The sequence below is a fragment of the Myotis yumanensis genome, unplaced genomic scaffold, assembly GCF_028538775.1.
Source record: "Myotis yumanensis isolate MYYU_CA2020_CCGP unplaced genomic scaffold, mMyoYum1.0.hap1 SCAF_5, whole genome shotgun sequence".
Lineage (NCBI taxonomy): Eukaryota > Metazoa > Chordata > Mammalia > Chiroptera > Vespertilionidae > Myotis > Myotis yumanensis.
In genome coordinates, this window is record NW_027223756.1 from 50,986,309 (window position 1) to 51,130,487 (window position 144,179).

At 39.9% G+C, this 144,179-nt stretch overlaps 1 protein-coding gene across 3 annotated transcripts; it reads left to right on the forward strand.

The window, feature by feature from the left end:
* The first annotated feature begins 27,814 nt into the window (after positions 1 to 27,814).
* HHIP (hedgehog interacting protein) lies at positions 27,815 to 113,809 on the forward strand. 3 transcript variants are annotated; one of them, XM_070415243.1, is made up of 14 exons: positions 27,815 to 28,631; positions 34,600 to 34,792; positions 41,579 to 41,735; positions 42,575 to 42,776; positions 83,628 to 83,779; positions 84,204 to 84,377; positions 85,050 to 85,193; positions 88,752 to 88,873; positions 91,720 to 91,843; positions 94,536 to 94,666; positions 98,412 to 98,493; positions 108,174 to 108,322; positions 111,595 to 111,723; positions 112,548 to 113,809. In XM_070415243.1, exons 1-14 carry the CDS (start codon positions 28,353 to 28,355, stop codon positions 112,556 to 112,558), a joined length of 2,049 nt encoding a protein of 682 aa, XP_070271344.1. In that variant the 5' UTR covers positions 27,815 to 28,352; the 3' UTR covers positions 112,559 to 113,809. The 3 variants fall into 3 exon arrangements, with proteins under 3 accessions (XP_070271344.1, XP_070271345.1, XP_070271343.1); XM_070415244.1 differs by having other exon boundaries at positions 111,595 to 111,719; XM_070415242.1 differs by lacking the exon at positions 112,548 to 113,809 and having other exon boundaries at positions 111,595 to 112,541.
* Positions 113,810 to 144,179: the final 30,370 nt, after the last annotated feature.

A 144,179-nucleotide genomic window follows, 5' to 3' on the forward strand; every position in this document is an offset into this window, starting at 1 on the left:
TAGGCCCAGACTTTTTAGTCCATAAAATGGTCTCAAACAAGAAAATATCAAAGCCGCATTATGAGTATAGATTTTATTGAATCCAAAACCTGTGCGACTAGGTACCCTGCCAACAAGCCCTCTTACTGACAAACAAATGTTTCAGTTGGCCAAACTCTCATAATGGTCATTTAGAATTTAAGGCACCATAGCTGCTAGCATTTTGTTATTGTTGTTGCTGGATCCTCTATCTACATTTTTTTAAAAATATGGACCACAGATCCGCAGGACACTGGATATGTGTTTGCCTCTCCTGAAGTATGTAAGGCCCATGTGCTGAATTCGGGTCATCTGTGGACTCCTGTGGCCTGTCATGTGTCGGTGTCACAACCTCTCCCCTTACTTCAGACCAACAGCCTGATCGTTGCAAAGCTCTCTCAAAGACATCATTGAAATACTTCAAACATGTCCCTGGCCTGACATGTTGAGAGTTAAATATGATGTTGCTCTCAGGTTTTTCTCCTAAGATGTTTTAGCATGTGCTCAAATTTCTCATTAATCCCAACCTCATTCATTCTTATGACACAATTTTCATACACTGTACAAGTGAGACTACCCTCTCATTCCAGACAACCCACTTTAGTCAACTTCCACACGTAAGCCATCCAAACGAATCTGAATTTACCCTGACATGCAAACGGCTTTCAGAGTTTTTCTACTCCCATCAGCATCAACGATTAATATTAATAGTAGACATTTGTACAACTATTTCAATGCATATTTCACATGTATAATTTCACTTCATCCTCACAACATGAGGCAGATCTCATTTTACAGGTGGGAAAACTGAGACTCAGAGAGATTGCATAACCTGCCAACAGTTCATAGCCAGGGAGTGGTAGAGTTGGCAATTAACCCTGAGGCATTGACTCCAAAGCCAATGCCGCTATCCTGGTGCCAAACTAGCAGATACTTCCTTTCTAGAGCTTTATAGGGACCTATAACACAAGTCAAAATATGTCCTTTCGCTTTTCCCTGAAAGAAGGACTCCCAGGGTAAACAAAAAGAGACAAAGAAAAACTTAAAGCCATACCAAATGTCTTAGAAAACATTGCAGAGATGAGCCATTATCAATTTATTAGGTGTTTTTTTTTCTTTATATGAAGGGCATATGGTTCTGCTGGCCCAATCACTTATAAAGTTCAAGTTTGAAATATTAGAACTAATAGTCCATGAAATATGCTTATTCATAGAAGCTGGTTTGAAAAATCTAGGTTGCTAGCAATAATAGACATCATAAATTATGATAAATATGTATACCCTAGTCATTTTGCATTTTGGAATAACACAGTTCCATGCTCATATGAGGCAGGTTTTAAACAATGTGCAGTGCTTCAGGGTGGATTCTTAAAACTTGAAAGACAGAAAGGAAAGGCCAGTAAATTCTGATAAAGAAGAAGGAGCCTGGCCAGCATGGCTCAGTGGTTGAGCGTCCTCTTCTGAACCTAGAGGTCACGGTGCAATTCCCGGTTAAGGCACATGCCCAGGTTGTGGGCTCGATCCCCAGTAGGGGGCGTGCAGGAGGCAGCCGATTAATTATTGCCTCTCATCATTGATGTTTCTATCTCTCTCTCCCTCTTTCTTCCTCTTTGAAATCAATAAAATATTTTTTTAAAAAGTAGAAGAAGGAAAAGGAATACAGAGGTCTGGTTAATATTATTAAACTTTTCTAACAGTATTGATTTCTTTACTACTTTCTAGTTACCTACCATTTCCAGAGATGACCAACAAGTGCCCCATCCCTTTCATTGTATCTAAGCATAGTAGCTATTAGTATGTGAATGGTGCTACTGACACATAGTAGGGTGGGCTTCTGGGGCTGCTTTTTATGTTCATCTGCTCTCTCTCCCCCAGCTGCCCCCTGTGCTACTCATGCATTTGTGAGCATCGGTAAGACTATTGACAGAGGTAGAAGCACATTTTGTCTGTGGCACTGATGAAACCTAATTAGCCCAGTTATTAGACCAAAACCCATGATACTAGAAGCATCAGCTTAAGTGTTCCAGCCAATCAACACACTTGGGGGTGTGATTTCATGTGATTTCAACACTTCCCATACAGTGTTCACTAGTCTTCTAAAAGGAAGCATGGAGGCCAAGCCAGACAACCTGGGTAAGTGACTGCCCTGCCACAAATTAAGCATGCCATGCTGGGCAAGTCACTTAAACCTCCATGACTCTCAAAGCACCTGCTTTACAGGTTGTTGGCAGGATTAAATGAGTTGATACCTTTATAGCATCATCACTCGCCTTTACCCAAAGGATGAAGTCCATTTCCCTTCACATGATTTAAAAAGCCTTCAGTTTGCTTTCCAGTCTCATCTTTGCCATTCCCCTTAAAGCTCAGGCATCAGCCACACTGAAAGTCTTTTTCTTCCTTACACATATCACTCCCGTTTGCACACACTGTTCCTCTTCCCGCCTCCCCATCCCTAACTACTTTGCCCTCTCTCTCTCTCCCTCTCCTTTAAATCTTAGATCTGACATCGCCTCTCCCCTCACCATCAAACCTGCACCAGAACACTAGGTACTTTATATACAAAATCAATCACTTGCTCACTTAACAAATATTTATTAAGCACCCAGGGACTGCTCTGGGTTCTGGATAGAGGGCACAAGAGGGACACGGTCTCTGCTACCATGCTAGATGGACAAACAAGAAAGTAAGTTAGCTAATCAGTACTCAGTAACATATGTAACTGTTCATGATAAATTGGATAAAGTTTTTAGAAATAATTAGTTTTTACTCAAATTATGAGAAAAAATCCTTTATTTTTAAGACATGTTTGGAGTTAAGAACTGTAGATGAGGATGATAGGACAGAGAAAGGCCTATGAGGAGGGGACGTGGATATTGGGTGACCCAAGAATGCGTCTCTTGGGAGGGGATGTTGGAGCTGAGATGGGAAAGGAGCATAGAAGCCTGACATGTAGAAGTCTGGGGCAGAGTATGCCAACCTGGACGAGCTTCTCAAGCAGTAACCCACAGGCAGAAATCACATGAAATCACACCCCCAAGTGTGTTGATTGGCTCGAACACTTAAGCTGATTCTTCCAGTATCATGGGTTTTGGTCTAATAACTTAATGATTCTCTCATGATCTGCCTCCTGCTCTAGACGATAAACTCTCTCACTGTGGAGATCATGTTTTGTGGCCCACGTGGCCCAGTGTGAACGCCAGTGCCTGGCACTGAGTAGATGCTCCAAAAACATTTGTTGAAGTAATAAAAGTAATCCATTAACAAAATAAAAGCAGCTAATTATTAAAGTGTTAAGTGAGGGATGACCACTCTAACATAAGAATATCAAGATCTTAAAGAACCACAGAGGAAGCTAGTAAAATCGACACCCAGTGATCTCCAACTTCTACCATTCTGCCTTGTCCACTAAATTTGGGAGCCATGAGTTGCGTACATGGATCACCAGCAGTGCCCGTCCACCAGCAGACACTGGGGAAAGAAAGGCCTCACTCTGGGATGCTTGCCAGTGGGGTAGTAAGAAGTGTTTGCTAAAGAGCAAAGCAGATGCTGAGATGCCATCATAACTAACGGTCATGCCCAGTTAGTTAGAAATGCACCCTACCCATAATGCAGGCTCACACTCTTCCCTCTCCCAGCCTGATGGGCCCTCCCTTTGGGCCCAGCACCCTGAACTACCCAGCCTGCCCAGCAGTGAGAAGACACTGCCATCCTTGCTCAGAGCATGATTCTATGCGCCAAACCTTAACATGAGAAATAGTCCCTAAGTAAAGACCCTCCCTACAGCCCCTCAGAGCTTCTCCTTACTTCCTTCAGACTAGAATCCCTTCAGGGCTCTTCTGGAACCCTGTGGTGTGAAAGATACATGATCACAAAATCAGAGGCTGAAAGAGATATTGAGAGACAATTTGAGTTAAAGCTTAGGAAACATTTAAACAATCTGTAGAAGGGGAGAAGCTACCATCTATATTATTTTAAGTCCTATAAGCAGGAATTCTATGATCTTTCATAATAACTCAAGTTATTGACAGTGATGGGTGACTTACTTCTCATCCCATGAAGATCAGTCTTTGCTTCGATCCAATAACATTAACAGTTATCCGATGCTACCCACCCGGTGTGGCTCGGTGGTTGGGTGTCAATCTATGAACCAGGAGGTTACAGTTCAATTTCCAGTCAGGGCACATGCCCGGGTTGCAGGCTTGATCTCTCTCATCATTGATGTTTCTATCTCGCTCTCATTCTCCATTCCTCTCTGAAATCAACACACAAAAATTTTTTTTTAAAGTTATCAGAGGCCCATATTAAGGATATGAGGGTTTAGGGAGAGGGTGGGATAGAAGATGACTCAGAGCTTTGATGTCTTGGAAACTGGATGAATGGTGGAGATATTCACATTAGAAGGGACATCAAGAAGAGTTGTGGGAGAAAAGGCAAGGCTTACTACAAGCTTCTTAAAACTACTGTTGACTAGAACCTTGATAATTTTAGCACAAGTTGAGACAATGAAACAGGAAATATCAGTGCTGGACACTGCCAGAGAAGAAACACACTAATTAGTTATGTTTTTCCACCTTGCCAAATCTGTCTTTGATTTGCTTTCCGCAACCCCTTTGTTGTTTGGCAATTGCTCCATTAGTGGGTGGAATAAAACATACAGATACAACATAATTCAAATAAGCTCACTTTGCTACTTGTCAAACAAAGTTTTGACTACAAGAGGAATTTTCCATAAAGAAACCTAATTAAAGAATATTGAAATTCACACAAAAAAATGGTAAAGGTCATAGGATAAGCAAATAGATTTCCTCCTTTCAAACAGCCCCCAAAAAACCCTTTTGACTATTCCCTCCAACATGGCTTAATTTATAAATACACATCCAAAAATGTTACCTATAAAAGTATAGCAATATTATTCTTAACTTGCATGTTAAAACTGCACCAAATAAGATCACAGTTGTATTTATGCTAAGATTCATGGATCCTTGTTCTCCTTGACTGTTATGATCAGTGTTAGGACACCCACAACTTTACTGTGACTCTTAAATTTTAATCATACTTGAGACCCAGAAGTCAATTGTAAGAGTTTTAACTGATTAAGCAATGTTATAATATAGTTATTCCTACTTGTATTACCATGCATGCTATATTAGTTTTCTTTTTTAAATTGAATTTATTGCGGTGACAGTGGTTAATAAAATTATATAGGTTTCAGGTGTACAATTCTATAATTCATCATCTGTATATTATATTGTGTTCACCACCCATAGTCAAGTCTCCTTCGATCACCATTTATTCCCCCTTAACCCTCTTCTATCTCCCAAAACCCCCTTATATTGGTTTTCCATTAGCAGCTTAAAATAATGCCCATTTATTGGCTCACAATTCTGTAAGTCATAAATCTAGCGTGGCATGACTTTGTTCTCCACTTAAAATAACACAAGGCTGAAATCAAGTTGTCAGCCATCTGGATTTGAAAGTTCCAGGATAAATCCACTTCTTATTTGTTGTTGGTAGAATTCAGTTCCTTGCCGTTGTATGACCGGAGCCCCACTTTCTCACCGGTTACTGGCTATCGGCCATTCTCAGGTGCTTTCCATGTGGCACCCACAGAGGTTCATATGATGTTTGCTTTCTTCCAGGCCAGCCAGTGAGAAGCTGTAGAACTTTTTCTTCTACTACCAGCCAGAGAAAATCCTTTGCTTTTAAAGAATTCCTGGGATTAGGTTAGGCTCACCCAAATAATCTCACGATTTTAACATCACTGATCAGTAACCTGGATTAGGTCTCCAAAATCCCTTTGCCACAAAGGTAACATAATCACAGGAATACACCAGGAGGCTGAGATCATGGGGCCACTTTAGAATTCTGCCTGCCATACGTGCTATTATATCTTATCTATCGTTGTTTATAATAATTCTCATAGCTATAATACATTCCTAATAAATCCTGAACAACGTGTCCCTTTAGTTAATTTCCAGAGATATTAAGTTCATCTCTTTTCTTTTCTCTACTTGACTTTTTAAAATTGTCTTCCTTTTGCCTTACTCCCTTCTAGTACACTCCTTTGTTTCTTCTTTCCTTTATGTCTCCTTAGTTGTTTTTTCTCTATCCATCTCCAAACTCCTTTCTCTGTCTCCAGGTAAGGATATTGCCATTTCAAGTGTATTTTACACAGAGACACTCTGTAATTAGTTATAATGATATGCTATACTTCTATGTGTCCCTCATCAAATCATCAAAGCTTATAAGCCTTAATTATGCCTCACAATGTATTTGTGAGGATGAGGAGGAGGATTATTTCATTTTACGGATGGGAAAATTAAGACTCAAAGGGATGGAGAATCATCCTTAAATCGTCCAGACAAAAGAGAGGATTGGAGCCGGGTAGACAGTCTTCTCCAACCTTGATAATTCTTAGGGCGTTTTTAAAAGTCCTTCCCAATGATTGTCACTGTAGAACATACAGTTCCTTCATTAATCTCCCTTCATTGATGGTATCTCTGCTGCCTTCTGGAATCCAGGCAGGCATGGCAAACTCAGGAAGGAGCCACTGATGAGTCACTTCAAGGTCTGACAAAGAGTGTGGAAGGAAATTGTTTAGGAGAAAGAGAACCAGAGCCCAACCTCAGGAGTAGCCAGAATTAACTGGGGAGAAAGGGTATCAGACATGGAATTACCAAACCCCTAAACTAAAAGGGACCACAAAAGTCATCTAGCTCTCACTTGACAAGTAATAAAAATATGGCTTAGAGACATGAAGTGGCTTAAACTTTATTCCAAATTGAGCCCAGAGCTGAGCTGGTATCAGAGTCCCAGTGCTGGGATGCCCAGAGCAATGGCCTTTTAGCTCACTGGTCAAAACAAAAATCAGGACCCAAGAATTTTGGAGCATAATGATGCCCTAACTTTGAAATAAAAATCTATTTGCTTAGCAAAGGGACAAGAAAGAAAAAATGTTAAGAACAGCTATGTCTGAATGATTTGCTTTTTATATGTTTTCAATGTTTTACAAATATTTTTTTTTGTAGGAGTTCTTTATGTATTTTGGAGACATTGATTTATCAAAAATATTTATTCAAATATTTTCTCCTAGTGCATGGCTTGCCTTTTCATTTTTGTAATAGTGTTTTTGGTTTTGCTTTTTAAATATATTTTTATTGATTTCAGAGAGGAAGGGAGAGGGAGAGAGAGATAGAAACATCAATAATGAGAGAGAATTGATTGGCTGCCTCCCACACTAGGGATCGAGCCTGCAACCCTGGGCATGTGCCCTGACTGGGAATCGAACCATGACCTCCTGGTTCATAGGTTGATGCTCAACCACTGAGCCACACTGGCTGGGCTGTAATAGTGTATTTTGAAAAGCACAAGTTTTTAATTTTGATAGTCCAATATAACTTTTTTTTTTCTCTTACGGTTCATCCTTTTGGTGTCCTAAGAAATCATTACCTAAAGTCACAAATGTTTTCCTCTAGAAGTGCTATTGTTTTAGCTCTTATATCTAAGTCGATGATCCATTTCAAGATCATTTTTTTTGTATGGTATAAAGTAATAATAAAGGAACTTTTTCCCCCAAAATGATATCCAGTGCACTAGCACCATTTTGAAAAGACTATTTTAGCATTTTTGTCAAAAATCAATTGACTACATATGATTGCATATATTTCTATACTCTGTTCTGTTTCATTGCTTTATATGTTTACCCTGTTTTCAATAATAGACTGATTTAATTATTGTAGTTTTATAGTAAGTCTTAAAATGAGGTAAATTGACTATATTAATCTTCCAACTTTCTTATTCTTTTCCAAAATTGTGTTGACAATTATAGGTGCTTAGCATTTCCATATAAATTTCAGAATAGGACTTCTTTTAAAAATCACATGCAGCACTAGCCAAACACTAATCTACTTTCTGTCTCTATAGATCTGCCTGTTCTGGACAGTTCATATAAATGAAATTATAAGGTGTATGGTCTTTTATGACGAGCTCTTTTCACCTGGCATACTGTTTTTAAGGCTCATCCACATTGTAGCATGTATCCGTGCTTCACTTCTTTTTATTTATTTATTTATTTATTTATATTTATTTTTTATTTTTTTTATTGCTTAAAGTATTACAAAGGGTATTACATATGTGTCCTTTTTTTTCCCCCGCCCTTGACAATCCCCTGGCCTCCCCTACCCCCCAGTGTCTTATGTCCATTGGTTATGCTTATATGCATGCATACAAGTCCTTCGGTTGATCTCTTACCCCCCTCCCTCCTGCCCCCCAACCCTCCCTGGCCCTCCTGCTGCAGTTTGACAATCTGTTTGAGGCAGCTCTGCCTCTGTATCTATTATTGTTCATAAGTTTATAATGGTCTTTATTATCCATGGATGAGTGAGATCATGTGGTACTTTTCCTTCATTGACTGGCTTATTTCACTTAGCATAATGCTCTCCAGTTCCATCCATGCTGTTGCAAATGGTAAGAGTTCCTTCTTTTTTACAGCAGCATAGTATTCCATCGTGTAGATGTACCACAGTTTTCTAATCCATTCATCTACTGATGGGCACTTAGGCTGTTTCCAGATCTTAGCTATGGTGAATTGTGCTGCTATGTACAAATATTTTATGTGCTATTATCATCAGAACAATACATATAATTTAAAAGTATTTGAAATTGTAGAGATTGTTGCAGATTATATACAAGTTCTATTCAAAGTAACAAGGGAATATATGCCTTCAACCTCTTCTCTTTTATATTCTTTCTCTGAAAAGCTTTCACATCCTTATAATTTTAAAGGGCTCCAAATGCAAAAATAGCATGCTTGAACTCAGCATCTCACCTATACTCCCTCCTTCCAGCTACCTGTTGTGCCTTCCTGACTAGATGTCCTTCCAGAATCTCAAACCCAACACAACAAAAATCAAAGCAGATTTTCCCGACTTCTATATTTTTTGAAATGGTACCACCAATGTTCTAGTCCATGTAAGCTACCAGGATATAATAATATAACCACTTTAATTGGCCAATGTACATAATGCAGAGAAAAAGTGTTGAAATTTTCAGGCATTTCTGGGAATGCTTGAGAGACCTGAATTCATACTTTAAGGTGAAGAGGTATTGGTCAGGTAGGCAAGGTAGAAGTGCATAGTGTATTTGGAAAACGTCATATCTCTAATCTGACTAGAAAACCTATTGCATGTAGGGATGGACAATGAGTACAAAAAATGGTCTGAAGCAAAGATCTAAGGGGTCTTCAAGTCATATAAAAAGTATTAACTTTGTTTTTAATGATGAAGAGCTATTGAAGAAATTAAGCAGAGGAACGGGATAATTCAATTTGCATTTTAGAAAGACAAGCTAGTTGGTAGTGTTCAGGATGGTCTGAAAGGAGGGAGGGAGCCAATATGGATGCTACTGCAATAGTCTTGGCCAAAGATAATGAATGGGGTGGGAGAGGAAGAAGGATTCAAAAACTCTCAGGCATGTAGACGTCATAGGATATCATGAGTGATCAATGTAACAGGTGAGAGAAATGGGAGTATCAAGGACAACTCCATGTTCTAGCCTGTGCAACTGGCATCATTAATCAGGTAGTTTCCATTACTCATTTGAAATATGTCCTACACTCACTCATTCTACTTCTCCTATAGTCAACCTAGTTCAGGACATATTGCTCTCCCATCACTGCTTTAAGAGCTTCTGACTGGTATCCAAGACTAGAGTTTCTTCTCAGGTCTTTCAACCCATTGTATATATCATCACTCAGTGCAATCTTCAACATCTTCAAACGTTTGCTATTGCTTACAGCAATATCATGCCAATTCCTTCCAAGGCCTCATCAGTTAGGTCACAAACTCTACCTTCAGTAAGACTTTTCATGCTTCCCAATTATTTAAAAAAATTGATACCTTGGACCTCATTAAAATTAAGAATTCTTCTTCATCAAAAGGCATCATTAAGAAAGTGCAAAGATCATCCACATGGTAGTGGGAAAAGAAGTTTACAACACACAAATGGCTCATATCGAGAATATATAAAGAACTCCAAATCAGTTTGAAAAAGATAGGTAATTCAGTCAAAAATTTGGAAATAATTTTAAACAGGAAGTTCACACAAAAAATATCCAAATGGTTAATAAGCATGAAAAGGTACTCAGTTTCGTTTGTCATTAGGAGCAAATTAAAGCGTCATAACAAAACCAAACGTTAGTAAGGACAAAGAGCAACTTAAACTCTATAACTGAGTGATGAACTGATAAAAGTCACTTTAGAAAACTATTTAGTAATATTTACTAAAGTTGGGCATACTGTTTGACTGGGGAATTTAATTTTTAGGTGTATACCTAACAAAGGAACCTATATTTGAATACAAAAGGACATGTACGAGAATGTTCTTAGCAGCATGATTTAGAGTAACTAAAACGACAAAGAATCTAAATGTCCACCAACAGTAGAATAAATCCTTAAATTTTGGTAAGTTCAGATATTGGGATGCTATGTAACAATGGAGATTTGCAAACTACTGTTCACAGAACTACAAAATCTCCTAACTACGCTTTTATCAGAACATGTCCCCACCATTCAGTGCACGTGACTGTACTGCCAGTGATGTGAGGAACAAACTGTCCTTTGTTTCTGATCCAGAAGTGTCACGTCTCTTTGGCAGGATAATTTGTTAGTTTGCAAGCAGGGTAAATGCTCAGACCTTTCATACGGCTTGACATTGATTTGCCATAAAAATCACAACATAAACCTTAGTTCATGTCATGAGCATCAGACATGGGCTTCATTTATTGCACCCAGAGGGAGACACTGCATCTTCCAAGGCTGTTTGCTACTAGTATATCCTTGACAAGATAGACTCTGAAATAGGCGCTCAGTGTCTGCTCTCAGCACCTGCAGGCATACAAGAGACCCACGGAGAATCATGGCTCACTAATCCATAGAGAAAAGAAGCACTCAAATATTTAATGAGTAGCTAGCTACCTTTTGACTGCTATGATGAATCTTTCTTGCACGTTAAACTTACTATAGCCTCAATATTTAAAGCTGTTATAAAACAGAGGGTTGGTGATATAACATTTTTAAGATTACTTGAGAACAGAGTTCACATGGTGGAAGGATGACAGTTTTTGAGTCCTGAGTCAAGATTTCCACAACTTCTTCCAAATTCTTAGCTATATTATAGTAGGGTCTTTTTAATATATATAGTGATTTCAGAGAGGAAGGTAGAAGGAGAGAGAGATAGAAACATCAATGATGAGAGAGAATCATTGATCGGCTGCCTCCTGCATGCCCCACACTGGGGATGGAGCCCGCAACCTGGTCATGTGCCCTGACTGGGAATCAAACTGTGACCTCCTGGTTCTTAGGTCGATGCTCAACCACTGAGCCTTGCTGCCCAGGCTGGCAGGGCCTTATTCATACCCCAAACCCCTTGCCTTAAGTTCAGGCATTGAAGGAAGCTGGTACTATTTCCTTTATCTCTATTTTAAAGGAAGTTTCAGGTAAAAAGTGACAGGGATGATACCAGCCACTGAATATGTATATATATATATGAGAGAGAGAGAGAGAGAGAGAGAGAGAGAGAGAGAGAGAGAGAGAGAGAGATGGTCACTCCCCTTTATTAGTAGAAAGGGAGAGAAAAAGAACAAAAGTTGCTAAACAACATAAGAAGTACTATCATGGTAAGAGAAGTGACATCACAAAGGTCAGGATCATCAAATCATGCCAATACTTTTATTTCTAAAAAGCCATTATCCTTAGAAAGCAGCAAAGGGAAAGCAGCAGTTGTGGATATTGTGTGAGTAAAATATTTAATCATTCAAGCAAGCAGAATTAAATATAAGTAAATAAAATGGCTTCTCTAGAATGTGACGGCAAGATTAAGTGTTCTTTTTGCAGAACCCTATGGAAAAGAAAACAAGACTCAGCCTTGGGAACGCCCATGAGTGTTAGTATCCTTTCCAAGTTTAAATTAATAGATGATTTTTTTTTTGTTCATTTAATAAATAAGTTAAATAATACATCTTTTGAATGAGTTAAGTGTAAATTAACCAGAAATACTCGTCCTTGGTAATAATGCCATTTATAAAATAATTTAGTTTGTTCAGGGTGCTGCTAATTTAAACAAGGTAACGGGCCCTGCACATGACATTCTTGCATTAATTTGGAGGTTCTTGGCTAATAGCATCAGAATTTCCAAAGGACATTTCAGAAAACACACACATAGTAGGGACATTATCATAACAGGCCTCACAGCCATCACTCACCAAGGCCATCCTGGTCCCTCTACCCTTTCATTCAGAAAATAGTCTCTGGAAGGAAAAAAAGAAAAGAAAGAGAATGATGGGGCTGAGGGAGTCGTTGGAATAAATTGCGAAAACGGAACATCTATGTTTCTCAGAATCACCACTTTTCCTGTGGAGTTGTAGCGAGTGCTGTAATTTATGATATTATCTTTGCTTTTATGTTGTCTTGGGTGAGACTCCTTTCCATCTTTCCCTTTGAGTCATGTGGAATGGCTACTAATGGGAACGATGACAACACGGCCTGAGTCATACAGTCAAAGGGGAAGAAAAGCTGCCGCAGCTGATCATCGCTTCTCCAGATGCCACGGCAGAGGTAAAGCAGCCGAGGGTATAAATTCTAAGTGCAGGGCCTTTCCTAGGCAATGGCAAAGTTAAACGGAAAATCGATAGACAGTGATAGATCACGTGTTTATTGTGTGGGATGTCTTTGGCTACAAAATACCTTCCGGTCTTCAAGAAATTGGCAAACCAGTTCCAAAGACAAGCCATGGATACATAGGCTAGCAAATAACACAGTGGAAATCTCAATCTTCAGTCCTCTGCCCTTTACCAGACGGTTCTTTCTACCACCACACCCCCTCAACACAGACCAAGAACAGCATGTAACCGCACTTTCATGAGGTAGGGACATGACTAATTAGTTAACATTCCACAGGAATTAGTTAACGCTCCTGGAGAGGATTTTCTTAACTGTACATTTTTATTGATTTCAGAAAGGAAGGGAGAAGAAGAGAGAGATAGAAACATCAATGATGAGACAGAATCATTGATTGGCTGCCTCCTGCACGCCCCCTACTGGGGATGGAGCCCGAAACCCGGGCATGTGCCTTTGACCAGAATTGAACCCGGGACCCTTCAGTATGCAGGCCAACACTCCATCCACTGAGCCAAACCGGCTAGGGCCTGGAGAGAGTTCTTGATCCATGGACTATAGTCTGCTTGAATGTAATCAGAGAGGTAAGAAAATAATTAGAATGTCCTGACCCTACAGACACCTAAGCAGGTGAGTTTCAGGATGGCAGTCATCATAGTGTTCAATGCTGAATTTACTCATGGGTCCTTTTCTCAAGTGCTCCTCTCTTTTGTGTCTCATGATCCCACCTTCTCCATTAACAGTAGACCTTGGAGCTTAAAACTCTTCACCACCCAACCACCACATCCATTGGCCACTTGCTACACAGTGTGATTTTAGAGACATTCTAGCATTCACCCTTATCCATCAAGTCTTTTTACCTCACAGCCACAGCGATTCGCCATTCATGGTTGTTAGCTAAGACATGTTAATGCAGTCCCCTGTGTCCTTAGTCCTTTCACGAACTTTTGTAACGTCTGTGCTTGAAATGACCAACCTCTAAAGGAGGTTGGGTTTGCCTCCATCAGCATTTCACTGAGAACTGAATTTCAAATGTGTCAGTGTTGTAACTGCTGAGCTGTTCTTTAGCAAATGTCACAGGAACAGATATATTGCACAGTTTGAAACCAATGACTAATATAAAATTATGGACTATTTATGCAAGATGTCACTTCACATTAGCAGAAATATCTGAGGTTCAACTTACCTTAAACACACTTATAAAAACCGTAGTAATTTACTCAAAGACATTTGTTTCCCACAAATGATCTACAAGTAACTCTGTTTCTCTGGATTTAGATAACCTGAGAAACTTTTAAAAAAAGAAAGAAATGTTTTAAAGAGCATTTAGATTATAAAATTACAAGAGGAGTTTGTCTTGTGGCTTATAAAATGGTTTTGAAAGCAATTCCAAGAGAGTGATGTGAATTTCTGTGAGTGAAGCAAGCATCGGCAGAGTAAGCATCTGGTTTTCTTTCCAAGGTGACTATTTTCCAGGGTACAATGTCAGCTTGCCTGTATAGGTTTTGAAGTGTCTGTTTTAAAAAAAAAAAGGACTTTTCTACTTAAAAATTATACATACCTATCATTCAGATAAAATATACTCAATTTTTCAATAATAATAGGTATCAATTTTGCCTTCAAAACAAGACAATTTTTAAAAATATACCAAAATGTTATCAGTTTTTATCTTGGGGTGGGGTATAGAAAGGGATTATGATGATTTTTGTTTCTTTTGTGGTTTTCTGTATTTTCCACATTTTCTACATTGAGAATGTATTTATTTCATAATCAGAAAAAAATTATGTGTAAAGTTAGCTTATTCACATTATACTCTGGGGATCTTAAACAGCACCATCATTCTTTCTGAGAAAACCCCAAATTTCCTTTCAAGGGGGAAAAAATAAGGTTTATACAAAAATTATATAACCAGACTCTGGTTGGCACCCTATTGAAAGAATTTTCTTTGAGTGACTTTCATGATCCAAAATATTAATTCAGCACATTTCAATTTTCTCTTCTCTGGGTGGTGCATTAATTTCCTTTCGCTGACTTCCAGGGAGCTCTGAGCGTGAAGGAGCCATCCAGGGAGAGGCGCTGAAGCCTGGCCTCGCAGGCGCTCAGCATCTCCTGCCCTGGTTCTCTCCATGGTTTGTATAGCGCAGGGTTCCTTTTGGCCAGGAAAGCATTTGTTTATGAAGTTTTCCTTAAAATGCCTGTGGATTTTTAAAAGAAAACTTTTTTAGAGAAAAAGCATGCAGGAGGTTTTCATAACACAAAACCTTTGAGAAAATGGAAAGGTTTTAGATAATCATTTGCTTCTTTCAATCAGAGTAATGTTGCTTATCCAACTTGGGACAGGCCTTTATTTTTTTTAAGGTTCTTTTAAAATGGGTAGCCACTAAAAAATTATTCTGTTTGTAAAATAATTAAAACCCCAGCTTTTTCACTGCCTTAAGGACTTTCTTCTTTATACGTGTTAGCTCTGCTAGTTCAGGTAATAGTATAAAACCCAATTTAACAGTTACATATTGATGAGTAAAAGTTAAAAGTTAGGTTCTTCTAGTTTTCATAGTTTACCCCCAGCTCCCAAAGGAATTATTATTAGGGAATAACAAGCACTATTTCTCTAAATATATGATTCAATATTTTCTCTTTAACATTATCAGCATGACACTAGACATGAAAATCTGATTTTGCCAGTGGATTTTAAAAAAATATTTTTTATTGATTTCAGAGAGAAGGGAGAAGGAGAGAGAGATAGAAACATCGATGATGAGAGAGAATTATTGATCATCTGCCTCCTGCACACACACACACACACACACACACACACACACACACACACTGGGGATCAAGCACATGCCATTGACCAGAATTGAACCCAGGACCCTTTAGTCCGAAGGCCAATGCTTTAACACTGAGCCAAACCAGCTAGGGCTAGTGGATTTTAATTTAGTAATGAAGTAATGGTAAAACAAAAAAATTCCCAGGTAGTTTTAGATTAGACAATTACTTGTCTGTATTTTTAAAGACCACTTATCTCTGTGTTATTTTATTTGTTGTGTGCATGGGCCTCACCTCCATCTAAACAGCATGAGTGAAATGGTATTGGTTAAGAAAGTATGAGCAGGCCAGGGCATCTTTCACACCTCTGTGAGATACTCTTCCCTTGAGAGTGGGTGGGACCTCTGACTTGCTTCTAACCAATCGAATACAGCCAAGATGACGAGATGTACATGATGACATCTATGTGATTACATCACATAGCAAGATTGTAATGGCCACCTTGGGAAGGCATCCTCTCTCCCTTGCTGGTTTTAAATAAGTAGCTGCTGTGTGGTAAGATGACCCATATCCAGGGCCATGTTATTAGCAACTGAAGAGGGCTTTTGGCCAACAGTCAAGAAGAAATGGAGGCTTTCAGTCCAACAGCCTATAAGAAACTGAAAGCTGCCAATGACCACAGGAGCCTGAAAGCAGACCCTTCCCCGCTCTTGCCTTAGTTGAGACCCGAACCCCAGCCACCACCTTCATAGCAGCATCGAGGGACACTGAAGCTGAGCCTGTACTTCTAACTCACAGAAACTATGAGACATAAAGGTGGGGGTTTTTAAGCTGCTAAGATTGTGATGATATTGTTATGAAGCATATATAATTAATAGAGAGGAGGTAGTCAATGAGAGGAATGTCAAACCAGAGGTAACCATAAAGCACAGGGTGTTATCTCAGAAGGCGGTGGGGGAGGTGTGGGGAAGGAAGGGGTCAATGGAAATGAAGACAATATGGAAAAACAGGCTGAGTTGTCTGTTCCATAAAGATCAAGATGTTATATACGCAATGAACTTCAGGCTTAAAGATGTATGATAAAGCAGGCACTGAGGACTCTCAGCAGTGCCTACACTGAAAGGTGTGGTCTCAGATTGGCAATGAGAAGATGAGTGCAATGCAGGGATGTCTGTGTTTAGGGTAAAACTATAACATAGCTTTTGGAATCACCACAGTGAACTGACTGAGCATGGTCTTTCGACATGTCTGTGTTTGCACCAAGCTATGTGGCCAGGGTAAGTTTCGTCAGCTCGCTGAGGTTTTGTTTCTTATGTAAAATGTATCTATTTCATTGTAGGGTTGCTACAATGATTAAATGAGATGATATATGCACCTGGCATAAAGTAAGGGCTTAAAATATCTTCTTCGTACTTTAAGATTTTTCTTATTGATTTTTAGAGATAGAGGAAGGGGGGAGAGAGAGAGAGAGAGAGAGAGAGAGAGAGAGAGAGAGAGAAATTGGTTGCCACTGTTTCCTGCACGCCTGCTACTGGAGGTCAAGCCCACAACCCGGGCATGTGCCCTGAGCAGGAATTGAACGAGCAACCTTTCGGTGCACAGGGCAATGCTCAACGAACTGAGCCACAATTACCAGGGCATCAAATACACTCTTTCTACTGACTTTTCACACAAGAAACTTCATGTCACAAAAATAATTGAGCAAATGAATTCAAAGACTAGAGGGAAATGCCACATAGGTGTTGAAGAAAGAAAGCTCTTAGAAGAATCTATATGAAAAAAAATAGCCATTCACTTATACAAATAGAATAGCACAAAAGGACATGAGAGATGCATTACATCTCAGAGGGCATAAAGAAAGAGGAAAGTGCTAGTTTTAAAAGAAATAAGATAAGGCTAGAATCTAGCCTTATAATACCGGCTCTTCCACAAAATACCGACTTCTGCACATGGGCCACGAAGTTTCAATCGCACTGTACGTGCGTGCCCGCACGTGGTATTTTGGGTTGGTCCCACATGCAGAGCCTCTTTTTCAGGTTGAAAATAAAACCATTCTTACTCAGGTGTATAATAATCATGTTAAGCTATTCTTTAAAAGCAATAAACAATGCACATGTGGTGATTAGAAAAGAATTATTTTTCATAGGAAAATAAAGTCTGACTCCATATGTTTTGGATTCATTCTCCAAAAATAAACCCACAATTCCTCATTCCTTTACCAAAAAGGAAAAAATAATCATCTGTTTTAAAGAATATGGAATCCTGACATTTTGGTTAATTTACATTTATAACTCTCCAAATATATTTCAAGAACTGGTTAATATTTAAGAATATGTATTTCAGATATTTTAAGTAGGAAAAAAACACACATTTTATGTAAGGTAAACAAACCAAAACACCAAAAGTTGAATCTTGAGGAACCTATGGTTTTATGACACACACGTAGATTTTAAAGTCAGAAAGCTTTCTCTTATATCCAAGATTTATTCTAAATTTATGCATGTGAAAATATATGTAATGTCTACAAAATGCCCAGGTGTTTACAACATTTAATAAATGAAAATGTTTGCGGAACTTCAGGCCCTTGGGTAAGACATAAAATTTAGACATATTTCCAACAAAGAACTGAAGAACTTCTTTATAAGTAAGCCACTCATTTTGAAAATAAGTGGATACCTGCTATTCATGAATTTTAAAATAAGGCAGACTCTGTGGTCTCAAACCACACCACACAAATAATTTTTTAATTATATCAAATTCTATCAAATCAGATATATGGTTGCCTTACATGTAATGGTTTCTTTGGTCCTAAAATTTAATGGCTAAATTTTTGTTTCAGACTGTGAGAACATTCTTTCACAAGTATATCTGTCCCCTTCCAGACCATGTAACCACAAGACTATTGCAAATCCACATTTTTAACTACCAGATAAAGGTTTTCATAACATACCATTTTCCAGGGCAATTATTGATAAGATAAATAATATTTTAAGTGTTTATTTGAAAATGTTTAAATGAGCATATATTTAGGTTTGATGTAACTGTTTTCATATTGAATTTCTCTTTTGTATTTTAAAGAAATGGTTTTGCCAGATTGTTAAATTGTCGCAATTTTACACAGCTTAGCATCTTTAAGGATTAGTTCTGTATCTTGATTAGGTGGCCTGTATTGAATAAATAAGTCTTAGCATTTTTACATTACCATTGAATTAAACACATCTAGAAATAGAGCATGTTTTCATTCAATCATTAGTAAACATTCATTTGCATAGGTTGTTTTCGTGGATTAGTTGCCAAACATGTAGTTAAATGATACATAGATACTCATTGAGGAATTAAACATTCCTACAGGGTGGTCTTGATATGAGTCAAAGCCAGAAAAGTAATGCTTAGTTTCCAAAATACCTAATGCACACAAAAGTAATTAATTCTATAGCTGTGTGGGCTTTCAATTCTGTGAATTTATAATGTCTTCCACATTTTATTAATTGTTTACATAGCTAAGGTATTATACTTTCTTAGATCATTTACGTAGGGTTGAGATATAAATGAGTTAATTTAATTGATGTAATCATTAATTACTGAATCATCTCAGTTGTGATGGCTCTGTTTATGAGGTAATTTCATGATGCCACTGTTTTCCATTATTTTATAATTAAGTCCCATTTCTGCACACCCTCTGGTCCCATTAACTCACCCTTCCAATTCCATCGAAGGAAAACGTATTAGCAAATTACACACTGCAGCTGATTCAGGTACAGTATTATAAGAAATTGACATTTACTAAGGAAAAACTCTAGCACATACTATAAAAATAACAGTTTAAGTCACTACCAGTAAATGAGGCTATTTTAAAAAAAAGTTTTAATTGACAAGATTCAATTCCAAGAGACACAACTCCCAGCCATCACAAGAAATCTTCACAAGATACTCCTGATGCAATGCCCAGGGGTCTCCATCCCAATTTAGTCTCTCTCACTGACACCAGCTCTAGTCAATGTGCAGAGTGAGGATGTTCAAAGGCACACCCACAGTCTTGGAGACTCAAACACACATTTGAGATGCAAGGCCGGCTGCACAAAAGGGGCTGGTGATAGTGGCCATCACAGCCCCTGCAGCTGTGGCCAGAGACAGTGAATGCTGCAGATAGATTCCGCCTAATTCAGACATGATCCCATCATTCCATCATGATTCAGACATGATTAAGGACCAATTGTAGGCAGTTAGTAAAGGCCAGCTATTTGTCAGGAAACCAGGTAAATGCCACCTGCTAATTGGTGCTGCTGCTCTTAGGGAATTTATATCTAGCAATAAAATGGTATGCAGTTCAATAAGTAAATATAATATGTAAAGTATAAGAAATGAGGCATAATTAATATGTAGTCTCTAAAAGTTATTTTATAATGAATTATATATAGCAAAATAGTTATAATGAATTATGAAGGAATTAAATGTAAACAGAATAAAATTAATTATAGAATTACAATTCTATTTCATATGATTTAATGAGTTAAAACACAGTTATTTACGTCAACATAGTAACTTTAAGAGAAAATATCATGGAAGGAAGCTTGAAAAGGCAACACAACCTAACCAAACTATATATATTTTTTGGAAAATTTATAATCAATACATTTTAAAATATGACTTTGCTCATGACACCAAAACAAAAAGGTAACTATGTGAGATGATGGATGTGTGATTGTGGTAATCATTTCACAATATACAGTAAATCCTCACTTAACATCATTAATAGGTTCTTGGAAACTATGACTTTAAGTGAAACAATGTATAAACAAATCAATTTTCCCATAGACTAATTAGATATAAACAAGAGTTAGGTTCCTACAGCATATTTATGATCACAAAACATCACCAAACTTGCAAATAAAGACTCAAAACACTTCTAATATTTAAACAGTGAGATAAATGTGAGCTATATGTACATTTAAAAAAGATGAATAAAAACAAGATCATTATTTTCCAACCAGGTTGGTGCTAGTTCAAGGTTATAAACTGAGCATATAAAATTATCTCCTCTCACTCCTCAGACCCCATTAAAATAGGAATCAGCCAGTTCAAAGGGGAGGGGTAAGTAGAGAATAGTGAGAAAAACATGAGGGAGTTTATCAATAGATGAACTATTTCAACGCAGTTCTAGAAGATGGAAGGCGAGTGGAGGAGTGAAGCAGACTAGGAAAAGACAAAACCCAGAATAAATATGAAGAGGCTGCAGCTCAGGAGGGCGCCATTCTAACCCTTCAGAAGTTGGAAGGGGTTATAGGCTCGGCGATGCCAGGTGTGATGGGCAGCAGCGTTCAGCACAGGGCTGAAAACAGAAGCGTTTATTGAAAAGTCTGCTGCTGATTTCCCCATCCTTACATTCAGAATACACAGCAGCCAGGTGTTACCCTCTAGGCAAAAAAGTAGAAGAAGGGATTTTTTGTGTGTTTTCTAAATAAGTTTAACACACTGTCTAGCATAAACAAAAGAAGTAACTGTTGCTGTTGGAGCACAAGTTAAAAAACATTCTGAGAGCCGGAGTTCCCCAGGGGAATGGCAGAGCTGGGAAGAAGACCTGGGCATGGCTCTGGGGAAAAAAAGGTGGTGGACAGAGCTCTATGGGCTTGGTGCCAGAAGGAGAAATGTAATTAGGACCAATACTCATAACGAAGGGCAAACATGAAAAATGACAGTAAGTAACTCCTGCCCGACTACTGTGTGAGGGTGAAGATTATATGAAGTTGTGTATCCCCACTGACTTGGTGACTGAACCTGTTAGGACCTATTCCATGGTGCAATTCATGTTCTGGAGGTCCCATGGGATCAGGCTGAAGCCAGGCTCTGCTTACATCTTTAGCTTCATCCTTACGTAGCTTTCTTCCCCTGCTCCCAAGAGGAATCCTTCAGTAAATTGCTTGCTAAGGTTCCCTGTCCTGGGCTCTACTTATCGACAGCCTGACCTAAGTCAGGGAACAAGAGGGAGGCTGGAAGCCAAGGATGAGCTAGCGGACTGCTTCTTCCTTTCTACCTGCTCTTCTGTCTGCACCACCTGGCAATGAGGCCTTATCTTTGTTATGAATTAAATTCTGTCCCCCCCCCCAAAAAAAGGTGTCAAAGGTCTGACCCCCAGTACCTATGAATGTGACCTTATGTGAAAATAAGGTCTTTGCAGATGATGGAGTTTTACTGAAGTGGATTTTAATCCACTGTGACTGATGTCCTCATCACAAGAGGAAGTGAAGGCACAGGGACAGGCCTGCATAGAGGGAATAGGAAGTGAAGATAGTGAGAACACCATCTACAAAACAAGGAGCGGAGCCCCTGATGCTACCAGTGTGAGCAGGGAGGCCCAGAACAGAGTCTCCCTCATATTCCTCAGAAGAACACAACCCTGCCCACGTTTTGATTTCAGACTGTGGCCTCCAGAGCTGAGAGAGAATACATTCCTGTTGCTTTAAGCCACCTAGTTTGTGGTGCTTTGTTATGGCCACTGAGGACACACACACCCCGACAGTGGTAGTTGTTTCCAGTCTCGAGTTTTCTTCCAGCACTCCCATAATCAACTTGCTTCACCAGCTTGGGGGTATGCGCACCAGTGGGGCAGCCGCCCCATCTCTTCCGACCCACGAGGGCTCTCCTATCAGCTTCCATTAGCCCTTGTTCCTCAGGGCCCAGGGGTGGGAGCTGCTCCCTGCGGTTACCATTGTACTTCAGTGTTCTCTTTTTGCTTTTTCAGTTTCCCGATATCCATTTAGCCAATTCCTCTGCTTAATTAATTTGCTCCGTGGAAATAGGAAATAGCAGAGTCTCTTTATCTCTGACAAGACCCCTGAGTGATCATCATTTCATTCATAGTAAAAGCCAAAGTCCACAACATAGCTTACAAGATTCTATGCCAGCCATGCCCCTGGCTCCTTCTTTGCCCTCATTTCTTGCCATTTCCTCTGTCACCCACCCTGCTCCAGCCACATGGGTCCCTTTACTAACCCGTAAACATGCCAAGCATGCTTGCTTCGTGGTCTTTGACGTGCTCCTCCCTGTGCTTGCCAACATCCGAAAGCAAGTGTCCTGTTGCTTCCAGTTTCTGCCCTAATTCCCATGCCCTAGTCTGTGCCCATACCTCTGTCAACATCTTTCCTGACAATGTGCGGTCATGTACTGCTTGACGACCATCAGTTAATGACTGGCCGCACACACAACAGTGGTCCAGTAAGATTATAATAGAGCTGAAAAATTCCTATCACCTAGTGACATCCTAGCCATGGTAATGTCATCATATCTGTCACAGCACAAAGTATTAGTCATGTGTCTGTGGTGACACTGGTGTACACAACCTACGGTGCTGCCAGTTCATTAAAAGTACAGCATGTACAGTCTGTGCGCCCATGATACTTGATAATGATCAGCAACTATGTTACTTCTTTATGTGTTTCCTATGACATACTATTTATTGTTGTTTTAGAGTGTACTCTTTCTACTTCTACCAGTAAAAAAAAAAAATGTTTTCTGTGTGATGGTGGCAACAACTTTATTCATCCGGCGTTTATCGCGTCTCTTGATTGCATCATTTTCTCTTGTGCTTGATTTAAGCTCGTGTTGTTTTGTACAGTGACATGCTGCAGAGGCCTGTAGCCTAGGAGCAACAGGCTAGACCGTTTAGCCTAGGTGAGTAGTAGGCTATCCCAACTCGGTTTGCACACATGCACTCTATGTACATGCACACAACACGTTTCTCAGAACATATCCCCAGTGTTAACCAGTGTATACCTGTAATAACTACATATAACATTTTTCCTCCCAATCCCCGCACTCTCCTTCCCCATGACCTCCTTTCTTTGTAGCACTCATCCCTGGCAGACTGTCTGTTACTTTTCTTCCCCAATAGCATGTGAGCTCCACGAGACAAGTCTTGTTCACTGCTTTGTCCCCAGTGCCCAGAGCAGGGTCTGGCACACAGCAGGTACCAACTTTTGAAAGACAATGAGTAACTAGAAGAAAAAAAAACCCTACCAGCAGCCCTAATGTTGTGTCACTGTGTTTGAATTACAACCAGTCTCTAATTTTAAAAGATGTATATTTATTCTTTGGTTTTGTTTGCTGCCCTTCCTCTGCAGAATCACGCTTGATAGCAATGGCTCCTGAAATTCCTTAGTGATAATGTGTGATGTGTCTTCCTTTCTGTTTAATAATTTAAAATGTCATGATGCAAATATTTCCTCCATTTCTAAACCTTTAAAAAGTATTAAGTCAAACAAGATTGGCCAGTCAGCAGCGTTTATTGGGAGGCTGGCACTGTAGGATGAGACTGAACTAGACTCTTTTCTAGGAAATGTCATTCCTGTTTTGGTGGAGCTTACCATCTCATGGGTATTCAACTCCCATGTATGAAAAAAATCTGAGTCATCAACGCTGCACAAATGAAAATATAGAACATAAGTGCTGGTTAGATGAGATGCAATGGCTGAAATGCTATTTGAACTTGAATAATTCCTAGAAATTGAGTAAAAAGCCAGAACTTAAAAATCTATGAGTATAGGGTAGGAAAGAAGAAAGGGTATTGTAAAAGGAAATGACAAATACATGAGTATAACTTTATTAGTTACCTAGTCTATAATCCACACTATGAACTTGGCCTGTAGCCTCTCCTTTCTTAGTTATCGAGTATATTCTGTACTTTCCCTTTAATGTATCACATTCTATTTTGAATTCTAATGCTTCTGTACTTTAAATGGCAGGGTAGAGTCACTTCATAAACTCCTTCTGACTCTTCTCAGGTCTCTGCTGAAATTTCATTTTCACAGAGAGGCTTTTTCCAGTCACTTAATCTGAAATAAGTCTGCCTTGATATTCTCCATTTTGGCATTTTTTCATAACTCTTACCACAACTCATAATCATAAATTTATGAACCTATCATCCGACTTCCTTACTAGATTATTAACTACCTAGAGGCAGGGTGTTTGTATTTTTTTCATTACTGTATATAGATTGCTTAGCACAGTCCCTGACACAATATATATTTGTAGAAATGGAATGAAATACTGTATATTTCTGTGAAGTCCAGAAATCCATATACAAAACTGATTGCAATAACCCGAATAATTTTATTTTAAACATTTACCAAATTTAAGTTGTGCTAACTTCTGATACATAGAAATATGTATCAACATACTATGTGTGTGCATATATAAATATATACATACATAATTCATATACATGGTAATATTTGGACCTTTACCAATTCAATTTCAACTGTGTCAAATATTTCATCTTTTACAATAATCCTAAAATGTTCAAGAGAACCTTTAATCTATCTGAAGTAAGGAATATAATCCTGGCTAGGACTGGTGTATGGGGGTGGGAGGGTCCTAGTTGCTCCTAACCCGTACAGGGCGCCTTGGTGCAAATCAGAAGGAGCCGCATTGCCTGGGCAGACACCATGCACCAGTCCAGTCTGCTTGGTGAGTGGAGCTCAGCAGGATGTCAGCTCCCATTGGCTGCCTCAGCCAGGTGCCCTTGTTCATGGCACCGCCTGCATATAGGTGGCAGGCAGTCCTGGATGGGGCTGCTCAGTGCTGGTGCGAGCAGAACATGGAGATCTGGCCATCCTCGTGCAGCTCGCTTTTAAAAAAGACTGATTTAATTTGTCTGGATGAGTCTGGCCAGGTAGGGGTCCCTTCTTCTTCTCACCACTTCTGATGATTTAGCTGAAGAAGGCCATTCTTCATGTTCAAGTGTGCAGAAGGCTGTGCAGCCTCCAAGTGGGCTTTCAAGGTTTAATCTTAGGAAATAACCAATGTTGATTCTTGATTCCTAGAAAATTAAGCTGTCAAGCTGACTATTGGTGAACTTTGCAATTTCCCCCTGCAAAATCAAGAATTAGAAGTTAGTTCATGTGTATACTGCTGCTTAGTGACTATATGGAAATTTTATCAGTGGCGCTGAGAATAAGCTCTGCTACTCATCACTGACCCGATGTATTGACCGTCGTGACGGTCTCATTTCTGTAATCCTTTCCAAACTCTCTCTTAAAACTTAGGATCATGGGTTATAACAGCTTCATAATTTTTTAAAAACCAAAATTAATTTACCTTTAAGTGTCCTTAGTCTCTAAGTACAACCATAGGAAGGCCTGTTTTGAAACTACTAAGATGGATTCATCTCTTAGAGCAGTGGTTCTCAACCTTCTGGCCCTTTAAATACAGTTCCTCATGTTGTGACCCAACCATAAATTATTTCCGTTGCTACTTCATAACTGTAATGTTGCTACTGTTATGAATCGTAATGTAAATATCTGATAGGCAGGACGGTCTTAGGCGACCCCTGTGAAAGGGTCATTCGACTGCCAAAGGGGTCACGACCCACAGGTTGAGAACCGCTGCCTTAGAGCAAGAGCTCAAACCACTGAAATATAATTTTAGAAAGATTTTTATTTTGAAAAAAAGAAAACCCACTAAGCTGATATTTGGGTATAGAGCCTTGGATAGTGGAATGCAACCTAGATTAGGCCCCTGGGTCCTGGTTTTTAAACAACCTAATTACATGCGATTGTGTGACTCAATCTTGATGGGATTCATCTCCAAATCTATTTGTTAAATAATAGTTTAAAGTCTTTATTACTTTATGCTTTATTTTATATTAGAAATCCCCAAATCAGGGAAAATGTCACATAAAGCCTCTGTGGATCAGAGACACATTTGGGATCACATATATACTGGAGTCATGCTGTCCAACAGCCCCTGGGAGAAAGGGTCAGTTTGTTATAGGGGTCCTAACTGAGCTCAGGACTGGACCAAATATTCCAACAGATTCTTTTCAGAGATTCCAATCGGTTACCGTGTGTGTGTGGGGGGGGGGGGGGCGGGGGGGGGCGGGGGGGGGGTGGGGTCAGCTCCACTCCTAAATCTGGACCCAGGAAGTGAAAAGGGCAGAGAAGCCTTATCTAGCCCCAGCATCCACTTTAACTAACAGGAATTAGTTCCATCCGTTATCCATCTCCACCATCACCAACTTTCATGTTAGTTTGGTGAAATCTATGTCCCAGAAGTGAAGCAAATCCAAATATGGCAAACATTTCCTCCATTGCCAAAATGGGAAAACTGCCTTATCTCCTCTTCAAGATCCCTCTACCAGAAAATCGTCTCCCCTCTTAAACACCCAAGCGGCAGGAAGCACACCTTTTGTGTGCAATGCCTAAAATGCCAGCTTGCAGGGATCCTGAAAATGTCAAGCCACCCCTCTTGATAGCATACAGATCTTTTCAGAAACACTTTCTTCAGGCAGACTCTTAACTAGGGAAAGTTTCGCTTATTTAGGTACACGGGACATACGGGGCGCCCCGCTTCTGGACATCCGCGAACCTGCTAGCAATTCGTCCTTCAGAACTAATGCCTCTTTTTTTTCATTGAAAATGAAGCGGATTCTCGGCCAGTTTCTTCGCCTCTCCTTCACCTGGGGCTGGGGAACCTGCGTGCCTGCGTTCCCGGGGATCGCCAGCGGGGCCTGGCAGAGTTCCAGGGCACAGGTGGGGCCCTCCCGGGGGCGCCCCGGGCCAGCCCGCCCAGGTGGGGCAACCCTCCCGCGGGCGGACTCCGCCGTGCACCCCACTCCACCCCACCTCGCGCGCGCGCTCGTGCCGTTTCGGGAGCGCGCGGGACCTTAGCGAGGATGGGCACCCGTCCCGGGACAGTCTTCAAACCCGTTCAGCCCGGCGGCTCGCAGCACCTGGGTGGCACCGCCTCTCAATCAGACCCCCGGGAAGATCTTTACGGACTCGAGCTTCACGTTGAAAATGACCCGGGGACAGGGGTGTCCGTGCGAGCCAGGAGAGGAAAGGGGCCGGGGCTCCCTCCCACCACCTCCAGCTACTCAGCTCGTCCTCCTCCCGGGGCGAGGGGCGGGCCGGGCCGGGGCCCGGGTGGGGAGGCTCCGAAAGGGGCCCTCCCTTCTCACCTCCCGCGGCCCGCTCCTACTCACTTTCTCTCGGAGCCTCGGCTCGGCCGCCTTAGCCCGGGGTCGCGCAGCGGGGCCGCGGTCAGGAGAAAGGAGCCGGCGGGGACTCTGGGGCCGCGACCGAGCCCCAGAGCGGAGGATCGGGCCGGGCGGGGGACGCCCCCACCGGGAGCTCCGGCGGAGGCGGGGGCGCCGGGTTCCGCGCCCCGGAGGAGGCTGGCTCCCGGAGCTCCGCCGGGCCCCCACCTCCGCCCGCCGCCGCGGCCCGCCACCCCTCCCCGCGCATCCCGGAGGCCGCGGGGCCCGGGGGACGCGCTCGCGCCGGGGCCGCCCCCTCCCCTCCCCCAGCCCGGGCGGAGGCGCGCGAGCAGCGGTGACGTCAAGGGGCGCGCGGTGGCAGCACCTCCCCGCGCGCTAGTTAAAAAGAAGAAGAAAAGAGGGAACGAAACATGAGAGGCTGCGTGAGAAGCTGCAGCCGCCGGCAGAGGAGACCTCAGCATCATCTAGAGCCCAGCGCCGGCCCTGCCTTCGCCTGCCCCGCCGCCGCCGGTTCTGTCGCTGCTACTGTCTCACCTACACAACTCCCGTTACACGGACAAGCGAAGCTCTGTGGCCGGCTTCTCCTCCTCTTCTTCCAACTCCTTCTCCTCCTCCCACTGCCCCGCCGCGGCAGAGAGCCCCTAACCCCACTGACACTGGCACCGCTGTCCACGGTGTCATCCGCACCACGTTCTCTCGCTCCTCGGGCTCCCCCAAGGCACTGGACCCATCGCCTCGCCTTTCATTTTTTTGCAAAGTTGCATCGCCCCCGCCACCTCCCTCGGCCTCGAGAGTGTCCCGCCGCCCCGCAGCCTCCTCCCCGAGCTGCGCCCTAGAGCCCCTGCTGGGCAGTGGCGTTCCCCCCGCATTCGCCCGCGCCCAGCCCCGGCCGCTCCGGGCAGAAGATGCTGAAGATGCTCTCATTTAAGCTGCTGCTGCTGGCCGTGGCTCTGGGCTTCTTCGAAGGAGATGCTAAGTTTGGGGAAAGAAGCGAAGCGAGCGGAGTGCGGAGGAGAAGGTGCCTGAACGGGAACCCCCCGAAACGCCTGAAAAGGAGAGACAGGCGCATGATGTCCCAGCAGGAGCTGCTGAGCGGGGGAGAGATGCTGTGCGGTGGCTTCTACCCTCGGCTCTCCTGCTGCCTGCGGAGTGACAGCCCGGGGCTGGGGCGCCTGGATCACAAGGTAGGCACACACCCGCCTCGCCGCTGGGAGGTTGGCATGCTGGCTGGGTGGGCTTCCCCGCGGCTCCGGCAGTGCCGGGGCCGTGAGGAGGGCGGCGTTCGTCTGGGGAGTTCTTTCTGGTAACTTTTCGAAAGCGCCGGCGTGATCGCGTGGTGTGTGTTCCTCCGGGCTGCGCAGATACCTCGCCCGCCCCCCGGAGTCCGCGGTCGGGATGCTGTGCAAAACCGCCTGTCTCTCGGAAGAGAGGCGCTTCCGTGGTACCCTCCTTCGGGGCTGGGTACATATTTTAAAAGAATCGCGATTAACAGTGTGTTTTGGATCGAATAGGCATTGGCTGCGGCGAAACTGTAAATTAAGGTGGCTGTGGTTTCCGGTTTATTTTTCTGGAGTGAAGAGATGTGTGCAGCTCTCTCCACGTGCTCGGGGAGGGAGAGGGCTGCATCGTCAAGGATGGGGAAGCATGGTTGGTTTATGGTCCCCAGGCCCGTCAGAGGGGGTTGTCTAACGTTACAGTCGTTAAATAGCGAAAAGGGAAGTCCCGCGGAGAACCCGAAAAACTGGCGAAAGATTTTTGCTGGGGAGGAGTTGTCACATGAAACGGAGACGAGTCCCCATCCCTGGTTGTAATGTTTTGTCATATTATCAGTTCAGGCTTGTCCCTGGTATTTAGTTGCCCAGGACGATCTCCTCCAGAAACTTGTGTCAGGGGTAAGGGCATTTCTATTTTCCTCGTGTTAATAAGTTTAAAGAAATAGGAAAATAGTGTTGGCTGGCTGGAAACGCAGGCTTATGTTTGAGTTTGCAACATCTCTCGTGCCATGGGATGCAGTAATGTGTGCGGTCTACTGTACTCCGGAGAAAGCCTGGGGGACCACGTCATTAACAATCACTGCACGTGAAATAAACAATCAGGTGTCTTTGCTCCCCCTCCCTTTCCCCATTTTAGGTTTAATTAAGAATTCCTCTGTTACAACACTGCAGTTGTCAAGGTCTGAGAGTCTCTTGGAAAACTTCTGCTTCAGTCTTGCTGGCCCAGGCATAATAATAAAAAAAAAATACCCAGGCTGAATCTAATTTTTATGCTCAGTTCACGGTAGATTTCACTCTATTCTCATGTAAACAGCTCCTACGAATCAACATATGTGTCTGGGTGGTATCTCTCACTTTGTTTTGTAACAAAAAGCCATATTGCATCATTTAATTTGCTCAAGTCATGCAAATAGGAAAAAATCAATAGGACAAAAAGGGGTCGACTTATCCTCCTCCCCACTAAACTGCTGCCCACACACAGAGTCCTGTTGCTTATGGCAAAAGAATAACAACAACACCATTGTGTTTGTTAGTTGGTTCACTAATGGGTGAAACTAGAGAACATCATTCTCTTTCAGTCCCCAGCTCTGTCCAAATGTTCATGCCTTTTGAGGGAGCATTTGTCCAACTCCCTCTATTCCCAGATGAGTGAGAACTGTCTTGCTGCAGGTTTTCAGCTGCATCTCGCTCTTTATTCTTACCATATGCAGCAGTGGTCTGAGATTCAGGGAACAGATATTCCAGCATTTTATTCAAAAACAATGTCCTTAAGCTCCTGTGTTGTAATTGAATTAAATGACAGAAGAGCTACATTCACATCATCTGCAGGGTTTTACCAGGATCTCAAAAGAAGCAGGAAATTTAAAGGAAGGTTTAGAAATATTTGCCATTAAGTCTCCCTGTGTACAGTGTATACTGTGAGTACACCCATGATCTGCAGACCCCTGCCATACTAAACATGAACATGAGGAATGAAAAGTTTGTTCTTAACTACATGTAGTGGAGATTAGAGTTGGGGGAGGGGGGCGCTGATGGGAATTATAATCCCTAAGAGAAGTTATATAAAGCTTTTTTTTTTTTAAGAAATCATTCTTTAGGAAGCAAATCTGCCACGTTAGCTATCCACATTCCTTTCCATTTTACGTGCTCCCAATCTCCAACAAACCCCTACGCGCTTGGGAAATGTGTGTGAATTAAATGTGGTACACTAGACTTTGCTGGTTTCATTACAAATGGTTTGTAAACCAACAATACTCAAATTGTGCAACTCAGAGATTTGATATCGTTATGCCTATGCACTCTTGACCTATGTTAGCGCTCAAGTTTTAATAATTTTTAAAACATGTTATTTTATAATAAACATCACTGTTTCCCTTCTTTCCCTAACCTTTCCTGGTTTATAATATATGTTAGGGTCTTATTTCATAATATATGGACAGGAGAGATGATGGCTTTTTGAAAGGACCCTTTTTTATTTGTGAAAAAAAATGTTTTCCCCAGAAAGATTTCTGCAACTTTTCAAGAAACTATAGGAGTAGCCTTTTCCTATGGGAAGAAACTTCATAGACAGATAGTAGCCAGTAAGTCCAGTTTCCAGTCTCACACATATTCTTTCATGTAATGAACTAGCATTAAGTTCAATTCTGTAGCCATGGCATTATGTTTTTTATTTAAATATAGTTTAATGTTTTGTACATTTTAATCATTTTGAGCATTGTAATGAGATGGCTAACTACTGTTATAAATAACTACTGCCCAAATTAAGGAAGTTATATTGTCTTAATATTTTTGCAGCTCTTAAATACAACATGCTAAAAGGATCTAATTCCCATTTGCCAAATTCAAACAGCTACCAACTGAAATACTCCCATTTCTAAAACTTAACTTGTAGCCACAGAAGCATAGAAGATCTCTCTACCTTGGGTGGTTTCACAGCCAAAGCTGTCAAGGAATGGGTGAAAAGTAATTGTTTTCAAGTGTGCCCTTTTACAATCATTTGTTTGCTCTGGCTCTTTCAGGGACAAAGCCTATTGTTGAACACATCCAACTAAACAAATAACTCATCCTGGGATCCCTTTAACAGCTGCCTTAGTACAATGATCTATTTACATATTAGCCTAAAATTGAAACTGAACTCTTTAATGACATAATCCAGCACTATAGTCCAGAGACCCATGTGTTCTACCCAACAGCTGAAGAACATTGTAGGCATATGATTTTTAGAAATAACTTTTTATGTACCAAGTGATCTTAAGGTGACATCTTAATATACTGTCATGTATTTTCTCCTTTTGTCCGCTCATCAAACCCATGTGGGGGCCTTTCTATGCTCTTTGTTTAGTTACTTGATAAATAAGGAGAAATACAGAAGGTCTCTGTCACCCATTTTACTACTTGTTGATAAGCTATAGTTGTAGGCCACGCTTCAGTGTGTATTCCAGGATTTATCTTACCTTTCTTCTATGGGTTTTACTTTCATGTGGCTCAAGATTAAAGGATGACCTGCCAGATGTTATAAATTAGTCAGCAACAGCCACAATCATTACTAGGCATGCTGTAATAATGTTTCCAAGTTTTACATGATTTCCAAAGTATATTTAGTTTAAACCACTATAATTTGATGGTTTCGTATATGGCTTTTAGAAATCGAAACAGGAAATTAGCTTAAATTTCTTCTTAAGATTGATGACATTGTCAGACATAAAGTTAAGGACCTGTATAGACACAGACACATAGGCTGACAAGAAAAAATTCCCTACACACACACTAACACACACAGCAGTACACATCTGTCTAAAACAGTGTTGCAGCTTGGGCTGAGTCAGTTTAATTGACTTCAGTAAGACTATTGGTTCATTGAAACCAAAGCCAGAATGATGGCTCTATCTATCTTCAAATGGGTATTTACACTGCAGACCTCACACAGAGCAAAATGTTACCATCCTGCTGGGCCGGAACAGCATGAAACTTTACAAAGAATAATATTATACTTGATTTCAGATAATTTATTGAATCCTATTTCTGAAACTTTTGATGAGAGATCTTGTGGCCAGGACACATTCCAAAAATTGTAAAAGACAAAATTCTTTAGGCACTAACTTCAAGCTCTTCCTGGACAGCAGCTGGGAGAGTATATGGGGATCATTTTGTTTCAGCTATAAAAAAAATGGAAGCGTGCATATTCTCCATAAAACCAAAGGTAATTACATTGCAGTTTTTCCTCCAGCAAAGGAGGTGGTTTCAACATCCTGCAGTTGTTTTGTTCTTAGAGGACTGCTGTATGATAAACAAACAGAACAAAGTTGAACAGTATTAATATTGAATGGATCTGGTGAGGTCTGCCAGAGTATGGACAATAAAAGACATTTAAAACATTCTTGGAATGCAAATTCTAAGTGTCTGGTGTATGTTTCCTTTTAGAAAACTTTAACCATTTAAGCAATTGTCATTTAAATAAGTTGATAAAAATTAAAATGTACATATAATTCTGATTAGAAGTGACTTCTGAATATTGTAGATAGTTACAACATATTGTAAATTTTTTTTCTGAAACTGGGTAACTTCTATGGAATTTAAGTTGCTTTGCTCTTGAAGATCCAGATTTTGTGATCACCTAGAATATATTTATCCTAAAAAATTAGAAGCCATACGATGTACTCAAATTAGAACCTCAGTTTGTGAGTGAACTATTTGCTTTAAACAATGATCTATATATTGAAATATTAACTCCAGTTCATAGTTCTAAAGAAGTGATTAGGTACAGATATAGTTACATAAACTGGGAAAATGTTGAAGATTCAATCCCATTAGGGTTTTTTTCAATATGAAAAATCAGTTATTGGTTTAGACAGCACATCTCAAATATTGTGCTGATACTGTTCCTCTATATTAATTAGAGGAACTCCTGAAATCAGTTTTTCAAAGTTAGTACTAAGGCACTGAAACCTAACCTCAGTGAATCAATGACACCCAAATTGATCTTATTGACATAAAAGACATACTACTGTATAAATAAAGATAAAAGCATGCCTTTTCCCATCAAGACTTACTAAATACTATACAAAAGCACTTTTATTAGACTCTTGAGTTTATTAATGCATATAACATACCTGAGGAGCTGGTTAGAAAGTTTTTCCTGGCTAAGATATAATGAATAATAAAAATGGGTCTTAAACCCGTTTGATTCAGCTCCAGATATTATTTTTATAGAACATGAAAGGGAGAAATTTTTCCCCACTTTAGAAAACTTTCCCTATGCAATTTTAGATTGAAAATTAATTAAAATTAGAAAAATGTAATTCAAGTTAACATCTTTGAGAATATCAAATTAGGAATTTCAGGAGTGAATTTCAAGACACAAATAAACCATATATATATATATTTTTAATTCTGCTTTACATATACAGGGTGTCCCAAAAAATATATATACACTCATTTCTGTAGATTCTCTTAAATTTTGAAAATGAACTGTATGTTAATAAACACTGACTTTATAATCATTCAAGGTGTATACGTTTTTTGGGAGACACCCTGTTAGTGGATAAAGGTATTTGGAATTTTATTTTTTTAATATATATTTTTATTGATTTTTTACAGAGAGGAAGGGAGAGGGATAGAGAGTTAGAAACATCGATGAGAGAGAAACATTGATCAGCTCCCATCAACCAGCTGCCTCCTGCACACCTCCTACTGGGGATGTGCCCGCAACCAAGGTATATGCCCTTGTCCGAAATCGAACCTGGGACCTTTCAGTCCGCAGGCTGATGCTCTATCCACCGAGCCAAACCGGTTTTGGTGGAATTTTAAAGTTAAGTATCAGTCACTATACACTTTGAAGCAGAGTAAAGTGATAAAGAGATAAAGGGTCTCACTATAATTGTCATTTAATTTTTTTTACACCTGAAAGGCAGATAAACCACTTTGATTTGTAAGAGTAAGAAGACTTTTGTCCATCCCCTACCCTTGGCTCTCTCATTCCACACAAGAGAGGACCTGTATATCCTTATACAGGCATTCTCTACCGTCACATGGCAGTTCTTTTCAGACAACTGTATTGGCTAAATCATACTTTTCTAGTTACCTGATTACAAAATAAAAAGCAACTAACCCTAACTTCGAACCACTAAAAAGGAGTTTGTTTCTGATTTACGGCTTTCAGATATTTTCTGTGAACAACAACACCGAATGTGGGAAGTTACTGGAGGAAATCAAATGTGCGCTTTGCTCTCCATATTCTCAGAACCTGTTCCACTCACCTGAGAGGGAAGCCTTGGACAGAGACCTAGTCCTCCCCCTGCTCTGCAAAGACTATTGCAAAGAATTCTTTTACACTTGCCGAGGCCACATTCCAGGTAAAAACGCATACATTACATCAACTGCAACTGCAGAATGTCCTTCCAAGACACCTGTCCTTCAATGCTTGCATCCAGGCGTGTAAAATGTATCCCATCGTTCAACAAACCTATTCTTTCCTCATAACTAACCTTTTCAAATTTGAAAACTTTTATTGCTGCTAAATGGGATTACTGTCATTTCGGTCCACAGGTAGTACGTTGGTTTTGTTGAAATGTTCTGCTTTTGTTGTTGTTGTGAAATCGGTAATACAGTTGGTGATCTTTACACGTGTTAGATTATCAGTACAGATTTCTTATTGGTTTCTCCTTTACCCATCTACATCAATATCAAGGCAGCCTCCCTCTCTACACAGTGGACACATAAATGAAGATTGTCCACTGATTTTAAGGTATTCCCTTAAATAAGATACAATTCAAAATCCAAAAAAAAAAAAAAGTAAAGAATAACAAAGCACTTTGACATATGATGACTAATTTGCACTTCAAAAACCCTGGGAGATAGGTAGGAATTGTCCACTTGATTGATAGGACACCTGAGGCTCCGGAGGCGTGAAATGCCTCCCCGTAAGTTGTGCAGTGAGAAAGTGAGAGGGTGCACAGAGCAGTTCTCATGCTGACAGTCATCCAAGTCTACCTGGTCACTATCATGTTTTGGACCCTATTAAACATATACATTCTTGGGCATTGGTTAATTTTACCATCAAATGTTTGTAAACTTTGGTTGTTGGTTTAGTTGGAAGAATCAACATAGAGGTAGAAAAGAATTTAAGGAGGCAGCTTTAGTTTAGTTAGGCAAAGTCACACACAAACAAATCTGGAGCTAAGAGTGTAGAAAACCCCATGGCACTGGAGGAAAAGGCAAGCTTTAAGAACTCTGGGATGCACTTAGATAACTTTTTTTTTTCATTGCTATGCACATTTCACTTTTTTCTCTGACCCAAAAGTGTAGATTTCCCTTTTTTTGGCATTTTTTTTATAGAGCCCTCTTAATAACCTAAGAAAACATTTTGACTAGGGTTGCTTGCTTCCTTTGGTGTAGCATAACATGGATCTAAACCCATTCAATGTGAAAATATTATTATTGTCTTTATAAACTACAGTCATGTTTCGAAGGCTTTTTTTAAGCCAGCTGTTTCTCCCTCTTTATCACATTCCCCAAAGCAAAGTAGAATAGGTCACGGTTGCCTCGATGGCCTGTCGAGAAGCGATAACAGATTAGGTCCCATAAAGGCCTGCTGCAAATTTCAAGTCTTGAAGGTTCGCCTTGACCACCGTAAGCTGAGTATGATATGAACACTTAGCATTTCCATCTACCTCCATCTACTTGAGTTCAAGACAACCAGGCTGTATTTGGAAACTCATCTATGGGGGTCTTCCTGCATCTGAAGTTATTTTAGCTTCCAAAACAAACAACAGAAAGTGATCCCCACTGTCAGAGGGAGCACAGCAAACAGCTCAGGAGCCAGAGCGGCAAGCACCTCACTCCCCAGATCAACATATGTGGTGACGAATGACAAATTTATTTTTCTACCGAGTTTGTATATATGTAAAACTGCTGAAGTGCATCAAGATGTCAAGTGCTTTTGGTGGCCACCCAGGCTGCCTTGAAAGATAACCAGATGAAAGCTCCACTCCAGTGGTGGACGGAGCAGCCAGGGCGCTTCCCAGGGACAGGCTAGCAGGCTGCAGCCACTCGCAGAGGGGGCCTTCCTCTGGACCCATCAAATGCAAATAATCGCTCTAAATACGGGTCCCCAAAGTAAGCTGTAATCACACTATTTGTGTTCCTTATGTTGACCAGTTTGTTAGCCAGACTGATCCTTGGCACACAGGTTACCATTTCCTAAAGTACGATGAATAGGATGGTGATCCTGCCTTCCGCCCTTCCCCCAAACCCAGAAGACTATAGAATTCTAGAACCCTGATTTTTCAGAAGTTGCTCAAAAAGCAAGTTTGTAATATTTTCGCCTTAAGTCTATTTAGTGACATAGTTTACTTTTCTCTGAAGTTCAAAATGGTAAAAACAAACAAACAAAAAAACAGCTACTTTGTGATTTTTTTTAAAATAAGAAACTACTTAACATATTTGGACTATGCTTATTAATACCTCATCTTTCTGCAAATCAAAAACATGAAGAGGAAGGTACCCTAAGGTATGTATTTTGCTAAAGCAAATGCTGAAAGGGGGTGAAAATAATTCCAGAGACATCTTCATTTCTTCCTCCCTTGCCCAATATATAAAATAATAAATATGTAAATGACCTGTCCCTTTGCTTCACCTTCATGGTTTTAAGAACACACCGGTCACTTTGCAATACACTGACACCCGAAAGATAGCTACTTTCTAGAAACTGTAACGCAGAAATATTCATGACCTGCTTATTCCCCGCCCTCCCCATCCTATGAGAAAAGAATTTAAGTTAAAAGTCACAAAAGTGAGGATACACTAGAGCAGTGATGGTGAACCTTTTGAGCTCGGCGTGTCAGCATTTTGAAAAACCCTAACTTAACTCTGGTGCCGTGTCACATCTAGAAATTTTTTGATATTTGCAACCATAGTAAAACAAAGACTTATATTTTTGATATTTATTTTATATATTTAAATGCCATTTAACAAAGAAAAATCAACCAAAAAAATGAGTTCGCGTATCACCTCTGACACGGTGTCATAGGTTCGCCATCACTGCACTAGAGTTTTCTTAATCATAATATTAGCTAGTTGTGAATTTACTTTGGGAGGTAATTTCTTAAAACTTCTAAAAAGTACCAAAATTACAAAAAACAAAACAAAACAAAAACCCATCACACGAGCTCCTTTCTGACACCACAGGTCTTCTCTTCTGCCTGAATTATGATGAACAGAGTGGGTGCTTTGCTGTTCACTAAGTGATGGCACCCCACACTCGACAGCCTTGTTTTTTCCATTCATCCATTCATCGCTATCAAAATGATGTTTATCACTCTAAGGTTACTGCAGTGTGAAATGTCTGTACACAATTAGTTCAATTGGTTTAATCCTGTTGCTAATGAGGCCAAGGTCAAGGATTTAATTCCACTGAGCTGCTTTAGTCCACAGCCACTCCTGACCACCCAGTCAGATACCTCACCCATGTGTCTTCTTAGTCCCCGAGACACAAACCAGAGCGAACAGATGGACACATCAAATCTACTACCTCTACTAGAAAAATGCTCTGGAGTGCAAGCCTTATTGACAGTTGGGCATTTTTTCTTTTTTCCATTTTTTCTTTATCATGATGAACACCACATGTAATGAGGAGAAATAACTTTTCTCCAGCATACATGCTGAGTGAGAGAAAAGCTAGAGCTGAGACTTCTCTACTGAGAATATTTATTCACATGTCAATGTTTTAAAGGACGCTTCATGGTGTAGTAGGACTGGGTTCATGATACAGGAGAGAAAAGTGCCAGGTCCAAGATAGTTGATAAGTTATCAGGAGTTTAAACAAAAAATATGGCTCCTGGAATAATCAGTGAACGTCCATTATTAGTAGACTTGATCATATTATGATGATCCAAGGTGAGCTAAACACTCGCTTTGAGTAAGATGTGCTTCCGTTTTCCAAACAAGGGTACCATTTGGTGAATTACATCTTCCCTGGCAATAAATGTTAGCTCAATGTCCTGAATGAGATCCCTTTCAGCTCCTCCCAGAAAAAAGATATTATTCATCACTTTCCAGTTACCTTAAATAATCCAAAGCAGATCATTTAAGGTGAAGTATTACAAAGAGTATTAGATATTTCAATTAAACTATCATAACTGTAAGAAACATGTCAATTTTTTTATGTGAAAGTCTTCTGAGTAGGCTTCCTCCTTCACACTTAGATGACTCAGTGAGTCTAGAATTTGTAAAAAAAAAAAAAAACTCAGAGTAATTCATTGTGAACGTTCTGTTTTAGTTTTGTCTTTAATTTGCTAAAAGAGTGTGGTACCCCCAGGAACCATGGAGTTTATGAATCGGCACCATTAATCTTCTGATGTCCCATTTGAAAATGATTTTTCATTTCCTCATTTGTCCCCAGCTAATAATTCCTTATAAAATGGAATCAGCCACCAGCATTGTTCCTTCATTTCCCCTTAAGATGTTATTGGTTTGCAGACTGTAAGGCTGGAATGCAGACTTAATAAAACAACAACAGCAAACAACCAAAATCAAAATTTCTTTTGAATTGTGTTTGAAGTTTTTCTATGACCCCGGAGGCAAACATCACATTAACACAAAATTTCTCCTTCATACATTCAGTTATAAATATATCCATAGTCTGACAGTGTTCCTAAATGCATGGAGTTCTTCCTGCTTGATGGTCAATTTAAATATAATAAACATATATTTTATATGTAATGTAAATATATAGATATATTACACATAACATATATAATATAAACATATACTAGTATAGTATATGTAATATAAATATATAGATATATTACATATAATATATATACATATATATATTTTTGGATATTTTTGGATATATTACATATAATATATATACATATATATATTTTTGGATATATATTTTAGATATACACTAATATATATCTCTGAAAAAAAAAAAAGATCTAGCCCCAAACTGTTCAAAAAGTTTGATTTAGCAGCTCAGTGTTCCTTCTTTTTCCTCAGGCAGACTTGTTGAACAACCCTAGGCAGCTTTCCTTTGTCTGCTTAGCCATTAAAGACTGGAGGAGAAAAGTGACCTTTTGCAAACACTGAATTGCTGCAGATGAATAAATGTTGCAGCGGCCATCCCTCTCTTCAATTTCTAATTCCTGATTTTTTATTAAACAAAGATAACTTCTTCCAGCTGCCTTGCCCTCCCCCGCAAGGAGCACCCTTCCCAACTGCCCTGCCTCCTTTTCTGTCCACACCTCCCACCCAACCCCCACCCCCACACACATACACACATACATACATACATTCTCAAGGACATCTGCTCTTTCTTGCCTGGTTCCCAAAGATAAGATGTTTCTCAGTAACCTAATCAGATATTGGCCTTGAATAATCTGCCTCAGAAGCTTAGGGGGTGATACATTTTACCCAAAAGTTAGGTCAAAAATCTATATCAAGTTTTAACCATTTGGGACCCTCAGTTCCCAAGAATAGTTTTAGGTTTGAAGGGACTTTGGTCAAGCTCACAGGAAAGAAATACATCTTACATAATCCATTGATAAGCCTCACTTGGTTGTCCCCAAATTCTTGTTCTTAGAAATCCATGCAAACTAGAATGTATTATACAGCTTCTGAATGTCAACTAAGTTACCACATGCCTTTATCACAGTATTGATGAGGCATGATAATCTGATTTGTTAGGTAAAAATCTAAACATTAAACATAATAAAGGTATGAGACCAAAAGCAGGAATTTAGAACTTCATATATTTCATATAAAAAGTCAACTCTAGTAGCAACGAATTATTTTGATAGCAGAATCATCAGAATATGGAACTGAATCATTAATTAATATGCCCTCCTCCCAAAAAACCAACACCTTATTAACTCAAATGTTAAAAGTAATGTCAAAATTATATTTGATCATAAAGTCCTCATCTTATTCAAATACTAGAGGCCCAGTGCACGATATTCATGCATGGGGGAGGTTCCTCAGCCGGCCTGCACCCCCTCGCAATCCAGGACCCCTCGGGGGATGTCTGACTGCCGGTGTAGGCCCTATCCCACCTAAACCGGCAATTGGACATCCCTTTTGTAATCCAGGACCACTGGCTCCTAACCACTCGCCGGCCTGCCTGCCTGATCGCCCCTAACCCCTCACCTGCCTGATCACCCCTAACCACTCTGCCTGACTTCCTGATGCCCCTAACTGCTCACCTGCCTGCCTGATTGCCCCTAACCACCTCTGTCTCAGTCCCCCACCACCATGGCTTCCTCCAGAAGGATGTCTGGAATGACGTCCAGAAGGTCGTTCGGCTATCCGGTCTAATTAGCATATTATGCTTTTATTATTATAGATAGTTGTTTTATTTCATAAAACTTGTTACTATGTAAGCAAAATTATTTGTCTTTCAGATGCCTATATTGCATTTTTTGTTTTGGCTTGTTATAATTGTTTTTCAGCAAAGGGTGGTATGTCAGCTATTGTGCCTGAGAAAATTGAAAGGATATTTTAAATATAATTTTTGTTTTGCAAAATAATCATTTTCTCCTGTGAGTGAAGTGTAGGAAACGGCACCTACATATTTGAAAATGGTGGCTCTGTTACAACATCAATTCGTTGCTCAATCATTGCACAATGAGTTAGTCATTCATTATAGTGTATAATGACCTTGTGATAGCTACTAGATTTATTTTTTAATCATATGTGAGTGACAATATAGTAAGAATTGTAAAATGGCCAAACTGGCATCTGATAGTCTTTCTCTTTCTTGATTCTAATTTACTCTTCCTAGGAATTACTCTAGGGCAAAAAATGCTGAATAGTGATTGGATAAGTTCACCAGTGCAACATGTGGTCACTGGGGAAGCTTGAAAATAAATCAATGCAATAACAAGAAATGTATAATGTGTATTTCATATGAGCCTTTTAAACTTTCCAATATGACATAATTTCACTTTTACTGAATGTCTCAAGTTTTGGTTAAAAAATGAAAATCCCAAGCAAAAAAAGTTTTTCTTTCTTTTTTGTCTATATACTTTCCTAGACTATTCGTATGGTTCCTAAAAAATTCTTTCCGTGTGTTTTTATCTTTCCAATAGGATGTTTTTACGTGGTACTATTTCTGATGAGCCTTTTTACATTTTTTAAAGGTTTCCTTCAAACTACTGCTGAGGAGTTTTGCTTTTACTATGCAAAGAAAGATGGTGGGTTGTGCTTTCCAGATTTTCCAAGAAAACAAATCAGAGGACCAGCGTCTAACTACTTGGACCAGATGGAAGAATACGACAAAGTGGAGGAGATCAGCAGGTTCATAAAGATAATGCTCTTTAACCTTTTTTTTAAAAAAAAAAAAAAAACTAACAAATCTTGTGGCTTTGAAAGTGACTCATCTTTCTTTGCTTATGTCTAGCAGCTATACCCTCCACATGCTTTTTTTTTTTTCTTTTTAGTAGTTTGCTTCTCTAACATCATATTAGTATAAATGCTTTTAATACTTAGATTACTAATCTTGTTATGAGCTTGGCTTCTCTATGATTCATGTGAATTTTATGAGTATAGTTTTAACTTGAAATGTATGCTTGCTGTTAGGTTATGATGCACATTATTATTAGCCAATCAGAGTTTTTTAAATAGATCTTAGAACTTTCTCTTGAGCACCCTTCTATAATGTTTAATTATTGTGAGTAAAGCTCATTTTAATTATAGTCACTGAAAGATGAGATAATGAGCTTATGAAGTTTTAAAATATATGTAGTTTTTGAAGCTAGGTGGTGTGTGAATGGTAGTTCTTTAAAAAATTTTTTTAAATTTGTTCAATTAACAGTTTACACTCAATATTATTTTGTATTAGTTTCAGGTATACAGCATAGTGGTTAGACAATCATATACTTGACAAAGCGTTACCCTCAATATTTCCAATACACGTTTTGAAATTCTCTTTTACTTTCTGATAGGGGGCTGTTCGGTTTTATTTCTCCCCAATTGAAAAGAATTTCAAAGAATCCGATTGTGCCCTTGGGTGAGCAGCCCTTCAGGATCATCCAAACCATTGCTTCCTAGAGGAAATGTATTTTGAAAGGATGCTAAGTGCATCCCTTCCACCCTTCATCTTAAGCACCGCTTACCCGTTTCTTTCATTTGTCTAGAAAGCACAAGCACAACTGCTTCTGCATTCAGGAGGTTGTGAGTGGGCTGCGTCAGCCGGTCAGCGCCCTCCACAGTGGGGACGGCTCCCACCGGCTCTTCATCCTGGAAAAGGAAGGTTACGTGAAGATACTCACCCCCGAAGGAGACATTTTCAAGGAGCCTTATTTGGACATTCACAAACTTGTTCAAAGTGGAATAAAGGTTGGCTTTTTAACTTTTATTTATCTTTGCTCTGGCTATGTTAATTCTATTTTAGTGTTATCCTTGCTACAGGTATTTCTTTATAATAAAAGAATGTTTAAGGAGAAAATAAGGAAACACCATAAAGGAACAATAACTATGACAACTGAACCGGCACAATGACAGTTTTCCTAACTTTATTTTTATTGTTGACACTATTACAGTTGCCCCCACCTGCCTGCCCCTCCTCCCCCCTTTAATGATGTTTGGTGACTATTAAGCGGTGCAAACAGATTGGTACTTGGACATGCTTTCCCTGTGTAATTTACACATTTAAAAATCATTCTTGGTTTTATAAAGTATTTGTTGAAATGTTACTTAATAGGCATAATACTTGCAATTGTAGATTTGTATATCAGCATTTGCTAATACAAACATAGAGGTCTTTCGGTTATTTTGGCAACTGCAAGTCATTCTTTACCACATCTGTGTTTGAGCCTGTGTCATAAAAGATGCTACTTATACTGTGACTTCCTTGTATAATGTTTTTACAGGTAAGTCAAATATTTTTATCTATAACAAGCCATCTTTGTAATATTAGCACAGCTCTTGACTTCTTTCCCACTTCTCCAATTTGAGTTAAGTAATCTAAAAGGTATGTAAATAAAATTACCAAATTTGTTTCAGAAGAGAGTAATGCAGTATAGTATTAGCAGTATTAAGCTATAACGCAAATTGTGGCATTCTAAAATTGAGACAATAGAACAACTCATGACTATTTTAGAATGAAACAATTAATTGTATGTGATTGGGGAAGAGCTGTATATGATTTGAGAAGAACTAGTTATCTTTTTCAATTCTTAACTGGCAAAAACATTAAAGGAGGATTTATACTCTTCTCATACAGAAATAAACTCCTCCTTGCTCTAGTCATAGGTAAGAACATCAAAACAAGAGCAAACAAGTTGGAAAAAATATATTCCTCAGATCTATATATTTGGTACCTACCATGTGAAACAATTAGAATGACTTAATTAGAATATAGGAAATGCCACATTATTGGGACCACCCACCTCAACTTCATGTGTGACAGCGTCACCAAGACATACTGCCCAAGAGAGGTGCCTTATGGTACTTCCAGTCCAGGGGTCCTCAAACTTTTTAAACAGGGGGCCAGTTCACTGTCCCTCAGACCGTTGGAGGGCCGGACTATAGTTTAAAAAAACAACTATGAACAAATTCCTATGCACACTGCACATATCTTATTTTGAAGTAAAAAAACAAAACGGGAACAAATACAATATTTGTATTTGCATGTGGCCCGCGGGCCGTAGTTTGAGGACCCCTGCTCCAGTCCCTTAAGGAAAAGGACTTTGGCACCAAGACACAGATCATTTGGAAAATCTGTTTAGCCGAGTAGGTTCAATTGTTTCCCAATAAATTTTTTCTTTAAAATTCACTGCAAATAATCAAAAGTCTCTTAAAATGATGCATTAGCATTTTGCACATCAGAGTTCAATCAATACATTCTGAAATGTGTTCTGATCAGTCGCTGCCAGTGTCCCTAATGAGGAAAGAATGAAGATGCAGCCTCAAGTGCATCACTCAACAGCAGTGTATTTTTCCTACTGTGCAAGTTGAGCAGGCTCTCCAAAAAAGAGAAAATTGGGGAAAGCATGTGAAAAAAAAAACATTGCCTATCATCCCATTAATTAAAGAATACCGCTAGTAACATCTTGATATACTTCCTTCCAGTTTTTTATATTAACATTGAATGAATTTCTCCTGAGTACAAAGCTCATACAGGTCCATATTAATAAATGCAGAAATTCACAAAAGAAGATGCTTTCTGATAGTTTTTACACTAAAAAGCTTTAAAATAAAATTTAAATCAAACCATATAAACAAACATATTTTTAGCCTTCTTTCTTCACCTAACAATATATCATGAATATGTTACCAGATTTGAAAATTTTTCTCAATAAGTTCATTTCCTTTTTATGAGACCTTTTGGATGACTCTAGTCATTTCTTTTTTATCATGGTTACTTGTCATTCCTATGGATGACTTTCTTAGAATTCATAAAAGGAGCATTACTGAGTTGAAGAGCATCCACCATATACATGCACATTGTCAATTTGCTCTAAAATATAATGTTTTCAAATATTTGCAAGGTTAATGTATAGTTTTCTAATGTTATTTTAGTAAAAATGTTGGTGTTGAAAGGATACATATGAGCCCTAGCTGGTTTTGCTCAGTGGATAGAACGTCAGCCTGTGAACCGAAGGGTCCCAGGTTCAATTCCAGTCAAGGGTATATTCCTGGGTTGCCGGGTCAATCCAGTGGGGGTGTGCAGGAGACAGCCAATCAGTGATTCTCTCTCATCATTGATGTTTCTATTTCTCTCTCCCTCTCCATTCCTCTCTGAAATCAATAAAAATATTTTTTAAAAAAGAAAGAAAAGATACATATGATAAAGTGTAAATGAAAGAAATGAGCTAAGAATACTTGAAATTTTTGTTGTAAGAAACAACAACAAACTGGTGTTCTTATTTCTACTTTAACTGTCTTCCTTTTATAGAGTTACTTCAGAATCTCTCTTTTTAAATTCATGCCCATTCACTGGGATATTGAATGAAAGTTTATCTTCTCTGCTATTGAGACATGATAAAACTGCACACATCAAGGCTGCAGCAGTGCGATGGTTCTGCCCTATGCCCTATGAGGCAGGCCTCAGGGAATTCTTCAGAATGGCCCTCCTCTCCTAGGAGAGCTCCAGGGCTTGAAATAAACTTCAAAATCCATTATCCTCTGTAGAATGAGTTCTTACATAATATGCCATGTTTTAAAGGGCAATATTTTAAATTCTGTTCATCTTTGACACTTGTGACATCAATAAGATACCAATCTATCACATGGATATTTGAGTGTATACTGGATAGTGAGTGATGAGATCACATCCTTATCACCTCAAGGAGGTTATACGACCACTGGCCTTTATCTTAGTCTCCTTGGAACTCCTGTCACAAGTCACGGGTTGGAAGCATGAGAAGAGGCAACTACAGCTATGTTGGAGCAGGTGCCGGTGCATTCGTGAGGTGATCCTACCACTGATTTTCGTGGTATGTCCTTCAGAGACTTCTGAAGAGAAGATAGTTTCACAGCTATTTCACAGTAATGCTTCGGGCTTTCTTGATATATAAATAGTTAGTGTGCTCATGGCAATATTCTGTTCGTTAATAATCATTTTGCGTAAGTAATGCAAATAGGAATTTTCATAAATTATTATGCATATCACTTCTTTACTATTCTTTCAATTTTAAAATCCCAAGAGAGAAAATAAAGCTGTTTTAACAGAGCACAGTATTGATGGCAATACTCAGATCACAGAATTAATAATGTATATACTGAGCCTGACCTTCATATGTTTGAAATGAAAACAAGACAAACCACAGTGGGATCGCCCATGATATTAATTAATGACCAGCATGAGTGCATTAAATCAGACTTAAAGCGGAATTCCTGATTATAAGGGTTTCTAAAGCTAGCGCTGGCGGTAAGGAAATCTGGAATTCCTTTTCTGCTAATTGTCCATTAAGAATTGATAGTGATTCCTGGCACATGAAAAAGGACTGATCTTTTTGTGGCAAGGAGCTGGACTTGGTTATCTCCTTATTCTAGCCCTGATTATAGCCAGCAAAGAGCCAGTCCTTCAGGGAACTCGGACAGCTCCTCCCTAAGCAGGTCCTGTTTGAGGCTGAAAGTGATGTCTTGTGTTAAACACCAGGCTGTGCTGCCTACGTTGTGGGAGATTTCAGTACTTGGAAGTGTAACTGTCTAGTTGCCTGGAGCGAAAGTTCTGTGCAGAAATGCAGAGCACAAGTGAAAGAATTGGCTTCCTTTTGCTCTAGAAAACAAATTGTGGCTTTGGATTAATGGAATAAATTCTATGCCATATGAATTTAAACTGCCATTTCATTTAGGAAGAGATAACTTCATTCACAACAGCTCAACTGCTGGAACACTGCGGTTTGTGACATTGCCAAGTAAAGAGTGGATCAGAAATATATTTTTAAAATATGCGGTGGTTAGACAGATCTTTGATGATAGTGCGTTGTACAAGCTAACCACCGGCAGGGACACGGTGAAGAATGGCTCAAGTGTCCAACTGGTGAGGAAACTTAAAGTTTTTATTGTGTGTGTGTGTGTGTGTGTGTGTGTGTAAGGGGAAGGCATATGCATTGTTTGTTATTGTGTTATCCCCAAAGGGAAAATTCCAAGACATTGGTGATTTGAAATCTTTAAGTTGAGCTTATGTCTGAATCCTGAGTCAGGACGTGGGGCAGGTACCAGAACCAGCTTTATCCCAAGTCCTTGGGAAAGATAGACCAGTGTTTTCTCAAGAATGACTACACAGTTAAATTGCCTGGGAACTTTAAAAAATCCCATTGCCCACTATCTGGGGTTAAACATACTAGGCATCGGTATGTTTTTAAAGATTTTCCAGGTGATTTTGATATGTAGCCAATTTGAAAACCCTGGGTCTAAGACTGAGCCAAACCCTGGCTCAGACACACATTGAATGAGATGCATTTTATCTGCCCAGCCTATGCCCAAACCCTAATACTGAAATGACCACTGGGATCCAATAGTTGGACACCACATGTCATTTGTCCTGTACCGTTTGTCATTTACTTGGCCTCCACATACTAATAGTTCACTTTGATTTAAGAGATGAGCTAACTTTGGCAGCATGTAAGATTCTTGATATAAATTTTTGAAAACTGGTATTTAATTTAAAAATCTCAGCAATTCTAATTGGACGATGATTTTACTCATTAAATTTTTCCTGGTTTTGTTCCTTTTTGGAATCTGGTGTTTATCTAGTTGACAAAACTGTTATCATTCCTTAAATATGTAGCTTGCTAAAAATACCTGAAAACCCCTTGTAAAAAATGACAAGGACACCAGACATTTCTCTCGTGTGATTTCACCAAACTTCTCCTGACCACCAAGGATCTGAAAGTCCCCCTTGGCTTTGTGTGTGCACAGCAGCAAAGACCAGCCATCACCTGTCACCTACAGGTGGCCCTTAGAAACCAGCAGGCCTTCTCTCTGCCCCTGAGCTCTCCTGAGCGGTCAGGGGTTGGTGAGGCTCACAGCCATGGCCCTTCAGATTGCAGCCCGCAGCAGGCAAAGCTGAAAGATTTGTCTGTCACTGGGACAAGTGTGACTGGACTCCTGTCCCTCTCTATCTACTTGGATCCTCATTTCAAAAGAAGCTTTTTTGAAGCGGCCCTTTTACGGGGGGAGGCGAGGACGTGAGGCTGAAAGCTGCTGATTGTCCGGGTGACTGAGCCCATTGAGGTGAGGCTCTTGAGAGACAGCAGCCGAGCCCAGGAGCATGTGTGGAGGACGCAGGGTGCGCCGGGGCAAGCCCGACGGGGCGGCCTCTGATTTCACATGCTTGTAAATCACTCGCTTAATCACGGGCAGCGAAAGTGGGGTTGGGGTCCTGCTTTTCTGAAGTTAGTCAGAGACCTAACCTTTCACATTTCCCTCTGTCTTTAGCTTGCGATCTTATGAGACGTTAGTGTATTTTTGTGAAAGTGAAATGAATCAGAGCCTAAGTTAGAAGCAATTTGCTTTCTACAGTAGTACTGAGCACGTAGCACGCTCACCTGTATGTATGGTGTATGGTGATGACTGGGCCAGGTCTCAAGTGCTTCCTTGGGAAAATTGTTACAGGTCTGGGTGTGCTCCACTAACAGAAAGCAGCAAGGTATATGTGGTAAATGTTACAAGAGAAGAATCACCATTTGGGAATGTGAAAAGTTTTTGTTGTTATTGTTGTTGTTGTTGGTTTGGCTCAAATTACTGCATTTGAAGTTGTTAAACCTCATCTAAAAGAGAATTGCTATAGTGCTGGAAATAACCATTAGGTAAATTCATTCCAAAAGTGGTCTACCACTTTTAATTGAATAGTCTTCCCCCAAATAAAAAATTTTCAATGTCTTCTCTCTTTTTTGCAGTTTAAAATTCTGGTTCCAAACCATTAAATTAAAATGTAGATAAAATATAAATCTACAAATAAAAAATTTTAATACACTTATTTTTTATGTCAAGGCATCGAACTCAGGTATATTTTATTGAGTATTGCTGACACTTCACGTAAAAATGTCCTGTACTCTGTGAAAAATGTTTTCAATTTTAAATCAGTTTTTATTTTAAATCTACTATAAGTGTCCACAGAAAAAAGCAAAAATTCTCTTTGTGATGTGAAATAATCTCAGTGTAATCTTCTGTTTAGTTACGTCAGTTTTCATTTCTGATTTTCTTATTTCTTAATTGTGGCGTTGGCAATTCTAGTGATAAAACAGTTTTATAACGATGATTGTGCATCTATGTGGTGTATGCCAGTGTAATAAGCCAGCTGAATCTATAATTTCTTTCCCAACGTGCATCCTCTTTTACTGAAGCGATGTACACAGTGTCCCTCCAGTTAAGTAAAGAAAGGCCTGCCTTCTCCCACATCAGCCACCTGAGTCACAGCTGAGGCGAGGAACGTTTTTACATTCATGTCTTCACATTTATCTAAGACTTGAAGGACAGAGGCAATAGAGTCTATAAATCTGACAAGCCCTGTGGTAATCATTTAAAACAAGTGAAAAACCAAGAAATCTGGACCCTGAGACGGTCTCTGCCACCTTAAAAAACAACAACAAACAAACATCTGATTGAACCTGGCAGCCACCATCTCACTGTATGTGACCACAAAGAGAAAGAGACCTGTTGATGATGAGTTGCTTTCCTGTCCAGTAACTATTTTATTTAATGAAGAGGAACTAGCAGGCATCACAAAACTGTCTCTAAACTGTAGAAGGCAGCACAGCCCTCCCTTTTAGAAACATTCAATAGCTTTTCTTTCCCAATGCTACAGTCTCCAAGCAAGACATCTTGTTAGCAAGGACACCCTTGTCTTCCTTCTTACTCATCATAACCACCAATTTTTGAGCATTTACTTGGCTAAGCTGTTACATAGATCATTTCTGTAATCCTTACAGTAAACATGTGAGGCAGGTATGAATAGCCCATTTCACAGATGAAGAGACTGAGGCCCAGAAGATAAGTCAACTCCCCAAGATAACACAGCTAGTAAGTTACCAAGGCTGATTTCCAAGGCAGTTGTCTGAGGCCATGCTCACCCTACAGGCCCTGCTGCTACCAGCCTTCCATCACCAGCACTGCATAGGGCAGATTCAGGAGCACATTTCAGAAGCAGAGATTGAGCAGTTGGTGTTAGCACGCCCAGGACAATGAGGAGGCTGAGGGCATGGGTTCCAGACTGGGTTCCAGGCACTGCATGAACACCAGGGGCTGTGTTTTTGTTGTTGTTGTTGTTGTTGTTTTGGCTCTAGGCAAGCTATTTAACCTCTCTAGGCTTAGTTTCTTCATGTGTAGAATGGAAATAATAAAAGGTTTCACCTAACACTTTACATGCAAGACCTCACACGAGTCTATAAACATTAGCTGTTATCATCCATCTTACTAACATGAAAAGGAGGGGAAGGAAAGGAGAATGAGTCAGCTCCGTGAATGACCCACCCACAAGCTCCAGTGGCCACTGTGAACGACACCCTCCCGGCAGCAACAGTGCCCTTTAAAATGGGATTGAATAATAACATATGGAAAGTCTGTGACGATGTTAGCATTTGCACCAAAACTATATGGCAATCCCATGGAAACAAAGTTAAATTGATGGATGTGTGTGGCTTTTCTTTAAATCAAACAGATAAATCTAGAATAGACTTTTATTTGAATGCATCACTAGAGAAAGGCAACACCTTTGTTTTCCCAGCATCACCTTTCCACATTAAGTGTAGGGCATTGCTACCTACTTTCTTCAGCCAAAGCCCCCGGTCCTGGAGTTTGTCAGAGCGCATGCCTAACGATGATGAAGCACACACCAGCTGACCCGGGAGTCTGGCAGCAACCTTTCATCAGAACTTCCTTGCTTTCAGAGTAGTTTTTCTAAATCTGGATATTATAATAATGTATGTCTTTCTGTGTGTTTATTTTGGAACACGGTTTGTGTTGATCTGCCCTAGAGTTAATAAATTGTGGGATTTGCAAAGGAAATATACTGGGACTGAAAACTAAGAAGGCACGTATTTTTGCCCGCTAGCAATGACTGCTCGGAGCCCAGATTTAGAACCTCGGGGTCTGGGGAGGGGGCAATTGGGCAAGCTGCTGTAAAAATTAACATGGAATGTCATGATATGGAGAGTGTACCACGCAAACAACAAACAATTTCTTTTTTAAAGCAGATCAGTAAAAGGTTCCAGGAAGTCAGGGAAGGGAGAACTTTAAAGGAAGATATCTAAGTTAAACAACAGTGACAACAAACATCACTTAATGTGTCCGTGGAATGTGCTGAAGATCAGGTATAAGGATATATACATGGAATGACCTCAGCTACCTCCTTCCCAGAGCCCAGCCTATAACAGACACTTTTCCTGTCACATTAGCTCAGTATTTTATAGAAAATTTCCTAAATCTGCAAGCACGTCTGCTCTTCGGTTTGTCTCTACCTGTCTATGACCAGTTTTGGGAGCTTACATAGCATTTTGCTCTTACCGGGCTTCTTTCATTTTTATGTTTATATAATAAATATATAGATTTATGTATACAATATATATTTATCTATTACAAATATGTCAATTACTACAATGTATTTTAATCTATGTGTTGGTAGTATTCATCCATTGACATTTCGTTAATGTCTATAACGTCTGTGATTACGTTGAACTATCCTAATGGCAAGGGGGCCAGAACTAGGGACCTATCTAGAGTGTTTTTTAAAACTGGATCACTGCCTAGAAATTAAAATCAACTTCGGACTCTTCAGTCAAACTGTGCTTTGGAAAATAAGGTGCCATTTATCGAGACCATTCTGTAATATGTTATAATGAGAAAAGCTTTTTCTTAATCACCTAATTTTCTATCCTAGCGTGACTTTGTCATACCAGGTGACAATGCATATGGTCGCAGTGACTCTCAGGAATTATCACCAAAAGGGAGACAAAATTTGATCGTTTGGAGCAGGGGTGGGGAACATCTGGCCTGTGGGCCATATAGGGTCTGCAAAACGATTTGGTCTGGCCCTGCCAAGGCATTAGGGGTGAGTTAATGAAATGTTTGACCAGATCTAGCAGGCTAAATTTTAAGCTGATAATTTTGTATGGCCTGCAAATGATGTTATAAATATCCAAATGGCCGTGGGCAGAAAAAAGGTTCCCACCCCTGTGAGTAAATATCCTTTTTATTCTATCCAGGCATGGCATATACAATTTAAATTTACATTTTAAAATATTGTGTAATTCCACAAGCCTGAACTCCAAATCACGGAAAATCCCTAAAAAGATATCATTATGTGTTTAAGATAAAATATATACTCATTATTCTACCATACATATATGGGGTAGGACAAGAACAGAAAAGGAAAACATTAATGAATTTGCTCTAAATTAACTCCATCATCACTAGCAGTTGAAATTATTTAATCCGATCATAGAATTGAACCCAATAAACGGAAGCTAATATAGAAATAAAACATTATGACAAAGGATCTTAAAGGTTTGTATACTGCCACAAAATTTTTGAGAAAGGAACATTCTTTTCGACTATTCAAAGATCAAATATTCTGGCTCTCTCTTTAAGAGCAGCTAAATTCTTTGCCTTAAAAAAAAATTCCAATAAGTTGTTTCTAAACCAGCCTCTTATCCTAAAGCACCTTTGATCCAAATGGATCACAAACTTAAATAAAGTGACATCTGTCCCCAGGCTATTTCTAGATAAGGGAAAACACATCTGCTCTGAGAACCCTTAGCCAACAGTTTGAAACTATTCAGAAGAATTCCTTTAAAAAAAAAAAAAAGAAAAAAGGAAAAAAATTGTGTACACAGTGTGAAGGGAAGATGCTTGAGGTTGGAAAAATAAATTAGGAAAGCACTAGTCTTAAGAGGACGAAAAGATAAGCAAATTTAATTCCCATTAAATGTGTAGCCTTTGTATGAAAGATTTGGTGATGAGGCTCCCACAGTGAAAACGTCTTTGTGGATGGATGTGAACACACCTGTTCAGGAAAAGTGAAACAAAACCTGAACTGACTTCCCGCCACACACAGGTCACCAAACATCTGTCATAAGTTATCAATTACTAGCCTCGACTGGACTCCAGCCTGTGACCTAAGGTTGAAAAAGCCACATAGCTCATTCTCTCTCCTACGCAGCCTGTGGTTTTTCCCTGTACCACCATTAAAGCTTCTGTTTAAATCTCCAGGGGTCTGAAGATCAGATTGACCTCATGACATTAATAATGTATTTACGCCCGGGGTTGCTGTGAACATTACCCGGGGGCTGATCTTAGTACGGATTCTGTGACATGCAGTAATGTGGCTTGCTCCAAAAACATTTACCTGATAGTTAGCATAGTTCCTTAATTGCACGAGTTTCTTAATTGCAACCGAGAGACAATGTGTCTTTGTGTGTGTGTTGGGGGGAGGGGGGAGGTGTTAAGATTTGGCTTTGATTAAATATCAATACATATAACACCTCTGCACACAAATAAACAAACAAAAAAAACTGCTGAGGTGAGCTTCTTCCCTTGTAAATAATTAATTAGAGGTCCCACTGAGTAAAACTTTTGGTGACAGCATCAGCTGTCAACACCTTTGATCCTAGAGTGTCACATTCCTGAAATATCACCTCAGTTGGAGAACTATCCACTGTCTGGCCATAGCACTCATCCATCGCCTGACCAGGACACCAGTTCTGCCCGTCATTGAATGATTTGGAGCAATTCGCTTAACTTTCTGGGATCTCTGAAGCCTCATCTTTGAAGTCTAGGCTAAAGGACACCTTGGGTCCTTTCTAGCTCTAAAATTCTGTGAAAATAGAAAGCAGTGTGAGAGAGAGGAGTGCAAGTGGCCAGTGTGGCTCTGGTGTGGGAAGTCCATGCTAGCCCAGGTTCAGGTTGCTGCTTACTCTGCTTTATTCTGATCCCACCCTCACACCTCCCCTCCTGTTCTGGTCCAGAAATCCAATCAGCATCTCCCAATGCAGAGCCCACCGGGCACCCCACCTCCCGGCAAATAGGTGCACTGTCCATGCTGTATGGTCACCATTGCTCCAATTATACTTCTAAAAGCAGAGTAACTCAGCATAAGCAAGACTGCAGGTTTTCAGTTAGCGGCAGGAGAATGTCTTTAATGTGCAGCGATTACAGGGTTGTAAGTTTTCAAACCAAGTTTGAAGGTGAAGATATACCACGACCTTGAAGTGGGCAGTGCTTGGCGCGCTGCGGAGGAAACCAGTGTGAAGCTGAGTGAGGAGAGAGGACAGGAGTGGTAGGAGGTGAGAGCACAGAGTTGAGCACCGGTTTGCCGGGGGTGCGGGAAGTGGGCGTCAGATAGTGGAGGGTCTTTGGCTTTTCCTCTGAGTGAAATGAGGAATCCTGGGTGGATTCTGAATAGAAGAGTGACATGATCTGACAAACTTTTAAACAAGGAAATAGCAGCCGTGTTGAGAGTAGACTGGGAGGGGCAGGAGTAGGAGCAAATGGTGGGGAGAATACTGACTCCTGGCACTAGTGCTGCCGGATGCACTGTGCCCCTGGGCCAATCACTGCCCACTGGAGCCTCAGTGCTTCGTCGTCAAATGAGAGGATTTATAATAGCTGGGGCTCCTTTCTATCCCAATGTTCAGTGGGTCAATAATTGGAGGAATACTTAGAAACTGGCCCTATTAAGTGTAAGCATTGTGTACACATGGTGTTTACTGAATTTATACTTCTTTCCCATAGTTTTAAAATACAAATTGTGAAAGAGTACATTAGCAACAAGGGACATTTAATGGGTTCTGGTGGAAAGTTTTAAGTTACAGGGGAATAGCAACTGTGGTAATGTAAAGAAGAGGGCTCGCTCTGTGCCAGACGTAAATGATAATTCGTGAAAAGGGTTACCACAACTAAAGACAGTGTGTACACTCACGTTCCTCCTTGGGGAACTGCGCATTTAAATAGCAAAAGGAGGTCAGATGTTTATTTTTAAGAGGATAATTAGCCGAAAACGGTTTGGCTCAGTGGATAGAGCGTCGGCCTGCGGACTGAAAGGTCCCAGGTTCGATTCCGGTCAAGGGCATGTACTTGGATTGCGGGCACATCCCCAGTAGGAGATGTGCAGGAGGCAGCTGATCGATGTTTCTCTCTCATCGATGTTTCTAACTTTCTATCTCTCTCCCTTCCTCTCTGTAAAAAATCAATAAAAAATATATTTAAAAAAAAAAAGAGGATAATTATACTTGGATTTGGTGAATAAGAGGCCAAATCAGGTATCTTGAAGTCAGAGAGGACTAAAATTGATGATGGAAGACAAAACTAGGGACCTCTGATAAGGAGGACAGGCAAATGCTGCAGGGAATCTCTAACTCTTTAAATTATAAATTAATGGCCTGCGTTATAAAGTACCCATAATTCACTCTCAAGGGTAGAAATTCCCAGATATATATCCTCAGTGAGTTTCTTTCCCCTTTATTGTTGGCCATTGAACCTCATGTAGCTAGTCAGTCTTCCAGGCTGTAAATTAAGCTGGGGGGGAGGGAGGGGGCAGAGGGGGAGGGGGGAGGGCAGAGGGCGCGGGGAAGGAGCTGTCTGCTTTTCTACCTGCATGTGAATCTACAAAAGCTGATTTGGTTGTGGACAGAGTAAACTAGACATGCACAACTGAAAAGGGAGGGAGGGGAAGGCTTGATCCTCTCACTTGCACATGTAAGGATTTCAGTGTTGTTTCCTAGCGAGAAATCTCGTGGTGCCAATTAACCTAACTTATTCCAAAACAATTCTCTGGAAAGAATAATTTTCATTGTGGGTGTTCCTGGAAATTGTATGCCTCCTCCCCTGTTATTACTGAGATGTGTGCTTTGCAATTGAACATCCCGGCTTCGATTCCACGCGCTGCGTAGATTCAAGCTGTATCCCACACACAGTGGCAGGTAATCTATTTTAATTTTGTCCAGTGCACACATATTTTAACCTTTAGTGATTTTTTTAAAATGTGGAAAAACCATCTCTACCTAATATTAAAGCCAAATATTTCATGTCAAAATTATCAAAAACACTAACAGCAGGAGATTTGTTTTAATCAGGAAATAGCTTTTCTTGCAAAATGTTTAAAGTACGTTAACTTTCTTGGCTTCAGTGGCATCTTCCTTTTTCTTTGAAATACTGTGAATGCATTTTCCCTCCAGTGTGAGAGAAACTGGACTAGGAGAGATTGAAAAGGATTTAACTGACTTGGTACTAAATACATTCTCCATTTTATTAGGCTGTTGTGGCTATTTGGATTTCTGGAGTATTTAAAAAAACACACACACAAAACAAATCAATTAACCAATGTTCATTTAAGATTTAATTTGGTGAATAGAATATATGTGCTTTTCATTGGGTCACGCATTTTTTTTTAAGTCTGAAACCACCACACACAAAGAATTTAATTCTGACAGACATTTGTTCTTGGCATAAATACTCTTAGGGCCAATAGTTGTCCCCACTTAATCATGCTTCTTAAAAGTGAATTCCAGAAGACTTGAGGCTCCAAATGACCCCTGATAAGGTGAGTTGTCAGTAAATTACTTTTATGATGTGCCCTAGGGAAGCAGGCCTGCTAGAAACTTGGTAGGAAGCTGGCCCCCTCTTGCCTGTAGGGGGTTGACCTTTGACTTTATCCAACCTTTGCACTTCTAATTCTACATTTCAGGGAGGCATTTAGTCACATGGTGGGATATCATATTAAAAGAGAGACCTCGCCTGTGCCCACAAGATAGTGTTAACCACACATTTGTTGTGAAAACTCCCAGATGAAGCATGCCAGTAAGCCTTTTATTTCCACCTTTTAATTTTAAAGTTGAAATAGAAATGAGTTCAAAATGGATTCATAGTCAAATCATGACTGTCTTGAGTGCCATTGGGAAAGCAGAGTAGAAGACATAATCCCGGTAATTTTGCTAATTTGAATTCATTGTGGCACTTGAAAATTTATAAGAGACATTAAAGATGAATAATGATATTGCATCAGAGGAAATTTTTTTCACAAAATATTTAGTAATTGAAAAAAGGTTTTGTCAATTCTTATGTTGTGTCAGTATGAGCAAGGTTTTATTGTGCTATTTGGGGATAATAATGTACATCAAAATGATCAAACAGGAATTTTGATTAGTTTTGGGTGAAAAAGATATACCTTTATTTAGCTATATTAGACTGAAAACATTGGGAGGTAATGCTTTTTACAGGATATAAAATACAAAGTGATCGCCCTGGCTGGTGTGGCTCAGTTGGTTGGGTGTCCTCCCAGGAACCTAAAGGTTGCTGGAACCCAACCCAAAACCTGGTCAGGGCACATGCCCGGGTTTCTGGCTCGATCCCTGGTAGGGGGCATGCAGGAGGCAGCCGATCAATGTTATGCTCTGAGATCAATATTTCTCTCTTCTCCTTTCCTCTCGCTCTAAAAATCAGTAAACTATTCTTTAAAAAAACACACAAAAAACAACAACAAAGTGATCATTAACTTTTCATTAATGGTCAGGGCCCAATTTAGATAGACTTAAATGTCTATGTTTTAGTCCCATGAATGTCTAATTTTTCTAATTTTCCCATTAGTTTTGAATAACATTTAATGGGCCAGTATTTTTAATTCTTCCCTAAAGAAAAGTATTTCATTGCTCAGTTTTATTATCTATAAGTGGTATTATATGATTTTTCAATATGTATATATATTTACATATTCACATATATATAATAGAATAGTGGGTGGTTGAATGAAATATTACTAAAGATAAACTTTTCAAAAAAATTACACACCTAATTTTTAAGCAGACAATGTTTAGGTATATAAGTGCATAGACTAAATGTGGAATATTTCCATAATCTCTTTGATTTATATTTCATGTTGTAGCATAAGCAAAGTCAAGCGGCGAGAGCTTTGCATTTGATATCAACCCTTTGAGGAGATCAGCAATAAGCAGTCATAGATGCAATTAATGTTAACTTCAGTAATTTTTTAGGGGGGAAGGAAAGAGATCAGCACATTCTTTCCTGTAAACCAAAGGATCTGGCTCAAGAGTGTATATAAACAAGATGTAAGTTTTAAATATAGCTTAAATGCCACCCAGGAGTGAAACTCAATGGTAGAAGAGTTGTCAACAGACAGAGAACAGGTTTTAAATGATGGGGGAAATATTAAACTGATGACACTAATGTGAGGAGTACACAGGCATAAGCCCAGAATGTCCTCTTCCCCCGACCCCACCCCCAGTTGTTTATCTTTGGATCTCGAAGACGTCATAGTAAAACAGAAAGTAGCCATAACTCATTGATAACCCTAGGAAGATTTTACTTGAAAAAGATGGCAGTCAAACTCACTATTTTGAAACACATTTGAAAACAATAGTTAGAATAAAATAGATGAGACATTAAGACACTAATATTCAAACTGTCTTATGATGCTTGCTTATTTTAATCCTACCAAAAGCATTTCTTTGTCATCATGCCTGACACTGCTGAGACATGACTGTGATTTTTGTTTGTGTGTTTGTTTTGTCAAAAATTCTGATGGTTTTAACTACTATATCCTGTTCCATGGTATCATTGTTTAGAGACTTGTTGTTCAGTTACCATTAAACAAGGACTAGGAGACACATTCATCATATGTGTTAGGTACTGAACAGGGCCCATCTCTGGAGCCATCTCTGGAACCCAACCCAAAACACAGGACCTGGACTGTGGAAGGTGGTTCCCCAGGAAGGCATGGTGGGCAGGGTAAGCAACAGGGAGAGAAACCAGAATAAATTACCTGGTACATGCTATAATCAAAGCTAAGTATAAGCAAAGTCTGGGAGAGTCCAATGGGAAGAACAGGTAACTCCCTCCCCCTGAGGATGGGGCACCTCACATAGGGAATGACTGCTAACGGGGATGGGCAGAAAAGAGGGAAGAACCTTTCTTGCAGGAAACATCATGAAGGGATTGAGATCAGGCTAGACATGTAACCTGAGTCAAGAGACAGTACCCAGAAAGGGTCTTACACACTCAGCTAGGGATTCTGGGTCTCCATCTACAGGAGATAGCGAGGACGGTTATGGCCAGTGCCCCTGCAATGTGTTAGGCTCCTGGGGTACCAGTGGTTTCTTCAGGCTATTGTGACTGCCCTACTTCCCCTGGGAGGGGTTTTGGGAGCTTCTCCTGGTCTGGAGGGCAAGGCAGCTTAAGAACTGAATCTAGAAAGAATTGAAAAATTAATGCAAGGAGAGAAGATCCTTAGAAAAACAGAACTCAGTTCAAATGGGCTTAATCAAAAGACAAAACAAAACAACTCTTGGCTTGGCTTCCCCTGCCCTGGCTTCACTTGTCCCTGCGTTGGCTTCATTCTTGGTCAGGCTTTCTTCCTGTGGCACAAACCGTAGCCGCTCCAGCTCACATCCTACCAATTTAGCAAACCCAGAGGAGCAAGAGCTGTTTTTCCCTATGAGTCCCAACTGAAGTCGCAGAACCGATGCCACTCGTGGGTTTCAGAACATGTGCTACCATGATTAGCCTGGGTATGTGCCCTTCTTGGCAGCCACAGGCAGTGATCAGCATAGTCTAAAGCAGCAATTTTCAACCGGTGTGCCATACGAATTAAAAAAAAAATTGACAACAGCCAACACAATAATGTCCATCTGGTATGAATGAATCAAAATTATACTTTTTTTTTGGTCAGGTCGGCAAAAATTATGAAATAATTTTTGGTGTGCTGCAGAATTTTAGTCACCAGTTTATGTATACCATGAGAGGAAAAACGTTGAAAATCGCTGCTGTAAAGCACAGAAGTTTGAAAGGAAAATCAGCATGCTGTTACCAGCAGACTTTCCCTACTCGTTGGACAAATAAGATTCCTTTAAATTGGAGTCCAGGCTCTTACTACTCAAGCCTGCCTTCCTGCCCTCCATGCTTCTTACTACTGGACTTTACTCTGTGACACACTTTAGGGACATTCAGGGTCAAAAAGCAACCTAACTAAAGCTTTCTGCTGGTACAATATACCTGATTGGATGGTACTTTCTTAATGTCCACATAATCCTAGTTTCTTGCTTATGTCTACTTTCATTTTTAAGATTTGTAGACCAATATACCTAGATTTGATGTACCAATAAAATATGCACCAAGAAGCATTGCTGAATCACCAGAAGCAATGGGGTCAAAAAGACTGACTTAATAACTTCTAAGTTGCAGAAAATGATTCAACTCACCACCACCCAAAAAAAAAATAGGTGAGGTCCTGAAAAAAAACACATCTATATAACCCCAGTCCTCTCTTTACTTTGAAAGGCTTTTGTAAAGTTTCTATTTCAATCACATCCATTAATCATATTAATTAGTGAGTACTGTCAAGTTTGTATCCAAACCTATAAGAACACCGGAAGTATGTAGGGGTCTACCTGCAAATGCTTAAATAGAGAGTAGAAAGCATTTAATGATAAAGGTTTGTGTTTTTGAAACATAATTTTGGAATATTTTACAACCTCTGTCTCTACAGTTCACAGCTTTTTTACAATGATGTTGAGCTCCATTATGTATAATTTAACTAACTTTGGTAAACAAGTATGATATGTTTTTAACTTGTCTTTAATCATACTAGTGTGATTAATGTGCTGTAGACTAAAGAGTAATATTGTCACTTCAAATATTCGTTCACATAAGCCTTTTAGTATGCCATTGCTAAGTATTTAATATGCATATTAAAATCTGTTCTTATTTATTCCCTTAAGTAAAAGAAAAAATCTAAAAAGCACAAATTCTGACTCTATCCAAGAATGTGTGAATTTTTATCTCAGGAAAATCTTTAGTCAATTATTTTCTCATTAAAGCCTTTGTCACATTTAAAACATATTATTTGAATTAATGCTAACTATATGAAATAAGTCATAAATAAAAAGTTAATTTCTTTTTAATAAAAAAAGCTAGCTTATGTCTTATGTCTGAGTTTTAAGTAAGAATGATGTTACCTATGTATATGACAAACTTCCCCGTTAGTCCTCTCTGCTTGAAAGCGTGCCTGTGTACTCACGATCCCTCACTAAAGTCCTTGTTTTCCTTAGCATATATTACACCATTGCCTGTCACAGTCATTCCTTCTAAAAGCAATGCTCAATGTATTCGTGTAGAAAGTTGAAATGATTTGACCCTTCTGCTTTTTAACACCATACTGGCCTCTTGTCAGAGTATTCTCTCTGCCACCTGATTATGTCCATTGATGGGAAGCATTTTCCTTTGAAACCGGCTTTTCACTCATGGAAGATCCAGGTAGGGATCCAGCCAGAGGATTGTAAACCAGAAGACAGTAATAAAGCTTCATACTGTTTGATCAGAAAGCTGACAGAGCTGTGGAATCCAGTTCAGAAACCATCTGTTTTCCGAAGGTGTCTGTGTAGTAGTGCACTGACGGTTTGCCTTGTGCTTTGTGGATCTGCAAGAATAATATGGCTCAGCCCCACATGAGGGAGATACTGTAGGTGTGTCATTCATTCATTGATGGATTTGTTCATCCAGCTAATGTTTATAGGACTTCTAACTGAGCCAGAGGAACTGGGAAAAGTCCAGAAATTCTGTCTCTATAGTGTTGATGGATTACAGTGAATTAACTGTAAACAGATAGAGATTAGAAAGATGGAGGAATTAGGGCATTTGGGTTAGTGTCTCAGGATTACTTTCTAGGCGGGTTCAAATACTTCCCCATTTACTTGTTCCCTTATTTGGCATGAGGCCATCTCATTGTTCCCAGTGTTGACCTACAAAATACTAAAGTGAATAAACTTACCATTTATCCATACAGGGAATGGGGACCTTTTATTAACTGAATATTTTTATTAACTAATAATTGAAAAGATACACAGTGAAAAATACCAGTTTTCAAAGAACATACTTGAAATTTTCATGAAAACAGTACCAAACACTCTTTATCCTTAGCTGCAAACTTTTGAGATATTGTAGTATGCAGGTCATCATCAGAAATATATATTGAGTTTGCCATTCCTCACCATCCTTTACATGAAACCCTTAAGACTAGGTAAGGTTCAGAATTTGGGGATTTTCAGGTTTATACTAAGTCAATCTGATTCACATAGGATGTATTACCTGACAACCCTGGTGGGGTCTGGGATAGCACCTCATAATATTATTATTATTATTAATATTAATATATCTGCAGAAAAAACATCTGAATAGTCCAACTGAGTAGGATAAATAAAGACCTTAAACTGCTTCACCACAGTTCAGGTCTAGTTTTTCTGGCAAATGAATTTGCACTAAACATGTTTTTAAACAGCCTTTCAAAGCTTTGGGGCCTCAGAATTGCGGAGGAGAGATTGTGGACTGCTTAGACCCCAGCGCTGTGCTTCAGCAACTCACTTGTCTGGCCATCAGTTCAATATCAACTTTTAGGGACAGAGCTGGGAAAGCAAAATTAAGCAAAAACAGCTCCTGAGCTTCAAAGAAAACAGCTGTCACTAAGTGCTTCAGTCACAAAATCATACAACTTTTAGAAGTCGAAGGGACCTCTGGAGTCATTCTACAGTCAAGGGAACTAAAGCTGGCAGAGGTGAGGTCATTTGAGGTGGGTCAGCCACACAGAGAGCCATGCTGACATGGAATGCTATGGAAAATTCATCTTCCTTATTTAACGCACCTGATGTTTTGCTATAGGTTTTCCCAGCATGTTCATGTTTCTGAGCGACAGTGAACAGTGGGTTAGAAACATGGGAGGAGATAGAGGGGACTCTCAAGGCTGCTTTTCTGAGAAGTAGAAACTGATAGCAGGGTGAGCAGCAGCAGATTTGCATGGAGAAAAAACTTCATGCCATAACCTACCCGAGGGCTAGACAGCGCGACTAATGGATTCGCGGCAGGGTGACTGTACCTGTCGGTTGTTCAGATGCTCTTAATCAAAGGAGACCCAGTGTTTTTCCATGAACATAAAGGGAAGGTCTACGTGGCAGTGCTTGTTGCCAAGCTATTCAACCCCGGGTGAAACTTATTTCTTTCAAGATGTCCCCAAGTATCAAAAAGAAGAGAGTTGTCGCCACTGCTCAATGATATTTCAATTAGATGAGATTTCTTAAGGGAGAGCGATATGAAATAGAAACTAATGTCGTTTGCAGGATAAAATATGTGTGAAGCAAAATACAGACAAGATCGCTTTTTTAAAGGAGGATACTAAGACATAAAGAAAAAGTTAAAATTGTATTTACAAAAATAAGGAGGTATGAAATATTCTTTTTATTAAAGATCATCGGTCTGATTGTTATAGCTTAGTCTGTGTTAAAATGCAAATGTCTCTGAGAAAGCAGACCATATCTTTATCGGACTTTTTAGTGTAGTGAGAATACAGCTTTTTTCTCTAGTGCGGGTTTTGATGGGGAGGAAGCTGGAGGATGTTTGGGTTTAGAAAAGTAAAAATAGCTTTCAGCAGAGAAAGAAAGGCAAGACCTGAGAGAGTTTGGGCACTGAAAACAAATCTCTGGTTTTGTAATCTGGCCCACATGAAAATAGTAACTTCCAGAATCAAGCTTCATTGAGGGATCATGGGATTTTATGTTTTTGGTTAAGAATTCTTAAACTTTATTAATTTGCTTAGACTGTTAATATGCAATCTGATGGATGTTTCTCATTCTCTTTTTAAGATAAGGACTCTTCAATCAGATTGAACAGAGATAAATTATTTTCTCAATCTTGATCCTCACTTGGGATAAATGATCAGAGCCAATGCTATTTACTTTAGTCTTCATTTCTATAGAAGAAATAAAGAACAAATGCAATATATTTATGAAGAGTTTCTGAATATAAAAGTTGACCCATAGTTAAAAAAATGGAGCTAATAATTTTCTTTTTGTTTTAGTAATGTTAAAGAATTAACAAAAGATCATTGTGGTTACAATGGTGGATTTGGGGAAATTAAATATAAGATTATAGTGAAATAATTTAAACCTTGCAATAAATTATACCACATATATGGATATTATATAGCTTGTGGGCCAGAGTAAAGTATACTTAAGACATACTATGTAGTAATGACTTAGATTAAGGATTGGCAAACTACAGACAGAATCTGGCCTGTTGCTTATTTTTATAAATAAAGTTTTATTGGAATACAGCCATGCCATTTGTTTACATATTATCTATGGCTATTTTTGAGCTACAATGGTGGAGTTGAGGAGTTGCCATTCAGAGACTATATGGCCTGCAAAGCCTTAAATATTCACAACCTTAAGACAAAGTTGGCTGACCTCAGATTTATATGTCCAATCAGTTACTCTCAACATACTCCTCTCTAAGAAGTTATGTTGCTTTAAATCTTTGAAGACACTAGACTATTATTTATACAGCAATATTGAACACATTAGGGATATCTTGAAAAGTTAGCATAGTTCTCTAAATGAACATTTTAGTTCTATCAAAAAAAATCCTAATTTTTTTATGGTTTATATTTCCTAGGGCTTCAAATTTTTTAGAACATCATTACGAAGAACTATTTTTGTTGTTGTTGTTACTCCTCACCCAAGGATATTTTTCCCATTGATTTTTAGAGATAGTGGAAAGGAGAGAGAGAGAGAGAGAGAGAGAGAGAGAGAGAGAGAGAGAGAGACATTGGTTGCCTCCCACATGCATCCAGACCAGGGCCAATGATTGAATCTGCAACCCAGCTACATGCCTTTGACTGGGAATTGAACCTGAGACCCTTCAGTGAGTAGGCTGATGCTTTAACCACTGATCATACCAGCCAGGGCACAAAGAACTACTTTTGAGCACCCCATTTATGAGGGTAGTTAAAAGAAAGTGGTATAGGTGCTTTTGATAGCATTCTGCAACTTTCTCCTGTAAATTATTTGTGTGAGATTTCCATCAGTCATTGGCATGCCTGGGCTTCTGATGCATACATATCTCACATCTCAATCCTGTTGTTTTGACCCCCTGAATACACCACTGACTGTGTAACTGCATCCTTCTGCAATATATGAAATAGCTCAAGGATGCTCTTTATGAGTTAGAACCTTTACTGTGGCGCTAACCTTAACTGCCATCATCTGCCATACGTCCCTTGAGGACAGGGACCATACTAATGTCATTAACCCACATGCCAGCCTTTGGCACCATTTACTATACAAAGCTGTTATTTTCATCTAAAAGTGTACTTTTAGAATTTTCCTCCTTTGCCCCTCAGTAGTTGAAACATGTATTAAAGTAAGGGTGACCGTTGAATTTACCACCCAAACTGGGATACTTGTGAGAGTAAAGAGCCTCTTAACCATCTTACTAGAATGTAGACCAGAACTGTGTCCAGGCAAACTGGGATATGTGGTCAGCCTATGTTTCATAAATTTTGAAATTATAAAATATCCTTAACTATACCATATCTGATCATTAACTATTTATCATAAAATAGACACAAAAATGACCTTGATGATGGCAACAAAATGACTAAAAGCAAAACTATGTTAAAAATTGAGGGGATGTCAGTTAACTTGCACTTAGCACTTTGTGTCTGCTATGAGCATCATGATGACCAAGCCTCCTCCTTTTGCTTCCTACTTCCATACCTTCTCCATACCTTCTCCTCCTTTCAATCATCAGGAAAAGCAGGTGGCTGTATGACAGACAAGTGCCATGAAAAGCAGAGGGGTGGGGGAGCAGGAGTAAGAAGAGGGCTGATATAGGGTTGTGTCAGAATTAGGAAGCAATATCTTGTACAAGCCATCCTGTTTCATTTTTCTTCCTTTTAACCACTGCTTTTTAAATAAAAAAAGCATAATTGAGCATACATTGATCTTTCAGTAAGCTTTACTTATACAGTCAAACTTGAACACATGTTAAATTATGCAGTTCACTATATTAAGCCAGGACTTTCCAGTCCACCCAAAGTTTCCAGTAAAGTTCTGTTTGACCTTTGTATAAAGGACCACCTTTACTAGGTGACTTATTTTTGCTGCCCTCTTGGGTGGTCGAATGAGACAGATTTCCCTGTTGAACAACATACAACCTTCTTTTTGCCAACTGCACATTACACTGGGATGTGGCTTGGAGGAACAGTTTCTCAATACTATAAACAACGGCTTTCTTGGAACAGCTTGTTGCTTAAGCATAAAGAGAGGTTACTCTTGGTTTCGCCTTGAGTAGCATATAAATTGGTTGAGGAAGTAAGTGTGGCTGACCCACCAAATTACAGTGGCCATAATATAATTAAGTTCAGCATCCTCCCTGGAGGCCCTAAGAAGTATTATTATGACACCAAACTTAAGGAAAAGGAACTTTTTAAGAGCCAGGAAATTAGTGAGAAGCAGTCTTTGGGGAAATGTTGCAAAGTTAGAAAAAAAAAATCAGTCAAAGTTGCTCAAGAAAAAAGGCTGTTTAAAATACAATATTTTGTTTTCTGTGATCCTGAGTATGTTAAGTCAATATCTTTCAAAAGAGTAGATTGTCTAGGCATTAAAGATTTAGGATGGGGGATAAGAGGGGGTTCAAGATGCACTTGAAATACTGAAAACAAAGGAAAGATAGGAATGTTCCTAAAAGGAATTATTGGAAAGAAATTATCTCTCGGCTTATCCAAGTTAAATTGTACTTAAAAGTAAAGTTTCTAATAACAACTTGGACTATTAAATTATAGACTTGGTATAAACTATTAAAAAGTTATTAAAGGCGTAAATGACTAAGTGGAAAGAAGGGGACAAAGGAATGAAATTGTAGAGAGAACTCTGGCTCACCATAAGGCTACAGCGTTCTCAGCAAAGCCACCTGTGCAGCTGTCAGAGCCCTTTACCCGCCCCCCCCCCCCCACCCCACCCCCGTAAGGCTATAGACTGGCCTCCACAGTCACAGGGGCAGAGTTTCTCATAATACATATGAAAGCATAAACACCAAAAAGAAAGATGCTTCGACTGGGTTTCCTTCCATTGTTGTTCAAGGCATTGCTCTTATCTCTTAGGCTCCCTGACAGATTGGCTTAAAATGAACGATCGAGGTTTATTTTATAATCAAGGACAAGGGTGATTTATTCTTTGGTAATATACCCAGCTTTGTCACTTTACCTAAGGGTCCTATTCAGCTAGTCCTCATACCATTCATTGATTATTGCTGAATAACCAGGTAATCCTACTTATGTGTGTTTGTCTAGGCATCAGCCATCCATGCAGTAACTCCTTCGATATCCTAGTAATATTCTCTTCACGTATCAGGAAGGCTACAGTGCCATAAACATTGCTTTCATATAAGTAGAGTGCTTTGAGGTAGGGGAGAAGGATTGTCTCTCGGTCTGAAGTATGACCCCACAATGGTGCTGGTCAAACAGATCAAAGGACTAAATGTAGTATCTGGCAGATCCAAACTCACACAGCCAGTCTTCTATATACCTTCAGTTTAGACAATGCGTTCATTGTATACTAGTATAAGACTTAATGCTGCAGTCCTGCTTGATTTCTCCCAACTCCATGGAGGATATTTCAGCCTCCTACAAGTAAGAACTACAAGTTTATTAGATAAGCTCAAAAATCACTGAGCTTTACACAAGAAAGGAGAATCCAGCCCCTTTCAATTCTTTGGTTCTATGTGGAGCTGCCCTAGATTATAGTAAGCTGGTGCTTCAGTATCTTCCTTCCTCCCACCATCAATCGTGTCACCCTCCCCCTACAAAGCCATATAAGTTACTGGGTCTAGTGCATGCTTTAGGTGTTCCTGGTGCCTGATAACTTATGGAATGTTTTTGCTGCTGGCTCATAGGCCATTTTAGCATTATCAAAGCTAAAGCTAAATCTTACACTCTATTTGCATACATGTTTTACTTGATAAGGAAGGCCATATACCTTTTAGAAGTTCTACCAGTTTCAGGGACTTCACAAGACACTCCCTATTTAATCCTTGCAATAGTCCTAAAATCTGGGTATTATGCATATTTTATAGATGAGAATATTTGAGTACTCACCCTAATAATCTACATCTAGAAATTAGGATTCAACCTCATGTCTGTCTGACTCTGGTAATGCAAATCCATCCAACAACCATCCAAAATCCAACCTGTGAACATTTGAAGACATTTTGTTCCAGAATCAGCACTGATTCCCAATTCTGCTGTCTTCTACCAGCATTACCCAGTAAAGTCACACAAAGTTGGATGCGGATCATGTTCCTGCTCCTGTCAGCCTCTGTTCCCAAGTGTGGGTCAACCTTGGAACAGCTTGTTGAAGCAGAAAAGAAGCTACGCTTGATTTAGCCTCAAGCACTATGAATTGTAAAGGAAGTTAAGTGTGGCTTGCTAGGAGCCCCAGTTTGATGCTGGTTGATGGAGTGTTCTGCTATAGAATTAACTGGAGATTTCTTTTTTTAAGTCTTAGACAGACAACAGGTGAAAATACATTATTCATAAAAGTTTTGGTAGAAAAGCTCACCTGTGGTGAGATAATACCTTGGATGGGTGGGAAGTTGAATTTTTCTACCAAAATAAATTGGGAGGCTAAATATTAGAACGTATGGAGAAGGATTACGCTTTTCTAATGTATGTGAAGAAACTTCGTTCTTTTGTTTTCAAAAGTCCATGTCATACTCCAAAAAACACATGTCACGGGGAGCATGTAAGATGTCGGAGAAACTGTAAACTGGTAGCCGTTCATTAACTCTGCCAGATGAAACAGTTGCAGAATGGGATAAATGAGGAAGTGCATCATCTAAGAAGCTATATGCAAGAATGGAAGGGCTGAGAATGCAGTCTCATTACACAAAACTTAATTCTCCTGTTTCCTATTCTCCTATTCGTGTAAGTTGTAATTACTTATAAATTGAATGTGGATAATTGCCATGAATGTTTTATAGATTTAAAGTGGGAGCACCAACAACTATAACTATAAATGTCATCAGAGCACTAATTTCTCCAACAAGTTTGGTGTGTTGCAAGTGTCACTCAGGGCCCGTGTCATACCGGTAGGCAAATATCATTTGGATACTGAAACCATTTCAGTAACAGATAAATACCTTCCAAAAAATTTAGGTGATAAAAATGAGAAAAGCTTTTCATAGGTTTCTGGATTAGGTCACACAGTTGTCTCAGTCCATAGTGTTTAAGCTACATCAGTACACTTGTGATTTACAAAGATAATTTTACTTCAGAGGGCTTTTATGAATGTATTTTACTTTACCCAGAAAGTGTTCCGTATAATAAACAGGAAGCCTCACTAAATGGTTAAGCAATGGAAAGGCACATTGATGATGTCATACATTATAAATATTTTTTGTACTTGCTAGTTTATTTCTAAGGAAATTATGAGAATGACATCATAATGATGACTGACTTTTATTAGTGTTTTTGCTCTGAAGCTCTAGACAAATAGTTATGAAGAAAAAAAATTGTCTAGCTATCCCTTAATACCTTACCTGATGTTTTCTAGTGACATTAATCCTAGGAAGTAATTCTAAGATTACTATATTACCTTTAGTTTTCTTTTACACCTCTATCATGAAAAACGGCATGGTAGGTAAGCATGAATTTTCTTAAAACTCATAATAGGAAATAATTACCTTTTTTTCTGAACTACTGCTTAAATTAGTCTATAATTCAAAAAATAATTTTAGATTATCATTTTATAGACCATTATTTGTTGCTATCAGAGGAAGGCCTTTTTAAAATTGTGTATTTTAGCAATATGCTTCTTTGTTCTACTAATACCAAATGAAAGTCATTAACATCCTATTACTTCTGAAGCTTTATGCTAGCACCTTTTCTAAATTAATTCTTTCAAATGCCTTCATTGATAAAATTGAGCCTTAGAAGACTGTGGAATAAAGATTATATATATATGTATATCACATGAGATGGAGCTATAAGTCTTATAGTCTTTTATTCATACACTCAATAAATATTTGCCTAGTAGGTGCAGCCATTGTGGTAAGTGCTGGGATATAATCAAAGACTAATAAGACATGACTTCCATTCAAGATTTCTTCTTTATGGGGTAGGAAGACTAGTCTGGTGTCCTGGCAGAAGGTGTTAGGAAGAAAATAGAGGGACGTGCTGAACTCGGGTCAGAGAAGGCTGCAGAAGAGTTCTTGCAGAGCAACCAGGTGGGGATCCAAACAGAGGGAATAACCACATGTAAAGGCATCAGGATGTGAAAGCCCAGGAAGCAAGCTGACTGGCGGGAACAAGAACACGAGCTGGAATGGCAGCATTGAGGTTGGAAAGAGAGGCTGGCGCCGTCTTGTGAAAGGGTTTCGTGTTCCCTGTTAAATCACTTGGTCGTATGTTTTAGGTAATGAGAGTTAGAAAGTTTTGTCTTGTTATTGCTTTCAGGAGGCAAGGTACAACAATGGGGTTTGTCTTTTACAAACCGGTGTGAAGGTAGTGGGGTAAGGCTCTTATCATTGGACGCAGCCAGTAGAAACTAAAGACTTGCAGCCAAAGAAGAAAAACGAGCTGTCCTTTATCTTGTCCATTTAGATTTAGATCAGGAAATTCATTGAGTCAAAGAAAACTTAGCAGAATTTGTGCTGTAACCAGCTCAACAGCCATGGATGCCAAAGTCACCGGCAGCAATCAGGGATGTCATATCTCAGGCCCTTTCCTGCTCTAGATTGTTCTGGAATGATGTATGGTAGTATGCAAAATAATATCTCTGTATCCGTGATGGTCTACTGTTTATCACGCGATAGAAAGATTGCCAGTTTTCCAATTTAAAAAGATAACTTGTAAAATCATTTTTACAGCAATAAAATATGGGTTCCCAGAAACCTGGGTTTTTAACAGTCACATCAATATCGCCTTACATTTTGGTTATAAGTGTAAGAAAAAAATACTTTAAAAGTTTTATATCATGCATATTAATATTGGTGGGTAATTTTACATTTCCTGATTCCCACTAACCAGGCATACTAGTATAGGTGTAACATAAAAGATAATATATTTTTGCATCTAAAAAATTTAAGAAAGAGTAGAATGAGGCAGTTTTTTTTTATACTGCTGATAAATTTGTGTTCATAATTGGGCTGATGAATTACTACTTCTAGAAATTTACTTTGTTGACCATATGATGATTCTTGAAATATTTATGTAGCTTCTGCTAATGTATTTGTGTTTAAATTTTTTATATTCATAAATACAAGTATCTTTGTTTATTTACACAATTAAATAAGTCTATGTGAATTTAGAGTTTATATATAAAAAGGCCTTTTTAAATTGTTTTTTATTTCAAATATTAAAAATGTACAGTAAAACAAGCAGCTTTACTACAAATGTCACACCCAAGGAGACTAAGTGTCATCAGCAATGGCCCCACTGAGAGTGTCACTCCTAAAGTCACTTCGCCCCACGTGCCATCAGATGAGGAAAAAAATCTAACACTGTATCCAACTACGGTGTTCCACTTGATGCCATCAAAATGCAAAAAACACACACAGTTTTTCCTATCACAATGAAAAAATTGTAAATGCTTAGGAGGAAAAATTGAATTATCATTTCTTTTAGAGCCGACTTTATACATTTCAAGGGTGGCATTTTGGTTTGGGGTTATAGACAGAAAAATAAATGAAAAAATGATTATGACATTTAAGGATAGCACTCCTGTCCACTGTCATGTCCATGAACTACATGCCCATCCCCCACCCTTCACCATGAGGAATAAAAGGGCTGAGAAGTAAACAGCTAATACTGCCAGCTGAGTGCTGGTGATTTAAAATTTTCAGTTTGTGTATTTTTCATTTAAAAAGAAACTTTATGATGTAGAAGTTCTAATTCATTTACCATAGAAAAAGTCAGGAGAGTGGAACCTTTCTGACCACTTCATTTGCCCTGAAGCTCAAAGGTGCTAAATTACCTCCGCAAAGTCAAAGACTCTGTAAGTCAAAAAGCAAGGGCGCAAACCCAGCTCTGCTATCACAGAGCCCACATTTGTTCCACTCTGTTGACATGTGCCCTCAGATAGAACTCTGCACAGTCAGAGAGCAAGAATGGGAGCGTGTATGGACTTTTGTAGTCTTTCTCCACCTAGAATACAATAGCCCAGCCATGGCATATAGTAATACTGGAATGGCTAACTTCTATTGAGCACCAACAGTGTGTCTGGCCCATTAATCTATGAGATAAGAAATGTCCCCCATTTTAAAGATGATAAAACTGAGACGCAGAGAGCTAACAAGTAGAGGAGCTAAGTTGCAATCCCAGGCAATCTAAGTCTCCAAGTCCATACTGTAAACAGGAATGAATAGGAATTTGATGCACAATGCCACGGAAGCAATTGGCTTACCGTATTTGCCCCTGATGACTGAGTGGAGAGCTGGGATCTGAGAGCAGGAGCTGTGCAGCAAGCGAGGACAAATGCTCATGACACTGTAGATGCCGAAGAGTGTGGGTGCCGCCAGTCAGGAGAGTGCAACACTTCATTTGCCCTGGGATATAGAACCAGGAACTTGTCTCTGCATGGCGATCCTGTGAATTAAGATGGAAAGCATGAATGTGCCATCGGTTTTGTCCAAATTGCTATATATGTTCTATTATGAGTATATTAGAAAACTGATCTGTCTGTCACTGTTTGGCTCTTCCCTCAGTTAACTAAGAACACAATCTCATGCAATTTGAATATCAGAAATTCCCTCAAATTCTTCCTTTTGGTCCAAAATTATATTATGTCTAGCTACTTAACACATATTTTCCATTATGGTCAGAAGTATAGGGAACATACTTCCTTTGTTTTGAAAATACCTACTGGTGAAACTTCCATGGAAAGGGTGAACAGCCAGACACTGTCCTCCTTAAAATAAATCTTCAAGAGGTTAAGGCAGTTAAAGGTACTCAGATTTGTTTTTTAAACATAAAAAATCCAAGTGTCCCCCCTTTAAACTTTCTCCATAAATCCTTCTCTGACTTTATAATTACTTTCCTATCTTTAATATGGACTCCAGATTTTTCAGGTACCTGTACTATGCATTTTCCACACTTAGTTCATCTTAGCAGAATAATACCATACTTTCCTGATTATAGAAAACATGGAACCGCAACACTTTCTATTTTAAATTTTACATAATTTAATGTTAAAGATGCATTTTCAGAAATATATATTAACTTATTTCATTCAGAATTAGCATAAATATGTAATATATCAAACATTAAAAAGAGTTGCTTAACTGGATATCTGTGGCATAGCAAATGTTTAATTTCTAAGTGTTGACTTGTAACTAATGATATTTTGGTATTTAATGTAAGATAATTTTAATATAAAAATGGATGTTTAGGTTAATCATTAAATTAGTCCTTTCATGTTGCTAGAACTCTGCATTTGATCATTTTGTAAAATTGTGACTAATGAAAATACCAGAGAGTCAAAGAACTTGATTTTGCTATTTTGGTAAATTACAAGTTTAATTGACATATAAATCACGTAAATACAAACTCTACTCAGAAAATAATTTTAAAAGTACCATAATTTTTATTTGACCTTGAAGTTCCAGCAATCTATTGCATAACTTCTCAAGAGAAGTCACATAGAGGAAACCTCATATTTTCTTAAATTTATTAGTGCTTCTTGGTGGTCTAAACTGTTGGAGTTTTTTTTCTTTTCTTCAAGGTTTCTTTTTCAAAGCAATAATCTTACTTAATTGATTAATGTTTGTTCTCATATAAGTCAATTTGAGTTCTTTAGAGTAACAATAGGAAATATGCAATAACAAAGAGCAGTGAAACACAACTAGGAAACTCAAGTCTACCAGTGTTGTATTTCTGTATAATGATGTGAAGATAATGCTTTTAGCTGCATGACCACCATATTAGCCACACATCATAAAAAATAAACTTTATAAAATCAAGAGGTCAAATTCATTAAAAACAATTCTGTTCCCTTTGCTATAGTTAAGCATTTATCTTTAATATTGTAATCTTTCTTTCATAGAAAGGACCCTGAGTATCCCATTTTCTGATAGGAGAAAAAAATGTTTTTCAAACTACAAAGGTATAAGTCAGGTGAAACTATCAAGGAAATTCTTTATGTTTGGGGGTTTAAGATTTTTTTAAAAATGGTCAGACTTTGTACCGCAGAGATTTTAGCTATCAAGATGGTAAATGAAGCCATATGAGTTCATTTTATTTTATTAATTTTAATATAAAAATTTATTAAAAATAATTACATTAGAAATTTGCTTTTATTCTTATACAAGTTAATAGTCCTTGGGTTCAAAAGACTTTTATTCATAAATTAGGACAATTATTTTTCTTTATTATAGACTCAATCATCCTAAGAAAGGTATTTCCAAGCTGTAAGACAATTGAAGGAGACCTTCTTCTTCTTACCCATCAAGTAAAATAAATTTGGGGGTTTGAAGAAGTTAATGCATTTTCTAAATTGTCTTCCTTGTTCCAAAGGAATTATTTGCTTTTCAAAAAGATATGCCCCATATTTGTCAATATAGTAATTTTTAGTAATAGTCATACTTTAAGAATGATCCTAAAAAAGAAATCCTTAAGAGAGTGAGATAAAGAAAAATTGAAATTCCCCAAACATAAGCAAATATTTTCTTTATTCTGTGGCATTATCTAACTTGGGGGATATGTATATTTTTTAATGGATGTACATATTTTAACATACTCTTTGAGCAATCTCTTATTCTTTATTAGTTTTTAATTGGATATCCAAAACTGAATCTGGATTCACTATCTTATATAAATATGTGAAAATATTTCTCTGAGATAATTTTCACAACTTTGCCAATATTAAGAATGCATATATAAATCTTGGAAGTGCATTTTTGTATAGAGTTTGTTTTTGGTGGGCAGAAAATATATTGCGATTTGCCATCAGTATTATTAGAGAACACACAAATGTTGGGGTTGATTTTGTTTCCATTATCCCCTTTCTTTGTTTATAAAGACATTATTTATGTTTAACTTTAGAGTATATAATCTCCATATTTTTTTTAACTGAAAAAAAAGTAATATTCCTTCAGTGGCCAGGTATGTATGTTTCAACTCTGAAATAAAAATTCGGATTACCTCAAGTCTTGCAAATCATTCATTAATAAGCCACTGGTAACATATACCCTCTAAATTTCCCAAAGAGATAGGGGCAGATCTTTATCAAAACTATGTGGTGAGGCTGATGCTAAAAATAAGTATAAATGTGCCTTTCCATGCCTGCAATTTTCTGAAGTCCAAAAGTTCTTTGGGTGGTGGGCAGCAAGACAATAATACTTCTACATAATTTAAATGCATTCCTCATCGGATTAAAATGTAGGGCTACATGTTCTCTCCCTCCAAATCACATTCCCGTCCAAAATCTTATTAGATGGATCAATTGAATTTAAGGATGGCTCTTACCTCTCTGTTGTAATAACTGTATCTTCAATTCAAATACCACATTGGAATTTACACAGTGACTTTGATTTCATTGCCTCCTGTAATTATCTGTGTGAACTTCTGGGAGGGAAGAAAGATTCTCACTGAGGACTTTTCACTTGCCTCTCTCCCCCATCACACACCCAGGTGAACTCCTTGTCAGGGCTGCTGAGTGTTCTGCTCCATTTTTTGGTGATATGCTAGTTTTTATGTATGTTTCATCTAAAAATCCAGTAAGAGATACCTTTTTCTTCCTGTTTAATTAATGATCTATTTAATTCTTTAAACCCTGGGTTAATACACAATAAGATTTGGGTGCCTCACGTTAAAAGCAACAGGTGTGACAAACATGTTAAAGGAAAAGAGCAGAATAATCACGAAAGGAAAGAATCAAAGAGGTTTGAAGGAGAATAGAAATTCTACACTGGTGGTCACAGGCTTGCGAGAGCTAACTGTGCTTGGCTCTGCACACACCAGTCAGTGACATCAAGTCGTCCATCTGAAATCGGCCGTGGGGACAGTATTTACATCATGGAAGAGCACACAAGTCAATTCTTTTCCAGATTGTCGGTTTATCAGCACATTGCCCTAAACCCTAAATTAACCTTTGTGTTAAAATAACAGATATAAGCTTCATGATATCTCACACAAGTTAAAATAACTGAGGTGTAAGCTTCACTGTGTTCCCCTGTGGAGCTTTGGAAACCCAAATGAGACTATATCAGTTCTGCCCCAGTCCGTGAACAATGGGCACTGATGGAATACAATCCATTCCTTGTTAGTTCGTTTCTTCATTTAGCATACATTTGGTGGGGTGATGTAACAGTGATTTATAGTATTTGTTCTCCAATCACAATCTCTGGCACTTCTGATTGTGCATTTTGAGAAAGTGACTCAAATACTTTACCCAGAAAATAAGGATAATATAAAATAGCATTAAACTCTAGAGTTGTTACAAAATTTAAGAAGATAATGCTTGCCAATTACTTATCATCCTCTCTGGCACATAGTAAGTGCTCAATACATGTTACCTTTTATGATATGGCTTCTACTATAGATGAGATCCTTTGTAAGGCAACAGGAATACCAACATGAGGTCCCTGCCTTCAGGAAGCTTACAGCCTAGAGGAGAATTGATCTAGTTGTTAATTTACACACCTGAAATTTTGCCATGTCTAACAATATAACTGCCCAATATTTTACCCTTTTACAATTCAGTCTAGAAATGTACACTTTTAAAAATCTGAGGTCTAAGAAGTATTCAACCTGTAGGTTGTAATAGATGAGGTTAGTGTAGTTACAGAGCTTTTCAAATTGTCATTTGTATTCATTTTTAATTCCCATAAATATTCTTGTAGTTTTTGCTAAACCTTTTCTTTATTTTCATGTAACCTAAACAGACACACAAGCATAAGAGCTTTGCTTTCTCTGTGTGTTGCCAATTTTTCTATAAATTTTCCTTCTTCAAAAAAGTGTTTAGTGCTAGGATTTTGTTTCCGAGAAAAGTTTAGACTTTTTGTCATTTTATTATTTTGTTACGTTATTATTGCAAATAGATGTTTCACAGTTTAACTTTACTGAAGCATTTTATCTTTTGGAAAAGATGTTTTGGAGAACTGAATTTTGGAAAACCACTGATATTATTAATATTTCACACATATTGAGACAATAGTCCCTAGTGTTCAAGCCATTCCCTGATATCATATCGGATTCCTTGGGCAGCAGATAGTGAAGGCTCTAACACAGCTAACCACCACCTAGACAAGGTGAAAGATACATGGCAATCCATTAAGCAATATACCATACTGTATCAAATATCATAGTTCAAACAGGTAAAGAGCCTAGGGAAAAATACAGTTATGAAATTCAATTCCATTCGACAAAGATAAAGCTTATGTAAAATAAATCATGTACATACATCAACTATTGTGACCATAATCACTTTAAAGTATATAACTGAGTGTGCATATATATCTTCCCCCATAGGCTTGAGATGTCAAAAGAGCATTAGTGTAGGGAATAAGCAACAGCTGGGAAGTTGGACATTCTAGAAAATAACCACTTCTCGAGTCTTCCCTCTGTGTAGGTTGTAACTTAAACCCAGGGTGACAGATTTATTTTGTTCATGTTTGAGAAGAGTGGGCAGGAGTCAGTGAAGAAAGCTAGTGTGGCTTTCAGGTAGTTGGTCTCCATCTAGAATATATTTCATTCTCCCACTTGCACTTTGCTAATCTGTGTTTGCATTTGCTACCTGTAGAAGATAAAATGTGAGATCCTAAACACATGTGACATGGACCGATTGCTACCTACCAGAAATTACATACCCTGTGAGATGCTTCCTAAAAACACTGACTTGCTGGGTATCTTCTAGCAGCTCCGCTTGAAGAAGGCCGTGGTCTTTGTCGGGTGTGTGTGTATGTCGGGGGGTGGGGGGGGGTGGGGGGGGGGGAGGTGCAGGTGAGCTTGGGTCCTGCCAGCATTTGAGAATCGTATGTACTTTCTCAGAGCACATGGAGTGATGAGTAAAGACAATTAATCAGAAAGAGGCCTTGAAGAGATGAGCTGATCCTTAGTATTTGGTTATCAAGAAACCAGAGAACAACTCGAATAAGTGAAAGACTTGTCTGAAAGAAAAGCCAAATCTGGAAAAATAGAGGAAATTTTAAAGAAAGGAGAATAACTCGTACTTCAAGCACCAACCACAAATGGGGTGCCCCAGCTACCCACATTTCTGCCCGGCTGACTACAAATTCAGGGTTTCCCATATTGGGCTCAGTAATTCACTAGAATAATAGAAATTGTTTTACTTACTATTACTGATTTATTTTAAAGACTAGGACTCAGGAACAGCCAAATGAAAACAATGCATAGGGGTGGGGGGTTATGGAGGGATGCTTGATTGGATCACTGCCATTGGTGAGTGGGCTCAGTCTCCAGTGCTTCCCCACTCCCAGCAGGTTGGGGGGTGGAGGTGAGGCTGAAAGTTCCAATCGTGTAATCACATTTTTTTGGTTCCTCTGGCTACCAGCCCCATCCTGAAGATTTCTAGGGACCCACCAAGAGTTACCTCATTATCATAAACTCCAATAAAGCTGACAGGGGTTCGTTATGAGTAAAAAAAACAGTCCCTTCACTCAGGAACTGGGGATCAAGACCAAATATATTTTTCATTCTATCACAGAAACAAATCATGCATTATCTCCCCAAGCTAACTGGGGATCCTCAGGGGACTGACTCCTCTTCTGAGACCAAATTACACTTGGAACCAGTGAAAAGCCACGCTTCTCATCTTTTCCAGTAATTGTGAAGAAATTAATACTCTACAGTGTTTCAAAACGTAGGAACAAAGCAAAATAATACCATTTCCGTGAGCTTAAAATCTGCCAGTCAGTAGAACTAACATGGAACTTAACCTTCTTGATTAACACAGGAGCCTTGCTCTTGACAGAGTTCTTATATGAACGTGTCACATGCCCATGTTACCAGATGGTCTCCTCCTTTGCCTCCTCCTCCTCCTCCTCATTCTGAAAGGCGCTTTTGCTTCATTCTGAAGTGGATGCTTACAGTGACAGCTTTCCTTAGTATCTCCTTGTAAACTTTTAGGTGAACTTCATCGGCCACCTCTTCATCAAGGTGCTCACTTTTGGGCATGGCCGAGATGCCTCAAGTAAGCCATAAATAGATCCTCTTTTTAAACACAGATTAAGATAGCCAAGTGGTGGACAAAATAATACGCTTCTCCAAAAGATGTCTGCCTCTTAACCTCCTGAGCCTGTGAACATGTTATGTTACTTTACATGGCAAAGGAAAATCAAGGTCGCAGTGGAATTAGATTGTTAAAGACTGCGTAGGGAAATTATCCTGGATTACCTGGGCGAGCTCCATGGCATCACAGATTCTGAAAGTGGGAGAAAGAGAAGAGGAGGTCAGAGGCATGAGATGTGCGATGTGATAAGGACTCAGTCCACTGTTGCTGGCTTTGAAGAGGGAGTACAGAGGACACAAAAAGGAAATGCCGATGGCTTCTAAACACTGGAAAAGGAAATGGATTATCCCCTAGAGCCTTCAGAAAGGAACACAGCCCTGCTCCCACATTTATTGTAGCCAGAATGAGACCCAGGTTGAACTCCAACCTACTAAGTTTGTGGTGATTTTTTTACAGCAGCAATAGAAAAACGAATACAACCTGGTATTGTGTTTGAACTAACAAGCCTATTTCACATTTTTTGAACAGCAGAAAGTTCCTGCCTAAGAGAAGCCAAGGTGTGCACAGGGAGGGGCCCGTGTTAGTCTCCAAGTCCTCGTGTCCCTTTCCTGAGGTGTGCCAGCACACCGTAGGCATGGGGATGACCAGCAATAAAGGGAATGTGATGACTTGCCTTAGAATACAATCTATGTTTCATAGAGAATTAAAATTGACGCCACTCTGTTCTTACAGCAATTCTCAGAAGCTCCTTCGTTATTAAGAGGACAATTCTACAGGAGGTCTTCATACCTGCTCACCTGTGTCATGTACATAAAATAAATTAGAAGATGGTCTTACTTTTTGCAGAAACTGCCTAATTCTTCATGTAATTGAGCTTTCATACAGCCAAGCTTTTTTCTTTTTCTTACCAAGTTTCGAGTGCAGAAACCTCAGGTGTTAATATACTAATCAGCCTTTGTGTCAAAGTTACCCAGATTCTTTATTTGTTCTCTTTACTACTTGTCTTTGGGTCGTGCACATTTCTCACAGTGTAGCATTGCTGAGCCTGCCCCCAAAGTCAGCATCATAAGTGTGGTGGGAATAAAACAACTGAGAATGGTACTTTGTTATCTGCTTCCATGTATAAGCTCCTTAAGGGCAGGGGTTGGTGTGTTTTTTTAATAACAGAGTTTTTTAAAAATTGATTTTAGAGAGAAGAAGGGAGAGGGAGGGAGGGAGGGAGGGAGGGAGGGAGAGAGAGAGAGAGAGAGAGAGAGAAATATCGATGTGAGACAGAAACATCGATTAGTTGCTTCTCATATGCACCCCAACTGGGGACAGAACCCGCAACCTGGGATGTGCCCTGACTGGGAATTGAACTGGTGGCCTTTTAGTGCACTGTATGATGTTCAACCAACTGAGCCACATAGGGTTGGTTTTTATTGATTGTCTTAGCCCTAGCACCAAGCACAATGCCTAACACATAGTAAGGTATTCAATACATATTTGTTGAACGAACGTCAAATACAAACTTTTTTTTTGGACAAGGCAGTAACAAGGAATATCTTGAACTTAGCACTGCATTGTTTCCTTTAATGGATGTTTCATTTATTTCTCAATGCCACAGGGCTGTTTTGTAGACTACTGAACTTGAAGCCAGTCACTTGCCAAAAGGTCACTAAGAAAAACTATGCAAAAATGGAAAATGCTGCTTCCGGTTCAGTGCTGCCTAGTCCTGTTTCCTAAAATATACATTCCTTGAAAGAGATTAAGGCAAATTTTTAAAGAGGCCAGCAATCAGGAAAAATTAACTTGATCCCTACTGAAAGTATGAAGGGAATGTTTTCTTCAAAATAATATCACAGCCCTGCCAGTGTGACTCAGTGGTTGAGCATTGACCTACGAACCAGGAAGTCACAGTTTGAGTCCCAGGTTTGATGCCTGGATTGCGGGCTCCATCCCCAGTGTGGGGTGTGCAGGAGGCAGCCAATCAATGACTCTCTCATCATTGATGTTTCTATCTTTCTCTCCCTCTCCCTTCCTCTCTGAAATCACTAAAAATATATTTTAAAAAATATAATGTTACAATGAAAGACCATGCTTCACAATTCCTCTTAAAAAGAAAAAATATTTTCTGGTATAATCATTTTGTGAATACTTCTCTTTTTCAAATGCTACATACTTTGTTTTCTTCAGAGACCAGGAATATTCTCAGCCAATTGGTTAGAACTTTGATCTGTCCACCAGGAAAGAGTATCCTCAACTATAAGACTAGATCTGATCTTGTATTTATACCAAAGTCACCAATACTCTTTGGGGAGGTTTTGCCTCTCTTCTGTTGACCCTGTGAAATTTCTCCTGAGAGCTGAATGGTAATTGGAGTGGCAGTTAACTACTTATTAACAGTCCCTAAGGGTGAGAGGGGTGGAGTGGTTATGATTTACTCTGAAACATGCATTAATCTCAAAGTTCCACAGTGCATAGGGACATTATTTTCAAATCATTCAACCACCTGATTTTGAGGAGTCACTTGTGCTTGGTGTGGGGCTGTCTAGAAGCAGATGCAGTATTGGGAGGGCCAAGCAGAGGGGAACCAGGGTCTCATGGTAGCTTTGGATACTCCGGCGAGGCAACCCTAATGTGTTTGTAAATTACTTGCTGCCTGCTTGTGATAGGTGACACTTGGGATTTGTATAAATCTCTTTTCCCATCAGTCTTCCCACAGTACAGGAATTCTACATTCCTAATTCCTGAAAAGCAACCAGCACAGTTTTAAACCATGTTGCTATCCAACTCCAATTGTATTTCAGATGATTTGATTAGAGACTACAAAAGAACTACTTTCAACAAAAGCTTCTTAGAGTGGAACACAAACAGTTGTGAAGTGGGCATGCAGCCCTTTCTCTGCACTCACAGCTTCAGAGGGACATCTATACAGAAGAGGAAGTAGCCACATACTAAATCCCACCCCCAGGCCTCCTTATGCATCTGTCAATGAGGTTTAAATGTGCAGTGACTTTTCTATAACCGAATCTTAGTTACACACCCCAGCTTTCAAAGTCTCATAAGAAAGGGCAGAGATATTTGTGTAACGAAGATGTAAACAGGAAAACATCAACTCCATATTAAAATCATCTTTACAAGATAATCCCTGCAATAGAGGCTCATACATAAAATCATAGTCATTAGTCCTTACCCTTCAGTGAAATTGTTCTTTTAATTTAAATTAATATTAAGCATGATTATGATATGCGAATGAGGAGGGTGACTTTTTTGACATTTGAACGACAATTTGGTAGTTCTGGGATATTTGCATTGACTTTCTTATTTATACCATCTTAAAGTGTGGGTGTTTCCACTTTGGATGGCACCTATCTGAGAGCATTTTTTTCTCTATTCCAGGAAATCAATCAACAATGTTTACTAAAACTGAGCTTTTATGCCTACAACTTAAAATACTCAAATCCATGTAGAATACAAACTATGTACAGTCTTATGCTTTGCTAGGAACACATGCTATTCTAGGGACAAAAAAAAGCACAGGAGTGCCTCCATTATCACCTTGTGAAGTAATTGCAGTGGGAGAGATTGTCCCCTCCTTGAACACTTCTAAGGAGTAATGTATAGCTTTCCGCCCGAGGACGCGTTTTTAAGGACATGGTGTGTGGAAGGTGATGTGCTAGCAGCTGTCCGTGTCTGTGGACTGCCTTCACCTCTGTGGGTGACTCATCAGACTCCGGAGGAGATGCTTGCTGCCGTCCTAGAACAGGGACTCGAGTCTCTGATCTAGATAATTTTAGATACTTTGATTTCATGATAGAAATTCCTAGACTACTTGTGGGATAAAACAAATGTTTAAGACCATATTGAGTTTCAAGCTGAATTAGCAGAAAAGATAAAATGCCTTTCTATTTAAGAACATGATGATGTTTTAATTGTTACAGCATTTGGCATGCCTAATGTACACAGTCCTTGACATTCATATAATAACAAAAGAAAGTTGTTTGGGATTTTTATTTCCTAGTGTCCCCTTTCCCCTCCAGTATTTCTCCCGCCCCTGCCCCAGCCCTGGCTTTCCCCTCTCCTCCCGTTTCCCCATCCTTCTGTAAAGAAAAGCTGTGAGCATGGAGGGGATGCGTGTGAAAATACCTTGTTCTACGTAGAGAGACCAAGGCTGCTTATTACCTAGCGATGATGAACAGACCACCAGCGTTGTGACAACCGATGCAGATGCCTCCGGGGTAAAACAAAGGTTTACATATTACACAAGCAATTTAACTGTTTTCTAAACATATTGCCAAGACAGTGGGAGCTGGCAGCCCACACTGTGTTTTAGGTTTTGGAGACTTGGATTAGAAGTGACTGCTGATTATGAACCTTTTTATTTGTCTTCCATGGATGACAAGCAACATGGTAACCCAGCAGAGAATTCTTCCCAGCACTTAACCTTGTCTTCCTAGCTTCCCAAGATCACAGGCACAAATCACTTGACAAAAGTAATGCGAGGGTCTTGTGCATAGATAACCACGCGAGACGACTGGCTTGTTCGAACCCTTAAAGAGTTCCGCAAAGTGAAATGTTTTATAATCCCTTTTTGTGCAGTAGGCAAGGAAGAAAAGAAAAGAGTTTGGGCAAAGATTATGCAAAAGAAAGAAAGAAAGAGACTCTTTCGGGGGTTCCAGTTGAAACACAATAAAGGACATAATTAACTTTGCGATTCTTTGTGTTTTTCATTTGACTGCAGGGAGGAGATGAAAGAGGACTGCTAAGCCTTGCATTCCACCCCAATTACAAGAAAAACGGAAAGCTGTATGTGTCTTACACCACCAACCAAGAACGCTGGGCCATGGGGCCGCACGACCACATTCTTCGAGTTGTGGAATACACAGTGTCCAGGTATCGCTGAAATGCACGGAGGCATACGTATTTTTCCATCTTATTTTCTCTATATCTCTTCATCCTTTTTTTGTTTAGAAGTTATAAATGGATAGCCATACATTGGCAATAATTAAACCCACAATCTCCATCTTGCTTAAACCCCCATGCGTGTCTTTAAGGAAAACTGAAAAAAAAAAAAAAAAAACAAAAAAAAAAACACGATAGCTTGGGCACTTTTCCTCCATTACCTTGCAATCTAAACGCTACTTCTGAACGTTGGAAAATAACGTAATTTTTGGTGGTTTTTATTAGCCCCATTTCAAGTATGTGTTTCCTTATTTACAGGCCAGGTGTTTGCTTCCCTAGGTGTGTACTCGTTACTTTCCAGGGGCTGCGCCTTCCAGCTCTAACAGTCGTGGTCTTGTTTCTGCCCCCGATGCAGGAAAAACCCCCATCAGGTGGATCTGAGAACCGCCCGGGTCTTTCTCGAGGTTGCAGAGCTGCACAGGAAGCACCTGGGGGGACAGCTGCTCTTCGGCCCCCACGGCTTGCTGTACGTCATTCTCGGCGATGGGATGATCACGCTGGATGATATGGAAGAAATGGACGGGTTAAGGTAAAAAAAAAAGAAGAAAGGAAGGAAGGAAGAAAGAGCAGGTTCCCACTTGATGTGAAAGTGCCAGGAGAAAGGCTCGGGCCCAGGGAGTGAAAGGCAGTCTTTGAGTTGAATCCCCTGGTTAAACATTTAACTTGGTTCTCAGTGCTTGCCTTGGTGACGTGAAGAGGCATTCAGGAGCACGCTGATGTGATATTTTTTTAAAGTTGCCGCACTTCGATGTCCTAACACCACTGTGTTGACATCCTTTCCCGAGCCAGTATTTAGCACTCTCTTCTATTAATGCACGGAGCAGAGGGAGAAGGCAGAGACCTAATGCAGCCCTGAGACGCAAACAGCACCTCATCTCTGCGTGTCCACGCTGCTGCCACCACTCTGCAGCATGGACCGACATACTCCATGGAGCTTCTTGCAGAACACAAAATGCACGGGTCAGCGAAAAAATAAGAGGACAGATGCAAACAGCAGCCCCCTCCCGAGGGTGCAGTCTGTGGCCACTTGTCTGAAAGTAGACTGCCCCTCACTTTATTTCCCACCAGATGGAATGGGGAACGGGAATAATTTTGTCTCAAACAGGGGCACGATCTGTAGAGTTGGCAACCTCCCTGCATTTGGTTTTGGTGAAATAAGTAATAAAAACGAAAGCACTCATGTCGTCCTCCTATTTCTCAGTGACTTCACGGGTTCTGTCCTCCGGCTGGATGTGGACACAGACATGTGCAACGTGCCTTATTCCATCCCCAGGAGCAACCCGCACTTCAACAGCACCAACCAGCCCCCAGAAGTGTTTGCCCACGGCCTCCACGATCCAGGCAGGTGAGAGCACCCGCCGGCCGCTGGCCTGCGTGAACCAGGCTGGGCCTCGGGAACTGAGAAAAGACAGACAGACGGGTCCAGGCCCAGAGCAGCACCAGTGGTGCGGTGCGCGAGGCTGTGCCGCTGAAATCCCACAGGCTCACTGTCCGAGCCAGTAGTTAGCATTCTCCTCTCTTAACACACAAAGCAGATTTAGGAGACAGATTAGACATGAAAAAGGACAACTTCATGGAGAAAAATCGCCTTCAAGTTTTGGAGGGCTATTATTAGAGAAGCACTGGTGGACCAGTGTCATGATTCAAACTCCATCTGAATAATCAGAGACATAATAAACCTTTTGTCTCCTTAAATCCGTCTAAACAAGTGGTTCTCAACCTTCCTAATGCCTCGACCCTTTAATACAGTTCCTCATGTTGTGGTGACCCCCCAACCATGAAATTATTTTCGTTGCTACCTCATAACTGTAATTTTGCTACTGTCATGAATCATAATGTAAATATCTGATATGCAGGATGTATTTTCATTGTTACAAATTGAACATAATTAAAGCATAGTGAGTAATCACAAAAACAATATGGAATTATATATGTGTTTTCCGATGGTCTTAGGCGACCCCTGTGAAAGGGTCGTTCGACCCCCAAAGGGGTCATGACCCACAGGTTGGCGACCCACAGGTTGAGAACCGCTGGTCTAAACGATGCTTTCCTTACATTTTAGATGGGGGTGGTACCTTGCAAGGATGCTGCAATGATTAAAAGCATGTATCTATGAGTAAAGCATGACACAGTGTCTGACACACATGGTAGATTTTAAATAAATTAAAGTTCTTATTTTCATCACTTCACTTAAGACATATGATGATACAGTACCAACTTGTAAGGAATTGACTAAACATTAGCATTCTTTTCCTTGGAAAAAATTACAAACACTAAAGGAATGCTAAATGAAATACTGACCACTAACTAGAATGAACCAAAAAGAAAGGAACCCTAAGAAGAATGTAGAGGGAGAAGCGTGGGGTACACTTTTAAAAAGCTATGAAGTCTACTAAAGTCATTCTGTGCTGAAAGCTTCACCCTATCCTACCCGTGATCTGCTGGTCATGCTAAGGGCTATCGGGCCACATCGACTCCTTTATTGGCTAAGGTATTATTGCTATTTAATGTTTATTGAGTGTTCACTGTGTGCAAGGTGAGCAGTTTTCGAACTTTTTAGTTTTATAATCCCTCATGCCCTTCATCTCCCCTCCATCAAAGTCCACGTCTACAGTTCATTTCCTTTTTGGCATCTCAGCAGATCTTAAAATCTGGGCGACAGGGAATACTTAAGGTGGGTTCAGGATGTGGAGGAAACCGTCACATTCCATTCCTGTAGCTCAGCGCTCGCAGATACCACCACAAAGCAGCACTTTGAAGTCCAGCAGCCTGAGTCACCACAGTCCCGCCGGCGCTTTCGTGCAACCTTCCCCGGGGGTCCTGGACCCTCAGTGTAAAAACACAGTGGGAGGCACTTTACAGACCTGACGTAGGGCAGGACGCCTGTGCTGCGGAGCCCCCTCCCCCGGCGGCAGAGGGCTGGAGACACACTCATGCCTCCCTCCAAGGTTATGTTGGAACATTTAATAAGGCAGAAAGGAAGCTAAATAATTATTATTGGCTACACATTAAGCTGCCTTTTATGAAGCACCTGGGTGCAGAATACTGAGCTAAGTATCTTATGCTCCTTATCTCCTTATGCCTCTCAGGGGTGCTCCGAGGTAGCTGTCATCAAGCCCCTCTCCCCCTTTTTTGAAGACTTTAAACTTTTTTTTTTGAGCAGTTTTAAGTTCACAACAAAATTGATTGGAAAGTAGAGAGATCTTCCATATACCCTTGTTGCCACACATGCAGAGCCTCCCCAGCTATTGCTAACCCCACCAGAGTGGTCCATTTGTGATAGTGGAGGAGCTAGCATCGACTCATCATAATCACTCCAAGTCCACAGTTTACATTAGGGTTCACTTGGTGTCGCACCTTGTATGGGTTTGGACAAGTTTATAACAACATGTCTCTGCCTTTACAGTATCATACAGAGAAGCTTCACTCTCAGCCTCTTTTTTACATAAGAAACTAAAGGTTCGAAGGGTCAAGTGGTTCTCAGTGGACCTAGTATTCAGCCAGCGTAAAAGCCTCATGGCCCCCAGCAATGAAACCATTAGGAGACCTGGCCTTTTCTTCCAGATTTGCTCTTTCTTACCAGAAACAGGACAAACCTTTTTATTGTTATGTTATAGTTTCATCTGAAAAAGAAAAGCAATATAGGAAAATTTTCTCACCCTGCGTGGATTCAGTTCCACCTTCAGTCACAGCATGTGGATGTCATGATCCCTGCCAGGCACTGTATTCTGTGAGCCCTTGAATTAAAGAGGGAAATTAAGAGACTGTTGCCACAGAGCAGCTAACCCATCTCTGGCAGGTCAGGCTTATAGTTTCCCTAATATGGATGGGAGCATTTGGAGGCGACAGTTTTTGTTTTGTTACCCAAGACCCAGAACCTACTCTCAGATTGTTTTATTTCTTAATTTATTCATTTCCCCAAGGGTTTTGTTTTTAAGTCATTAATGTGTATACCTATATATTTTTACCGAAAACAGTGGTTTTTAGAGGATGAATTGGCAATGTCTAGAAACATTTTGGGTTTTCACAACTTGGGAGGAAGGGATCATGCTACTGATATCTAGCAGGTAGAGGCCAGAGATGCTGCTAAAGGTCCTATAATACTCAGGACAGCACTCTGCCCACACCACCCACCTAAGTGTCAATAATGACAAAGTTTGGGAAACTTAAAAACAATGCAACACCATCTTCCACATTTGTGAGAACTTCAAAATTATAGTATTCAACTTTATTCTTCCCCCAACCCAAACTCCTCATGACTTAACCATTGAACAAATAGTGAGCTCTCTTTATATTCCCAGGTTGGAACTAGGTAATACAGAGATGAAGGTGGAAGTGGCTCCTGTCCTCATGGAGTTTATAGTCAGTGACTTAAGTCACAGAAAAATTCTGGCCCAGAACCTGAAGACTAAAGTCCACTAAAAGACCTCAATGGTTGTGGGACCAGCTTTATTGTGTTCCCTAAATTGGAGTGCACACTTTCCTTTGTTAGAGCAGCCTGAGTTTTAGAATGTAGGGGTTCCATGGAAGACACACAAAACTAATACTACAACTAATTTTACATTGTGCGTCGCCAATGTGGCCTGTTCCTGATTCTTATACTTTACCAGTTTGTTGTACATGTGATATTCCTTAATAACAGACTAGCAAGTGTTTGAAGTCAGTGTGCACATTCACAAGACAGGGAGATACCCAGAGAAATTAAAAACTCTTCTCTAGAGATCATTAAGCTTCAGCAGAGTCCACAAACACATCAGGATGTTTCCTTCAGCCTCTTCTAGCGGATCCAAACCAAATCGCCCAAAGGGTCCGCCAGCCCACAAAGGCCTCTGTGTCAGAACTCTCCAGTCTGAGCGTGGAAGACACAGGTAGGAACTCATGGGTGTCCCCTTTTGTTACACAGATGTGCCGTGGATCGACATCCCACAGACATCAACATCAATTTAACAATACTCTGTTCAGACTCCAATGGAAAGAACAGGTCATCAGCCAGAATCCTACAGATAATAAAGGGGAAAGATTATGGTGAGTAGAGCATCATTTGTTGGTTTAGTTTGGTTTTATCTTATTTTAGAATATAAATTGAAGAGAAAAGGATTTCTGCAGAAAGAGCCCTGGGAAAGCATGAAAACACTGGCCTAACAGTGGTGAAGGAGTAAATTGCTCACTTTTTAAAGGTCCAGGAACTCTTATAAGTCCCCAGGGTTCCATTGGGGTAATTACCTTTCCCACAGATTAAATGGTGCCCGGTCAGTCCAAAAAATGTAATGGACCTTCAAAAGTTAGCCGTTTATATTTTGCTCATCTGAGAATCAAGATGAATAACTTCTATTTATGTAATATATAAGGGGGAACTTGTCTTAACACCTTATATGCAGAGCAAAAAACAAGTGTTAAGTGTAAGGAATTTTTCAATAACCAGCATGCTAGTCTTAGCAATTAGGAAAATTATAAGTATTTCAAATAAGAATGTAATTTTTTTAAATGTGTTTATCTTAGGGAAAACAAGGTAATAGCCTTGCAAAGACATGTCATGGAAATGTGATGTTTAGACATTTTAATAACTTGACTACTAGAGTTATTTAGAGATACATATAAAATATAAAATTGGATAATATGAAGTCAAAGATACTTAACATCTTTCAACGTTTTAGTATTTATTCCTTTTGGAGGAAGCAACATATCAAATATTATGATTTAGGGAACACAGTAGATTAAGATTATTAAATTGATTGCTTCTTCTATTTACTCATTAAATACAGATATTTATATTCAGTACCAGGAATGAAGCAGCTGTGTTAGTTCATGTGGTATTCGGTTATTTTACTTTATTTTTTTTCAGGTATTCGTGTGTGTGTGTGTGTGTGTGTGTGTGCATCTTACAAAAGCCAAACCAAAGAATAATGTGGTTTGGGAAAAAAAAATCTAATGAGTCACTAGCTTGCTGGAATTCCAGCTATATTTGTAGATTAAGCTAAATTCTACAAGCACATTAATTGGGGTTCAGCTGAAAATGGTTACAATGTTGGCAGCCCTATGTTTATGTATTAAAAACACACTCACTGAATCTTTTCCCAATGTAAACATATATCAAATCACCATGATGTACACTTTAAATATCTTACAATTTATGACCTAGCCAGTTTGGTTCAGTGGAAAAAGCGTCGGCCTGCAAACTAAAGTGTCCCGGGTTCGATTCCAGTCAAGGACATGTAACTCAGTTGCAGGCTTGATGCCTGGCCCTGGTTGGGGCATGGGCGAAGGCAACCAATCGATGTGTCTCTCTCACATCTATGTTTCGATCTCTCTGTCTCTCTCCCTCCCACTCTCTCTGAAAATAAATGGAAAAATATCCTCAGGTGAGGATTAACAAAACAACAATAAATAAATATCTTACAATTTTATTTGTCAATTATACCTCAATAACACTGAAAACAACAACAAGTAACCATAGCCACGGTGCTCACTACATGCCAGCCCTGGCAGTAAGCACTTTATAAACTTTACTCATTTCATTCACAAAACAACCCTATGTGATAGGCACTAGGCCACATTGTCCAGATGAGGAAAGTGAGACACAGAAAGATTAAATACCACACAACATAAAGTGGCAGGGCCTGGATTTGAACCCCAGAGTTCAGCAACCTGACTCCAGAGTTCATGTCCTCAATCATTCAAATAGTCTACCCAGTGGTCAGCAAACTCATTAGTCAACAGAGCCAAATATGAACAGTACAACAATTGAAATTTCTTTTGAGAGCCAAATTTTTTAAACTTAAACTATATAGGTAGGTACATTGTTATTAACTTAATTAGGATACTCCTAAGGCTTAGGAAGAGCCACACTCAAGGGGCCAAAGAGCCACATGTGGCTCGCGAGCCACAGTTTGCCGACCATGGGTCTACCCCAAGGCGTTGGTGGTATAGTGGTGAGCATAGCTACCTTCCAAATAGTCTACATCTCAGAGTACTGGTTATTTAAAATCTATCTTTTCTACTTCTGATAATATCATATTCATCATAATCACAGGGGAGGGAGGAGGACTTTAAAATTGCTGTCTTTACATGCAAGTTTGTGCCTAAAATACTGCCTGCTGATAGTGACTTATTTATATTAAGCACATAATGTACTTAATGAGTAATAAGTAATTTTCAGATTGATTTGCAACTGACTTCAGATCTTTTTCACTGCAATTAGCATATGTGTATTTAAGTGTATAATGACATGTGTGAAAAAAGTGAGGTCATGTCCATACACGTGATTCAAAAGGAATGACTGCGTTTGGCTTTGTGAACCACACAACTCTATCAACAAAACTATTAAAATATTTTAAATGAAGATATTACTTGACTAGGTGACAATGTTTGAAATGTGCAAATGTGGTTTTAAAGACCTTTTATGCACTATACTTTTATTTTCATTAAAGTGTGAACTTTTAAACAGTTTATATAATGTCTAGCTCAATTTACTAAATATATGCTGAAGCATTTCTATAAAAAATCCAATATTAAAAAATTAAGTATTATTTTTAAGTATTTTGGTTCTAAAGTAAGTAACTATGATTTCCAAAATATCCAGATTCTAATTGCATTAAAAACTTTCTAAGTCTTGGCAGTTATAACAACAGCAAGTACGTCAGAGCAGTCCCATTTCATTAAGCTGTACGTGGAAGCCCTTTAAATTTATACCAGTTAAGCAACGGGAGCAACTATTTTCACTAAGTATCTATAGCAAGGCTCCACCTCGTGCATGATGGAACACACTTCAGAGTTAAAGTAAACGACTGGAATAATCGTGGCTGGGCCGACATCACTTTTACTTTATGAAAATATGTTTCATCTGATCTAATGCTATGTCCATTTCTTTCCAGAAAGTGAGCCATCACTTTTAGAATTCAAGCTATTTAGCAGTGGTCCTTTGGTTGGCGGGTTTGTTTACCGAGGCTGCCAGTCGGAAAGGCTGTATGGAAGCTACGTGTTTGGAGACCGTGATGGGTAGGCGTCCTGATCACCCAATTTGATATATTGAATGACACATACATTGATTAGGGGGCAGACTGCCGTAAAGTATTCAAGTGAGTGTCTCCCTTTGGGGGTCAGCTCTGGGACACACACACAGATATTATTTATGTTTAGTTCCCCTATTGTATGGAGGTTTGAAGAACCAACTAAGAGATGCTTTCTAAACAGACTTGATCAAGTTCCTAAAATAATTTTCTTTGTGTCCAACACTACAAACATTAAATCTTGGAATAATATAATAAAATGATTGTAGCAACAGGTTTAAAATAAACCATACCTTGACGTTGTATCTTCATCAATTATAAAAAACTAGAGGCCCGGTGCACAAAAATTTGTGCACTCGGCGGTGGGGGGGGGGGGGGTCCCCCAGCCCAGCCTGTGCCCTCTCACAGTCTGGGACCCCTCGGGAGATAACGACCTGCTGGCTTAGGCCTGATCCCGGGTGGCAGAGGGCAGGCCCAATCCCTAAGTGCAGCCCATGGTCAGGCTCAGAGCAGGGCCGATTGGGGAGTTGGGGCGCTGCCCCGTCATGCACAGAGCAGGGCAGATCGGGAGGTTGCAATGCCACCCTCAGTCACGCTCAGGGTAGACTGATTGGGGGTTGGGGCACCGCCCCCTGTTACACTCAAGGCAGGGTCGATGGGAAGGTTGCGGTGCCACCCCCGTCACGCACAGAGCAGGGCCGATCAGGGGGTTGGGGCGCTGCCCCCTGTCACTCACAGAGCAGGGCCCATCAGGGGGGTTGGGGCACTGCCCCCTGTCACTCACAGAGCAGGGCCCATCAGGGGGTTGAGGAGCTCCCCCCTGTCACTCACAGGGTAGGGCCGATAGGGGAGTTGGGGCACCGCCCCCTGTCACACACAGAGCAGGGCAGATCAGGGGGTTGGGGCGCTGCACCCTGTCACACTCAGGGCAGGGCCAATGGGGAGGTTATGGCTCTACCCTGTCACACACAGAGCAAGGCCAGTGGAGGGGGGTTGGGGCGCCACCCTCTATCACCCACAGAGCAGGGCCGATCGGGGGTTGGGGCACCGCCACTGTCACACTCAGGGCAGGGCCGATGGAGAGGTTATGGTTCTACCCTGTCACACACAGAGCAGGGCCCGTGGGGGCGGGGGGTTGGGGAACCGCACCCTGTCACACACAGAGCAGGGCCGATCAGGGGGTTGGTGCGCTGCACCCTGTCACACATAGAGCCGCAGGGCAATCGGGGGATTGGGGAGCTCCCCCCTTATCATGCACAGAGCAGGGCTGATCAGGAGGTTTGGGCGCTGCACCCTGTCACACACAGAGCCGCAGGGCAATCGGGGGATTGGGGAGCTCCCCCCTATCAGGCACAGAGCAGGGCTGATCAGGGGGTTTGGGCGCTGCCCCCTGTCACGCTGATCCCGGTGCTGGGAGGCATATTACCCTTTTACTATATAGGATAGAGGCCTGGTGCACGGGTGGGGGCTGGCTGGTTTGCCCTGAAGGGTGTCCTGGATCAGGGTGGGGGTCCCCACTGGGGTGCCTGGCCAGTCTGGCTGAGGGGCTGAGGGCTGTTTTCCCGCTGGCAGTTGACTAAAAGCTCCCAACCGCTCCTTGTTTTCTTTTTTTCTTTTTTATTCTGGGCCAGCTTTAGCTCTGAGGCCTCGCTGCTGAAAACATGGATACAATGTTGCAGTCCGGGGCTGACTGAAAGCCGGTTTTGTTTAGCTTCTTATTTGCAACATAGTAATAGTTGCTTAGAGTTGCAGTTGAGAGTCTGGCAAGTGAGGCGGGAACGTTGGAGTCTGCAGTTCCTGGAGGAAGCAAGCCTCCCTGCTCGCTTCAGTGCATGGCTGCCGGCCGCCATCTTGGCTGACAGTTAATTTGCATAAGGATACGCTGATTAGCCAATGGGAAGGGTAGCGGTTGTACGCCAATTACCATGTTTCTCTTTTATTAGTGTAGATAATAATAATAATTTTCTGTAGTGCAGAGAAGTCCTCAGGACTTTTGAGATTACGTAGGCTCTTCCCTTCATCCTTACCATAAATTTGCCATGATAATGAGTAACTTGAAAGCTATGGTTTTATATGAGTTTATAAATATTTTAAAGATAATCTTGGAAGGCTGAGAATTTTTGCTTTGGCCAGATTTTCAGGACTTTGGGCAAGTTAATTAGTCTCAAGTGGTAGGAATACTCCAAAATTACATTTTAGTTTAAAGTTAAGGTCACATTGTGGATAATTATGAGAAATTCTGTGATGAAACCCAAATTCAGAATCTTGTTTCCCAAGTCGCTGGCATTCAGGCGCATGACAGAGCTGATATGCTTGGTCACTACAGGAACTAGAAAAGTATACTGACCCCTTTATCTCCCCCTGCCCCTCTCTCTGATTGATAGCTCAGCATGGAATCTAGTCCTGGAGAGGAAGTATCATTCTCTGGATGAAGGGGCGGGCTTTTCTCAGACTCAGGTACTTTTAGTGCCCTGGGGGAACAAAATACTACCTTTCAGTACTTTCTCCCCACCTGGGAATTTCACAGCATTCACACACATTATGGGCTAGAATATTTTTCCCTTTAGAAGCCAGGCCTATGGCACAACAATTATTTATTGAGTTTTATTTTAGACAACTGCTTGTGTTTTTTAAGCAAAGGAGTGTGTTCACTGTAGGTTTATGGTGTGTTTGTGTTGCAGGAATTTCTTAACTCTACAGCAAAGCCCCGGGACCAAGCAATGGCAGGAAAAACCACTCTGTCTCGGCAATGGCGGTTCCTGTCGAGGCTACTTTTCAGGTCACATATTGGGATTTGGAGAAGATGAATTAGGTACCGTACAAACTTTTTCTATTAAGTTCCCTTCTCATTCCTTTGCCTGGAGGTTTTGTTCTGCTCGGAAGAATAAACACCACCCTCTCATCCTCCTGTGTTGGAAATGTTAGCTAGAGCAAAGATGACCGCCTGGAGAGATTTCAGATGGTCCAGTTATTTCTTGGGTTCTTTCAATAACCTTTCTGTGGGGGGCCATTACATCTGATTTCCACTCCAGAAATATGAAAGTCACCAAAGCAGGAAAATGGGAGGCAGGAACAAAAGGAGAACTTTTGAGTCCCAAAGAGAGGGAAATTTTAAATGTCTACGGATATTTTGAATGCATCTGAGTCATTTGTTTAGATTCTCTATCTGAAAACCTTCCCATTTATCCATGCCTCTTGGAATAAATTAAAAATTTGTTGCAATCCAAATTTCACTTATCCTCTATTTCCAAATTTTTATTTTATGTCCATTGGGACATAAAATTTGTGCAAAATAATCTGAGTTTATAGATCTGCTTTGCAACAGAATAGAAATGATCTTCTTGTTGATGATCTATGGGATAACGTACAATTTATTTGTTGGTATCTATAGTAAAAGCCTAAGCGACCATTATGGTGGAACTACCAGAACAACCAGTCGCTATGACGTGCACTGACCACCAGGGAGCAGACGCTTAACACAGGAGCTGTCCCCTGGTGGTCAGTGCACTCCCACAGGGGGAGCCCCACTCAGCCAGAAGCCGGGCTCACAGCTGGTGAGTGCAGTGGTGGTGGTGGTGAGAGCCTCTCCTGCCTCTGCCGCAGCACAAAGGAAGGAGCAGCAAGCAGTGGTAAGAAGGGTAAGAAGCAGTGAGCAAGCAGGCAGTAAGGAGTGAGGGGTCCCGGATTGCGAGAGGGATGTCTGACTGCTGGCTTAGGCCCAATCCCCACAGGGAGCAGGCCTAAACCGGCAAGCAGTCATCCCCAGAGGTGTCCCGGATTGCGAGAGGGCACAGGCTGGCTGAGGGACTCCCCGCCCAGTACATGAATTTCATGCACCGAGCCTCTAGTATTATCATTATGTCTACATAAAGAAGTTAAAATTAGAATGTGATCAAAGAGTAGAAATGCCACTAATTTTAAGTTTTAGAGATAAATGTCACTTTCATAATACTTCCCTTTAAAGAAAAATGACAGCTATGCCCCTTTAACATCAGGGATGAATTTCTCAGTGTTAAGAAAGAGTTGTGTTTCCCATTTCCCATCGAAATCAGAATATTTTCTCTAACCGTACAGACTTGGTTTTCCTGCACCAAATGAAGGATTTGTCAGAAATCGTTACACGCCATTTACTTAGGTTAACAAGGAACTCAAACAAGATTCCTAAAATACAGAACACATATTTCAGAGCCACAGGAATATAATGATTCAAAGAAGAGAAATCCAATCTGTCCTTTTCTTGTTCCAGCATTGGAAGCATTTTACAATTCATTTTCCCTTGATATTCTCCTTCCCCACTTATAGGACCCAGAAAGATACCCTTTTTCTCTTAAATTCTCTGTACTATAATTTACATTTCATTGGCCAACTCTTATTTGAAAATACAAATTAGGATTAACTTGCTTGTGCCAGAGTTAGAGATGAATATTTAGATGCTGTGACTGAATCATTTAGATTTCCCTAGACCTTGCTACAAATGATTCACCCTCAATCATCCTATAAGCAGCAGCATCACTGGTTAAAATATCCAAGTGTCTGTCTACACTTAATACTCTGTTGGGAGCAGAACCAATAAATAAAACATATACAATCCTTCCTTCCCCAAAGCTACAACGTCATGTATACTTTATAATTAAAAATATACTTTCACTGAATATTGATTTAATGTGAAACTGGGCTTAATTAAGAGCCATTTAAGGAAATAAGTTTTTGAATTTTTGATACAAAAAGTATTAAAAGTCTGCTTTTCCTATGTAGTTTTTTAAAATATATTTTTATTGATTTCAAAGAGGAAGGAGAGGGAGAGAGAGATAGAAACATCAATGATGACAGAGAATAATTGATTGGCTGCCTCCTGCACGCCCCACACTGGGGATCAAACCCACAACTTAGGCATGTGTCCTGACAAGGAATTGAACCTTGACCTCCTGGTTCATAGGTCGAGACTCAAACACTGAACCACACCAGCCAGGCCTATGTGCGGGTTTTTTTATTATAAAATCAGGATGGGTTTGTAAGAAGGATCAAATGAGGTAAACTATCTAAAGAACTTGATAAGATAAATATTCATTTTTTACTTACATTCCTTTGTTTTTCATTTTTACTTTTTCTGTTGTGTGTAAGTTTTGAGCATAAGCCGGGTCACATCCATTTCAGAAGTAAGAAAGTAGTAGGATTTTCTTAATACACAATAAATAGAGGGGAATGGAGAAGTATAGAATAAATCAAGAACTATTCCATGAATGAGAACCAAATATAAATGCTAAAGCCTTATAAACATGTAATCATAAGTATAGCTTCTAGTTCCCTATTCGTGCGATCCACTCTGAACACTGAATTACATGGAGGTACTGGTAATAAGTAAACAAGAGTGGTTCTCTCCTGACAGGGTCTGCTGTCTGTTGTATTTCACCATCATGAATATAGCCTAGCACTGAGAGTTAGGGAGGCAGAGTTGGGATTGAGCAACAGGGTCTCTCTCCTTCTGTTTTTCCAAATTTTTATTTATGTTGTTTAAAAAGCTAAACATTAAAAAGATGAGTACCCCAATTCCATCTAGCCTCAAATTATCAATTAACAGTGACAACAGGGTAATCAAAACTTTCTGTCTTGGGCAGAATAAATTAAGATAAAACTTGCCATTCAACATTCATTCTACAAATATATTCTGTGCAAAGCTCTGTTCTAGGTGTTGCAGATACAGCAGCAGATTTAGAAAAATCTAAACTGTTGTCATGAAATTTATATTCTAAAGGAGGACAATAAAAGTAAATGTTAAAAATATATACTGTATGTCAATTGGTAATAAGTGCTTAGGAGAAAAATCTAGTTGTGAAGAAGGATATAGATTGCTGGGGATTGGGACAAGTGGAATTTTAAGTAGTATAGTCAAGAAAGATGATGTTTGAGCACAGACTTGAAGGAGGGAGGGGGAGTGAACCCACTGGGGATCTACTGAAAGACAGGAACCTGAGGCAGGAGCCTGGGACAGGAACCTGCCTCGTGTGGTCAAACCTGCCTCGATTCCAGAAAGGAGTGAACAAGGAGGCAAAGCATTGCAAATGAGGCAGAACAATAAGGGGTGAGGGGAGACAGCACAGGCCACTGTCAGAACTTGGTTTTGCTCTGAAAAAGATCAGAAGCCATTGGAGGCTATCGAAACAAGAGTGTGATCCAGCTCATAGGATCTAATTGGTTTACAAGAATCACTGTGGCTGGTATGTTGAGAGAAGATACAGAAGGACAAGGCTAGAAGCAGGGTGATCAGTTAGGAGGCTGTTGCCATAATCCAGGTGAGAAATTAATACCTGTTTGCACGCAAGTAACAGTGGAATACAGAGAGAAGTGGGCGGAATCTGGGTGCGTTGTGAAGGCAGATGTATGAGACTCTGTCATAGATTTTAGGCAGGTGATCTTCCTGAGGGTGTGTGTGTGTGTGTGTGTGTGTGTGTGTGTGTGTGTATGGGTGGGTGTGTGCACGTGCACGGGAGCACACGCACACATACACATGTACAAATACATATACTGTGGATTAATTTATTGCATTTCTCTCTACATAGGGGAAATTTACATTCTATCAAGTAGCAAAAGTATGACCCAGACTCACAATGGAAAACTCTACAAAATTATAGATCCCAAAAGGTGAGATTTCTTTTTGTATTCCTTTGAGTCAAGAAATATTCTTCTCCACATTATTTTAGTGCATTCAAATTAGTGATAGACAAATTACAATGAACAACTGAGAAAGATGACTGCCTGTGCCTTGTCCCCATGCTACGGTTGTCCTGAGAGGACCCTCGGCCCCAGTCTGTGAGAGCTAGACTGGACTAAGCTGAAACTCAAAAGCCTTATTGCTGTCACACATTCAGGTCATTCTTGTTGTCGGGTTGGGGGGCGGGCAGCATTATGTTTGTGGAATGAGCCCTCAGTTAACGTGAGGAGGACCTGGATGTATGAGGAAGTGGCTTCGGCTCTCCTGGGAGAAACAATGAACCCACCCCCCTCCCGCCCCCTTGTCTTTTGAGAAAACTAGAAACACGCTGGCAGACGTTGCAGCTGCTCACTGTGATTTTTGGTAGGTAATCAGGATAAGTTATTTTGGCGGTTCAACATCTGAGCCTCATTTCAAAACTCCCTGGAAGTTCACAGCTCGCATGCAGGCTTCTGTGACTACACAAATGAAAACTGACAATGTGTTTTGTTATTTACCTCAGCAAAAAGGAGACTTGAATGTTTTAATCCTTTAAAGAGTATATTTATCCCTGCCCTGCTCCTCTCCACCCACCCATCACAACACACACACACACAGCGTTCAAATTATCTTGAATCATAATTAGTCAGTCGTTAATTTCATGGATAAAATTGGGCTATCAGAAGCTGCTAACACTATATACGGTCAAATAGAAATTAGACGCAAATTTGGAAACAACTATTACAGAACCTAAGTATCCTCACGAACACGACCATTGTTGGACACCAGTAGTCGTGGGAGCCCTGCTACCCCATGTGATGAACTTCAGATTAGTTCTATACTAACTTATCTCCATAAGCCCATTTACACACTTCAATTCCTGTTTCAAGTCTTTTAGAAGAATAAATTCTAGTAACCTGAAACGTTTACTAAAAGCAGTAATTTAGCTCTATTTTAAAAACATTTTCCCAAGTTGTAAATTGTGTATGTTTTTCTGAAAAAGTCACTAACAAAATGGAGATCCTTGTCCTTTTACCACAAAACACTGTCTTTTCCGAGAAAAATAGAGGTACTTCAGAACAAAAAGAAGAATACTCAGTTCTAAACTGTCTGTCCGAAGCATCGCATCTAGGCATTGTCCCACCGTGATAGCATCCCTTCTCTACGGAAGGCACACGTTTGCTTTCACAGTAAGACAAGGACCGTCTGTGCCCAGCGGGGGTTCTCTTCCTCCTTGAGTGTGAAGCCAATGTTCTCTTTGTGAAAAGCAAAGTAATGAATGAAAAAAAAAAATGTCAGACACCACGGTAACTGTTGAAGTTGGCACTATGAAGAACGGAATTCAAACTCATGTTAATTCATAAAATGCCAGCATTCTAATGATTCCTAATGAGGTCTGGGGGTTTCACTCAGATCTAACGCCATTCGTTTCAAAATAGCCATTGTTATTCCATTACGTTTGTCAAAGTTGGTCTGCTTTTGCAAGCTTCCTGGTAGTGGTATAATGAATTCTCCCTCCTCCTCCTCTGGAAAATCTTTCTCTCTTTGTCTGGATTGTTTAGTCTGTTGGTGGTGCACGGAGGTGAATTTTACACCTTCAACCCATTATTAGTGTCTAATTACCAGGGTTGCCATAAGGGACCTTGGCTTTGTGATCTGAGGGCCCCCTCTCATAGGGTGGTCTCCGAGTGACATACCTGAAAGGCCTGACTTCTCATTATGGTGCCTGTTTCTGGTGAGTCGTGTCATGTGTGGGGCCAGGGTTAAGATGTGTGTTTGGTTTTCAAGAGGTCGGGGGAGTAACAGAGCCCCAAAGACACAGTCCTTGTACACAGGCAGAGGCACACATTTCCAAATCAAACTGACTGTAAGAAAACAAATGTTTTCATAAACATTTGTTGGGAGCCTCATTCTGTTTTGATTTGGATGCCAACGTTTATTATTACAGTATTTCGGCCTAGATGAATTGAATTTCTATATAAGTAGACACTTTCGTGTATGTGAGCGGGATTATTTTGCAAACACAGGCTAATTACTGGCCTCACAGTGTTCAGAGTGTCTGCTTCAAAGCAAAAGTGTTTTTCTAAAACTTTGGAGGGAGAAGTGAAAGAAAGAGCCTCATCAACTGAAAAAACAATATGTAGACATTTCTTGTCATATCCAAAATCCATGTCAAATTAAAATCTTAGGTTAACTCTGTTCTTGTGGAGGAGTCCCAGATTTGTAATGTTTTCAGAATATCTTTCATACATGAATTGACTCCTGGCCCTGGAAGAGAGGAACAACAAATTATAAAAATTTTATATTCTATATTAGATGTCACAGAAGTTACTTTCTTACCATAGGATTTGTTTGTTTCTATTTTTCCCTACACACACACACACACACACACACACACGCACACTCACATTTAAGAAAGATGAGGGAGTTTATAAACCATTTGTAAAATTCTTTTTTTTTTAAATATATTTTATTGATTTTTTTACAGAGAGGAAGGGAGAGAGATAGAGAGTTAGAAACATCGATGAGAGAGAAACACCGATCAGCTGCCTCCTGCACATCTCCTACTGGGGAAGTGCCCACAACCCAGGTACATGCCCTTGACCGGAATCGAACCTGGGACCTTTCAGTCCGCAGGCCGACGCTCTATCCACTGAGCCAAACCGGTTTCGGCCATTTGTAATATTCTTAAGTCACTTTGGCAAAAGCAGGCAAACTTCCCTAAGGACAACGTGGTCTGAGGCTGTATGTTACATAGTCATTTACATAAGTGCTAAATCATTTACAGTGGGCAGCCTTCTCAGAAGAGCATGGTAAGATAACCTCTTATAAAAATGAAATGCTGCCCTAGCTAGTTTGGCTCAGTGGATAGAGTGTCAGCCTACGGACTGAAGGGTCCCAGGTTCGATTCCAGTCAAGGGCACAGATCTTTGTTGCAGGCTCTATCCCTGGCCCTGGTCAGGGCATGTGCAGGAGGCAAGCAATTGATGTGTCTTGCTCACATAAGTGTTTCTCTCTCTCTGTCTTTCCCCCTTCCTTCCACTCTCTCTCTCTAAAAATCAATGGAAAAATATCCTCGGGTGAGGGTTAAAAAAAAATCAAATGCCATTATTTATCATGAAAGAAACTCCAATGAGACACAACCAGGTTTCTCTAAGGCTTCACTAGAACTCTGGAGTCATTTAAGGAAAAAGCAGAACATTTTGCCTCTGTGTTAGTATCCTCTGAGGTGAAGCATTACATCTCATGGTGGAGTTGCATTAGGATCAAGTCCACACCAACCACCCAGCTTGCTGGGCCCACACACTGGGTCCCCCAAAGTCTGTAGTATGGGTTCTGCGTGCCCTATCTGGGAACTCTTTCGGCCAGCAGTTCCAGAAAAGAGTCCAACCCCATGAGCACAAGAGCTGGGCCACAATTCTAGTTTCACATTGTAGTGCCCCCTGAGACTGGCCGAGAGTAGCAGCAGATCTAGCCTGATAGGACAGGGAGTCCATTGGTCTTGTCTCTGACTCTTCCTTAGTGTGGGCCCTGGGCTAAGTGGGTTCCTGTGGTGTGTCCCTTCGCTTTTGATATGGTCCTGAGTTCACGCTGCCCTACATCCTTTCTGCAGAGTGCTATGGAGGTCATTGAATACTACATTTAAAATATTAAACTCTGAGCGTTGTTGGTATTCATTCCATGCCCTGAAGAATTATTTTCAGGTGATCTCTCAACATTTAAGTTTGTGTTAGTTCCAAAGTTAAGGTAAAGGTGTCCATGGAGCTGTAAAGAGCTCTTCATACCTAGTTTTCAAATATCCAAGACATGCCTTGGATGCTTGCTCTTTATGAAATCTTTTCAGGGTCAAACAGTGCTCCTGGGGGATAGAAACTAGAGAATTCCAAAAGAGTTATGCATTTTCCAAGCTTTATTGGGTTTTGGGGTTTTTTGCACTTTTGATAAAAATTCTTTCATTTTTGTTTCAGATGAACTAAAAGCAAATGACTTTTTAAAAAAAAATTTGAAACATTACTGGGGTTCTTTCTCCAGGAATTTATATAACAAAATCATTTCTAATCATGTTGGTTTAATTACCATGTACCCAGTTGTGCTGTATTTTAACATACTGCTTATCTGCTACCCAACCAAGTCCCATAGACCGTTCCCTTAAGGGGTCTATAAATGAACAATGCAAATTCCAGGCTTGAGAGGTCATTTTACAGAAATGCTGTACCTCAGACTCCTGTGTGACCAATATCAAAACCTGCTCCTCTTGCCTGCTCCCTACCGCTCCCCTCCACGGCCCCACTTACTGCCCTTTGTTTATTTTCTTAAAATATCTTCACCCTACTCCTTATTAATACTGGATGCTGAAGAGTGCTTTTTTTCAAAAAAATCACTTCGTAAGAGGAAATCGGTTCTGTTTATCCTCTGCATATGTCTCAGGGAGCCGGCAGGCAGCTCTGCCATCCCAAAGAAAGTCATGCATAATAGAGAGGCTTTAGCCCAATAAGCCAGTCTAGTCCCAATTCATCAGTCAAAGTTTTATGCAAGTGGCCCCCCTAGGTTGATAAATCCCCACAGCGCCTGTTGACCCAGCTGCCAAGTCTCTTGCTGCAGGCGGTGTTTTCATGGCCACCCTGACAGTAATACAAACTGTTTAGCAGCTCCATTGACCTTTCAGCTATTAACAGGGACACAGGCTCCGCAAGGGACTAGTTTTCAAACATGACAGAATTTCTTAACACTAGAGGTCATGAACAAGTATATGCCCTATAAAAATCCATTCAGCATGGTGGATTTGAAATCTAAAAGACAAGGAAGCATGTCCCACAGTTTGGCTATTGTTATTTTTCTACATATCCAATAGCTAAAAAGTGGATATATCTGCCAGGGTATATTTTAATCTTAATGTACTACATTTTATGTCGTGATGCACAATGTCTTTTTAACCAGCAAATCCTTTCTAAGCTGTAAGACATATTTAAAGATATATTACCAAAAAATGGGGTGAGAGCAAAGTCAAAGTTTCTAATGAATGGATAAGCATGCATACATAAAATATGATAAGAGCCGAAACATAACTGGAATTTTATTCATACTTTACCAAGATTTGCTTATGTTTTTGAATAAACCATGCTTATGGAAGCCATACAATGCTACGTGGAGCCATCACAAATTCCAAAATAAATAGAAAATTTTATATAATAATTTATGGAAAGAAATATCTAAATGACCATGTTATTTTTAAATGGTTATATAGTTCTTCTTATATGTCTATCTTATTTCCTGGAGATATGATCTATGACCACAGCATTCAAAGGAATTTTCTGCTTTGTACTGTGTATTATAGTCTTTCTTAAATTACCAAATTTAAATGTTGGAATACCAGTTCCTAGAATAATTAGATTGCTATGAAAACTTGATTGAATTACCACTTATAAATGGCATTTGTTAAAAGGACATAAAATGGAGAATATGAATAGTGAAGAACATATTCTTCAAGATGACACTCATTTGTTAAGAGTTAAAACTCTTAAAAGCATTTCTTGGAATTCCCACGTTTCTCCCCTGCCTGGAATGGTGGGAGACGTCTAAACCTTCTCAATACCTTATACTTCTATTGCAAGGCAAGTATCACCAGATGTTGTAGTACTTGAGATAAAGGCAGATTTAATCTTGCATGAAACAGTCACATATATTTGTAAAAAGATGTTTTCTAGAGGAAGGTGTAATTTTTAAAGAAAAAAACTGCATATTATCATTTTTTCACTAATCTGTTTTAGTTGGGTTTTTAAAAAATCTGTTGCTTAAATGACTTGCTTTTTTCAATATTGACAAATGAATCAAAAAGTGTAACATCAAAATTTGGGAGTTTATCTTCATGGAGTTTATATATCAGAAAAAGTATTTGAGAAAGTTTCTACTATATGCATTCAGTTCAATTTCATAAACATCCATTGAATGCCTATATGGTATTTTCCTAGCACCTATGAATATAAGTAGTTGAAGGAGATAAAATACTTTGGTGGCTTAGATATCATCTTTCTATAACATCCCTCAATCGTAAGCTAATTATTGCCTCCTCTGTATTCCTGTGTTACTTCATTTGTGCCTGTATCGTAACAAAGATTACACTGGTTTAGTCTGCATTTGCATGTCTGTCTTCCCCATGGTTTGTCCATGAGGATCAGGATTCTGTTTTGTTTATATCTTATCCTCATGAAGAACACAGTATTTGCCCGAGTAATGACTGGATTTGAAGAGGTTGGAATATGTAGTTTTTGTCCTCAAAGCTTTGTTCTAATTGGGAAGGGAAAAGGAGAGGATAATCTCTTCCTTAAGAGAAGTGAAGTTCTGTAAGAAACGGGCTATGTTTTATGTAATTTTGAGTGAAGGTATTCCCAATAGACTAACAGTTTAAAAGAGAGAGGATTTATTGGACATGCTAAGTGAGGAATGTTAGTTGTCAACTTTATAAAAGAAGAAAAAGATGATTTTCCTAGGTATTTAAGTAAAAACTTAAGGGAGTCATAATATTTATATATATGACAACCATACCATCTTATATATGCTAAAGTAAACAAGCCCAAATATGAAATATTTTCATCCATAGGTAGATAAGTATTTACTAAATCTTAGGCAGAAAAACAACTTAGAATTCTGCCCAGAAGCTCTATGTGCGCATATATGCATATATGGTGAAAAATAGTCAAAGCATCTAATTGGAGAGTCAGTGTGGAAACAAGGGTCGGATACCCTCCCTGAAAAACTGCACTTCAGAACTGGACCCCTATTCTCAGGCCTGCCTTCCTGTCCTCGGCAAATTCCCATGGGAATCAACTTCCCTGCACTCTGCCTCAAACAGGCAGCATCTTCTGATTGTTGTCCTTTAACCAGAGCCACTTACATTCCCGATCTAAATAGTGTCTTCTCTTTAGATTCAGCTGCTCAGGCATAAGCCATACTGTCGAGTAGTACATGAGCTGTGTGCCTCCATGTTTTGCATGACATATAACATGTAATATATTTTTGATACATTCTACTTCTGGGTCTCTTTTTTTTTTTTTTTTTTGAATGTTTGAATGGGTCAAAAAAAGGGTGGACAAGTGAATAACAAGTGGAACTGGATAATAGAATTCTAGTTACCAGTAAAATTTGAACAACACTGCTTACTGAGTGCCACTTGGTAAATGACCGTGGCCTATGACTCGGAAGAACTTCCTGGCTACTGAACAAATGGCTCTACTGATGGTCAAAGACACCACCATTGTCTCACAGAGTAAGAACTTTAGTTGAGGAAGACAGAGAGCAGATTTGGACTAGTCAACAACAGTAAGAAAAAGTCAGAGATCATGCTCTCACTTCCCTTGGCATAATCTTTTCGTATTTTCTCCACCTTATCCAGCCCTGCCCTTCATCCCCAAAAGTCACCCTTGGGAAACACATGGAAAATATCCATTAATGTTTTCTGAGTAAAAATATGCTCGGTCCACGGAATGCCTTAGGGACCTTTCTGGAAATTGACCATTTCTAGATTTTTTTTTATCTATACCGAAATCAAAATTTATTAAATTTTACTTTCCTGGATTTCAATGGAAGCAAACTCATCAATAATATTTTCATTAACTATTTTCCTGGCAATCTGGTGGAATTTATTTATTTATTTATTTATTTATTTTATTTGTTGCTATTGCAGATAGTTTTATTTTATTTTTTGGGAGGTTTTTTTGTTGTTTTTATTTTTTTTAATTCTTTATTAGTTAAGATATTACAAATGTGTCCTTATCCCCCCCCCCATTAACCCCCCTCCTCCCCCCCCCCCCCCACTCATGCTCTCATCCCCCTGTTGTCCATGTCCATTGGTTTGGTTTATATGCATGCATACAAGTCCTTTGGTTGATCTCTTCATTTCTAGATTTAAATAAGGGATTGAATAGATTTAAGGGGGTTTTCTGAATTGTCATGTTAGTTGTAAAGCACAGTACTTTCAACTCAGACTGGAACTTTTACTGAGAGAAGTAAAAGAAGTCACTATATATTTTTAATATGATTTTGAGTCATTGTGGAAACAGCCTGAGGTCAGCCTCCAAATTATTGCTGTTCACAGTGCCCACAGGGGCATAACAAGACAACCTATCTCAGGAACGGGAGACTCTACAGGGCCTAATTATTTGCTTCTCTCAGAAAGCTACCTCATTACCTCTTGTGGTGGTTGTGACCTATAATTATCACTTTCTTTGTTATGCTACCGAAGGAGCCCCACCGCTTTGGCCATCCTGATGATGGCCATTTGACTGGTGATGGCGCGTTTATTTACATTCCTTAATCAACAAGAGCTTTCTCATCACACTGGGGCACAGGTAACAGTTCCTGATGAGAGGTGTACCACCACATGTCTTTCCCCAAAGATTATTAGACAGAGGGTAGTTAGTTGTGATCATGGTTCCAGCCTGACTCAGCTTGAAAGACAGCCTCTTCTTTCAAAAGCAGCGAGAACCATAAAAATCTTCGGAAGGCGTCTTGATCCCTCCCTAAATGATGGCAGTTATAGAGCAATTTAAAAAAATCTATGACTTCTTACTCAGCAGATAAGATGTTTCTCTTCGCTACCAATAGCATTCGTTTCCTTCATAGCAGGATAAAATTAAACATTTTAAAATGTGTATCTACACATTCATCTGTCTATATACAGGTAGTCCTTGGGTTAGGACGAACGTCCTTTCGTGGTTATGTTGCCATCTCCCATTTATTTATTAAAAAAAAAAAAAAGTTCCATCATTTCGACGTATGTACATATGTGCTTTATGTTTTTTATAATTTATTTGCCACAAGTAAAGGTCAGGAATTGTTATCTTTCTTTTAAATTGTTTTTGCTGTTTCACTTCATTACTTTTGTGTATGTGCTTCATGTGAGTGACATAGGTGCTTATGTAGGTGGGTTCCGACTTACAGCGAAAATCACATTATGTTGCGCCATAGGAATGGATCTCCGACATAACCCGAGGACCTACTGTGAATATATATATATATATATATATATATATATATATATATATACAATTCTTTGCATAAAGACTTGAAATTTTGAGTCAGTAGGACACACACTCATACACATACACAGTGCAATATCCTTTCCAAAAAAGTCAGCCTAAAATTGTATCTCAAAATAAATGTAACATTGAAACAAAAATGGATTTCCAAGCTTTTTAAGCTACAAGCATTTGTTTTGCTAAATACCCTCAGCCTTGTGATAATGCCAAATATTCCAATAATAAGTGAAACGTATCTCAGATACTACAACAAATTTTTGTATATCTGGAAAAAAAAATTTTCAATGTCTATACATCTATATTGTTAAAGTTGTAATTGCTAGGAAGTCTTAGCCAGCAAATATAAAATACCACTGTAGCATAATTATATTTTAATCAATGAATTTTGATCATGGCAAAGTTTCTTACAATGTTTGCTAATGTCCTCTTTAGTTCAAACTGGCTAGTTTGTTTCCTCTCTGGTGTGTATTTTCTATCCCTAGAAAGTTGTCCCCCAAAAAAGTTGTCAATCTTTCAGAGTCACTTAAAAAAAGGGTCAGAATCACTAGATTTCACTCCAGTATTGATTTTCAACCAATTTCTGCCTTTTGTTTCAGACCTCTAGTGCCCGAGGAGTGCCGAGCAGTGGTCCAACCAGCCCAGATGCTGACTTCCGAATGCTCCCGGCTCTGTCGGAACGGCTACTGTACCCCCACGGGGGTGTGCTGCTGCAGCCCAGGATGGGAGGGCGACTTCTGCAGAATCGGTCAGTACTTCCATTGTCCCAGTGAAAGACTGGGCAGGGGACAGTCCTTGGGAACTCAAGAACTTAAGACCAGGTTACTTCTTCTTGAATTATGGAGTGTTCAACATTCAGTCATTTACAATAATATTAATGCTCACTCTGCTCCTGAACTAGCAAATGAAAGCTTTCCCATTTTCCTAATGTAAACATTTCACATATATACGTTAGTCATAAACATAAAAGACTTTTAAATAATTGCATCCTTTCCAAAAGTAAAAATTAAAAACAGATTATCTAGGCTCCCAGTCCTGAGTTTGAGATTTCCCACCAGCCAAGGACTTCGTGTTCGCAGAGCCCCTCTCCCAGTGTCAGCATTTTCCAGACGCCCCATAAATGCCTCTCAAACTTAACTGCTTGTTTTCTGACTACAGTGCACTAAAAACAGGGTTCTTCTGTGGGCATTATTAAATAAAAGGGGGAAACACAATTGCCTAGAGGCATATATGAGATTTTTAAATCCTTTTGGCCACTCCCTTGTGAACCATCAACTAGGTGTGCAGATGCTCAGAGAGAGAGAAAGGAGGTTTATTCCGGGTTCCTCTATCCTTTAACGAGGGGTTTCCTCAGTTACATGCCATGATGTTCAAATCCTACTTGGTGTGAAGTAAGAAAGTTACATAACTTTAGATACTGAGTTTAAGATATCTATGTTGAAAATGCATTTTCAAGATAAATATTTTTTCCCTTTCTTTTCTTTATGTCTATATCAGATGAAGGGTGTTAACTAAACCTATTATGGTAGTCATTTCACAATCTATGCAAATCAAAGCATCATGCTGTACACTTTAAACTTATACAGTGGTGTCTGTCGATTATTTCTCAATAAAACTGGGGAAAAGATTGCCATAAGGATGAAAAATGAATTTTCAACTACCAGCATATATATATATATTTTACATACAATAAAAATTTTGACCTCTGCTATTTTAAGTATTAAAGTATCTCTTGCCAATGAAAATTAAAAGACCCATTCTTAATTCATAAAATGTTAATTTTTTTCTTTACCCTAAACATGTATTTGTTTCAGAAAAATTACAACCATAACTTGTCTACTTTGTATATTGTATGACAAAAAGTAGCCAATATTTAAAGTTACATATACAGCCTACATTTTAAGCTTAAATTGTTTCAGCACTAATAACATTTCATGATTGATTAATACTATGGTTACTATACTATCAGTGTTCAAATACACTAATATTCTAATTTCTGAGACTATATCTCCCCTCTGCTCCCTTTGATTCCTGACAATATTTATTCTCTCTGCTTCTTCTATATTGTGTCCATTCTGTTTTATTCCTTACTTTGCATTTTGCATAACTTCTCAAACTACTAGATCACAAATATTTATTGAGTGCCTTCTAGCAACAGTATGTTTAAACTGATGGCAAACAAATTATTTTGAATATGGGTGACATTATACATATACCATAATAGGTATCTACACTAATAAAAGAGAAATATGCAAATTGATCATACTTCACGACACCCCCCCACAGCCAATAAGGAGTGAGTATGCAAATTAACCCAACAAAGATGGCAAATTAATTTGCATACACAGGCACCAAGCGGCCAGGGGCAGGGCAGCCAATTACGTGTGCACTGGTGCCAAGCAGCCTGGGTCCCGGGGACGGGCATCCTCGGGAGCCAGGCTGCTCTGAGCCTGTAGGCCCGCACGTAGGCCCGGAGCGCCCGGGGTCCTGGAATGACCCGAGGCCACTCTGGGCCTATGCACGCAGGTGCCGAGCGGCTGGGGGTGGGGTGGGAACATCCCCGGGACCCAGGCACTCCAAGCCGGCATGCACACAAGTGGCTGGGGGCGGGCCGGGAACGTCCCCTGCAGCAAGGGAGCAGACAGCAGACAGCAGGGCCCTGCTTGCCCCTGGCCCCAGCAGTGAAGGGCAAGCAGGCCCCCACAGAGAGCAGACACCAGGGCCTGCGGTGGCATCAAGCAGGCAGGTCCACAGAGAGCAGAGAACCATGGGGAGCAGGCCTAAGCCAGCAGTAGGCCATCCCCTGAGGGATCCCAGATTGGAGAGGGTGCAGGTCGGGCTGAGGGACCCAACCCCCCCAACCCCCCACCTCCATGCACAAATTTCGTGCACCGGGCCCCTAGTTAATAATAATATGTGATATAAATGAAAATAGATATTCTTTGAGCTAACACTAAGTTTTATTTCAATAAAGTACTTTAATTTTCCCATTAAATCAATTTAAATAATTTAAACATATAAGATAAATCAGAACCATTTCATAAAATTGTGATATTTGTGACCCAAGCAAGAATTTTATTCTTATACTCACATAGTTTACTCATCTCCCACAAATTTAAAAGAGAGAACAGTCTATTTCCTTTTTGTTCTCCCTTTTCCATGTGTCAACCACAGACCCCTTTTTGATTAATGCGTTCCAAAGGTTAAAATGACCCTGTCCCCTGAAAGTATAAGGAAATGTATTCAAGGAATTTGATTCTGCCTACAGGGCTGTACATCCCAGATTTATCCTATCAGCAAAAGACAATTAAGTTATATACCCAATTTTCTCTCTCCATCTCATTTTAGCAGTAAATCTTTACATTCCCACCAATACTGTAGTGGTGAAAGTCCTTTTATGGAGAGATTCTGTGCTGTAGAGTAGCCCTGAAAAGGATTGCTAAGAACATCCTTCACTGGCCAACTGCATTGACCCAGGAAGGACCTTCCATGTGTTCTGAGAGGCAGCATATGCTGGGCACCTCGTAGGAGCAATGAGGAGCGGTCCTAGGAAATCCAAGTGCTCACTACTGCATCAAAACCAGCACTGACACCTGACCATCCCTTTATGTTATTTGGAGATGCTCAAGCCATGGCCTCTCTCGTGGGCCAGGCCCTTCCCACATTGAGGTCCTCCCTGGGGGAATAGGAACATAGCATTACATGGAAATGCCCTAGTGGGGCCAAGACTTGCAAAGAACTGAAATCCTTGTTTTAAAGAGTCTGTTTTGCAAGGGATTAAAATTGTTTCCCATGATCTATGCTTTTCTGGCAAGGTCTCCCAGTCTCTGCTGAGGTCTGGTCTGCAAATAACTTTGGGTTTGAAAGCGTTCTTCCCTTCTTGTCTTTATTATCTTTTGGATTATTCTATGACTGGCTTCCGCCTCCTCTCCCTCCCTTCCCTTACTCATCGACGACTTGTGCTGTTTCTGACATACACGACGTGAGTGTGATTGTACTGCTCTTTTCTTTTCCTCCCAGCAAAATGTGAGCCAGCCTGTCGTCATGGAGGTGTCTGTGTTCGACCCAACAAGTGCCTCTGTAAGAAAGGATACCTTGGTCCTCAGTGTGAACAAGTGGACAGAAACATCCGCAGAGTGACCAGGGCAGGTATTCTTGATCAGATCATTGACATGACATCTTATTTGCTGGATCTAACAAGTTACATTGTATAGTTTCTGGGACTGTTTGACTATTCCTTTCCAATGGGCATTTATTTTTTATCCTGTCATTAAAAAGAAAGACTGTTATCCTGCTACACACTCCTGTGATTTCATTTTCTTTTTATTAATTTAAAAATAGTTTCCAGAAATGTGCAGATTCTGTGTGTGTATGTTGGCACGTTTGTTCACATACACATGTACACACACTCACAACCCCTATATGTATGGTTGCATAACAGATGGGTTTTAAAAATATATATATTTCCTTGTGTGGAGTAATTTACACAGAAATTCCATTGTAAATTGATAACGGGATTTTTTATATTACCAGAAGAGATTATTTGACTTCCCAGGAATTTTCTGTCTGTAATAACTAAAATCAACTTTAATGGAGTTTTGAACCATTACTGTGCAATCTGATGGATCTAATAAAAAAGGCAATATTTTTATATTAAAGGACTATAATGTGAGAATGTTTCAGAACTCCCTGATGAATTTCTAAATGGGCAACTTGATTTAAAACTGTAATCTTCATTTTCATCATTGTATCCAATTACAGAATGTTATGCACTTACCTTTTTATTGGCAGAGAAATCTGGTTACTCTAGCTTAATATCAAGATTGTTCTCAAGTGTTTTATAATTAAATCATAACAGCATATTCTAAAACCAATCTTCCTAAAAGGTCTGCTTTTATTGTATATTTTATTTAACAATAGGCACTGGGTTTGTGTTACATATTTATATTTTTTATTTTATTTTTATAATATAGACATCACCTAGATGAAACACCTTTACCCTGTCCTGTAAAATACTAAAGTTACATTTTTCACCATCTTAATTGGAAAGAAGGGGAGTAAGAAAGCAAACAGTCTTAAATGTGCTGTGGATCTAATCTAGCAATGTATCCTTGTGCCAACATGTAATCCTTAACGACGGATGAAAAAGCAAGAAAACAGCCAATCCTTATAAAATGCCAGCATTACACGTTTGTAAAGTACTTTTCACCGTAGCAAGACTGTCAGTGTATGCGATTAGAGCGTAACAGATTGCACATCAACCGAACCTCACTGGAGAAGAGCTCACTCGCTTTTAAACAAATCCTGGCTATGTAAGCTGTCCCTTGTACAAACTTTTCATATAATAATTCTTGCCAAATATGACTTTTCATGTATATGTTCCTCCAGATCTCAATGAAATTCCTCTTTGGTTAATGTATGAATAAATTTCTGTAAATGTTCTATTCAGGTTTTCAAAGAAATGCTGTTCTCACTCACAACTGTAACAAGTCTGATAGACATTTTTCTTAATGGTTTTCAAGGCCAGCTCTCCATGTCTGGATTATAACAAAATTAGAAGGCCTCTTTGCACTACTGAAAAAAACACCTACCCGTGACACGCGCACACCTACGACAGGCTGCCCTCCAGCAAACAGCTGTTCCTGCAGAATCTAAATTGGAGGGTGGTATAGATTATGCAGCGCAGGCTGACTTCCCAAACCTGCTCCTTCCTTTCAGGAATAGGAACCTCAATGAAAAAGAATAAAATCTTGTAACTAGTATTTCTCTACTGATCTAAAGCAGGAAGGGTTGCAGTGAAAGCACAGTGAGCATTTATACAGAAGCCACAATGTGGAAAGATTGGTTAAGCACACTGCTCTTGTCTTCCATATATGATTACTTAAGTTTCAAGTGACCTCATGCCAAATGGAAATGGGTTGAGAAATCTTGGTTCAGTGCTTAGTGAACAATGGCTGCATTAAAAAGTGCATGCATAATTTTGCACAATTTAGATTCAATTGACAGTCTATTCAAAGAAGTCTCAGAATTAAATGAGCATGGAGACCAAATTGCCCTCTTACCCCAGAAAAGGGGTGGTCCCTTCTAGTCACACTAACACTTCATTGGCCCAACAGTGTGACAAATCTTGCAATGAACCCTGCAGTAGCCTGCATCTGTAGGTTAATAGCAGTCTTTTGTCTCCATTGCTTTCTCTTCATAGCCCTTTTACTGAATTCCATCACAGAAAGTTTTACAGTTTAAAAAAAATGTCCTGACAACCATTTTTGTAAATGGACCTTACCATCTAATCATCCCTTATTCAATGTGGTGACATTAACAAAATGTGAACTTTTTGTGAGGGAGCCAGCTGTCTGAATCTGTCAAATTGTGCAGTTTTATTACACATTCTCCTGGTCATAGTTTCACTGAAAACAATAAGGATACTGCTATATATTCAGTAAAATCTGGAAAATCCAGTGTTTCTTCTTACATCCTTAATCTTTCCATCTCTTCCAAAATAATATTTCCCATAGACAAGGTGTTATATTGTCATTAGTTCTCCTATTTAAAAATATCTATATTAAATTGAGCAGACCCCGGTTTTTTATACAGTCCTTTCCTAAGTGGAAGATGACTTAGAAAAACATATGTACCCCAGGTGCCATTGCTTTTTCTATTTTGAGTCATTAGAATGAAAGAACACAGTCTTCTAAAAAGAAGGTAACAAGATCTGTGGATACCATGCCCAAGCAAAGAAAGGAAACTCATTGGAGTCATTTCTTTCTGTTCTTAGGAGAGACATAAGTAGCAATGATTAATGGATGCCTACAGATTTTATTTTATTTTTAAAGTATTTTTTGTTGATTTTTGAGAGGAAGGGAGGAGATAGGGAAATAGAAACATAGATGAGAAAGAGAGACATAGATCAGCTGTCTCCTACTTGCCCCTCACTGGGAACTGAGCCCGCAACTCGGACATGTGCCCTGACCAGGAATCGAACCAGGGACCTCTTGGTTCATGGGTAGATGCTCAACCACTGAGCCACACAAACTGGACAAGGATAGCTACATACTTTAAACTCAGTGGTCATTTCAAACATTTTTTGAACTATTATTTCAAGTAGATTTTTAAAATATGTGACCGGAGAATTGTCTTAAATGATTCATAATGAGAGACAGGAATTGGTTAAAAAGTGGGAGCTAAGGAAAAGTTATTGTTTCTTCCCACAAATGGGAGCATCTCCACCAACTCAGTTCATAAAGCACACAGTCAGAATGGAAGAAATGTCCTTGTGAATGCAGGTGTGTGAGGTCAAGATGAAATAGTGAAATAGAAATATATATATAGTTATGCCTTTATCTGTTCTGGCGTAATATGTGGGTGTCAGTTTAATATGAAACGCTGCTATGGTAGACTAGAAAGAATTGGAAAAAAACTTCCTGCCACTGCTTCTACCACACTCTTGTCCTAGTTAATAAAATTTTGTTTTCTTGCCAGTTATATAAGGTAATGAGAAGAAAATGAAATTGGCACATCATTAAAGTGAAAAAGAAGGGATAATTTCAGAAATTTGAGTGATGATAAAAAGCACTTTTCTTCTTTGAATTTTGTTTCAGTGCGGCTTTTGTAAAATATATTTTTTATTTTATCACAAAGAATACTTAGATGTTTTCTCAGATTAATGGACTATCTTGTAAAGAAAGAGCAAAGAAACCTACACATTCAATATATGCACACAACCTAAATAGAACACTTTTTCATTTACATACTTCAGAACAGGCGCTTCTTCTGTATTTATTTCCTTGAAAATAATTACATAATGATGTACTAACAATTTTTAATATATAGGGTGTCCCAAAAAATGTATACCCACACTTTGAATAATTGTAAAGGCAGTATTTATTAAAATTTTCAAAATTGAGCTATCAGCTGCCAAGGTATGTATACATTTGCGGGGGGACACCCTGTATTTCTTTTTAATATTGTTTTTATCTCTGAATCATGTACTATACAACAAAGCCTGCTAGGTATAAGTTATGAGGTTAGATGCCACAACTAGAGTCTTCTAAAGTATACATAAATTTAAACTTTTACTAGTCCAACTTTCTTAGCTTTAAAACATAAAAGAAAAACCAAGTCCAAATTTGTAAGAGGAAAAATAAGGTATACCACAGGCAGCTGTAGTTGGCTGATCAATAAAGTTTCTGGGCATCTCTACAGAATGTTACCTATGGTAACTATTTCTCTCTCTTCTCTCTCTCTCCTCTCTTTCCTTTTGCCCCTTCCCCATATAGCTCTCTAACTTTTAACCTCTCCCTTCTCTCTCTCTCTCTCTCTCTCTCTCTCTCTCTCTCTCTCTCTTTAGCGAAACAGACGTCCTCAATAAACCCATAATGAAGATGTCCTGGGGTAGGCTGCTACTGATTTTGCTGGTTATTGACTTTTATTTAATTTTCTGAAAAAATACTGTCTCCTGATGTCACATTTGCTCAGACTCTGTACCATGAAGAACAATAGATAAACATACAAGACTGATCTATTACAATTGAAAGAAGTGACCAAAAGCAGAAATGACTACCAGCCCAGATGCTCCAGTTCAGCTGGTGTTCCATCACAGCTGCAGGAAAGACACAAAAATATCCCCAGGAGAGAGCTTCAGCCGACAGTAAGGAAAGTTAGTAGCTATTTCCTATTCAGGCAACAACATTAATGTCGACTCAGCGGTCGCCAACCGGTGGTCCGTGGACCCCTGGTGGTCCTTCAGGCCCGAAAGGTTGGCGACCGCTGGTTTAAAGAAGCCTTTGGAGCAGGTCGCCAACTCTGGCAGAGTCTCCTTTCCCCAGCCCAGCTGAGACCTGAATTTGCAGGGAACTCAAACAACAGTTCCATGCCCAGGAAATGTATGTTTTTCTATACTACCCCCAGGAAGCTAGTGGGCCCATTATCGCGAACGCTGGCAATAGCTGCAAAGTTCCTCTCTAGAATAGCCAAAAGAAATATATGTTTGTTTTCTTACCTTCTTTCTCTTCATCACACCAACACGAATTAGTCATACCTCCAATATTTCATAAGATGTCAAAGAAGGCGGGAAACCTAAGAATAGAAGCATTTCAATATTAAAAATATTGAAAACATGATCATAGTACCTGTCAAACCCTAGTCCTAGCCAACTTCAACACTCCTTTCTCTTAAATATCTCCTCATAAGTTTTGGAAGTTGCCTTAAAATAGGTGTGCAGGCGAGTAAGATGTATTCACGAAAGCGGGAGGGAGGGGTGTAGTGCCCGTTTCCTGTCAATCACAGTAGTAGTTTCTCCAGCTGCCATGAGGAGATTTGTTCAATTAGAAGGTTAGCACTTTTCTTAAATTCTTCATTGAATGCAAACCCAAGATAGGTCCATCATTTACTTTGCTTTCTTTGATATAGCTCATATATAAATTGGTTGGAAAATAAAAAATTAAGCAATGGATCCTTTGCATCAACACAAAAGTGGGCTTAAAACCTGTTATTGCTTTTTTTTTTTAAGCCAGACTACATAGTGGCTTACCAAAAAATCCCGCAAAATATCAATATGAATTCTAAAGTTATATCTCACATACATCCCAAAGTCAGACACCATGTTTCAGTCAAGATGTTTTTGCATATGTAGATGAAGAATTTACTTAAAATCAAAATACATATATACGCAAATTCACTTAAAAGTTTGGTGAGTTATTTCAATTGGCTATAATCTTTTAAGTTCAAAAGACATTTCATTTTAGCACATAAGATAGGAAGAACAGAACATTAACAGTGATGGGAAATTCATAATAGCTAGTTTTTAACTGTGAAGACAAAGTTATAAAATAAACGTTGTCTTCACAGTTAAAAACTAATTCTTGTACATTTCCTTTTGAAGTAAGAAATAGCTAGCCAATAGTTTCCATTCAGATGAACAATGTATAATCAGGTTTGGTATACTCTATGCCCAAAATATATGTTGGATATTTCTTTATCTCATATTCTTAAAATCTGAGGCATGACTTTCCTAGAATAAAGTAAGATTTCATTTAAGTAGAGCCTAATATGATTTAATACATTAATACAGTCTATTTGTAATACTATTTTTGAGAAATCAAGTTGATGACCTTATCAGGTATCAGATATTTCCCATATCTCATTACACTTATAGGACATGTTTGGACTGCATTTCACCAAGAACTATGTAGTAATAGGATAAATGACACTGAGGTATATTGGAATTTTTGGAGCTTGATTGCCTAGTATATGTGAAAGAAAACTATTTATTTAAAAGAAACCCATCTAATTAAAATGAAAAAATTTACTGAATTATTATCCTTACTAAGCAAAAGACAAATCTGAAAAGAAACTCCCTTATCTTTCAGGGCTTTATCTGTGATTGATTTTGTGCAGCTTTAAAGAATTTTGTGCAGTTTTAAAGAACTTATCATCCTTCTAATACATTTTAGTTTTCCTAGTTGTTCATTTTCCTTCAGGTTGTTGACAATTAGAGCAACAATTTGTCTGTAATCTCACACACAGAAGCTACCAGAACCAATCCTTGCTGGAATTCCTGTTAATAAGAGGCAGAAGGCTGTGTGGGCAAGTATAAAAGCAGGTACAGGTTTGAGGCAGCAGAGTTAATATATGTAGTAGTTGGGATTTCTATGAATGTTCTTCTGAAAAGTAACATGCAGTGTCATTGGCTCAGATAATCCCTCTAAATTTGAATTAATTTAATTTTTTTAACCAACCTTCTATTATTCAGTCAACCAGCCATTCATTAATTTAGCAAATATTTATTGAAGTGCCTAGTGTGATTATGTGATATAGAAAAGACAAGGACATTGATAGTGGGGGATTGTGAGCCCAATGGGCATGATGAACATGTTTGAAGCAAAAGACCCTGATCACACCCAACCAACTCTAATTCAGCTCAGCACTAGAATCAAGCAATAATAGTACAGATGGCCTAAAGTACATCTGTGTGTATCTGTACATGTGCACACACCCATGTATATATATTTATCTATCTGTACAAACACTACATATGTATACACACTATCTATGTAATATATAATATATGTATAATGCATATAAATTCTAACAAGTGTATTTGTGTTATCTTTAAAATAGAACAATTGTATCTTGAAGTGGTAAATGCAGAGAATTGGTTTTTATTGTTGATCTGTGGATTTAATGATTTTTTTTAGGTGAAAAGGATGTTTAAGTGTATAATTTCTTTTCTTAATTTAATATATTTATGTAAATGCATGCCTGAAATTTGGTTAGACTGACTGTGTTTTGTGCCCTTTAACGTGATCAAATGTATTAAACTTTATCTTATGACCTATATACATGTGCTATTTTAAAAATTTTTTTTTTAGTATTTAAAAGTTTTCCTAAATATTCATACTGACTATATGAACATCAATATTTTTATATTGTATACCCAAACTACTTCTTCAGAATATTCTTGCCTTTTGTCATTTTTCATATTCTAATTTTAAAATGTTAATCCCCCAAACATATGCCAATGTTAAGGGTTAGTTTCACTGTATGGATAGATTAGGCAGCCATAGATATTATATTGATTTCAATGTACTCTAAATTGTAAGTGACTTCAATCTGATCCTTTGAAGTAAGTAAGAATTAATAAGTGAAGAGTGTAGAAGAGCAGTTGAGAGCCCTGACTGCCCAACCTGAAGGGAAGAAGCACGTAGGAAGGGGAGAGCACGAAAAAGGGGGATGGCAGATACCCCAAAATGTTGTTGACCTTGCCGCTTAGCTTCCAGTTAGCCCCACAGAGAGTATTTCTATAAGCTCAGATATGCTCTTTTGAACATGAATATCAACTCTGCCAATATTCTTTAGGAGAACCAAATACTGTCATCTAGGTCTCCTTTCTCCCTGAATAAATACAGCTCTGACCCGTCAAGAGGAGAAGCTATTTCTCTACAAGAGATGACTATTTCTAAGAGAAAAAAATGTGTTACAAGCTTATTCACAGACAGAGTCCCTTCACTCAGGTGACTCTTGAAGCTTTAAGTTAGGCAACGTGACACCATGAGAAGCATCCTTTCATTCACTCCACAGGAAACACCAGAGACCTCTCTCCCTGAGGCTCTGCCTCCCAGGTCTTAGAATCTCTCCCAGCCAGTAAGTCCTTTATCACGCTCTTGGTTTCCTGTGCATATCTGGCCTCTCCAACCAGATTATAAATCTCCAGTGGGCATATCTCCTGCTTTTAGAATCCCTGGCAGACTCAGAGCAGCTCCTGCATACTGGCCATGAAGAAAATAATGGCAAGGTGTATGTCACAGCTTAGGGACGGAAGTGGTCTCTGGCTGCTGCTGACCTGGGTTTCTTCGGTGACCCTTGATGGACTTAGCTCTGCCCTCACCAGTGTCATCAATTCCCTGCATTACATTCCCTGCATTGCAAACATTTGAAGTGGTTTCTGTTTTTCTCCTTTAGACTGATTGAGCTACATATATAATAAGACACAGATGAAAAGGGAGATAACATGATAGAATTACAAAGGGACATGGAGATCATCTTCAGGAGAACAGGAGAGAAAACCATTGCCTTGAATGCCAACGTGATCACAGCAAGATGTAGTCAGAAGGACCCTACCTCTGAACCTGATATGTAACCCTTAAATTGCTTACGTGGCTCCCCCTGGAAGAGGCCATTATTCCCACAGTTGTCCCTAAGAATTTTCATACTCACTTTTGTGTTATTAAAACTACCAGCTTCCAGTTTGTCCAGGAGTCTGATAGCTAATGTGAGAGAGTTCGATGAACTTGCTTCTTTACACACACTTTTTAAAAAGAATTTTTTAGAATAATGTACTATTTCTAATGGAAATACAACTCAAAGTAGCAGCCACACTTAGTATCTGATCAGAAAAAAAAAAAAAGTTGTTGTTTTTCTATTGGAGTTCCAAAGAGTTTTCTCTGGAGATTAAATCCTACCATCATTCAAATAAATGACAGAATAAAAGGAAGAAAAACAACTTGGATGAAATATTTCTTCTGCATTTTCATAATTTATGTTTGATTTCTATACAATATTGTCTATGGTTAAAACAAACAAACAGAATTTAAGAGGGGGAAAGGAGGAGTCAGGAAGAGGGAGGAAGAAGCCCGGGTGGCTCCTGACTATAAAATTCATTCTTCTTGGGACTGTGCCCACAGCAGAAACTACTTGAGCTCACTCTTGCAATTTAATAAGATGTCGTCAGATCCCTTTCATATATTTATAGCCTTATAATTAAAACTACTTGATGCAAAATCCATGTGCTTCATGTAAAGCAATTTAGATGATCATAGATACCCTGTTCTGTGATCTACAGTTACCAAAGCCATGCGTGCCAGGTGGACTTGCAGAATCCTGGGCCGAGACTGTCAGAGGTGGCTCCTGGCTTCGTGTCCCCAAGTAACTAACTGGGTGACATTGGTAAGTCCTTCACTGCACTGGCACTCGGCTTCCTTATGTATAAATTGACACTGAGGTTCCTGCCCGCTCTGACAGGTATTGTTATTAGATATTCCTAATCCCAGGATACATCTGTATTGCAAATTTGAAATTGCAAATCTCAGACAGGAGCCCGTTAACTACTCCTCTGCATTAATGGGTGGTGGCTAAACAATGAGAAAAGACAGTCTTAGTCATTTTTCTCTGGTCTCCCAGCCTCTGCTCCTCCGCCCTCTGTGGTTCTTTGTTACTTTCTCTGATGTGTTTGTTCTTTGAGTCTTTTTCTGGTCCTCCTATCCACATACTGTCATTCTTTTTCTTTTTCAATTACAGTTGACATTTAATATTATTTTCTATTAGTTTCAGGTGTTAGACAATCATATACTCTACAAAATTATCTCCTCATATTTCAAGTACTCATCTGGCACCACAGATAGTTATTACAATATTATTGACCATATTCCTGTGCTCTATTTTACATTCATCTGACTATTTGTAATTACCAAATTGAACTTGTTAATCCCTTCACCTCTTTCACCCAGTCCCTCAACACCCCTCCCTCCCTCTGGCAAGCATCAGTCTATTCTCTGTATCTATGAGTCTGTTTCTATTTTATTTTGTTTGTTTTTTCTTTTATTTTGTTCTTTAGATTGCACATATAAGTGAAGTCATATGGCATTTGTCTTTCTCTGTCTGGCTTATTTCACTTAGCATAATATCCTCTAGGTCTGTCCATACTGGTGTAAATGGTGAGATTTCATTCTTTTTTTGTGGCTGAGTAATACTTCATTGTCTAAATTAAATGTACCACCACTTTTTACCCACTTATCTATCGATGGGCACTTGGGTTGCTTTCATATCTTGGCTAATGCAAATAATGCTGCAATGAACATAATGGTGCATATATTTTTGTTGAATTAGCATTTTGGATTTCTCCAGATATATACTCAGAAGTGGAATCGCTGGGTCATAAGGCAGTTTTTGAACCCTTTAATGTCTCCTAAAACTTTCATTCTACATTTATGAAACACTTTCTGATCTATCGTGGGTTTCCTTTGTGCTGGAGAAGTGCACTGTTGCAAGAAGGCCACCACTCCCTCCAGGGTCCTTAGTGCCTAGTTTTGCAACTGTCAGAAACATAATTATTCCTTCCATGAACTGTGTTCCCAAGAGCACTATTGTAGGCACCCAATCTGACAGATAGATACCATATTCTGGACAGATACAGGGCATAAACTCCTGGGAAATATTCTCTAAAAGGCGGACAATTCATGATAGAGAAGAAAGCGTAAGCACGTGTCTGCTGGGGCAGCCCTCACAGTCTCACCAGCTGGGTGGCTTAAGCAACAGAACTTCATTGTCTCCTAGCGCTGGAGGCTAGAAGGCTGACATCCAGGCGTCCACAGAGTTGGTTCCTTCTGAGGGTGATAAGGGAAGGACCTATTCCAGGCCTCTCTTCTTGACCTATAGATATCGTCTTCTCTGTGTTTTCACATAGTCTCCTTAGTACACGTCTCTGTGCTCAAATTTTCCCTTTTTATAAGGACACCAGTCATGCTGAATTTGGGCTCAGCCTAATGACCTCATTTTAATTTGAATATCTCTGTAAAGACCTCATCTCAAAATAAGGACACGTTCTGAGATACTGGGGCTTAGGACTCCAAATTTGGGGAGGAAGGGAGACACAATTCAACCCATAATGCCATGCCCAGAAATCAAAGAGGCCTCATTTTTATTGTCTAAAATGGTGCTTCTCCAACTTCAGTATACCTCCTGTCACCTGTCACCTGGAGACTCTGCTAACATACAGACCCTGATTCAGTAGGTCTGAGGTTCCATGTCTCTGATACACTCCCAGATGAGGCTCATGCTGCTGGTACCTGGGCCAATTGTTGAAGAACAGGATCTAGAGCAGTGGTTCTCAATCTGTGGGTCGAGACCCCTTTGGGGTCGAATGACCCTTTCACCGGGGTCGCCTAAGACCATCGGAAAACACATATATAATTACATATTGTTTTTGTTATTAATCACTATGCTTTAATTAGGTTCAATTTGTAACAATAAAAATATATCCTGCATATCAGATATTTATGTTACGATTCATAACAGTAGCAAAATTACAGTTATGAAGTAGCAACAAAAATAATTTTATGGTTGGGGGTCACCACAACATGAGGAACTGTATTAAAGGGTCTCAGCATTAGAAAGGTTGAGAACCACTGCTCTAGAGCATGGTTTATAGACTGTGCTAACTTCAAGGACAGAACAGGAACATGGAAAAGACTTGATGGACACATGACTTTCAGCCTCCAAAGCAAACAGTGATGTGTCCTATATCCTCATTCCAGGCTTGTGCTCAGTTGAGTGGAATGTACACAACACAGAGTAACTCCTTGTGCGTGGTGCTCCGTCATCGTCATGAGGCTACTTGCTGCTGTTACTACAGCTGCTGTGTTTATTTTCGGCAACAGCATCATAATCACCAAACAAGGACAATATTTTCATGGAGGTTGGAATCCATCTATCTGTTCAAAATAAACTGGGTTGCTAAAGCAATATGTACCATAAAATAAAATATATGTTTGTTTTAGGCTGTGTAAATTCTGCCAAAATTGTGTGTAGTAATAACAGAAATGGAACAACCCCTATCAAGAGAAAAAAGTTTAAAAGAAAAATATCACTATGAACAAATACATTCTTAAAAGATATAAACCTTGGGGGAAAAAAAGAAAATGAACTTCTGTGTTATACTGAATTTTCAGAAATAAAATTTTATACCTTTATCTTAACACCAAGATACAGTCACGTAACTTAAAGCTGTAAACACATTGAGAATTATATCAAAATGCCTTGGAAGCAACTTTTAGTGCTATTTACTATAGAACAATACTGCCTATCTGTTCAAACATTTACATATTGTTTTCGAACAAAGCTGCCCAGAGACCTGTCTGTGATGATGGGAATACCCTGTGTTTGCCCTGCCCAGCACGGTAGCCACTGGCCACACCAGGCCATGGAGCACTTGAGAGGTGGCTGGTGTGACTGGGGAACTGAATGCTCAATTTTACTTGATTTTAATTAAATTTAAGTTGTTTACATAAAAACAAGAGTATCTTTTTATATTGGCTTCTTCATAAATCAGCGCTAAAGGCAGTTCAGACAGTTCAGTTCAGATGTTTTGGTGATGTGTGTGCCTGATAATCCCTCATAGATAATTCACAGTGAAAGGCTTCCCATGCCCTTTGACTTTGCTTTGATCCTGCAGCTTATTCCAAATGGTATACTAAACATACTCTTTGCTCTGAAATTTCTCACATTGGCCTTTCACCAAAACCAATAAAGTGCTTCACTCCAGGTACAGTTTTATAGTACAGTTGAAATCTATCGCGCATGTGTGGAAACTGCACTGTGATCACGTGTGCACACATCTCTGAGTGTGAACAAGTGCAGAGGAACCGCCACACACAGAGAGAGGTGCTGGCAGACAGAAGTGATGGTGGCTGGCACTCATCGTGTGCCAAACTCTCCTCTGTCTTGGAGAAAGTACAGATAAGGAACCAGGGCAGGCGAGTGCCGCTATGTGCCTTTCTATGTTGTGCTATAAAGTTCTCCTGGAAGAGAAGACTTTGGAGCAATAACAAATACTATTTAAAGGGAGAAAATAAAATCCATTTGGCTGCCTAACCATCTTACCACATGCCACCTGAAGTAATCATAGCAAAAAGGACAGCTAAGGAAGGTGTCATAGGGCTAAAGACAGAGTGAAGAAAAGATCTATCCCTAAATGGAAGTGGACACTAAAGGCATAAGACAGTAGTGATTCAGCTAAACCAGTGGAAATAAGTGGGGGTCACAGTAATAAAACCTAACACTCGTAGGGGCTGTGTACTAGGCACCTCTTCTAGGTGCTGCCAAAAACTGTGAAGGGTCTAAGATATCACTGTAATTCGTAGCTAACAAGTTAGCCTGCTGTGAGCTCAAGGATGCTGGCAGAGGACACAAGACTCCTGGGTCAGAGGAGTTTATTCCTCACAGCAATAGTCATAACCAGTAACTAGTTCTCTGAGCCCCAATTCCCAAGGAAAGGACCAGGTGCTACCTGCACATGCAGTGGGTGAGTTACAAAAGAGGAACTCTGAGGTTAGGATACCCAATCTTTTATAGTGGACAGTAGACAGACCTGCCTGACCTTTGCATTAGAGGGAGAAGCTACCTCTGTCTTCCAAGGCTGTTTGCTATACAAGCATCCTTGAAAAAAGAGTTCAGAAGAATGGCATTCGGTGCTTCTGCTTACAAGATGTGCAGAAACACAAAAGACTCACGGAGAATTGCCTCCAATGAGCACTTTACAAACACTAACTCATTTAACCTTCTCAATGACCATGTGAGGCAGGTACTCCTGCACCATTTTACAAAGGAAGAGATGGCGTGGGGGGGGCGGGGGGGCGGAGGCGGAGACACAGAGTTCCCACGGCTACTAAGTGGTAGAGTGGGCATTTGAACCCGACAATCTGGCTCTGAAGCAGCACAGTCCCACAGAAATATTACGTGAGCCACGTGTATCATTTTAAATTTTCTAGTAGCCACATTGAAAGAGTAAAAAGAAACAGGTGGAGGTAATTTTAATAATACATTTTATGTGGCTCCAGGTACCCAGAATATGATCATTTCAACATGTAATCAATATATAAATCATTAACAAAATATTTTATATTCTTTTTTTAATGCTAAGTCTTTGAAAACCAGTGTATATTCTACACTTACAGCATGTCTTAATGCAGCCAGGAAATTTTTTTATCAAAACACTTGACAGTTGAAAAAGTAGATTCACATACCCAAGGTGTTCCAGACAGACTTAAAAGCCTTCCAAGAACTGACTCAAGTATCAGTTTTAAAGAGAAACTCACTAGAATGAGCATATGAAACGTTCAGTTCAAAGTCACAGCAGCCACCTTGCAGGTGCCCTGTAGCCACACCTGGCGAATGGCTCCCCTATTGGACAGGATAACTTTCCAGCCTGTGCTCATGCCCTCTGCGCTCTCCCACCTCACAGGGAACGTGTGTTAGGAATGTACAGCATGTTAACTTCCTTCTTTGTTCTTCCATTTTAATTGTTTAACAGTCACAGTTGTTTATTTCACTGGGCCTGCCCTGGAGGGCTGAGGAGGGAAGCTGAGAGAAGGCTGAGGCGTGTGGAGGTGCAGAGCACAGGCTCAGCCAGAGCCCCCACCAATCCATCCTCCACCACTTCCAGTCACTACTCAGCTGTGTGGCCATAAACATATCTCCTGACCTCCCAGAGCCCAGTTTCTCCATCTGTAACCGAAGGCAATAATAGCAGCTCTGAGGCTTCAATGCGGCCATTCATGTAAAGGGTCTGGCACAGTGCTTGGCACACAGTTCTTGCTAAATAAATATCAGTCATTACTTGGTAACTAGAGTCCATCTAACATGAGAGATCCAAACAAAGTTTAATAGTGCACCATTTTAAGATATCCATTTGCTTCCTGGAGAGAGGCTTGGCTCACTTAGCTGTGCAGCCCAATGCCCCCCTCTAGTGCCCCAAACCTTGAACAGCAGGCATCACCCACCAAAAGTCCAGACCAAACCTCTGAAAGACTGTGCTCATGTCTTTCTTTTTTTTTTAATCCTCATCTGAGGATATTTCTTCCATTGCTTTTCAGAGAGAGCAGAAGGGAGAGAGGTAGAGGGAGAGAGAGAGGGGGAGAGAGAGAGAGAGAGAGAGAAACATCGATGTGAAAGAGACACATCTATTGGTTGCCTCCCGCAAGTGCCTGATCAGGGCCAGGGATCAAACCTGCGATCCAAGTACTTGCCCTTAACTGGAAATCGACCTTCGGTGCTTGGGCATATGCTCTAACCATTGAGCACACCAACCAGGGCTGTGCTCATTTCTTAACCTCAGATGCTATGTCTGAGCCAGGTCCCCAACCCCCAGTCCTAGTCACTAGCACTGGTCACTAGCACTCTGTCTTTTGGGCCAGTCCCTCTGGCACTTTAACAGTTACCTGGGGGTCCTGTGGAAACCAGTGTATGATCCACAGATATGAAGCAGAGCCTGAGTGTCTGCATTTCCAATCAGTTCCCAGGTCATTTCTAAGCTCCTGCCCCACAGACCCACTGTGAGTACCAAAATTTTAGGAAATTTTACCCATTATTCCAACTCTTTCAAAAGTTAACCTACAAGTTGTTAGAGTAAGGAATTACAGGATTAAACTAAATGTTGTCTTCTTTCTTCTATGGACATGTGCAAGAGGAAAAGCCCTAAATGGAGACTGAAGCTGAAATATACCTGAACTTTAAGGATGGCTTCAAAGAGAGCAAGAGAATGAGACAGTAAAGGGGTCAGTATGGGCATTCTCATATTTACTTGACTTAAGAATGTAATTTAACGTCATGTGCTATTCTAATAATATAGACTATCTATAGATTAATGATAACCATATAAATTAATCTGTATTCATAGGTCATACCCCCAAGATAATTTGGACTATATAATGGCATGGGGGTGGGATTGCCAGACCAACAATGGAAACTGAGTCAGAATCTTGTAGTCACTGATCATGGTCTTTCCAATGTCATGTTTGAAAGTCAATTAGAAGGCTAACATTTGAAAGAAATTGTCATCTAAGCTTATTTCATATTTGGTAAACTGGATATAAGGATAACTGCCACATTTTTTGCCAACATCAAAGGAGATACCACAGTAAAGTGCTTTCAAAATAGTGTTTCATGGTGTGGCTCAATGGTTGAATGTCGATCTACAAACCAGGAGGTCATGGTTCAATTCCCGGTCAGGGCACATGCCCAGGTTCCGGGCTTGATCCCCAGTAGGGGTTATGCAAGAGGCAGCCGATCAATGATTCCCTCTCATCATTGATGTTTCTATCTCTCTCTCCCTCTCCCTTCCTCTCTAAAATCAATAAAAAAATATATATTTTAAAAAATAGTGTTTCATGGATATGAATACAATGTATTAGAAGTCTGGTGGTCCAAACTGTCCCAGAATCTCTTTGACAAAATAGACAACATTGGTTATTTCTGGTAAGGAGAAAAGGAGAAAAGAGACTTGGAGTTTATTTAAATTTGTCTATTCATTTGAAAAATACAAATTAAAATTACAATGACTTAATTACTTCAAATTTCTAGGTATTTGTGTTGCCTCCCACAATGAGACTGCCAAGTTCATGATAATATTTATCCTCATCTTGTTTTCAAACATTTATTTCTGATGATGAGTTTAATTCACAATGCAGTCATGCTTTGTTGGTAAGTTTGCTCATTATCTAGCTGGACTTGCTTTGTTACCAACTTTGGTAAAAACAGAGTCCACAGGGCTTTTCGAGGCGTGCTGCATCTCAAGCACAGCAGTCATGTGGAGGGTCTATTGCATTCATCTCACACGGTACTGTGCTATCATCCGGGGCCTGAACTCACACTTTTTACCTACTTTCAACTCCCCTTCCACCATGAATATATGTGAAGACTGACCGCTATACTTCCTTGTTTCGTTGTAAGAAATAACTTTAATTGTTCCTGTTGGTTTATTAGGAGATTATTTTAAAATATTTCATTTCCACTTGTTTTGACCTGGGATCTCATATTGATGTGCTTCCCCTAATTGATTTCCTCTACAGTATTGGATTTCCAAAAAAACACATTCATATCAATGTGCTATACTTATCACAAATGTAAAGGGAAGAAAGTTTGACTACCAGAGTTAGAGAAAAAACAGAAATAAAATAAACCGAACCCTTCATCTCCATAATGAGAGAAAAATCAAATAAGGAAGGTAGGAGGAGGGAGGAAAGAGGAAGAAAGAGAGAGTGAGAAAGAAAGAGGAGGAGAGAGAGAGAAAAAGAGAAGGAAGAGGAGGAAGGAGGGAAAGAAGAGGAAATTTGGAGGTTTTCTTTCTGTATACATTCTCTCTTTGTATTTACACAATAAACCTGACATTGTGACCAGGAAACACTGATTTCCTCACACGATCACATTAAGAAAGAACACTTACAATAATCCACCAATCAATTAATAAGTCGTTACTGAAGACGAGTCTGGGCCCTGTGGGGTGTATATAGAGCAGGTTCTCCATTCTCAAGATGCTGAGAACATGGGAGGAGAAACAATGTGCCGATATTAAAGATAACATTGCTGGTGTCTAAAAGTACTTATCAGGCAAGCAAATTTTTTTGTTCAATCCAATCCACTTTGGTTATTTACTTAAGATCTGTGCCTGGGGCCTGGACCAAGAGAAAAGGGTGAGATCTTGTGTTACAGTCAAGGTTCCAGGTGAGACTTTGACTTAGTCCCTTAAATAAATGCATCATTACTTGTCACCTGAGCACTATTAAGATCCCTGCTCTTCCCATATCTCATCTCTAGGCCTACTGGAGCACTGGGCCAGCAAACAATATCTTCCACCACCACCTCGTGTCACTAGCTCCTGATTTCAATCTCTTTGGTCGGCCTACTATTCAACTGCAGTTCAAGATTCCTGCTCTTCTTTTTGTTATTGTGTTTATGAACTACTTCACTAGAGGTAGAAGCAGCTGCAACAAAATACAAAACCAGATTCAGAAAAGGTTATTAGCAGGCAGATAACTTGAGCTTGTGGTGGTATGGTATTGTCATACTGCTCCAAACATAATGTCTCCGGTTAATGTTCTATAAAGTTGAATTCCTAACGAAAAAATACAACCTGAATGTTGCTACAGAAACAAAACAGGAATATGGTGCTTTTCAAGGTTATAACTTCACACTGCCAGTCTTACTTTACTGTCCAATTTGCTTATATCTTCGTTATAAAAGAAAAACAGCAATGCTAATATTTGTAAGGAATCCTCATCTGAAAACCACCATGTGAAGACACTCATTACACTTCCTCTGGAGACTATCTAAGTGCATTTTATATACAGCATCCCTAACATGCGCTCATGAGATCCCACAAAAAAAATCCACCTGAAAAACTTTGGACCTATTCAACCTCAATTCCATGTGTCCTCAAATGACTTTCTAAGCAATTTAACAAAACACTTGAGGTATAGGTAATAGAGAGTTGAGCTCATTGAAGAAAAAAACTTAAAGGGAGCCAAAAATGCCCAGCAAATAGTTCCTTATTGAGATGTGGAAAATTATAAGGAAAGCTAATCAGTGGCCAAATGTCTCACTATATGATCAGGTAAAATGTGATCCAATAATTATTCAATTAGTTATCTGTAGGGAAAATGCCCTTGACATACCCACTGCCCTATACTAGAGGACTTAAAGTGTTAGTAAAACTAGATAGAGCAGAAGAACTCTAGAGGAAGGAAGATACCCAACTAGCAAAGGTTACATCTATAAGAATTAGGTCTGGGTCATGGGCTCCTACGACAAGAAGGCCAAGGAACACAGGCAGAGCCTCAGAATATCTGTTTCAAATGAGAACTCAACAGCATTGGAAAAGTGTCAACTTAAAAGGAACAAGTAGGGAAGACTTCTTGCTGCTGCTGTGTAGTTATTGGTGCATCCTTTAGAAAGCAGGTGGGTCAAAGGGGAAAGACCATTACACAAATTATGTGTTTTAGTTTCATGAAAGAATTGAGTTGGAGAATCAACTTGTCCTGGTATTTGGGCATTCATTCAACACTTGGTTAAACAACGATTACACATCACTTTAGGCTAGTGGTTCAGGAATAATCAAGACAGGCAAGGTTCTAGCCATCAGAGAATATACATTCTAAGGAGAGAGATATAATTGAGACATTAACAATAAACACAATAATCACACATGGTAATAAATGGTATTGTGACAGACTGTATTTTTCAAGGTTGTGTGCAACAAGATCTCCCCTCCCACATGCTTTCCTAGAGTCATCTTCCATCAAGATGTAGGGTCTTCTTCCCCTACCCTTGAATCAGGGCCATTAAAAACTAGAAATGATGCTGAGTCTCACAAGAATTTATGGCTTCAGCTACCATACAAGCAGTTGGACTCCCCCAAGGTCACTATGCTGAGAAGAAGCTAAAACTGCTCTTCCTGAAGAGACCATGAGACTACATGAATGACACTGGTGTCTAGCCAGGTCCGCTGCCCTGGCCCCATGCTGTTCTAGCTTCAGTCACCTCCTGACTGCAGTTGCCTGAGAGACTCCAAGCAGAAACCACTCAACTGAGCCTTTCTCAATTTCTGTCCAAAAAAACTTAGAGATATAATAAAATAATTGCTTTTAACCACTAATTTTTGGAGTTATTCATTGCATAGTAATTGATAAATCGAACAGTTAGAGGGAAATGAACATGGTGATGGCATAGAGAGAAACTGGGAGTGAGAGTTGCTTTAAACAGGGAGGCCACAGAACTCCCATCTCAGGAGGAGGAGGGGAAGAGTTTGGAACGAGGCATCCCAAACAGAAGCAAAAACCAAGACCTGGAGGGCAGTAATGACTGGTCATGGTCATGGAGGCCAGACTAGCAGGAATATTAGAAGCAAAGGGAAGAATGAGGTTGGAGATATAGGCAGGAGACAATTATGTAAGGTCTTGTAGGCACTGATAAAGAGTTGGGGGTTTCACTTTAAGTGCATTGGAAAGGCCTTGTGTGATTTATAGCCACTACCACCAGTCCATACTCATTTCTCCAGCTGCCTTGGCTTCGAGGTTCTCCCTGCAGGCGTTGGTGTATGATCATTAATCCCACAAATGAGTGAAATTGAGTGGCATCAAGTGAAAGCATGTCAACCATCCCAATCACCAGGTTCTGCTCATACTGTTGTAGCCCATGACTTCTCTAGCTCAGAGATTGACACTCTATTCTTTACAGAGTTTCCTGCTGACTAGGACATCTGGTCCTGAACTCTCTCAACTTTGTACTCCTTTTTTTAATCTTCACAGTTATGTCCCCTATAAGAAACTTCATTTTTTAATTTCTCTACAGACCCTACCACTCTGTATACACTTGTTGAATGAATGACTTGCTAGAACAATGCAAAACCATGAAAGACACACCAAATGTTTGATTTTGTAGCCAAATCTTGCACATTTAGTAAATTATAATCTGTAAACCTGTCCTTAACTGTATATCCTGATAGGTTGTTCTGGGCAAAGTCCTTTGTGCCCGGGTTTTCAATAAATCTGCCCTTGTTTCCCACGTTTGTGGAGTCTGGTTTTTTAAAGAGCGTTTGAAATTCTAAAGATACTCCCAGGCATTTCAGCTCAGTGAGCAAAGAAGGGCGGCGGAGGGGGGTGGGATGAGTTGGGGCAGGGTGGACCGGGTGGCCGACTGGTTCTTATCATAACTGTTTAGTTTCATTTACATTTTTCTCTGTGTTGCTCAGGTCCAGGGCAGTGTTATTTGATGTGGAACACCTGCCTTCACACAGGGAGAGCGGCAGCCAGCCCGCCAAGAGCAGCATGGACGTGTTTGCTCTATAGAATTGGACAACGGGGCTAGAAGGTGGACACCCACAAGCTTCTGTCTGGTTCATAGCATTCTGGCTCAAAAGGAGTCACCCTATCCATATTGACAGAAGTACCAGAGACCCTCCTTGTGCCCTTTGGCTCCGGTGGGTAAAAGCAAGTCCGTGTGCTTAAGCCACTTGATTTTCTTCATTGGCAATTTGTATAGGTCTCAATCCACTCTTTGCTGAGACATGAGTGAGAGTTGAGTAGAATCCTAGGCTATCTTGTGTTAAAGCTGATTCTCAAGAAAAGCTTGGTCATGTTCAATCAGAGGTGTATTCAAAGTGAAGGTCACATGACTCAGAGCTTCCCATCCCAAGAATCCAGAACAATCGCAGGCTACTGGACAAACACAAACACACAGGGGCCTCGAGCACAGCGCTTCTCAGACATTCGTGTCCATACGAATTACCTGGGCACCTTATCCAAGGCAGATTTAGATACAAGGGGTCTGGAACGGGGCCCCAGACTCTGCATTTCCAATAGGCTTCCGTGTGATGTTGATGCCCTGGTCTGGGACCATGTTTAGGGTGGTAAGAGTCTAGTTTAGACCCCAGATTTTACAGCCCATGTTTCTAGCACGAGCCCCAGACCAGCAGCATCAACATCACCTGGGAACTTGTTAAAAATGAAAATCCTCAGGCCCCACCCAGACCAGAAATTCCAGTGATGAGGCTCAGCATTCAGTGTTGTCATGGGCCCTCAGGGAATTCTTAATTACCCTGAAGTTTGAGAATTAAGATTCAGTCAGATGAACTAAAGAATTTTAGCCACTGTCTCCAAACTTAGATCTAATAATCCACAACTCTAGAGTCAATAAGTTTGATGTACTTAACACAAATCCAGAGTTTAGGATTTAAATTCATTTAAAAATGTTCCATCCTCATCATCAAGATGCAACCTCCACATAAAAATCCTCAGCATTTATTCACATTTAAAAAGATTAAATCCCCTCAGCCCTCATTTAATTTTCTGGTTCAATAATATGATCTTTGGACAAGTCAAAAATTCTGAAAGCCAGGCTCTTCATGCGCAGGTATGGACTCCAGGTCGAAGCACTGAGTTCTTGGAGTCTAGATAGATCTTTGAACATTTCCAGTGGCCTTATGGTTTCCCCTGAAGGGAGGCAAAGGGACAGCTCAGTGATATCTGAGACTGAAAAATGGTGGACTTAAGAGTCAGTCCTTCTACTCACATGGAGTGAACCAAATGGATACCCTCCTAATGTGACCGGCAGGACCAACAGGCTAGTAATAATTAGACTACCTTCCCAGCACAGGCTGGAAAAACATCTCTGACCTCAGACCTTGAGGCAAAATTTCCAGGGCTGCCAGGCCCCTGTTAACTGTCTATCACCTCTGAAAGTGCAAAAGGGCACGTTGCCCCACAGGTCACCAGAGAAGGTGGAACCTGGAGCCTGTCCAGGCCACAACACACCACCGGGACGCCTGTGATTCAGGCCTACGGGCTTCGTACCTACTCTGGTTTCAACTTTCACAACTGGGACCACTTTGCAATTTCAGTTTTAAGAGTAATCTTGGGGAGAAATACATAAACCTCTGACTAATACCTTCTTGACTGTAACTATGCGAGCACGAGACTGCGCAGCAATGGAATAACGCTGACTAATAATATGTTAGACTCCTACAGCCCCTTTCATATGAAGACCTCAAAGCACTCTGCTCAGATGACTTCACAAATCCTTAAAACCACTTCTGGGAAATATATGGGAAATGTTATTGTCTCCATTTCTCAGAAGGAAAAAAAAGAGCAGGTCTCACCTGCACTCATAAAGTGGGGCACTGAAGGGGCTCAGGAAGGAGGAGGATAGAAGAATGCCCATCCAGACAGGAAACAACTGTGGTTGAAATGTAAGCAACATTCATCGTGGAACCAATAGAATTACTGAAAAACAGAAAGAGGGTTGGCTTTTGGAATGTTTGCTGCTATTGTTTTGTTTGAGAATACATACTTTTATATCTCCATGCTTTGCTTTAGTCTTTATTCGGGTCAACGTAGGTTTGGGGGGACAGGGTTGAAGGGAGGTCATTGCTTTATCTCCCCACATTGCTCAAGCTTATCTTGTGAAGTTCTGCCCAAAGGCCAGTGGCTAAGCTTCCACTTAAGATTCTGAGCCTTAGTTTCCTGACTGTTCCCTGATTCCAACTTCTTTTTCCCAATACTGCTTTTGTAATCCACATTTTATTTATGCAACAGTTGCAAAAATCTCCCTAAGGGGGTCACGGAGGATACTATCAAAAGTACCTCAGATTTCCTTCACTGATAAGTTAATATTTAAAACTTTTTTAGAATGGTGCAATGGCCTTTCTTTTTTTCTTTCCTATTTTAAAATGTCAAAGGCTTCCTGACATGCTCTGGCCATGGAAATGGAACATATTTTCTCATTAGGTTAATTAATGGCTCTGCTTGGGTGGCATAATTTGGTATAAGTTTCCTTTTAGAATTCTGTCATAACTAAAAAGGATCTTATTTTTGTTATGTTTTGTGGTGTCTTTAAATTTTTATGACTTCTACTTTGTTTAGTCTGTGTGTAATCCTTCTTTTGAAACCTAATGTCCTAGAAAATTTACAGTTTTCTCTCAAAACTGGCACTTTTTACATTTTACGGTGATTCCTGTTTCTTCGGTTCTCACTAGAACTTCATTTAAGTCCTTAAGGTGTAATTCGCAGCTCAGGGAATTTATGATTACATCGTCAAAGTAAACTCCCCAAGCGCAATATATTAAACCTGACAAGACGCCGTTCATTAATCTTTGAAATATAGCCAGGTGTGATGTAGTGAAGTGAGCCTTCCAGCTGAGAACAGCTGAAGAACTCCCAACTGCCCCCCACTGGGGAGGATTCCTTCCTCTTCACAGCCAAGGCCACCTGGGTGGGGACCGAGAGGGCCAAAGGCCCTTCCTCTGCCAAATGTGGTGTGCTCTGTCTCTGCTGGTGTTCCTACAGCTCTGCAGCTTCTCGCCTTCTCACGCCTTTGTTCATTCAACAAATATTTATTGAGAGCCTACTTTGGGTCAGGCACCAGGGGGACCTAGAAAGACAGTAGTGGCCAAAACAGAAACAATCCCTTGCTTCATGTGGCTTACACTTTTAGGTCTACTTACAAATAAAGGCCCCAAGACTCTCTCACTCAATACCACCAAACCCTTATGAAACGACTACCTTGGCCGGATGGGCGGCATTTCTCTCCTGCCCCGATGTCGATGTCGCTCTGATGCTAAATGACTCCCATGATCTGTAAGTGAGATTGCGTACAGCTTGATGAACGCCTCGATAGAGATCTGTAAATGGCATTACCAAGGAGGAGCAGCCAAAGCCAGCCTGGGGTCAACTAGTGCCTGGTCAGAAAAGCAGAGCCCAGCTGATCACTCTGCCACGCTACTGCTAGATCAGTGTGGAAAATCCAGGTAAAAGGCAACCCCTCTTACAGGCGTTTCCCCAGACCCTTCTGTCTGCCTCTGTGGAGCATGGCAGGCTAAGTACAATGTGGCATCTGAAACAGAAAAAGGACGTGAGTGGAAAACCAGGTGAAATCTATACACGTCGGGAGTTTAGTTCATAGAAATCTACCAATACCGATTTCTAGTTTTGTCCACGGTGCTGTGGCAATGTGGGTATCAACACAAGGGAAAGGGGGGAGGATATGTAGGGACGCTCTGTTGGCAACTTTTCTTTCATTCTAAAACTACTCCAAAATAAAAGTTTATTTTTAAAATGTTTGCTTCTGAAACAGGATCCTTAAAATGAATAATAAAAAACTACTTTTAGAAAAGAACATAGTAGACATAGGGGGAAGATATAGCACCCAATGACATGCTACACTTTTGTTCTTGAAACTAAGGAGAGCCCTGACTGGTTTGGTTCAGTGGAAAAAGAGTCGGCTTGCGGACTGAAGGGTCCTGGGTTCGATTCCGGTCAAGGGCATGTACCTTGGTTGCGGGCACATCCCCAATGGGGGGTGTGCAGGAGGCAGCTGATCGATGTTTCTCTCTCATCAATGTTTCTAACTCTCTATCCCTCTCCCTTCCTCTCTGTAAAAAAATCAATAAAATATATTTAAAAAAAGAAAAGAAAGAAAGCAACTAAGGAGAAATACTATATCTAGAAACCCAAAACCCAGGAGCTGATATTCTACTAGAGCAGCAATTTTCAACCTTGCTCATCTCGTGAACACATAAACTAATTACTAATATTCTGTGGCACGACAAAAAATATATTGTTTGCCAATCTGACAAAAACATTGGTATAATTTTGATTCATTCACACAAGATGGCTGTGTTGGCTGTTATCACTTTTTTATTTGGCAATCTAAGGGGGAAGAGGTCAGTGCCTCTGACTAAATAGTCACGTATTACATGTTTTAAACATTCTTGCGGCACACCAGTTGAAAATCACTTTACTAAAGAAATATTTTCACTGTATATTTCCCTCTTTTTCTCATGCTACTTTTAGTTTCTCTCATTGGTTTTAAGAAATCCTTTAAAGGTGTGTGTAAAAGGCACAAATGTGTAGAAGAATCATATGTCCTGAGTTAAAGAATCAACATTCCAATCTTTTTATTTTTTAACTCTGAATGTACACTTGTTCTTTCCATCCCTAATTCACACACACTCACACACACATTCTCAGATATACTCACACACACTCACACTAACACACACTCATATATGCTCTCACACATTCACACATGCTCTCACATACTCACACTAACACACACTCACATATACTCTCACACACTCTCTCATACATACACTCTCTTTCACTCTCACACCCCAAATCACTACTGAAGCACAGCTAGCTTGTCCTTTGCTGTCTGTGCCCACGCTCTTCATTTCCTGCACTCGCCTGCCCATGCAGAAACTTCTCTTTCAGTAACATAACCAGTATTTCTGTGCAGGCTGAAGCTGTTCAGGAAGACGTGCCTTACGGCAGCCAGTAAGCGACTCCTGTTTTGTTAGTTAGTTACACTGCTGGGCAGTTACACAACAGGTGCCCTACATGCTCCTGTATAAATCTCATCAGGGAGGATTTCCCATCTCAAAATCAAAATGGTGGTGATGAAAGCAGTATTTTTTCAGCTAGCTGCATACTTGACAAGATAATGGCTTTGTGACCCTCCCAATAAACTGCTGCCACCGTGAGGATGTCCTCGAAGAGCAGAGTCACCTTCTGCCATCCAGAGGGCACTTATTTAGGATAGACCTTTCTCCCCATCCAGGGGAATGAGTCATAGAACTAGAATACTAGTGCCTGGAGCATGCTTAGAGATCATCTAGTATCATTTTATCTTATTAAAGACTAGAGGCCCAGTGCATGAAATTCGTCCACGGGTAGGGTCCCTAGGCCTGCCCAGCGATCAGGGCCAATCGGGGCCTTCCTTCCCCCCGGCTGCCCGCTGCTGGCTGGGGTCTTCCTTCGTTCCGCATCACCCCCTAGTGGTCAGCACACGTCATAGCAAGCAGTTGAACTCCCGGACGGTCGAACTCCGGAGGGGCAATTTGCATATTAGCCTTTTATTATATGGGATGAGGACAACAGGCCTGGGTGGGGCTTATGCCTTATTCCAGGCTTTAACACCTGAGCTGAGCCAAATGCAGGCACTCAATGCCAGGTCCAGTGTCATCGCCTCTGTGCCACGATGGCCCATCATCCTGCAGCCCTAGCTCCAGGGCTTTTAATACGAATCCTCAAAAAGTTGCCTTTGGGTTTCATTCCTTCATTCCTTCTGAAACAGCATGTGCACACATCTCATTTATAAACCAGGACGTACCACACACAGGTCATTTGTATCTGATGCTGCTGTTATCATTATTATCCACACACTGGCCTGTGAGAGAGGCATGATGCATGCAAATTCTATAAATTCTAAACTGGAAAGAAAGGACATTTTTACGTGCCGATGATCGTCTTCTGCTCTATCCCTTCTGATTCCACTGCTTTTCTATGGGGTCCTCTGTTTTCTTTAAGAATCTGCTTCTTAAAATTCCTTTCCTTCTTTGGGACTTGCAGTCTCTCTTTTTTGAATATATATAAGCTGACAAGGAGGACTCACTGGAGAACAGAGCCCAGATTTCTAGAAAGGCTCTGCAAATAGGAAATAAAACCACATCACACCATGCATCTGCCAAAAGTAATAAAGCCAGCCAGCCTCAGCGCCCTCTCAACTTCGTCAGCAACCAACGCTCCTCATTTCGCCCTTTCCTTGCAAAGGAAAAGGGGGAAAAAAATGCCCGGCAAAGAATGCCAGGCAAATCAAACCATGGGAAAAATAACACCTTCAAATTCAGGGCAAAATGCTCCTTTCCAATCCTTACTGCAGATGCCGTGTCTGGTATGCTTGGCAGGGACATGGCTCTTGGAACAAGATGCAAAACACAGGTTAGCGGGAAGATATGGGCCAGAGGTTGGTTGTTAATTTTCAATCCATAGTTATAAAGTCCAAGAAATCTCACTATGAGTTAGTTTATACAATAATCAAAACAAATCCAGATATGAGACAGTCTCTTATATAGCTTTAAGAAATATGCCTTCCAATTTCCCACAAATTAGATGAACTAATTGCTCCTCAAATCAGTGAGTCTGTGCTTATCATTACTTGGCAGGATGAATGACAAATTCAAGAGTCAATATTCCAATATTTGCCCCAAACAGAAGCTGCTGTGGGAATTTCACCCTGGAAAGGCCATTCTTGGTTATTTTCCTTTTTCCAATTTGTATTCGCCTGCCTCCTCTCTTCCCAATCAGTAGACAAAAAAGCCCAGATTTAGCTTTCATCTTTCCGGTCAACCAAGAGTAGCAACTGAGAGAAAAGCAGCCAAACGAACGCGTATGCTGAGACAGACACCCTTTCCATGGATTAAGAATCAAATAATCAGGATTTTCATGCCTGTTCCCCGTGAGCACATTGTGTGGCCTCTTTAGGTTCTCCAACTCCTTCTGAGTCCTCCAACATGCTGCTTTAATAATAGGGATCTGCCGAAACCGGTTTGGCTCAGTGGATAGAGCGTCGGCCTGCGGACTGAAAAGTCCCGGGTTCGATTCTGGTCAAGGGCATGTACCTGGGTTGCGGGCACATCCCCAGTAGGAGAAGTGCAGGAGGCAGCTAATCGATGTTTCTCTCTCATCGATATTTCTAACTCTCTCTCTCCCTTCCTCTCTGTAAAAAATCAATAAAATATATTTTTAAAAAAATAATAGGGATCATTTCTTCCAGCTCTGATCATCTGATTTTATTATCACCATTCACTGACTCATCTAATCACAGCACTTAAAGAGAGATATTAGTGCCCACCTGCTGTGGCTCAGGGGTTGAGCGTCAACCTATCAACCAGGATGTCATGGTTTGATTCCGGTCAGGGCATATGCCTGGGTTGAAGCTGATTGATGATTCTCTCTAATCATTGATGTTTCTCTCTCTATCTCCCTCTCTTTTCTTCTCTGAAATCAATAAAAATATATACAAATATTTTTAAAAAGAGAGATATTAGTATCCCCATCCTACAGAGGTAGAAAACTAAGGCCCAAAGTATAATCACTTGTCTAAGGTCACTTAAATGCAATCAGTGCTGGAACAGAAATTTAAAACAAATGTGACTACTTCCTAAGCCTTTCCTCTATAACATTTGAGCTTCTTTACACAGTGCTTTGCCTCTCAGAGAAGCTTTAGCTTATTAATGCTATCTAAATTAAGTTTCCTTTCTTGAGATAAACTGAATACAGAGGCATGTAATTATAACACTATTTAAACTGTCAGACACAAAGTGTTGGCTTTGGTGGGTACTAACAGAAATTCAAAATAAAGGATAAAAGAATATTCTTATTTGTAAGTATGAAAGCATCCTATGTTCTCCCTTGCGGAAGATCCACCCAATGTTTCAAAAGCCAGCGAAGGGATTTCACAGCGGGCTGAGAAGACTTCACACAAGTTGTTCATGTCATATAGTACTTCCCTAACTCACCCTGACTTCCACCCAGAAAGTTTCAAAGGGGCAAAAGAAGCGGGAGGAAGAAGCATGGATGCAGGGCAGTGGGTCAAAGGCATGCCTTGTAGAGTGTAAGGACCACCGACGTGAAAATCAAAGAACCACCCTGATAGCTTTGTTTTTGGCCATGAAATCTTTTCGAAGTTCACTGGCTGGGATTAAACTCCCCAAACAACTCCTTGTCCCACCCTCCCTCCACAAACACACACTATTTACTTACTTCTCTACACCCTCCCAAACTGACAAAACCAGGGGCTGTAAGGGGGAAGTGGCAGGAGGAGCTTCTAGGTCCTGTTCCAAGGGATTAGAAGAGCTCAGGTTTCACCTGACCACCATCCCCCCTCACCCCCCATTGACTCACTCATAAGGCACCCATCACTCACCCTGACAGGCACACCTTACACCCTTGGCTGTCTTCATGGGAGGTGTTTATAAATAAGGGCACCTGTCTGTGAAAGCCAGACATTCACAGGAATGGCCAAGGAGACAATAGATTACATGTTTGGGGAGTTTCTGGGCCTGAACTTTCCCAACAGCTATATCTGCACTATGTAGACATTTGTGGGGTTTTGTGTTGCAAGAGAAAGAGAGAGAGAAACTGGTTCCTTGTCTTTGTATTGGAAACACATCTGCAAACCTGTCACATTCTATGGTAAGTGAACCAAAGGTAACCATTTAATAGTACTTGGAAATCCACCCCTTCTCCGTTCAGAAGGGTTAAAACATGTTGGTTAAATGAAAAGTTTGGCTGAAACTAGATTCTTCTCCAAACACAAAAGGAGATTGTAATTTCAAGCATGTTCCTCCTTGGATTTAATCATGAATATTCAGTATTGGTACCCAAGTGCTAGAGTAACAAACCAAAGTAAAGACCACCCATCAACTTAATTCCAAAGGTTCATTTCATGTAACTCAAGCTCCAGTTATCTGAGAAGGAGAGATGCTATTCACATCTGCCCATAACAAAAGCAAAAGGCTTATGGCAATTGGACCTTTTCATTTTTCACCAGTTTGTTTTCAGATAGCTGGGGAAATGTTTTCCACTTGTATTTGATGACATGATTTCTAAAGCATCCTGACTAGTTTCTCAATTAGCCAGGGTCACCCCAAATGCCTCTTCCATTGAATCATTGGCCCAACAGGCCATAATTCAGTGGTGACATTTAAGCAAAGCTTAATTTGAACCAATAATCTATAAGATCCTAATTCACAGAATCAACTGAATTTCTCTTATATTTGTAGTATTTGTGACATCCTAATTATCATTCTTATTTGCTTTTAAGTATTTTCATTTCACTCAGGCCCAAACCCTCCAACCTTCTTCCACCAACACTATAGCATTCCATCTTTCTCCCTGGCCATTTTGGATGGAGACGAAAGATTCTACCCTTTGTCATTTCAAAGTCAAGCGTGCACTCCTTTCTTCTCATGAAAATAAGAAACCACAGATGTTTCAAAGATCTGCGATTTAAATCATTTCTGCAATTGAGACATGATGACAAAAACAAAAACACATTTTTAATGCATGTTTTCCTGGAAAAATAAACTGTAGAGCAAGGTCATCATGGACACCCAGAGGCATAATCCAGTTAAACTGCTTGACAATTCTGCATCAAATGTTGACAATTCTAACTTCTCTGTTAGAACAAGAGAACTTTCTGGGACACATTTGCAACAATGCTTAAAAGTCCTGCCACCTAGTGGAAGAAGTAAATAAACTAGACCTCAGGTAACCTGCTGGATGAGGAGACATTGAGAAAAATAGCTTCTCTAGCCACCAGACTTTCCTTGACAGATCATATTGGGTTAGCTTTAGACCTGATTTTCATAACATGCCAAGATTCATAGAAATGCGTCATTTTACTCTTCCCTGTTCACATGCATCACATTCAAGATAGGAAAGACTTCAGTGTAAGCCCTCAGACCTCTAAGTGGAATCCACAAATAGCTGACGGAACTCGTTCTGTTCATCTGTTTTGGTTGATAGTTTTCAAAATGGATTCCACAGAGTGGAGAAATAAACCAAATCCCCTTCAGCTTCCCCTGGTGGTGGACACTCAACTAGGCATTTAATCCTCCAAAAACTCAACAGGAGGACTCTTGATGGAGGGGATTCCTTGCCTTGGCTAAGGGAAAACATTCTGCCCGCACAGGAAGGTAGATCATTAGTGGCTGGACCTCACAGACAGCCACTAAGTTTCTGAAAAAAACTTCCTGATGAGTCATGCTGAAAGGGGAGACTCCATAGGCTAATTGAGTAAGATCTACAGTGCATGCCTGGCCCAGTGTTATCAACAGATGTGTTGTAACAGCGATCAGTTTCGCAGTATTTGTGACATCCTGAAGGAGTGGACTTGCCTCCCTGCCTACGTGGCCAAGGGAATAAGCCTCTGTGATGGACACCATCAAAAATAGAGCGGGATTACTGTACACTGCAATGAACATGTTTCTATGATGCAAGGCCATTGAATATTCTCGCCATGTGCCGAAGCCTAATTTAGATTCTTCTTGGCCTATGATTAAATGCAAATGTTACTAGGCAAATGCCTACTAGTTCTTTCTAAAAGTCTGGGGCTATTCAGAGGGAAACAACATTTGCTTCTGGTAAGAAAATGATGATTCAAGACTCTCTCAGTTATATCTTCAATTCCATCTCCTATCTCTGGATAAATGATCTACTGGCAAATACTTGTAGATAAATGATCTACCGGTGAACACTTGTGAAGTTTAAGTTAACATGTATGAAACACTTTGAAGAGAGTTATGAAAGACAGGCCTACCACTCAACATTCAAGAATTATGTGCCTTTATTCAAACTTTCCATTATTTGTTCAGTTTTTTAAACAAGCACCATTGTTTACAGACCCAGATTTGATTTCACAAAGAATTTATTTCATAATTTAAGACTAAAGTGGTTTTCATAATTTAATTATTAGTATTGCTACATTAAGGAAGAGTTTTTCCATCACTCTTAGAGAAAATATTTTTTGTTTTAAAAACAGGAAAACCTTTAAAATTGGTTCAAAATAAAAGAACTACAGTATTTCCAAAGAATGTGAAATATTTTTTCTACCACAAGGTAATTATTTTTTATCATTTTATCAGTAATTCCTAATGATTTTCATAGCCACTCATATGGTTTCATGGTCGTCTTTTATAAAGAAGTAAATTAGAAACTAATGAATGAAGTTGAGACCTACCCTACACGAAATACTAAAGAGTCCTTCAAGATGAAATCAAAGGACATTAGACAGTAACTCAAATCTATGTGAAGAAAAATGGCTGGCTTAAACAACAGAAATTATCTCACAGTTCTGGAGGCTGAAAGTCTTGAGGCCTCTCTCCGTGGCTTGTAGATGGCTATCTTCTCCCTGTATCTTATATGATCCTCCTTCTGTGTGTATCTGTGTCCTAATCTTATCTTCTATTTTTTTAAAAAAGGTATAATATTTTTTTAAAAATATATTTTTATTGATTTCAGAGAGGAAGGGAGAGGGAAAGAGAGATAGAAACATCAATGATGAGAAAGAACAATTGATCAGCTGCCTCCTGCACGCCCTCTACTAGGGGTTGAGCCCATAACCCGGGCATGTGCCCTTGACCGGTATGGAACCTGGGACCTTTCAGTCCACAGGCTGATGCTCTATCCACTGAGCTAAACCAGCTAGGACTAATCTTATCT

Excerpts from the sequence above, each read along its gene's own strand:
- HHIP (XM_070415242.1), top strand. The coding sequence starts at position 28,353 with ATGCTGAAGATGCTCTCATTTAAGCTGCTGCTGCTGGCCGTGGCTCTG. Across the intron at positions 34,793-41,578 it reads TTGCCGAGGCCACATTCCAG|GTTTCCTTCAAACTACTGCT; the intron begins GTAAAAACGCAT and ends CATTTTTTAAAG. Across the intron at positions 108,323-111,594 it reads GGGCGACTTCTGCAGAATCG|CAAAATGTGAGCCAGCCTGT; the intron begins GTCAGTACTTCC and ends TTTTCCTCCCAG.